General features: G+C 52.2%; 4 protein-coding genes and 1 long non-coding RNA gene across 13 annotated transcripts in view; 2 read left to right on the forward strand and 3 right to left on the reverse strand.

Annotated features, from left to right (window-relative positions):
• The window catches only part of Slc2a5 (solute carrier family 2 member 5), a 24,282-nt gene extending 16,840 nt beyond the window's left edge, over positions 1 to 7,442 (reverse strand). Inside the window, exons 1-2 of one of the 2 annotated variants that reach the window (XM_040735043.1) lie at positions 7,357 to 7,442; positions 3,748 to 3,833 (exon numbers count right to left, since the gene is read on the reverse strand). In XM_040735043.1, coding sequence (XP_040590977.1) covers positions 3,748 to 3,780 — 33 coding nt within the window. In that variant the 5' untranslated portion in view covers positions 3,781 to 3,833; positions 7,357 to 7,442. Of the gene's footprint in view, positions 1 to 3,747; positions 4,070 to 7,356 lie in introns of those variants that run through there. The other variant, XM_040735041.1, reaches the window with a different exon arrangement.
• A 10,694-nt stretch (positions 7,443 to 18,136) lies between these two features.
• Gpr157 (G protein-coupled receptor 157) lies at positions 18,137 to 36,966 on the reverse strand. 2 transcript variants are annotated; one of them, XM_005079291.4, is made up of 4 exons: positions 36,401 to 36,966; positions 25,095 to 25,308; positions 21,519 to 21,716; positions 18,137 to 21,058 (listed from the first exon to the last, which is right to left on the reverse strand). In XM_005079291.4, the coding sequence occupies exons 1-4, from the start codon at positions 36,781 to 36,783 to the stop codon at positions 20,855 to 20,857; spliced, it is 999 nt and encodes a 332-aa protein (XP_005079348.1). In that variant the 5' UTR covers positions 36,784 to 36,966; the 3' UTR covers positions 18,137 to 20,854. The 2 variants fall into 2 exon arrangements, with proteins under 2 accessions (XP_005079348.1, XP_040590982.1); XM_040735048.1 differs by having other exon boundaries at positions 20,930 to 21,716.
• A 14,840-nt stretch (positions 36,967 to 51,806) lies between these two features.
• Positions 51,807 to 74,717, reverse strand: LOC110342686 (uncharacterized protein DKFZp434B061-like). Of its 2 annotated transcripts, XM_040735060.1 has the most exons (3): positions 74,582 to 74,717; positions 73,685 to 73,932; positions 51,807 to 54,326 (listed from the first exon to the last, which is right to left on the reverse strand). In XM_040735060.1, exon 3 carries the CDS (start codon positions 53,137 to 53,139, stop codon positions 52,447 to 52,449), a length of 693 nt encoding a protein of 230 aa, XP_040590994.1. In that variant the 5' UTR covers positions 53,140 to 54,326; positions 73,685 to 73,932; positions 74,582 to 74,717; the 3' UTR covers positions 51,807 to 52,446. The 2 variants fall into 2 exon arrangements, with proteins under 2 accessions (XP_040590994.1, XP_040590993.1); XM_040735059.1 differs by lacking the exon at positions 74,582 to 74,717 and having other exon boundaries at positions 73,685 to 74,566.
• A 12,048-nt stretch (positions 74,718 to 86,765) lies between these two features.
• LOC121135807 lies at positions 86,766 to 89,733 on the forward strand. The gene is made up of 2 exons (XR_005872928.1): positions 86,766 to 87,229; positions 87,416 to 89,733. It is a non-coding gene; the product is annotated as an uncharacterized LOC121135807 (long non-coding RNA).
• A 27,099-nt stretch (positions 89,734 to 116,832) lies between these two features.
• The window catches only part of H6pd (hexose-6-phosphate dehydrogenase/glucose 1-dehydrogenase), a 30,853-nt gene continuing 6,712 nt past the window's right edge, over positions 116,833 to 140,973 (forward strand). Inside the window, exons 1-4 of one of the 6 annotated variants that reach the window (XM_013120046.3) lie at positions 116,833 to 117,111; positions 124,496 to 124,794; positions 129,886 to 130,522; positions 131,643 to 131,760. In XM_013120046.3, the coding sequence (XP_012975500.1) occupies positions 129,905 to 130,522; positions 131,643 to 131,760 (736 nt within the window). In that variant the 5' untranslated portion in view covers positions 116,833 to 117,111; positions 124,496 to 124,794; positions 129,886 to 129,904. Of the gene's footprint in view, positions 117,112 to 117,182; positions 117,608 to 122,967; positions 123,083 to 123,270; positions 123,379 to 124,495; positions 124,795 to 129,885; positions 130,523 to 131,642; positions 131,761 to 140,973 lie in introns of those variants that run through there. The other 5 variants (XM_005079292.4, XM_021232592.2, XM_040734871.1 and 2 more) reach the window with 5 other exon arrangements.

The following is a 140,973-nucleotide window of genomic DNA, read 5'->3' on the forward strand; positions in this document are numbered from 1 at the left end:
GTGGGTCCCCAACAGTCCCTGCCTTTTTTGTTTGTTTGTTTTGTTTTGTTTCGAGACAGGGTTTCTCTGTATTGTTTTGGAGGCTGTCCTGGAACTCGCACTGTAGACCAGGCTGACCTCGAACTCACAGAGATCCTCCTGCCTCTGCCTCCCGAGTGCTGGGATTAAAAGCGTGTGCCACCAACGCTCGACTCCCTGCCTTTTTATATAAGGGCCTAACAATGGATGCCACACACCAAAAGAAAAAGGCACCAAATCAACCCCATGAGCACTGCTGACCTGTGGCTTTTAAAACTAGATTTAGCTGGGCCATCGGTGGTGCACGCCTTTAATCCCAGCACTCGGGAGGCAGAGGCAGGCGGATCTCTGTGTTTGAGGTCAGCCTGGTCTACAGAGTGAGTTTCAGGACAGCCAAAGCTACACAGAGAAACCCTATCTCAAAAAAATATTTACTTTAATTTTGTATATGTATGTGGGCATTTGCACATGAATACAGGCACTCAAAGAGGCCAGAGTAGTGATCCACTGGAATTGGAATCACAGACAGTTGTGAGCTGCCCATTGTGGGTGCTGGGAAATGAACTTGTGTCCTTTGGAAGGGCACCCAGCACTCTTAAGGCTGAGCATCTCTTTAGCCCCCTGGCAGCTTTTTAATTCCTGGATGAGGTGTGTAAGCTCTTGAGGGCCCATTCCACCTATGATACCAAAACTGACCAGTTTTTGCTCCCAAGCTGGGTCCTTTCTCCTTTTCCCTTCTGGAACCATAGGGCCAACAGGACTGAACATCAATTAGCAGCAATCCAGGAGGCTTTCATTCTTGGTCAAAAATAGCAATGTATGTGTGTGGGAAGATTTACAAATTAATCCCCCCTTTACCTTTTATTTTATTTACCTTTTATTTTGAGATGGGTGGAGAGTGTCTTTAAGTTGCCCAGGCTGACCTTGAACTCTCTCTATAGCCCAGGCTTACACTGAATTTGTGTTCCTTGTGACCCAGCCTTCCAAGCAGCAGGCAGGTCTGGCTTTTCTTTATGGTGTATAACTCAGTGTTTACACACACTTTGCAAAACGATCAGCACAGTTTAGCTCATGGATACACCCAACACCACATGCAGTTATCTTTGTGGATGTGTGCAGTGAAGACTTGTGAAATGCATTCAGTGAATCCCAAGCACCCAAGGAGGATGAACTACAGTCAACACGGTAGGTTGGTGTGCTGCCCATCACTAACAGCAATCGCAGGCCCTGACATCTCGCTGGCTAGCTCGTCCCACCAACAGAAACTTTGTATCCCCGAGCAGCATCGCCCATTCCCTCTTCCCCAGGCCCCTGGAGCCACTCTTCTGGCCCGCACTGTATCTGATAACCTGGTGGCTTGTATCTTTCTGTGCCTGACTCTGCCACTCAGTGTGGCCGTCCAGGCAGCAAAGAGATGGGAATCCCTTCATTTCCTTGAGAGTGATTAACTGCATTTTTACATAGTCGAATCCTCTGCTTCGTGAGTTGCATGCAGTCTCATTCCAACTTTCTTTCTTTTTCATTTTCCTCCTTTCGAGGACAGGGAGGAAAAGGATTTGGACCAGGACCTGGCTCAGTGACAGCGTCCTGGTTGAGCACACAGGGCTCCACTCTCCCAGCCCTCCCCAGCACTCCACTCTCCCCAAATTACTGGGGAAACATCTTGAAGCTTCAGTAAAATGCCCATCATTGGGGTTGACCCAGTTAGGTGTGATTCCAGGATGCAGGGAAGGAGGCGCTCCCTCCCTCCCAATCCCAGCTGATCTATGGTAAGTAGCACACACGGGTGGGCTCATTAGTCAGGTAAAACAAAACAGCAACGAGGACCTAGGGAGGACAGAGGGCAAGTGATTCCGTCCAGGACACTTCACAAAACACGTCTTCATTGTCCAAAGCCCTATTTTGTAGGAAAAAGGCAATTGTATTCAACAGTTCTTAAGTAGGTTCAAGGCCAGAGCTGCACAGCTACAGAGGGACAGCTGGACCCAACTGTTTTCTGGACTCTTCCCAGAAAAATCACACAACCTCTGTGTCTCTGGCTCCTCCTAATCCCCCAGGCTCCATGCCTGGCTTCATTCTGGGCATGCCATGCTTATACCCATGCTAGTGTCTGTCTGAGTTGTCCCCCTCCACTGACCGCTCCTCTGCAGAGCACACCACACAGGGACATCGCTCCTCCTTGAGCAGTAAACACAGCGTCTCTTGTGTCCCCAAACATTCAAGTCCTTAGCCTCAGGTGACTTCTTTTCAAATACAGGAGATGGCACTTGACCTGGCCAACACCTTCTCATCCATGGCAATCCCAGACAGATTGCCTGGTGGCACAGGCCTGTAGTCTCAGCCGCCTGGGAGGCTGAGGGAGGTGGACCACAAGTTCAAGGCCACTTTAGACAATTCAGAGAGCCCCTATTTTAAACTGAGAGGGAGAAAGTGACTGGGGGTAGAGTTCGCCTAGCGTGCCTGAGGCTCTGGGTTAAAGCCCCCAGCACCGGAAAATCAACAAACAAGAAGCAAAACCAGAACGAGACTAGATAATGCCAGGGAAGTCCCTGGGTAAACGCTAGAACAGTGATTCTGGGTTGCAGGGAAGGAGAGGCCTATTCTGCCCTCTGGAGGGCATTTGTTTATCACACCAGAAATGAAGTGGGTAGAGGCAGGGACGGCCCCCATCATTCGGGATGGCCCCCATCACTCTAGACAGCCCCAGAGATGCCCTGTGTCGAATGGCAATAGTGAGGTCACCTGCTTCATAGGATAAACCAAGCAGTAATATCGACAGGCACATTTCCTCCTGGTCAGACCCTTCACTAACTGCGTTGTCTAACTGTTCTGGCACCCAGGAGAGGGAGCGGCCATCAGCCCATTTTATGGATGAGAAGACACAAAAAGAGTTAAACAGCGAGGTGGGGTGGTGCCCATCTACAGGCCTAGCACTTGGGAGGTAGAGGCAGGAGGATCAGGAAGTTTGAGGCCGGCCTCGGCTGCACAAACTGTCTCAATAACTAAATTACCTCAATTGAATATCTTGTCAGACTCTTAACCACAACTCAGGTGCGAAGTTGCTGGATCCGACAGCAGGGGCTTCTCCCTCCCAAGTCCACTCCCGCTCTATATGCTGCAGGCCATGCTTCCTGTCGCGTGCCTTATGGACCTCAGTAAATAATAGTTTGCACGGATGTGCGTTTCTCCCCACCTACTCATTAGCAAAGGCTACTGAGAAGATTGCAAGTTCCTTGAAAGTGTCCATTGATTCATATTTCCTAGCCCCCAGCCACACTGTGTTTGGACAAGGAAAAAAAGGTTTTTATTTTATTTTGGCACAGGGTCTCTATCCTAGGCTGGCTTTGAATTCCCTTTGTAGCCGAGGTTAACCTCAAACTCCTTATCCTTATGCCTCTAGCTACCTCCTAAGTGCTCAGACACCAGTGTGTGCCACCATTACCTGGCTCGAACCCAGGACTTCATGCATTCTGGGCAAGCACGCTACAAGTTGAACCGCCACCCCCAGCCCAGTTACAGGGACGGTCTCACCAGATGTTCCAGTGGCATGATTTCTAACGGGCATCTGTCTATAAACATCACACCTACGACTATAAAAGCCCAGCTGCCCTCTTCCAGACAGCCCATCCAGCTGAAGGCCGGCCCTGCCACACCAGAGCCCCGGGGAGTCCCGAGCACAGCTGAGCAGGCTCCCCGGCTCTGGCTGCTGTCAGCCATGCACAAACTCACCCCTTCCCTCGCCTCTTGATCTTTCTCCATCATTGCTCTTCAAGGGCAGCCTGCCGCTCGCTCACCTCCTCAGAGTGCCAGCTGTGCTGTGTGGAGAGGGAAGACATTTAGGCTGTACTTTGGTCACGCCAACTCCCAGCCAATTGCGTTTTTATTGCCAGTCTAAATCAGAATAACCCTTTCGGGCACCGGGCAACTGGCCCCTCCTTTTGCTTCTGCTTTTTTGACTTAAGCGTTGAGAGTTTGGCTAAACCAGTGGGTCGCTTGAAGTTGCAGGCTCAGCATGGTACCCAGGGGAAACAGCCCCTTGGTGTTTTCTCCACTGCTCAAGTCTCCACCAGTCATGTTCCTGAAGAGTGACTAGAAAGGTTATTTCTGTCTGGGACACATGGACACAAGCAGCTGTCACTAGCCCAACACCACATTAGACAATGGGGCAACGGATGGGGCCGTAGAGACCTAGCCAAGTGGTCTACAGCCAAGTGTCCCTAGTGGAGAGTCAGTTATTTGCCAAGTAACCATGCCAAAACTATTATTATTGTCTTCTTTGCTAATACTTTTATTATTTGTGCTGGAGACTGAGTTGAGTTCATAGGCGCCAATTGCTGAGCTGATCCCTGGCTCCAAGTAACACTTTTTGAGGAGGAATTTTTATTTTGTCTTTTTAGGGAACTCTGGGTGGCCCGGAGAGATACACTTTTCACTACAGGGAAAGCAGTAAATACCTGTGCTCTTCCTTTGCAGGGTAGGGTAAGTCACCAGAGGCTGGTCTGGGTCCAGCACTCTGCCCACAGCCTGGTCACTGCCGGCTCCTGCACTTAGCACGTGCTCAGCTGCCACCATGCTGACCAAGTCAAGTGGCCAAAACCCAGAGCAAAGTCCCACCAGGCCCGCAGATTTTCGTCCTTGTTAGACATGCTCTCTGACTTGTTTTCTGTGACTCAAGTCCAATCAGCGTACACCTTGCTCCCTCTCCTTCACTCTTCAGCTGTTTATTCCAATCCAGGAATGGAGGTCCACTCAGGGGACAGTGGACAGTGGGGACGTCGCCTTTCAGCAAAAGTTCGCTGCTAGCAAAACTTCTCCGTTTTCTTCCCACCCAACTCCAACTCAAGGGTCTCCAACTAAGGCGTGGCAGGGACAGAGCTTTCCATATATTTCAGAGTGTGAAAAAAGACCCTCCCCCCCCCAAAATGCATGTAAATTGAGGGTGGTTTGTGGCGACGCTTGCTTGGGAAGGGAGGGGAGCTAGGGGTTTTGAAACGAAAAGAAAGGTCAAGTTTGCAATCGTGGACCTGCGGAGGCCAAAGATGGGCTTCTTAGCCCCCAGCTATTTCTCGTCTCCCTGCCTGTTTTGCTTTAAGGAGGGATCTGAAAGTTGAGAGTTCAATCCCTGCCTCGACTTCCCCAATAGGACAGAGGCGGGTCTGTGTTCAGATCCTGAGAGAATATCCAACCAGTATCTGGCTGCTGCGCAGTCGCAGCTGTGCAGGACTAATGCTCATCCTCAGTCCCAAGGTCACGCGGCCGGGCTGAGCCGGGGAAGAGGGGTACGCGGCTGTACCCTGCCATGGAGCCGCGCTTCAGTCTAGTTCTTTGGGCCGCAACCGCAGCCTGCCCACAGGAGCCAAGGCCATTGCCCCAAGGCCACCTTGAGGATACTCCTGGAGGCTATTCTCTGTTTTTTGTGTCCCCTGAAGACCTATCCTGAGTCTCCGGACCCAGCCCAGCCGTGCCACAGCTAACAGGCGTAGGGCTTGGGAGAAGGGCTGTGGGCACTCTTGGGGACAGCGCCCTGGGTGCTCGGGAGGACATGGATCTTCATGGTTTTCAGACTGCCCCTCTTGCTAGCCTCCCCTGTGCCACGACTCCCGCCCCATGATCAGTGGCAGATGGATTCGTCTGCTGGAGACTTCCCTGGCCTCCCCGGCCTTGCTTCCGTGACAGAAAATTCTCCGCTGTATTTTAGCTTTGGGAGATGTTTTTATGCTTTTATTTATTCGTTTTTGTTTTGAGACAGGGTCCCATTCTGTAGTCCAGGCTGTTCTGGAGTTCACTATATAGCTCAGGCTGGCCTTTAACCTGAGACGGTCCTGCCTCGGCTTCCCAAATGCTGGGGTCACCTGCAAACCTGAGCCACCAAACTGTCAGCTTTGGAGTTTTAAAAGGCCTTAAAAAACACAGCTGATGAACCCACGGACATTTTGGTGAGTTACACATCACAGAACGAGACATGTGGAAGAAACACGTACAACTACTAATATTTCCTGTAACTTGACCTGTGTTTCAGAGCCATCTCTGCTAAGAGCCAGAGGGTTGGAGAGAAAAAGTGGTCTGGTTCAGGCGGCGCCTTGGGCGGGACTCCAGTAGGGTCGCCTTGGCCTTCGACACCCTCCTCTCCGGGAGGCAGTTTTGATCCACTGTGGGGAACAATTTGAGATACCCAAAGACCACCAAACACCCTCCAAGACCTTCCACAATAAGTTGTTTCCAAACTTTCTAGAGGATTTATATAGTTTTATGTATGTGAGGGTTCTCATGAGTTTGCCTTCATGTATGTGTGTGTACCTGGTGCCTGTTAAGGTCAGAAGAGGGAGATAGATCCCCTGGAGTTAGAGTCAGATGGTTAGGAGCCACCACGTGGGTGCTGGAAACCACACCTGTCTCCTCTGCAAGAAGAACAGGTACTCTTAACCGCTGGGACATCTCTCCGGCCCCTTAAGTTGCTTCTAAATGGGGGAAAGAACTTGCCAAGGATTCTGGGATGAAGATTTAGGTCTCAGATCTCAAGTCCAAAAATCACAACTTGTAACACAACTATCAGAACAGTTTTAGAATAAGAGTCTTGCCGGGCATTGGTGGCACACGCCTTTAATCCCAGTACTGGGGAGGCAGAGGCAGGTGGATCTCTGTGAGTTTGAGACCAGCCTGGTCTATAAGAGCTAGTTCCAGGACAGCCTTCAAAGCCACAGAGAAACCCTGTCTCAAAAAAAAAAAAAAAAAAAAAGTCTTGCCTGGTGTGGTGACCCCACCGGTAATCCCAGCAGTGACATCAGAACAAGGTCACTCTTGGATAGACAGCCTGAGCTGCGTGAGACCAGATCTAAACAAACTGCAAGGAAGAAAGGGAAGGAAGGGGGAAAGGGGGAGGAAGGGGGAGGGGGAGGGGGAGGGGGAGAAGGAAAACTTAGAATTTGGGAGCTGCCTTTAGTGGGTGTTTTTATTTACTGGGCCTTTTGTTACAGCAGAGAGGGAAAGGAATGGGTACAAAAATAGCTGCCTTGGCCTCTTGGGGCTCAGACTCTCACTGGGAAACAGTCTGTCCTACTTAGCTTCCTATTGCTGTGATAAAGACGGTGGCCAGAAGCAGCTTAGGAAGGAAAGTGTTTATTTCATCTTAAACTCCTGATTACTCTGCCCTTGAGAGAAGCCAAGGAACAGCTAGGATAGGAACCGAAGCAGAGACCACGGAGGAACAGTTTCCTGTCTGGTCTCCATGGCTTGCATTTTAAAATACATTTCAGGACCACCTGCCCAAAGGTGGCAGCACCCATTATGGGCTGGGCCCTTCCACATCAATCATCATTAGTCAAGAAAATAATGACTTACCCACAAGCCAATTAGATGAAGGCGTTTTTTTTTACTCTTCCCAAGTCAATTGACGAAAAAGCTTAGCTACAGAATGTAGTCACATGAGCATCTTGAGCAACTCGGGGCTATTAATGGCTCTTGGCAGGGGTGGGGAAGCCGGGGAGGAGTTGAGCATGGAAGGAGGGGAGTGTTCTGGTGCTGGTGGGTGACGGAAGGACAGCATGTGCTAATAGCGTGTTGGTTTCAACGAAGGAACTGCAAAATCAGATGGTCTGAAGTGCATGAAGGGAACAGGAGGAGACAGGCCGACAGACAGCTGGCAGGGCTTGCGGCCTCGCTTGATCTTTTCGTTTGTTCTGTTTTTAAGACAGTCTCTCTCTAAATGGTGCTGGCTATGTAGAGGAGGCTGGCCTCAAGCTAACAGAGCTCCGACTTCCTCTGCCTCCTGAGGTCAGGAGCTCGATTGTTTTTAGGAACACAGAGAATGCATTAAGAACGTGAGAGAAGCTGGGTGTCCTGGTTTCCTTTCCGCTGCCATAATAAAACACCCTGACCAAAAGCAACTTGGAGGAGGCCAGGGTCGTGGTCCATCACTGAGGGGAAATCAGGGCAGGAACTCAGTCAGGAATCAGTCACATCATAGTCAAAAGCAGAGAGAAAGAAGCGCATCCAAGCCGCCCAGTGCTCCCATGTTTCTGTATAGCGTAGGAGCTCGCGCCTAGGGAATGGTGTTGCCCGCAATGGACTGGGACTTCCCATGTCAATCAACAATCAAGCCAGTCCCCTAGAGACATCCCCACAGGCCTGGTCTGGGCACTGCTTTAGCTGAAGCTCTCGTCTCAGATGGTCCCAGGTTGACACAAGTTGACATTTAAAACTAACCATCACACTGGGCATCGTGGTATGTACCCAGCACTGGGAATTGCTGAGACAGGAAGATCCGAGTAGCAGCCAGCCTGGACTACATACTGAGACTTGGTCTCAAAGAAAACCGCGTGGGAAGGGACCGGGAAGGGTAGTTTAGTTGCCCATCATGAAGGAGGCCTTGGGTTCACCTGCAGCACGGCAAACTGGGGAGAAGAAGTTCAATAAAAATGATGCAACACGTGATTATTGATGGAGGTTGCTTTTCTTTAAGATTTTGGTTTTTTATTTAATTTTTACGTCTACAGGTGTTTGTCTGCATGTATGTATGTAAGTATGTATGTATGTATGTGCACCACACAGATGCCTGGTACTTGGAGAAGCCAAGAGGATATCAGAACCCTTAAAACAGGAGCTAAAGACGGTTGTGAGCCACCATGTGGACCCTGGGTCCCTTGGAAGAGCAGCCAGTGCTCTTAACTACTGGGACATACCTCCAGTGCCATGGTGGTTATCTTGTGTAAGCCAGGTTGGCCTAAAACTCCATACATAGTAGAGATGACCTTAAACTCCTGGTCCCCTGCCTCCACCTCGGAGCACTGGGATTACATGTCTAACTAACGGGGGGGGAGGTGTGAAGAGATGCGAGGACACTCCCTCACACAGGCTTTGTTCTGATTCTCCCGTATTCGGGTTTGGTTTTATTTTCCCATAGCTGGTGTGGTACTCGCTGCTCTTACCACTGGGCCGCACCGCCACCCCCTTCAGAGTTTAAAGACAGGGAAATAGCATTCTCCCTGCAGTGAGTGGTCCGAGGACTCTGGGGGTGCTGGCGGATGCCAATGGAGGTTTTCCCAGTTCCTGAGGACTCTGGGGGTGCTGGCGGATGCCAATGGAGGTTCCCCAGTTCCTGAGGACTCTGGGGGTGCTGGCGGATGCCAATGGAGGTTCCCCAGTTTCTACCTTATCGTAGTCGCGATCGATTTTGTTTGCATTCAAGTTACACAGCATTCTAGTCAGCAATTCTCTCCTTACATCGTTATCTGTCTATACCACGGGGGCAGCGTGGCAGGTTACTTAGCAGCGTGTAAACACAACACTGTCGAAAAGCCCCGGATGCCTGAAGGTACAAACCAAGATGGGCGGGCGTGTGCTGGAGGCTGCTCTGAGGCAGGGACTGTCGGGGGTCCGGCGGGCAGCCGTCACCATAAGGAAAGCCTCATAATGAGGTTCAAACACACACACATCCTGTCCTGCAGCTTTGCTGCTGGGCTGCTCCTTGTCTAGAGAGGGGTTGACACAAGATGTCTAAAGTCCAAAGCCTGCCCCGTGGTGTCTTCTCTCACCTCTGCCCTGTCCCCAGCCCTACGCCACAGGGGTGTGTCCCCTGGCCACGAGAACCCGAGTCCAGAAGGGTGAGCGGTGAAGGAGGGGAAAGGCAGGGACAGGAGTCTGCTCGCCATCGCGTTAGCGCCTGTCCACGCCTCTGACCAATGTCTCCCAAGCAGGGACGCTGCCGTCACCACTCTGACTCAGTACCTGGAGTGCAAGCTCAGCTTGCCCTGTTCTTTTCCACCAAGAACAGAATTTGACCTCGTCTATCACGGAGGACAGTGGACATTACGGGTGTGTTCCTCAGGGTCATGGGCCCAGGGCGTGAGAGCCAGCTTGTTACAGGCCCTCAGAAACAGCCCTGGCTTCTGATGATCAAGCATGTCCTCTTTGTTTTACATAACCATTCCTTTTTTCTTTCAAGATTTATTGGCGTTTTTTTTTGTTTTGTTTGTGTGGGTGCACACACATATCATGTGTGTGCAGGTGCCCCTGGAGGTCAGGGGTGTCTGCTTCCCTTGGGGCTGAAGTTACAAGTGGCTGGGAGATGCCTGATGTGGGTGTTAGGAACCCAACTCAGGTCCTCTGGAAGGGTAGGAAATACTTTTAACTGTCTGAGGAGGCCAGCCATCCTGCTAGCCTCCCAGCGTCATCACTTTTCAATAAGTGGTTAAAAATACATAAGGGCACCGGGCGTTGGTGTCGCACGCCTTTAATCCCAGCACTCGGGAGTCAGAGGCAGGAGGATCTCTGTGAGTTTGAGGCCGGCCTGGTCTACAGAGCGAGTTCCAGGACAGTCTCCAAAACAATACAGAGAAACCCTGTCTTGAAAAACCAAAAACCAAACCAAACCAAACCAAAAAACCATAAGGGCTATATATCTTAATTTGTTTATTTACTTCTTTGAGTGTGTGTGTGTGTGTGTGTGTGTGTACCTGCATGTGTGTACACATGCTGTGGAGGCCAAAAGACAACCTGGGCTAGTGTTCTCAGAAGGAAGAGGAAGCATCTCATTGGTCTGGAGCTCACAACTTAGGCTAGCCTGGCTGCCTAGCCGGCCCCAGGAATCCTCCTGTCTCTGCCTCCCCAGTTTTTTTGCAGGAGTTTGTAGGTTGAACTTGGGTACTCATGCTTGCAAGGCAAGTCCTTAGTGGCTGAAATATCTCCTTAGCCTTTTAGTCTTCTAAAGGTTACGTGGGGGGATAGAACCCAGGACTGCCTTGGGCATGTTTAGGCAAGTGTTCTGTCTCTGGGATATAGCTGCTGCTTTAGCTTTTCTGAGCCAGGGTCTCAGGATGTACCCCAGCCTGGTGTGAACTCATAACTCTCCCACCTCAGCTCCCTCAGTGTTGGGATCACGGGTGTGTACCGCCTCAGCTATCTTGAAACACTTTATAGATGGTTTGTTTGTTTGTTTGTTTGTTTTTTACATGTAAGGGTGTTTTGCCCGCATGTCTATCTGTGTGCCATTAAGTGATACATCTGAGGACGCCAGAAGAAGGCACTGGATCCCCTGGAACTGGAGTCACAGATGGTTGTGAGCTGCCGGATACTGATAAGGGACCCACATTCCTCTAACAAAGCAGTCAGGGCTCTAGACCTCTCAGCTATGGTTCCGGCCCCACCTTAACCGTTTTAATGGCTCATTTCAGGGATGGGGATGCTGCCTGGTGACAGAACACTTGCCAAGCATGCGTGTCGCCCGGGTCTGATCCCCAGCATTGCAAAGTGAGCAAATCATTTACATTTGCTGTTGGAGGGAGAATATCTGGGAGGGGCTGGGGGGAGGAAAGGAAGAAGAGTGACAATTCTCTCTCGATAAAAACATTTTTAAAAACCCACAATTCTAAGTTTAAAAAAATCCACACAGAAGACTGTCACACAGTTCCATTTAAAGGGGACCTTGTTTACATCTCTTCAGGAAAGGGGTCCTCACGGTGCCGTGTGAAAGCCTCAGTTAGCTGCTGCGTGGCACTGTGTGCTCCAAGGCCATGGGAAGGCAGCACAGGGAGCGCACATATGATGTCCCCACAGTAGTTTGAAATCTTCAAACCACCCTGCAGATCAGCAGGCATGACAACCCTACCGCCTGCCGCATGGTCCGTCATTCACCAGTCTGGGGGGTGGGGTGGGGGCAGAACTAAGTCCAAGCAATCTTAACTCCATTCCCCACCTTCACAGCCTGGAGAGCATGCTGGGAAGCCATCAGCACTGCGGGGGGGGGGGGGGCACACGGCTGGAGTTGCATCCAAACTCTGAGCCACATCCACACCCTTAGGGCTCCTGGAAGCGGTCGGACAGACGGTCCTCCAGGCAGCTGAGTCTGTGGACCACATCGCCTCAGGGCTTGTTGGAAAGGCCGTGGTACAGCGGAGCACGGTGACTCAAGCCTTTCACCCCTTGGGAGGCTGAGGTAGGAGGATCGAGCAAGTTCGGGTCCTGCCTGAGGTGGACCACAGAAGGAGCTCCAGGTCAGCCTGGGTAACAGTAAGACCCTGTCTCAAACACTTAAAGAGAAGGCATCACTCAGCAGCAGGCACTCGCCTAGATGGGTGAGACTCTAGGTTCACTCCCCAGTACTGCGGATATGCCTGTAATCCCATCTCTAGGAAGGCTGATGTGAACTTGGAGGCCAGCCTGGATTATACAGTAAGGCCATGAGAGAGAGACAGAGTGTGTGTGTGTGTGTGTGAGAGAGAGAGAGAGAGAGAGACAGAGACAGAGACAGAGACAGAGACAGAGACAGAGAGAGAGACAGACAGACAGACAGACAGACAGACAGACAGACAGACAGACACCAAGTAGGGCTGCAGCTCTGTGGTAGTGCTCTTACCTAGCATCTCCATGAACCTGGGTTTGATCCTCCAACACCACAAATCCTGGCTATGAGACACACAGATCTATGAAGTCTGCATTTCTGCAGATCTCCAGTTGGTTAAGACTGAAGCAAACATCCGAGACGCGTTGCCCTCGGCAATTGCCATCAGCAATTCCAACTTGGGCATGGTGGTGCAAGCTCGTAATTCCAACACCGGGAGGCCCCGGGAGCAAGATGACCAGGAGCCCAGGCCTGCCTGAACTATGCAGAATGAGACCCTGATTCAAACCATCCCAAAGGAATTCCTCCCAGACCTATGGCCAGCCCACTACACTCACCCTCAAGGTTCTCCTCGAGGCTCCTCCAGAAGATCGTGCAAGGACTCTCTTGCCTGCCTGTACTTCCTCCTGGGATGGTAGCCAAGGGAGTGAAGAGGGGAAGAGGCAGGTTTGTTCCCCTCGGGCAAGTGAGTGCCTCTCTCTGGTATCTTATCTGCATAAAGGCAAACCCCAACAAGAAAACCTAACTGATTTGTCCCTCCACCCTGCGCCCTACACAAAGGAAGACTGCCAGAGACTGGGGCTTGGTGGTACAAACATGCCTGTCATCACCAGAGGCAGGGGTATACTTGATTCTGAAGCTTGATTGAAATCCAGGCAACACAATGAACAACAAAAAAATGTCATCTGAGTATAGTGGTGCACACCTGTAATCACAGCTCTGGGGTGGTAGAGGTAGAGGGATCATGAGTTCAAAGCCATCCTTAGTTAATAGTGGGTTCGAGGCCAGCCTGGGTTACATGACTGTGTCTTAGTTTGCTTTCTGTTGCTGTGATAAAACACCAGCCAAAAGCAACTTGGGGAGGAAAGGGTTACTTCATCTTCCACCTTACAGCCCATCCTGGCTCAAGGCAGAAACCTGGCATCAGGTGCTCCTTTGGCACCGCCCACAACTTAGCTGGGCCCGCCCACACCAATCATTAATCAAGAAAATGCTCCACAGACTCTCCTACCAGCCAGTCTGATGGAGGCATTGTCTCATTGAGGTTCCCTCTTCTCAAGTGAGTCTAGCTTGTTTCAAGTTGGGAAAACAAAGAAAAAAAGAAAACAAAAAACAGCTAATCAGGTCAGTTACCTTGGTGAGGTATCCACCTGAAAAAAAAGACTACTTGGACACAGGTGTAAGCCAATAAAGTCTTTATTTGCCTGCTGGTGACTATGCTGGGAGCCCGGGATTCCTAGGTAGCACTGAGCCTTCCTCAGGATGAGCTTTGAGGCACACACAAAAACCATGTTCTGGGTTCATGTACTTCAGTTAGCAAGAGACTTAGCCAGAATCGGAACTGTAGAAGCCAAAAAGCAATTCAGAGACTTTCCCAGAACTGTGGACTTTGATGGATCAGCTCTCTGTTCTCATTTTAGCTGGTGGCGCTGTCTACATGCTGAGTTCCGCAGCCTGAATGGTACTTCCATCATGGAATCAGTTGTGTTAAGGTCTGGGGCCACTAAGGTCTGGGGCCTGCTAAATTACCAAAAACCAAACCTCAGCAAACGAGCAAAGTAGCCCTGGGTCCGGGGTGTGGCTCAGACAGCACTTGCCTAGCGTGTGAGGCCCTGGATCCCATCCATAACAGCAGACCTGGGGTGTACCCCAAATATAATGTTTACGAGCTAATTCCTGCCTCCAGGGGGCACCATCCCCCACAACTATTTCATTCTCCTCTACAGAAAAGGAAATACACAAGTTATGAATTAGGCTGACCTAGTGGGTAGCTTCATGGATTGCCTTTCTGATGGAGAAAATCTGTATGTCCTGTAACAAATCTGTCTTTGTCTTTGGAATCTTTCGACTTTGGCGACTGTACCCTAGCACAACGTGCCCAGGCAAGCTCATGGCTCTGCGGTCTGCCCGGAAGAAATGTGATAGAGGGTGGGATGGCCTGCCTCCTTCTCTGGCAGCATGGGTATAAGAAATTGCCAGGAATTCTTGCGTAAACAGAGGCACCAACAAGAGTAAGTATTAGGCTGGAGAGACGACTCAGTGGTTAAGAGCACTGACTGCTCTTCCAGAGGACCCAGGTTCAATTCCCAGCACCCACATGGCAGTTCACAACCATATGTAACTCCAAACCCTGAGGATCTGATGCCCTCTTCTGACCACCCCTTGGAGCAGGTCTAAAATGATACATGTAGGCTAAAAACACATATACAGAAAAATAAATAATTAAAATTTAAAAAGTAAGTCTTTGTTGGGGCTGGGGAGATAACTCAGAGGTTAGAGCACTGGCTGCTCTTCCCAGGGACCAGGATCAGTTCCGAGCACCCAGGTGGTGACTCACAACAGCCTATAACTCCAGGGACCTGACCTCTCTTCGGACCTCCAAGAGTGTCAGGCATGCACAAAGCATGCATACATAAATAAAACATTTTTAAATTAGCCAGGCGTGGTGGCACCTACCTGGCAGAGGCAGAGGCAGAGGCAGAGGCAGAGGCAGAGGCAGAGGCAGAGGCAGAGACAGAGGCAGAGGCAGAGGCAGAGGCAGAGGCAGAGAGTTCGAGGCCAGCCTGATCTACAGAGCCAGTTCCAGGACAGCCAGGGCTACACAGTGAGACCTTGTCCGGAAGAGAAAAAAAAGTTCTCTGTTTTGGGGTCACCTCTGATGGCCGTGGCTGCACCTTGGCTCTCGGCTGTGATGTCATCTGTGTAGGGTCATCAGGAAATGGGATCTTCAGGGTGGCTTCAGTTACCCAGGACAGGTTGAGCAGCAGTGGAGGTGACAACCTGGTCAGAGGCTTCTTCCAGGTGTCTTCGTGTGATGCCCTGGGGCCACTCTGGTCTCATTGTTACCTAGTTACGACAACTGAGCTTGGGAGGCCGGCACTGATGCCGGTGATCTAGTTAGTAACGGGAGGGAGGCTGTGCTTGGAGTCTAGTCTCCCTCCAGAGCCTCGAGGCTCACAGACCTGGTAGCAGGAAGGTGCCTTCTTTTCTGTTTCCTTTTTAGTGGCCTGCGGATACTCACTCAAGGAAAATACTCTATGCTGAACTACACCGGCCAGCTTCTCACTTCCATCAGTTTCTGACTGTGTGAGTGTGTGAGTGGGGGGGCATGTGTACACATGTGGGTGCTCATGTGTACGTGTGATGTGTGTTTGCCTGTGGGAACAGAGGACAACACCTGGTGTCATTCCTCCAGTGCCATCCTCCTTGTTCTTTTGAGATAGGGTCTCTCACTGGGACCTGGGTCTCTCACTGGGACCTGGGCCTCGCTGATTAGACTGCTTTCCAGTAAGACCCAGGGGTCCTCCTGTCTCTGCCTCGACAGTGCTGGGATTCCAGGCACACACCTTCATGCTTTACTTTTTCAGTGGGTGCTGGGACCCGAACTCTGGTCCTCATAACCACCCAGCCAGCACTTTACCCACTGAGAAAGCTTGTCCGTGGGGAACTATCTTGCTTGCCTTGAAAGATGTAGGGAGCCCCAGCATGCACATGAGCAGTGCCATTCTCCGGCTTGGGCCCTGGAATGTCGAAGATTGAGTATGCTTGCAACTTGGCGGTGGTGGCGCACGCCTTTAATCCCAGCACTCGGGAGGCAGAGGCAGGCAGATCTCTGTGAGTTCGAGAGCCTGGTCTATAAGAGCTACTCCCAGGTCAGGCTCCAAAGCCACAGAGAAACCCTGTCTCAAAGCCCTCCTCTGCCTCCACCCCCACCCCCAAAATGTGCTTGCATTTATCTGTCTCTGCTCTTCTGGGACGTGATATGAGCGGCTGACTTGAGTTTCTGCAGGTGTGAGTTTCCTGAAATGATGGAACCTGAATTTGTAAGTTAAAATAAACCCTTTTCCTATGTCACTTTCTATTGTTTTTGTTTTGTTTGCTTTTGAAACACTATATAGCCATGGCTTGCCTGGAACTCTCTCTGTAGCTTAGGCTGGTGTTGAACTCCCAGAGATCCTCCTGCCTCTACCACCCAGGCACTAGGATTAAAGGGGTGAGCCACCAGGCTTGGGCCCTGAATTGCTTTTTGTCAGGATATTTTATTAGCTAGAGCAACAGAAATGAAACCAGGACACAGATGCATGCTGGGCTGGTCCCTGAAACACATAGCCCTAGAAGAGCATGTAGTATTTAGAGCTCCGCTGAGGAATCTGTGGGCACAAGAGGTCATCCTACTAGGTGTCCATTGGCTAAGGGCAAAAAGAGGCCACCAAGTCCAGGGACAGTGCAGAGCAGGGAGGAGCAGCAAGCTGCATTTGCTGCTGGGAGAAGGCTGGAGAGAGCTTGGGAGACAGGGAAGCCTGGAATGCACAGCCAGGGGCTGGATGCGTGGACCCCGCGTGGCTGGCTTCCCACAGCCAGGGGCTGGATGCGTGGACCCCGCGTGGCTGGCTTCCCTGAAGCCCACCTCCTTGTGCTCACCCCAGTGAATCAGGACACAGGTGTGTAAGACCTGTGATCTCAGCAATGAGAAGCTGAGGTTCGGACTCACGGTCTAGATGGAGTTGGGTGTTGCAGAGGACCTCCTCAACAGGAAAGGAAGGCAGGAGGTGGCGTCAGAGTGAGGTTGCCAGTCAGGTCAGGCGGGAGGAATGGATGGGAAGGAGGGGGCACGGGCAGTCAGTGAGTCAGTGGGGAGTGGAGGGGCGTGGAGGATTGTGGAGGCCATGGAGGGTCGGGGAGGCCAGGAGGGGTCATAGAATGCTATGGAGGGTCATGGAGGGTCGGGGAGATTCAGGGAGGGTGGGAAACTGTGTGTGAGAATGAACTACCAAAGGTGGAAGGTTCTGGAGGATGGAAGAGGGGGGTGGATGAGCCCTGGGTGACAGAGTGCAACTTGCCCAGGACTTCAGGACAGAAGCTAGACAAGAGCGTAGGGGACTGCAGCCACTAAAAAAAAACCGTGTACCTGCTCTTCTCAAGAGTCTGTCTATGAAGCCCAAGCATGTGGCCGGTGACTACACGTCTTACAAGGCAGGATTCTCCAGGCCTCAGCCACCACACCTCAGGTCACCCACCCCTCCCCACATCAGTGTGGGATCACTTTAGCAAGCACAGGAGAAAAATAATTGATTCATTTAATTTAAAACAGCAAGAGTTTGTTTGGGCTTTCACCCAGCCAGGGTGAAACATCACACTTCCCCAAACTCTCATGCTAGGCTTAATTATGCCACAACTGTGAGTTCATAAAAACATGAAGAGGTTAATACTTGGGCAGGAGAGATGGCTCAGAGGTTAAGAGCACTGGCTGCTCTTCCAGAGGTCCTGAGTTCAGTTCCCAGAAACTACAGGGTGGCTCCCAACCATCTGTAATGAGATCTGGTGCCCTCTGTTGGCCTGCAGGCATATATGCAGACAGAATGCTGTATACATAATAAATAAATAAATTTTTGTTTTTTGTTTTTTCGAGACAGGGTTTCTCTGTGGCTTTGGAGGCTGTCCTGGAACTAGCTCTTGTAGACCAGGCTGGCCTCGAACTCACAGAGATCCGCCTGCCTCTGCCTCCCGAGTGCTGGGATTAAAGGCGTGCGCCACCAACGCCCAGCTAATAAATAAATAAATCTTAAAAAACAAAACAAAAGCCATGAAGAGGGCTGGAGCGATGGCTCAGCGTTTGCTGTTCTTGTAGATGTCCCAGGGTTAGTTCCCTTTACCCACTGCCCACAAGCACCTGTAACCCTGGTTTCTGGGGGTCAGACTCCCTTCTGTCCCCCACTTACATACACAGAAGCATTCACACACACACACAGAAGACAAATGAAGGATTCCATGTGTACTCTAGGCTTCGGACACATAATAATCTTTTATTCGCTACTCTTTTGGAGGAGACAGAAAGACCGAACTAAAAGGCTTCAGAGAGTCGGCTGGGTTTGGTGGCATAGACCTGTAGTTCCAGAAACAGTGAAACTGAGACAGGAGGATCTCAAGTTCGAGGCCTGCCTGAACAACTAGTGAGAACCCCTTGCTTCAAAACTTAAGAGATAAAATACAAGGGCTGGGAAGTAGGTAAATGCTAGAGCATTTGTCTAGCACAGGGACCAAGGTTTAATCCCCTGGTATCTCCAAAAAGTGTGTGTGTGTGTAACAAAATAAAACCCCGCCCCAGATGGACAGAGGCAGGAAGCAGCTGGTAACTGATTAGGAGAGCAAGAGTCACAAAGTGTTGGAGGGTGACGGGAAACATGGCAAGGGCCGCAAAACCGGTTAAGGCTGAGGTCACCTTTGGGTGACAGAGGGGCATGGAGAGATAAATGTGACTAACACTATCAAAGACAGAAAGCCACCAGGCTGAGCAAGGCATGGTGGAGCCAGCAGCCTCTAGCGCCCCCGCCTGGGCACTGAAGACTCTACCTTCCTTCCATCTTCAGTTCTGAACTCTAAGAACCCAAGCGACGCCCTTGGTCACCGGATCTGAGGATGGTGTCTGTGAGCCAAAGGGCCAGAGGCAAGGCACCAAGCCTGGGGTCACCACCATTCGCCCGCAGCGGCAGGGCAGCGTGGGAGACAGATGGGCAGAGGCAGAGTGTGGGTTTGTGGAGGGTTTTACAGACAGCAAGCCCGGCCGATGGCTGGCATCAGTCGTCACGAGGAGGGAGCTTGAGTGAGCCCCAGGCTCCAGGACCTCCAACAGCCAGGGCTCCATAATGGCCTGCCCAGCTGGGTCTGTTCCAGCACCATTTCCTCCGCGGTACTTCATGGATCTTTTTCTCCTCTGCAGGAAACACAGTCCTAGAAGTTCTGCTCCATTTTCGAAGCCAGGAGATCATTACCGGCAGCACGCTGACAGTGCACAAATTGGCTGTAATGTCTTCACAGGACCCCAGCATGCCCTATGCCCCTTACATAGGCGGTTTCTGTAAACAGGCAGCCCCCTGCCCAGGAGCTTTCTTTGACTCCCAGAAGGGAGCTCACCTCTTGTAGATTTTCCTGAAGAAACGCTTTCCAAGGAAATTAGAAAAGGAGCCCTCTGGGCTACTATTCCTTTCCTGGTAGAGATTCTGAGAGCTCTGAATCCTCTCTGCTTGGTAGAATCCAACGACACTACCTGCAGGTACAGTAGAACATTTCCCCGACTCGAGTGGCGGCCACACTGCCCAGGACTCTGCAGATACTGCTCTCTGAATTGAGGAAAATGTTGGTAGGAGAGCCACTGAGTAGAAATGGACACACAGCTTACTTACACCCTTCTCTGGTTGGGTATGGTGGCCTGAGGCTGTAGTCCTAGTGTCCTGGGAGGTCGAGGTAGGGAAATCACAAGTCCAAGACCAGCCTGGCTCATAGACTAGGCAACTTAGTGAGACTCTGTCTCAAAACAAAAGACAAAAGGGAGGCTTGGGGCAGAGCCAGTAACAGAGCACTTGCTTGATGGGTACAGGCCCTAGTACAGAAAGCACAAAACAAAGCCTTTTTTAAAAAATATAATTATCAGGAGGCAGAGGCAGGTGAATCTCTGTGAGTTAGAGGCCAGGCTGGTCTACACAGCAAGTTCCAGGCCATCCAAGGCTACACAACGAGACCCTGTCTCAAACAATAAAATAAAAGGTAATCATCTCAGAATCCTCTTCCTATATCTTTTAAAATATTTTGGTGCAGGGACCAACTTGGAAATGACCACTAGGCTACGTCTCTGCCAAAGGCTGAATCACAAAACACATCCCTTCTGGGAGGAATCAGTATTGGGACCATTCACCAACTCCCTAATTACCTTTCCTAAAAACAAAACAAACAAAACACAACTAAACAAAGTGCAAAGCCAGACACACTCCCAATCCACCCCTAGAGGCATCGCTGAGAACAGGGGGGTGGAGTCCATGAGAACAGCAGGTGGGACAGTGTGTCGCCCTTAGGGGCTGGAGCCAGGCTCTCTTCTGTCCCCGTACTGGAAGGGACCCGAATGTTAAGAGATTCACCAATGGGCAGGACTCTGGACACCGACCTGAGCTGAAATTGAAATGCAATAAATATTGAGGCTGAAGGCCCAAGCAGAGAATCCGTGAGATGCCATGAGTGCATGCCTGGGTGGTTTGGATCAGTGACGGAGTCTCCTGTGACCTCAGTGGACCTGCTTTGAGGGGACCCGCCTCTGCTGTTCAGCGATTAAATACTCCAGGCTCTCTAGGGAATCTCAATACCCTGGCATACCTGGGCCCCACACTGTGACGTCTGGGTGGGGATGTATGTCATGCCTGGTAGGGGTCCACAGGCATGGGTCCCTCAAACTGTGAACAGCGCTGGTGGCCACAGGATACTAAGAACCAGTGCCCTGACAGGTTCCAGCATGGCTGGCTTCCCTGAGTCCCAATCTTTGGGCTTACGCAAACAAACCCCACTGAGCCAGGACACGGGTGTGCAGGGAATGCACCGTCGACCCCGAGAGTCCAGGAGGTAGATGAGGCTGCACTGACTGCTCCTTCGCGGGCGTCCGAGCTTCCAGTGCGCATGACCCTGTAACCCGGTGGCCGCAGGAACCAGGAAGGAGAGAACCGTGAGGAAAGTGTCCGCTCAAGTGCTGGGGCCTTCTGGGATCCGTCTGGATTCCCGAGAGTCTCTCATCTTGGGGGGGGTAGGCGCCCCGGGAGGGTTCTGGGTGGAGGGCTGAGGACAGCGGCGGCAGCAGAAGAGGGACAAGAGCCTTGTGCGGACTGCTCGGGTGCAGAGGACGAACATGATGCAGTTGGCTCCTCCCTGGAAGGTGTTCCCAATGCCCTGGGGAGGGGACAATCATAAACACAGGGCTGGGAGCATCTTAGAAACACCATGGCGGGGCGTCAGTGGTCTGCTATGAATCCCATGACCTCTCCTGTCCCTGCCTCTAAACTGTCTCGGGGTGAGCTGGCCACGTGGCCCTTAGCAGAGTTCTGAGCAGGCCTGAACTGACCGCCTCACCAGAACCGCATTTAGGCCTTCAGCAGTGAGAAGGATCCAGGATCAGTCAGCTCTACTCGGGCTTCTCTAGGTTGCTAAGAACCACCACAGATTTCTCCCCATCCCTTCCTGCAAAGCCACGCTTGCTTGGGGACAGGGAAAGGACCCTTGAGCTACCCTGCTTGCCATAGGTGCGCCCTGGCCAGTACTCTGGGACTTGAGAAGCATCTGTTTGTAGGGAAGGGATCTGGCTATGTTGCTGTGGGGCAGCAGGGCCCACGGGGACCGGGGACAGACGTACGTGCAGAACCACCAGCACAGGCGCCTGCACGGCCGGGGAGCCGCAGAGGGTCAGGACGAAGCGCACGGTGCTCCAGACCCGGAGGCAGATGAATATCAGCGGGATCAGGATTAGCTTCTTGTCAGCCGTGGAGGCGGGGGAGCCTCGATGCAGCTGTCGCACCTCGCAGATGGGCCGGTACTCCGAGAGTGCCTGGTGCTGTGCGGAGGACGGGGAGCAGAGGCCTGAGCCAGGTGGGTCTCTGACCACCCCCACCCATGCGGTTCCACACACCCATGCCAGCCCCGGAAGGCAAGAGCGGGCACTGCTGCCTTTCCCACTTGGACGCCGAGGAGGCCTGGGGTCTGTATCGGACCAGGAGCCACCCCCTCAACCTCCAACTCCCCGAAGGGATCCCCTGCTTACTCCACATCTCCACAGCAGTGTCTCGGAGATGTGATAAACCCTGCCCAGGATGAGCAACCCTCATGAACCCTCATGAACCCTCATCAACGCTCAGGCCCACCGCACATTCATCTCAGCTGAAGGACACTTCCTCCTGTCACCTGGGGGACGGACATCATCTCTTCATCTGACCTATGGGCAAGTCCTAGAGGCCCCGCCTGCAGAACAGACCCAGAAACGGCATACTCTGACCCACCACACTGTGGCATGGCCGCCATGTCTGCTTGCTCCCCCTCCTTCCTGCTGCAGGCCACCCCAAATGCAGAGGCACGTTCTCAGAGGGTCCAAGGCACGTTGGGCAAGCCCTCGACTCAAAGCTCTTGGTGGCTCTGTTTCATCCCTTCCTTACGCTATCCCATCACGTGAGCCCTGGCTCCGTTCTGGGCCCAGTCCCTCCCTGGCTCCCTCTTCCAGCCACAAGGCTCTCCTCCAGCCCCAGGTCTTAGCTGGTCCTTGTACCCGGGGAAGCAGGCTGGGAAGCAGGACAGGAAGCAGGCTGGGAAGCAGGCTCAGTCACTTGCATCTCCCTCACCTACAAGTCCTCACTGAGGGTCACGCACTGGATGAAACTCACCAGCAGCCATCTTACAAACAGCCCCCAGCCCACTCCAGCCACGGACTGCTGTCACTTTTCCATGGTTCTTCCCAACCTCGTGTCCCCAACCCCCATGTCACTCACCCTTACTGCTTAGCTTGCTGCCATCCCCCTCCCCCTCCACAATGCAAGATCCCCAGGGTGCCGGCTTGCCCACAGAAGGGGCCAGCCTTGGCCCTGAGGTCCTGAGGAACGTTTGTCAGGGCAGGAAGGATGCTCAGCTTCAAGCCACAATCAAGTTTGTAAAAACCAATTGAACCGGACAAGGAGGGGCGTCGGTTCGAGCCTGGCCATGAGTTTAGGGCCCTGAAGCCTGGTGAGGGAGTAACCACATGCCTGGCATCGGAGTGCCAAGCTTCAACAGCTCCCCTGGCTACAGGACCCCAGCCTAAGGGTCTGTGGCAGCGGCCCAGGGAGCTGAGTGCCCGCCTCACACAGAGGGCGAGGGTAGAGAGCTTCAACAGCAGGTGGTGCAGCTTGGAGAGACTGGACCAGTTCGGCTGCTCCTTAAGACCAAGCCTGCCTCCCCATTTATTCCCAGCTCTCCTCCCCGCCTCCAGGCAGGAAATGACTCTGTGTTCACCCTCCTTGCTGGTGCCGTTCCTTTTCTCCCCAAAAACCTTAGACAAGCTGCAAGAGTTGTTGTCACATGCGGGGACCGGCCTGGGAAGTAAATGCACCGTGCACCTTAGCACCAGACACCGACACCAGTCCCTGCTCAGGAAGGGACAAGGGCACACATGACAGGGTGGAGCCCGTTAGAGCTGGCGGGGAGGGGGGCTCACTCTCCGGGAGCAGCCTCCATCTTCCCAGGCCAGCGGGCAGTGAGAAGAGCATCCGGAAAAAGGCTGCCGTCGGCCTGCATGAGAGCCACTGCTAGCCCTGCTCTCCAGGACTCCAGTGGGGCCACCAAGGACGAGGACACGGGCATGTTTTGTTTTGCAGTACTAGAGCTTGAACCCAGGGCCTCTGCTTGTTTAAATACTCTATCACCGAGCCATGCCCACAGGCATGGGTGCTTCTGACTGAGCGGTTCGTTCGTTTGTCCTTTCTTTTCTTTTTTCTCTTCCTTGTGTGGCCCTGGCCGGCCTTGAATTCACAGAAATCCATCCGCCTCTGCCTCCCACTGCTGGGATGCAAGATGTGCGCTATCATCCCCGGCCCTGATTGGCCATCTCCGAGTTCAGATGCTCCTTGCAGACATCTGTGTCCTTGGGACTCCTCACCCCTGCACAGCACTTACACCCACACCCCTGTGTCTCCATTTAGCCCATCTTCTCCTGCCCCATTGTCCTCCCAAGCCCCAGACACGGGGTCTGACATGGCTCAGACTAGCCTTGGACTATGTAGCTGAGGACAACTATAAACTCCTGATCCTCCTGCCTCTCGTGTCTGTGTCTGGAGCTAAGGTACACAGTGCATTTGACAGAGCACTCACTTAGCACTACGAAGCCCTGGGTTCGACCCCCAGCCCTGCAGAAACTGGTGCGGTGGTGCATACCTGCAGTCTTAGTGCTTTAAGGTGGAGGCAGGAGTTATCAGAAGTTTAAGGTCATCCTTGACTGTATAGTGAGTTCCAGGACAGCCAGCCTGAACTACATGTGACCCGCATATCAACAACAAAACAAAATAAAACAAGACCCTATCTCAAAAAAAATAGTACATATAAAAAAGGAAGGGAGCCGGGCGGTGGTGGTGCACGCCTCTAATCCCAGCATTGGGAGGCAGAGGCATGTGGATCTCTGTGAGTTCGAGACCAGCCTGATCTACAGAGCGAGTTTCAGGACAGACTCCAAAGCAATACAGAGAAACCCTGTCTTGAAAAAAAAAAAAAAGGAAGGAAGGAAGAAAGAAAGAAAGAAAAAGAGAGAAAGGAGCCGGGTGTTGGTGGCGCACACCTTTAATCCCAGCACTCGGGAGGCAGAGGCAGGCGGATCTCTGTGAGTTCGAAACCAGCCTGGTCTACCAAGTGAGTTCCAGGACAGCCTCCAAAGCTACAGAGAAACCCTGTCTCGAAAAACAAACAAACAAACAAAAAAAAAAAAAAAAGAGAGAGAGAGAAAGGAGTGGACTTCGCTCTGCTGGAGTCTGGATTCAGGGCGAAGCTATGAGAGCTTCAGCCACTGGTTGGTGTGTCTCTGACCATGATTGCTTAGGCTTCACCTGTCTGAGGACCTGCCCCCCTTTCTGGACATCCCTGTTGACTTATGATCTCCTGAAAAGCCTGACACTTGGCACACAATTCTGACCACCAAGCGTAGGTGAACAAATCATCTGTGGCCATCGTCCTCGACTTTGAGCGCCTTAGTGCAATATTGGAGATGGCCACATGGGGGCAGTGCAGGACCTCAGCGGAGAATGCAGTTCTGCGGTCCTAGCTACGCTACCTTTGAGCTCCCTCAGCTTCTGTCTCACCTATACCAGGACCATTGAGCCGCCTCCGCGTCTATTAACGATCCCATACTCAGTCCAAGCACACAGTCCCTAAGTCCCGGCACTGGTTTGGTCCCCGAAAGGCTAGCACATGAGACACCTACCGCTCGGTTAATGTGCTTCCTGACCAGAAGGTAGAGCAGAGGCAGCAAGACGTAAGCCAGCATCTCCCACAGCTTCCCAGTCAGCAGCATCCACATGACACGGTCCTCAGCCTCCAGGTTGATCCAGCACCAGCCCACGGACACATCTGAGGCATCGTAGCCTATCTTCTTTAGACAGACGGCTGCCACCGTGATGGCCAGGGGGACACCCCAGCTGAAGAGTAACATGAAGAGAGAGAGAGGCCCTGAGGTTAGCCCATAACGCCCTGCAGTGTTGTCACGGGCAAAAATGATGGGGGCCCTCTCTGCAGAGGACAATGACTCCCAAACCAGCATCAGAGAGCGTGTCCCTGTAGAGCGAGGGCGGGCGGGAAGGGCATGGGGTAGCCTGCTCTAATTTAGAATTTCAGTACTTTGTGGCTTGGTCAGGAGAGTGATTGCTCTCCTGGGTCAATCTCCAGGGCCACAGAAACTGGGCACGGTAGCACCGGCCTGCAACCTGGGTGCGTGGGAGGCAGAGGCAGACAGATCACTGTGAGTTCCAGGCCAACCTGGACTACTCAGTGAGATACTAACCTGGGTTACAAAGTGAGACTCCCCCAAATGACACAACTCAGTGGTCAGGATCACTGGCTGCTCTTCCGAGACCTGGGTTCCATTCTAAGCACTGGCATGGTAACTCCCGACCATCTGGGGCTAAGGGGATCTGCCTACCCAGAGCCTCTGATCTCTCCCATCCAGACCCAGAGAATCCACTCCCAACCCCTGCACCCCAGGCTCCCCCAGGCTGGACACAAACGCCGGTGTTTGCAGACTGCTAACCCCACTTCCAGGGAATCCAGTGCCCTCTTCTGGCACACATGTGGCAAACAGACATATACACACAGGCAAAACACTCGTACTGAAAAATAAAATAATTTTTAAAAAAAAGGGTTCAGTGCTCCTCAGAGTGAGGCGTGGCCAGACAGATCCAGTTCTTGCTTGCCTGCCCCGCCCTCTCACAACACCCAGGGGGGTGTGGCCACCAGTATACAAACATCAGCAAGCACGTCTAAGCTTCAAGACTCACACCCTCAGTCAGTCCCCTGGCAACCTGGGCCATCTTGGGGTTGCAGGAGTTGGAAGAATCCAGGGTCGAGAATCATAGGCTATGCATAGGTAAATCCCCTTGGGCCTGAGGCCTCCTTTCTTATGTGGAGGGAGTATAGCCCGCCAAGGGTCAAAGTGACCCTCTAGAACGTCTTGTCAGGCGGTGCACCACCGAGGACACTGTCCTGCTCTGCTACTCCATTTGGAGAACAATGCCCGTCCGAAACACAACTGGAATTAGGTCCAAGTCCCAAGTCCCCTCTCCAAAAACCCCTGCCCAATCTCCTTCCAAAACAACTTATCAGAGGGACACCTCTTATGGAGGTAACACAGGATTGAGAGCTCTGACTCTGACGCAATGGGCTGGGTCCAAATTACCACTCTGGCCACTCAGGCCCGCGGCTTAGCTTCCGCACGCCAGCGCTCTCACAGTGTGGGGGTGATGACGGCACCATCTGAGGAGAACTGGGTGAGCATTCATGCGGCTCACACAAGCCCAGGCAGCCACACGTGTGCCAGCTGCTGTGAAGACTGTGATTAGAGGCAGGCATGGCGGTGCATGCCTGTAATCCCAGCACTTGGAAGGCAGACACTGGAGGCTGTAACGTTTCCGTGTTCATCGGAAGTGTGCCGGTGGATGTGTGTGTAGTGTGTAGTGTATGGTGTGTGCACATGTATACACACACATCCATACATTTATCATACATGCCGCGGACAGAAAGGAGTGAAACACACAGCTCTAGCTAAAACTCCTTGGGGCCTGGGCGCACAAGCAAAGGTCTACTTCTTCCCCTGAGGTCCCAAACTGAGACACGATTCTGCCAGAAGTTCCCGCTGGAGAAACAATGAATTTATTGGGGCTTCCTTACAGATCACAGATGAGGGGTTACTTCTGCCGGTGTGGGTGCTCCTCTCTAAAAGGCTGCATCATGAAGCCCTTCCTTTAGCCATCAGGGATGAGGACTTCCCCATGGGCCCTCTAGATGGAGAGTGCTCCCCCGCTGCCCCTTAGTCCTCCCATACGCTCTAGCTCCTCCCTAAGGACACGCGTGAGGAAGGCAGAGGTGCCTACAACAGGTGGCAGGAAGCTGCTGGACCCTCAGGTGAGGGTCTTGTGACATTTTACCTCCTCACGAAGGGATGCTAACAGTCCACAGGGCCGGCTGGGATAAGGAGGCTCAGAGGGCAGTCATTATAACAGCCCATAAGCGATACTAAAATACACGGTATTGGGGCTTCTGGGATGGCTTAGTGGGTAAAGGCACTTTGCCCACCAAGCCTGACGACCCGAGTTCCATCTCCTGGACAGACCGACACCCACAGGTTATCCTCTGACCTCCACGTGTGTACCCCTCAAAAACAAACAAACGCAGTCTTAAAGGACACACAGGCACAAACACATATTTCTATTTCTCTGCTAAGTATAGGTGAGGCCCACACAGCCAATGGCTCTCCAGGGAGCCCCGACAGCCGACCATGCTCGGGCACTGAGAGCGATCCCATCACACAGAGCGGCCCATAGCTTTCATTTTCTGTAACATCTAGGCCTGAAACCCCATCACTAGGGAGGCTGAAGCAGGGGGATTACCAGGAGGAGTCTGAAGCCAGCCTGGGCTACATGATGAGACCCTATCTGAAGAAACAGAAAGCACTGAGAATAGGAAAGACTATAACTTTTCCAGACTCCGACCGACCGGGGGACCAGTGTCCCCAGGATGCTCGAGGACCTCCTCATTCTCTCAATGCCATTCTTCGTCACCTCCTGCTGAATACTCATCGCTGTCTGCCCGACAAGGCACCAGCTCTGCTTCAATCCAGGGCTTTCTGTCTTAAAGATTTATTTATTTCATGGATAAGGGTGTTTTGCCTGCATGCATGTATGTATGTCACGTGGAGGTCAGAAGAGAGTGTCAGATCCCCTAGAACTGGAGTTCCAGGTAGCTGTGAGCACCAACAGCGCCTCCACGCCTCCCGGCAGTGCCTGGGCCCCTGGTTTGTGTATGCCTGGAACCCGAGGCCAGGCTCTGCACCGGCTTCCTCTTCTCAGGGCAGTTAGGGGCTGAACGGCTCCATTACAGATCTTGAAGTCCTAACACTCAGAACCTGAGGATAGGACTTTGGAGACAAGGTCCTTCAAGGGTTAACTAAATTCAAGTGAGGTGGCTGCCGGAGTGGGTCACATCCTAGAGCACCGTAGGGACAGATTTTGACCCGGAAAAGCACGGAGGGGCATCCTTGTGAGGATTCAGAGAGACACCACCATCTATGAGCCAACGATTTCCCCGCCTACACCTTGAACTCCCAGCTCCAGAGCCATGAGGGAAGAAATTGAAGCTGCCGCAGGTTGTTGGTGTACCATGCAGAAAAAAGACACGAGGTCACTACCCTAGGTCCCCGGAAGCCTGGCTCCAGAGCCAAAGGAATGAACTAGAAGGGTTTAGGGAATAGAAAACTGAAACAATGCCCCTTGGCTTTCTTCAGCCAAGCCCCTGGGGTGCTCTTCACTGGTTCAGTCTTAAGTCCCCGGGGCCGGCGAAACTGGAAGCAGTTGCACAGGAAAGAGTCAAGCCACCCTCACACTAGGAACCCCCTGGCACTCATATGATGGCCCCAGGCAGGTGGCTGTCCTCAAAATAGCAACACACTAGATGCCCGCTGGAACCAGGCCCCTTGGGGATCCCAGCTCTGTCCATCTGGGGAAGCTCTGTTACAGAGTGAGGCATTCCTCCTTCTCAGAGTCCAACAGGAAAGCCTCCCAAAGAGGATTTAAACCCCGGGCTCTTGGCTGGGTAGTGGTGTCACTCGGTAGGCAGAGGCAGACGGATCTCTGTGAGTTCAAGACCAGCCTGGTTAACAAGAGCTAGCTCCAGGACAACCTCCAAAGTCACAGAGAAACCCTGTCTCGAAAAACAAAAACAAAAAAACAAAATAAATAAATAAACCCCCGGCCCAAGCCCCAGCCCATCCCAATAAGGGCCCAGGTTGTAAGTGGACTCCAAGCATCAATTATACTGCCAGCTACTCCCACAACCAGATTCCCATTCCTCAGTCCCTCCTTGTCTTTGGAGATTGGCAGCTGATGGGTAGGAAACAAAGTGCGTGTGTGTGTGTGTGGGGGGGGGATCTTCCTTCACCCCCTGTGTGCCAAGTGGCAATTCCTGGTTTATGGACACTGCGGCTATGGACAGCCTTAAAATGTTAGCATTGGGGGGGGGTAGAGGGAAGTTTTTAGAAAAGCTGTGGGGAGGAGCCAGGGGGAAGCCCAGCTGAACGGGACAATGGCTTACTTATTGTCCCTCTCATGGGGCAGAGCTAGGACGTGGGAGAGGTTCAGGGGGTCAGGCTCTAGGAAGGCCACCATGAGGTCATTCTGTGGCTTCAGTTGTGGGAGGGGGGAGGGGCGTCCTGTGCAATGCACATCACACCTGAAGACACCGTAGCCCTCCGCAGACGCCCCTGCCCTTCTGGTCCTGGGGAAAGACACTTGTTTGACTCTGCTCTTGGGAGGCTCAAGGATAACCTCCTCCGGTGGGGCCCTTGCCCTGGGTTTCCCACTGCTAAGATTTTACCACATACTCCTGGGGAAAACACTGAGTAGAACGAACAGAAATCATTTCCATTTGGGGGCACTGATGCCGGGGCATGCTGTTTCAAGAGGCTGCCTGCCCAGTGTTACATCAGAGGCCGCCCCTGTAGACTGTAGGCGGAGTCACCGAAGCCTTACTTCCTATCCAGTACCTTCGCTGAGCAGCTAAACCCCCAGCGAGCAGCAGCTCCAAGGTAGGGTGGGGCAACGGGATCCGCTTCCTGACTGAGTTAGTCTTTCTAGTGCTTTCACCTAATGGCTAAACTCAGGGCCTGCCATTCTCTAAGCACAGAGACCAGAGACTCCCCACTCTAAAGGCTCCAAAGGGATTTCCTTTGTCCTGTGGATTGCTGTTGGCTCACCTCTGGCAGTCCCCCCCCGTGTCCCCCGTGTCCCCTGTGTGTCGTCGTCGTCGTTGTGGTGTTGTCGTCTCCCCCCCCCCGTGGCTGGTGGTACTAAAGGGTACTTTCTTTAACCAGCCACCCACATCCCTCTCTACCAAGCCTGGAAAGAACCTTTGTTGTGTAAAATCCTTAAGGATGGGCGGCCGGACATGGTGGCACATGACCTAAGTCCTATCACTTTGCGGGAAAAGGAAAGAGGCAGGCAGGTCTCTGTGAGTTCAAGGCTAGCTTGATCCACACAGTGAGTTTCCAGGCCAGCCAGGACTACAGAGTGAGACCTGTCTCTCAAAACAAACACAAACAAAACAAGCCACAAGAAAGGAAGTGTGGAGACGGGACATCCTTCAGCGGAGCCTGCTCCCCCCCTTTCCAGCTCTAAAAGCCCCCACCCCCACCCCCCTCACCCCCACCCCTATCTCTAGATCCCTACAACAGCAAAAGAACAAGAGGCAGGCACCACACCTAGGAGGCAGAGAAAAGAAGCCAGCTGCACCATGGGTTCTAGGTTAGCCTGGGCTAGACCTTGTCTAACACAAATGCCAAGGTGGGCATGGGGGTCACGCCTGTAACCCTTGCACTTGGGAAGTGCGGCAGGAAGGTCAAGGGTTTGAGGGAATACTGGGCTACAGAGCAAGTCTGAGTTTACGCGGAGCTGAGACTCTGCCTCAGAAAAGCACACATCCTTTCTCCTCCCCGACCCCCTCTCCGGCATGAGACTCGGATGGACGGAAAGGACACGGGGACAGGGCAGGAAGAACCCCGAAATCCAGCTCTGCCCTCGAACTCACGGCAACCCCACCCCCTCAGCCCCCCAAGTGCTGGGGTTTCTACTACTGTGCTTGGCTAGCCCTACCTCTGTTCCCCTTTTCACTGAGGTGGGACTTCCCGCTCCCCACACTGCAGTCTCAGGGTCAGCTTGGGGCACAAGGCTCTTTCTTCCTCCATAAACCCCAGGGAGCTCCCGAGGCGGGTGAGAGGGAGAAAAGGTAACAGCGTCGTCCCACTCAGAAGAAGAGTCCGAAGTCCAGACTGCTGGAGGCCAGCTCAGGCAGGACCCTCACCTGTGACCCCCAGAGATAACACCCCACCCCCATTCACACGACTCTGATCTGCTACAACAAGGGTAGGGGTGAGGGTGGCTGTCATCTCCACTGACTTTGGAGCCCTTGCCCAAGGGGAGGGTAGAGACAGGGTTATCTAAGGGTGGGAAGTTACCCATCCAGGCAACTCCAGCCCTGGCCTCTGGGGCACCGTAAACAAGTGACCACAGAGGAACATTCACACAGATGCACAAAAGGAATTACCAATGTAAAGGCAGGGCTGGAGAGATGGCCCAGGGGTTAAGAGCACTGGCTGGTCTTCCAGGGGTCCTGAGTTCAATTCCCAGCACCCACATGGTGGCTCACAACCATCTGTAACTCCAGTCCCAGGAGATTCAACACCCTCTTCTGCCCTCCTTGGATGAAACACACACACACACACACACACACACACACACACACAGAGAGAGAGAGAGAGAGAGAGAGAGAGAGAGAGAGAGAGAGAGAGAGAGAGAGCAACTATAGAACTACCATACCATATCTGGCAGATACGACCTTAGCCACACCTGGCATGTGACCACGACTGGCATATGTGACCTTAGCCATGTCAATACCAAAGCACTTCTGAAACCTGCCAGAGTTCAGAACTTGAAACCCTGTGAAGAAGCCCTAGACATACAAAACTGAGGGACATTCTACAAACTACCATGCTGTACTCTTCCCGGAAAGCTGAGGGACATCCTGCAAATTACCATGCTGTATTCTTCCCAGTGCCAATGTTATGAGCCAGGTGTAGTGACTCATGTCCATAACCTCAGGACTCAGGAGGCTGAAGTATGAAGCTAGCTTGGGCTACAATTTGAATTGCAGGCTAGCCTAGCCTACACACTAAGGCCCGCCCCACCTGACCGAAATACAAATAGGAGCTGGGGTAATAGCTCAGTTGGCAGAGCACTTGCCTGGCTCTGACCCTGACCCTCAGCACTGCACAGAATGGGTATAGTGACACACAGAATGGGTATAGTGACACACATACCTATAATCAGCACTCGAGGGAAGCGGAGGCAGTATCAGACTCAGAAGCAAAGCCTAAATAAATGGACAAGCCGGATGGTGGTGGTGCACGCCTTTAATCCCAGCACTCGGGAGGCAGAGGCAGGCAGATCTCTGTGAGTTTGAGGCCAGCCTGGTCTACAAGAGCTAGTTCCAAAGCCGCCACAGAGAAACCCTGTCTCAACCCCCCCAAAAAATAATAATAATAAAAATAAGTAAATAAAATAAATGGCTGGGCTAGCACTCAATGTCCAAGCCTGATTATTCAATCCTTTGAACCCATAAAGGTGGGAGGACGGAGCTGAGGTCTTGGGACCTCCCCACACTGGTGCCAGGGCACATGCACCCCCTAAACAACAGTAATAAGTAAAGATGAGATTTAAAGTCAGAGTTATAAAGAGGACTGGTGGGGAAATGGAAGATTTGCAGGGGGATAAAAAGACATGAAAAACGGGCGACATGTAACTCAGAATTCCCCCTAGAGGACATGGTTAGACCACAGACAAAAATTTAAGTCCACCAGTCAGGTGACAGTGTCATCCTGCGAGTTATGTGGACCTTTGCAGGAAAGCCACAGACATAAGAATACATACATGAGGTGGCATCGTGTCAATTCAAGAAAAATAATGGGGACCTGGAGAGATGACTCAGCAGTTAAGAGCACTGGCGCTCTTCCAGAGGACCCGGGTTCAATTCCCAGCAACCACCTGGTGGCTCACGACCATTCGTAGTGAGATCTGGTGCCCTGCAGGTACACACGCAGGCAAAACACTACATAAAAAAATAAATAAGTCTCTTTTTTCAAAAAGAAAAGCAATGGGAGAAGATAAAATGCTAACAATTGCAAAGTATAAATAAGTTTTCTTAAAGTTATTGTCAATCCAGCCAGGTAGGATCATAAACTCTGGGTCAGGATTAATGACTACGACTGGGCCATCTGTCTTCTGTGAGTGGTGGGTGACTGCCCTGTCCATCTGGTTGGACTACTGGTGATCTATGATCTAATCATGGGGTAGCACTTTGTAAAGGCTTCAGGAGCCAGATGAAGTCTCAGCTGTCCTCCTCCAACGGGGAGAAAGGTCACTGGGAATGGGACCGTGTTGAGTACTAACAGGAAGACTTTGGGTCCACATGGTTGTTTTCCTGGGACCATGTGTGTACACAGGATGTCTATAGGTGGTTTTAGAGTTGGGATTTCTCAGGTCTGGGGAGGTAGCACTGACTTCAATCCCCAGCACTTCTAGAAAACAAGCCAAAAATATTTCCTTTTCATGTCACTTTCTATTATACCATTAGAAACATGACTTAGAGCCGGGCGGTGGTGGTGCACGCCTTTAATCCCAGCACTCGGGAGGCAGAGGCAGGCGGATCTCTGTGAGTTCCAGATCAGCCTGGTCTACAACAGTTAGTTCCAGGACAGCCTCCAAAGCCACAGAGAAACCCTGTCTTGAAAAACCACAAAAATAAATAAAAAAGAAAGAAAGAAAAAAGAAACATGACTAGAGCATCGGCCACCAGCATTTAACAGCTCTATGGCATTTTGGACAGGAAGGAGAGGAAGTCCCTTAACTTACTGCTTCCCCTATCGTTGGACATTGAAGTTAGCTCTAACTTTTACTATGGCAACAGCGCCTCAGGAAGTCCTGAGTACACACAGCTTTGTGTGAGCTCTGCATTTTCTCCTTAGAGCAGGCTCCAGTCAATAGGATTACTGGATCGCAGGCAGGAACCAAGTACTTCCTTCCTACAAGGATTATTCTCCCGTTTACAAAGCCAATAACGTTTTCTTCTAATTTAATGTGAAAATGCCACTCCATTATTCCATCAATTCCCAGTGACCTCCTGGTGTGCTGGGGGGTGGGGGAGGATGGACGAGACACACACACACACACACACACACACACACACACACACACACACACACACGTGGGCGGGCGGGCAGACAGACAGACGGACAGGACAGGGTTCCATGCAGCCCAGGCTGGCAGGCTGACCTGGAGTTTAAGCAGAGCCAAAGCAGATTTTGAACCCTGATTCTCCTGCCTCTACCTCCCCTGGGACTACAGGGATGTGACATCAACCCCGCAGATCCTAAGAACTCTTTTCGGGGATAGTCACCATTTGCACTGTTGACACCAAAAAATCCTTTCCAGGCTGTAAGGCTTGGAGAAGAGGCCTGACTTTTAACAGTGGGAAAGTGGATCACCAGTGGGTGTGGTAGCACACACCTTTAATCTCCGCACCCACTGGAAGAGGAGGCTCCAGGTCAGCCAGGGCTACCTAGGGAGGCCTTGACTGATAGCTAACTAAACAAACACACAGTAGGTAGCCAGGCAGTCTGTGTCCAGGGAGGAGATTTCTCACATGATGGCAGCAATAACCTAATACACCATGGCTATAGCGTGGAGAGACCTTAGCAACCATCCTGGGAGGATCTGGGTCATAAAAGAACCTGTTGGGTAGGTTCTAGCAAGTCTATTGAACACAGCCGTCCCTAGGAGGACTCCCCCAAGCATCACAGAACCTTCCTAGAGGGTCCCTGATGAGAACTGAGCAGAGCATTCCCTACTCTGGTTGGCTAGAAGATCTTCTGTAGGGGTTACACAGAAGGTTCTGTTCCTTTGCTTAAACATAGGCTGTACTGGTCAGTTTCTAAAGGAGGGCGGCCAAGAGGAGCTTTTCAGTGCCAGTGACCACCTGTGTTCAGACTCCAACCCTGCCACGGGAGGCTTCTGGGCTGACATAGCTGGTGTCTGGTGAATGTTCCGGGAGAGAGAAGCTGCAGTCCCCTTCCAGTAGGTCCCTGCCTCTGAGAATGACATGGTACAAAGGTTTTGCCTGACCAGCTGAGAAGCGGGCTCTTTCACTTCTTTGGGACTAACTGGTCATCTTCCAACAGATACAAGAGCAGGAGGTCAAGTGACTCTTCTCAGCTTGTCTCAGCGTGTGACAACCAGGTGACCCGTCTCTATCCAAGTGCTGACTCCCCTCTCAGCCCTTGGAAAGCAACCAAGATTTGGAGAAGACCTATACTTAGGGCAGACTCTGGGGCCTTGAGCTCAGGGCAAGGAGACAAGGAAACAGCCTTAGCTTCCCGCCCGGGGGACATGGGCGAGGCCCGCCTCTGGGTATAGCTTTCACCCTGACAAGCTTGAACTCTGGTCAGTGCAGGGCAGGCTAGAGCAGGCCAGAGCCTCGGTTTTCCGCACTCTCAGACACTCCAGGTGGCTGACAGCTCTGATCCTGACCAACCCTTCGCCACTGACCTCAGTTTTGAAGACCCTGAATTCTAGGCAGCCAAGACCTCCTGGAAGGGGTTGGAGAGAAGGCGTGGTGGTTATAAAAGCACTTGTTGCTCTTGTAGAAGACCTCGGTTCAATTCCCAGCACCCACATGATGACTCACAACCACCTGAATCTCCAGTTGGGGCAGGGGGGCGGGAGTGAGGGGAGTGTCTGATGCCCTCTTCTGACCCTCGAGGGCACATGTATACATACATACATGTTATGCAATACATAGTGCAGTCACTAAAATTAATAAATCTTAAAAAAAAACCTAAAAATGTTGGTGACTGGGGGCCCAAAGTCTATAAGCGGCACGAAAAACTTAAAAAGCATACCTTCGGGTATTTTATAGTTGAGACACTGTAGTCTGGGAGTGGCTGGGTGCACCACGCCCACTGTGGTACAGAACTGGAAGTTGTGGACCCTTCAGCCAGGATCGCCACCTAACTAACTCATCTCCCAGCCTTCTCTCCATAGGCAGCAGGGACTGCCGGGTCACAGCGAAATAGGAGGCAAAAGGCACAGTGTCGTTCTGCCCAGTTCCTTTCTAAATGGCAGGGCTCACCCCTGTGGGCAAGCTCTGTACCCACCCCCACCTTGCCTGAAGGTTCCAGCTGGGGCAGATAGTGACCACCTTCTTCGGAGATGCTCAGACAGGTTGGATCCAATCTCGTGGGCTAGCCAGGCATCCTTCCAAGGTCCCGGGATGCCTGGGGGCATGACTGCCAGTGGGACATGCCACCTTGCCACCTAGATGGAGGACGCACGAGTGCCACAGAGCAGCAGGCAAGGCCAGGGACCAGTTAGCCTGGGTCTGGGGCCTGGAGGCAAAGCAGCGTCTCCTACTCACCTGATGAGGTGAAAAGCCCAGAGTAGGTGTTCTGTGCTGGGCCCGCGGGCAGCTCGGACGATGCTGAGGTACAGGTAGAGGGCGATGGCCACGGTCCAGAAGAAGGAGCTGGTGTTGGCGAAGGTGGAGAGCGCGCCCTGAAGCACGCAGTCCCACGAAGAGCCCGCAAAGTCCTGCAGCACCCCATAGAAGTACGAGGCAGCCGAGAGCAGGTCCGCTAGCGACAGGAAGAGTAGCAGGCGGCGCGCCCGGCTACGCAGGTCAGGCCACAGGGCGTGCGTGGCCACCAGGAGGCCCGAGCCCAGCGCTGACAGCACGCACGACAGCAGCACCACGGCGCGCTCCCACGGCAGCAGCTCGGTGGGAGGCGCGGGGGAGGGCATGGCCGGCTGGGGGCCAAGGGCTGGCGGCCAGGGTGCACAGGTCTAAGGGTGCCGAGAGGTCGAGCTGAGCCCGCGGTCGCCTCTGTCTGGGCATCTAGGCGCCCAGGGCTCGCGTCCCCACGGGTCCCGCCTGCGTCCCAGCCCCGCCCAGTAATCTACCGACTATCCAGCCGCCAGTGTCATCCCAACGCCTTCCACGCCCTGCCCCTGAGCTCCCTAATCCCCGCCCCTGAGCTCTCTAATCCCCGCCCCTGAGCTCCCTAATCCCCGCCCCTGCACCCTCCAGGTCCCACCCCGGCTCCCTAATCCACGCCCCTGAGCTCCCTAACCCCCGCCCCTGAGCTCCCTAATCCCCGCCCCTGCACCCTCCAGGTCCCACCCCTGGCTCCCTAATCCCCGCCCCTGAGCTCTCCATTCCCCGAGTCAGCCTCTCTGCTCTGCGCCTGTCTCAACATTGGCTGTCCACACCCAGCCCCGGTAGCTTCAGCACCCAGCCCTGGGTCTCCTTCCCAGAATCAGTCCCTACACCTTGCTCCTAAATTCTCCACTTCCCACACCCCAAGTTCCATTGCCCAGCTCCTGCGTCCTGACCTTACCTCCCCGCCCCGCCCCGCCCCGCCCCGCCCCGCCCCGGAGCACTCCACGCTCCGCCCCTGCGCGCTAACACCGCTCTCTGGGCTCCAGCGCTCCGCTTCTGAGCTCCCTACGTCCCGCCCCGTGGCTCCAGGGCACCGCCCAGCCTCTTCCAAGCTCCTCCCGTGACCCCCACTCGCGCACTGCTCCACCCGGATGCTGGTTCAGCACCGCGCTCACATGCTCACCCACGCCTCTGCGTCCCTGCACCTCTCTCCTCCCCAGTAGCTCCCGTCCCGGTCCCAGTCGTTGACTTAAGCCTCCCAGAGCTACTCTAGAAGACTAGCAAACGGCTAGGACATCCCGTCCTGGCCGGGAGGGGAGAATGACATTTTTAGGGCTAATGTTACTTTCCTCGGAGTCAGTCTGCTTACGTGTGTTGGGACAGGGAGAGGCGGTTGTTGGAGACATTCTTTCCGATGGTGTAAAAACAGGTCCAGAGCTTGATCCACATTCCTGAAGCCTGGGTCCGTGAAGTGTCCCCAAGGTCTGCCTGAGGTGACGATTTGGAGACGTTTGTAACTTTTGTTACAATGAAGGTGTTGTTTTTGTGGAGCTGGGAGTGGAACTCAGGGCCTCACACATCCCAACGAAGTGTCCATCTACTGAACTGTATACTTTTAGTTCCTAGTTATTCTATAGAGCTTATTAGGTGCTATTTATAAATACGTTTTATTATTTTACGTGCATGGATATTTTGTCTGCATGGAGACCAGCTTGATCTACAGAGCGAGTTCCAGAACAGCCTCCAAAGCTACAGAGAAACCCAGTCTCAAAAAACAAACAAAACAAAACAAAGAAACATTGACCCTTTCAGCCCTATAAGTCACTGGTTCTTAGTACATTTGCAAGTTTGTGCAACCGTGGTTAATTTTCTGATTCTACAGCATTTGCTCACCCTCAAGCACTTGGCGGGAAAGACTGATCAGCAATTAAGAGCAACTTGCTGCTCCTGCCGAGGGCTTGGGTTCAGGACCCAGCACACACGTGGGCTCACAGGGGCCCGTAGCTCCAGTTCCTGGGGATTGGCAGCACTGCACACACACGCGGTGCACACGCACACATGCGGGCACACTCTCACACACACACAGATTGCACGTAAATGAAGCCTGTTCCTTTCTGAGGAGAGACAGAAAGGGAGAGGATCTGGACGGGAGGGGTGGGGGAAGCAGACCTGGGAGACGCAGAGGGAGGGGAAAGTGAAATCGGAAAGGAAATCTATTTGCAGTAAAAAAAAATTACAGAAAATATTTGGAAAGCCAAGAAATAATCCTATGTTGATATTCAAAAACGCTAAATGGCCACTTAAAACTTTTCATGAAATTATGCAACTGTTAAATTTTCATAATGTGTCTATGGATTTGACTACTGTGGATATTTCCCACGAATGGGATTGTATAGCGCGTAGTGGAAACGCTACATGGACTATGTTTTCAGTTCTCTTGGCCTGTGCCTGGGCATGGACTTGCTGGGTCACGAGGTAAAGAGCTCTGCTTGCCTTTGTGAGGAACGCGTGGCCCTGTCTGCGTGGTCTTCCTCAATAGTCAGGCAGGGAGGACACTTTTGATTTCTCCCTATATATATAATATATATATAGGACTGGGTCTTATGTCGCTCTAACTGGCTTTAAAGATGACCTGACCTTGAGTGTCTCGTCCTTCGCCCAGGTGCTAAGATTACAGATTTGCATCATGGAACCCTTTCTTTTCAATTTAAAAAAATTTTTTATTATTAATTTATCTATTTACTTAGCTAGTGTGCTGGCTAATTTTATGTCAAGTTCACACAGGCTTGAGTCATCTGACAGAAGGGAACTCCAATCAGAAAATGCCTCCCCAAGACTGAGCTGTAGGCAAGCCTGTAGTGCATTTTCTTAATTAGTGATTGATGGGGGGGGGCGGGTCCAGTCCACTGTGGGCGGTGCCATCCCGGGGTGGATGGTCCTGGGTTCTATAAGAAAGAGGCCGAGAGAGCCAAGGGAGGCAAGCAAGCCTTGTTCCTCCGCGGCCTCTGCATCAGCGCCCGCCTCCAGGTTCCTGCCCCGTCTGAGTTCCTGTCCTGACTTCCCTCGGTGATGACCTGTTACCTGGTAATGTAAACGGAATAAACCCTTTCCTTCCCAAGTTGCTTTGGTCACGGCGTTTCTCTACAGCAATAGTAACCCTAGCTAGGACAGAAATGAGTACCGGGATGGCGGGATATTGCTGCAACGGGCCTGACCGCGTTGTTTTGGGGAGAATTCCGGAAGGACTTCGGGCTAGAAAAACCATTGAGCACTGAGAGCTCAGTGAGCTGTGCCGTGGGAACCTGGGAGACAAGAATGTAGAGAACCGTGTAGGTGATGGAGGCCTGTGATGTCTCAGAGGGAAGCAAAGATGCCAACGGGCCCTTTGTGTGATCTGTGGTGTCTGGTTCAGCTGGGCCTGAGGACTCAGCCGTGATTAACAAGAGGCCGGAACCACTAAGGTAAAACACTTTCTTATTTACTTCTTAAAGGCAAGCTTAGCTCTCTACCTTATTTGATTTAGTGTTTGTGATATTATTTTACCTGGCTGGGACAGTTGACACTGGTTGGCTGGAGCTGAGAAACTAGTGGTGATTAAAAAGGTAAAATCTTCTGGAAGGTGTTCCTCAGGGTCAGCATGCAGAAACTGTTCTAGGTGTGGCCTAGGTTGTTTCTTGAGCTGGCAACCAAACTTGGTAGTGTCCTGTCACCCAGGTGGTACTGGTTTTTGAAGGCGTGAGGGCTCACGGAGAGCAGCAGAGATTTGGCACTGTGAGAGGCCAGGAGAGGCCAATGGTGCAGCCTCGGTAGCAGTTGAAGGCCTGGGATTGAAAGGGTCATGCCGAGAAGTTGGTGGTAGGCGCGGTGAAGAGAGCCCAGGAGAGGCTTGTGGTAGTTTGAATGTAATTGGTCCTCATGGTCCCATAAGGAGTGCCATTACTAGGAGGTGTGGTTTTGTTGGAGTCAGTATGGCCTTGTTGGAGGATGTCACTGTAGGGGTGGACTTTGAGGTTTCCTATGCTCAGGATACCACCCAGAGTGACAACTTCCTGTGGCCTGCACATCAAGATGTAGCCAGCACCACGTCTTCCTGCACACAACGACGCTCCCCACTTATGATGATATTGCACTGAACCTCTGAAACTGTAAACGAGCCACCTCAATTAAATGTTTTCCTTGTAAGGTGCCGTGGTCCTGGTGTCTCTTCACAGCAATAGAAACCCTAATTAAGACAAATGACATGCATGCAGTTGATTTGGGACACTTGGGTTGTTTCCAAAGTTTAGTTACTTAGAAAATGAGCAAATATTCTTCTATAATGAAAAAAATTACTAAAGCAATTTTTGTAGTGTCAGCAAACCTATTTATGGAGCTTGCTCGAAGAGCCCAAGAGCAGCTGCTGTCTTTCCCAGTCACTTTGAGTTGTCCAAAAGTCCCCTAACCCCCCCCCCTGAAGGTTCCTTGCCACACATTAACCCTGGCTAAGAATTGCCATTGAATCCTCTTAGGTTTCTGTTTTGTTTTTCTTTTTGTTTTCTGATGTGAATAGTTTTGTGACCAGTGTTCTGCCTTGGCACTAGTTAGGGCAGGGGCCTGGAATGTTCCCTGTGTTCAGATCGTGGCCATTTAATCCTTAGGGCATGTTGGGGTAGCGGGTGGTCGTGGTGGTGGAGGGAGACAGGGAAGATCTGAGAGCCTAAGATATCTGTGGATCAAGGTTGCTTGTGTTTTCTGTTTGCTTGTTTGAGACGGTCTCTTGCATAGCCCAGGCTGGCCTTGAACTCCCAACACCAGACCGCAGGTATTCCCAATGCTGGCTGCCCCTTTCCTGTGTTACAGGGGTGCAAGCGCCTCAAGCAATACCTTGAGGGAGCAGCTCTTTGGATCGGGAGGTTGCTTGGTTGTCTTGGGAAACAGCAGGCCAACAACTCTCTTCGTAGGGAAAATTGCTGAGATGTGCCTCGGTGTGGCTTTAATCTGCTGAGATTTGAGCTTGAAGCCAGATCTCCCCCTTTCAGGCTCACCGATGCTTAGTCAACCGAGGATCCTGGTTCCCAGCTTGCTGGGTGATGCTAAGCCATGAGTGAGGCCTCCACCCAACAGCCAGGAACTAAGGCCCAGGGCTTCTGAGGCTCTGCCTCTCTGCAGGCCCCGTGGTTCCAGAATAGCATGGTAGGAGAAGCCACAGGCTCGAGGCTACTTCCGCAGTTCTCAGCGATCTGGCTCTCCGTCCCTGTGTTGGGGACTCAGTGTGTCAGGCCCCACCCTCTTCTTGCCATGGAGGCACTCAGAGGACTTGACCCTGAGGTGCTTCTCTGTGGCTGTCCTGAGCCCGCAGACAGCTGTCGATTGCTCTACGTCCAGCGTGCCCGTGGCCCATGTCATGCCGCCCCGTCACCAGCTTGAGAGCTGCAGGTGCAGACCCAGAGGAGCCCTGTCGCTCAGGCTAGCTGCCCCGAAGGAGGCCAGCTTGCTTCCATTCCCACTTTCTTACAAATGTCATCCCCAGAAGAGACTCAACAGTCTCGGCCTCCAATGCAGCAGGGTGTGTGTGTGTGTGTATGTGTGTGTGTGTGTGTGTGTGTGTGTGTGTGCACACGAGAGCAGGATTATGTATGTGAGTGTGAGATTGTGTGTGTGTGTGTGTGTTTGCGTGAGTGTTTTGTGTGTGCGTGCAATTGTGTGAGTATGAGAGTGGTTGTGAGGAGTGTGTGTGTGTGAGTCTGTGTGTGACATCTCAGGGCCTCTAAGTTGGAGGAGCTCTGAGTGATTTTCTGAGGTCGATTCTGACATAACAGTCACATACGTGGTTCTTGAAACTAGAACAGAGAGGGACTTTCCTTGCGTTCCTGGGAGAAGCCACCCTGACCACCTGTCCCACTTCCCCATTTGAAGGTGAGCAGGACGAAGGCTCTGCCCTCATTAGGGCTTGAAGCAGCTGTCTCTTTCCCTCTACCCATGTGTCTTACCTCAGGAAGAGGAAACAGGACCTACAGGGCCCCTTCTCCTACCCTCTCCCCTCCTCCAGCATCCCCAGAGGAGACTGTGACTCGGCCAGACCTGGCCATTGTGTTTCTGGAACTGGGGGGGAAGGGGGCTGGTCTTCAAGGAGCAGCAGCACCCAGTGGCTGATGGGAGGTCAGGGTGTCAAACCCCACTCTCAGCACCTGATGCTACCCTTATCTCCACCTTTCACTTAAGGCTATTGCTCCCATCTTGCTGAGTACCAGCCCACGTGCCTGTACGAAGACTCTGGTCCTCCCAGGCCTACCCATTGACGGTAGCTCAATGTTCCTCTACCTGTGGGTCAACCAGAGCTGGCCAAACTAAAAACTAGCCAAGCCACCAAAGGGGAATGTTGCTTCTCCAGTCAGGGTCTCATTTTTCCAGGTAAGACTGTCGTAAGATGTAGTCAGTAGCAGAAGAACGGTTTTAGGTATGGAGGAAGCTCTAACCCCTCCCCTCTGTCCTGTGCATGCTTGGTGGGCAGGATTTTAGAGATCCACCCTGCTCAGAGCCAAGCCTGCAAACACCACCCCCACCCTGATTATTCAAAGAGGAATGTGCGGGGCTGTGTTCAGGGGGCAGAGCGGATGAGATTTACAAGGATCACTTGTGGGTATAAGTAAGGGATGCATGAAGAGAGAAGGTTCCAGACTTCAGGGATTACAGTGCTAGGATTACAGGGGTGTGTCAACATGCCCAATTCAAGAGAGCAGGTTTAGCAGGAGGCAGTAAGTTTTCTGGGGTCAGGAACATTAGATTTCTAGTAGACAAGTCAAAGGGATGGTGTCTGGAGCGCTGCAGGGGTTCAGTGTGAAGTTCTGAAGGGGTGGGGGTGGGGCTCCCTTCTCTGCTAGAACTTTGGCAGTGAACAGCCAGCATCAAGATGGAGGGTAAGGGGCTGGGGCTGTGCCTCAGAGGTTAAGAGCATTTGCTCTTGCAGAGGACCTGAGTTTAGTTCCCAGCACCCACATGGTAATTCACAACCACACCCACTTGGTAATCTAGTTCCAGGGGATCCAATGCCCTCTTCTGACCTCTGTGGGTGACAGGTATACATACATACATACATACATACATACATACATACATACATACACAGGTATACATACATACATACATACATACATACATACACAGGTATACATACATACATACATACATACATACACAGGTATACATACATACATACATACATACATAGGTATACATACATACATACATACATACATACACAGGTATATGCAAAATACTCATACATATAAAATAAATATACAAATAGAATATGTTAGATGAGATGACTCATGCATGTTTTTAATCCCAGCACTCAGGAGGCAGAGGCAGGCAGATCTCTGTGTGTTCCAGGCCAGCCTGGTCTACAGAGTGAGTTCCAGGCCAGCCAGGACTATTACACAGAGCCCCATCTCTAAAAACCAAAACCAAACAAACAAAGAATATATAATCAGGGCTGGTGAGGTGGCTCAGAGGTTAAGGGCCTTGACTGCTCTTCCAGAGGTCCTGAGTTCAATTCCCAGCTACCACATGGTGGCTCACAACCATCTATACTGAGATCTGGTGCCCTCTTCCAGCATGCGTGGAAACATACAGACAGAATTCTGTATACATAATAAATAAATAAATCTTAAAAAAAGAATATATAATCATATAACTTGCCACTATTTGACTTGTTTATTTTGAGATGGGGTTGCATGTATCCTGGGCTGGCCTCAAACTGGTTGGTGACAATGACCGAGGAAGCGCTGGGGTTACATGTACACACCAACACGTCCAGCCAGTTTTTAATGTACCAATTCTTTAGCACACGAAGCAGCAGCCTTTCGTGCAATGTCGGTCAGTGTTGGGCAACGATCACCACTATCTATTTCCAAAAGACTTTCATCACCCCCAACGTTTTATGGGCCTTAAGCAACAGCTCTCCATCACCCCTCCCCCACATGACTTTCTGTGACCTTTGCCCCTTGACACCTGGCTTTCTTCACCGAGCCAGGTCTACCAGGCTCACCCCTGTCATGGGACATGCCAGAATCTCACATCTTTTTTTTTTTTTTTTTTTTTTTTTTTGGTTTTTCTCGAGACAGGGTTTCTCTGTGGCTTTGGAGGCTGTCCTGGAACTCGCTTGGTAGTCCAGGCTGGTCTTGAACTCACAGAGATCCGCCTGCCTCTGCCTCCCGAGTGCTGGGATTAAAGGTGTGCGCCACCAACGCCCGGCTTGAATCTCACATCTTTTTGTGGCCAAATAATATTATAAAGCAGGACAAGATCACGTTTTGTTTATGGGAGCTTTCCTTTGTTTGTTTGGTTTTAAGATAAAGTCTTAGTGTGTTGCCCAGGCTGGCCTTGAATCTCAGGGATTACTTCCTGCCTTGCCCTCCTGCCCCTGTGTAGTGAGACCACATTTTCTCCATCTGTCCTGAGGGACACTCAGGTTGTTTTACGTCTCCACATGGTCAGCAATACCTCTGTGAATAAGCGACCCCACCTCTCTGTTTCTTGAGACGGGGTCTCTTGTAGCTCAGGCTGGTTTTGAACTCTTGGTTCTCCTGCCTCCACCTCCCAATGCTGGGGTTACGGGCCACTACACCCAGCTTAGATCTTTAATATGGGTGGGGAAAAAGATTAAAAAACTGTTCTGGGGCCCTTCAAAATATTCCAGAGAATGGTTTTTGTGCCTCTCTGTGTGTGTGTGTGTGTGTCTGTCTGTCTGCCTGTCTGTCTGTCATCTATCTTATAAAAGAGGACCTGAACATGGGCTAAACTAGCCAAATCCCTAGCTTTAAAGCAAATGGGATTGCAAGAAAACCTTCAGTTATAAGAATTGTAGTTAATTATGCCCCAAACATTGTTACATAGCACATAGTATATCCAGTCGAATCTCTTTCCCTGCATGTTCGGCTTGTAGAATCATTCCATGTTTCTGTGTGCCTCCTGTGCTGAATGGTTGGTAGGGGCAGGGACCTTATCGTCAAGATCAGTTGTCCCTGTACCAGTATGTATGGGATAAATGGCCAGTGTGGGGCAGCCAGATGATGTGAAATACAGCCGTTCTAGCTGCCTAAGGGCCTGGGCCTGCAGTCTGGCAATCCGGAGGACGGCCACGCACTTTTATTTTACCACGGTTCACAGGCATGGAACATTTCCTGTCTTTAGCAACACTTTGTTTTTTTTTTTCTTTGTATTTTAGCAACACTTACAGTTGTGTAGGCAACAGACATCCTAAGCTGGGGGCAAAGGCATATGCCTGTAGTCTCAGGTCCTCTAGAGGCTGAGCCAGGAGGATAGCTCGACCTAAGAGTGGAGTTGCGATTAGCCTGGGCAACTCAGGGAGTTATTTCCTTAAAATTTTAAAAGAGCAATAGACGCTATATATGTTTCAAATTCTCAAAATGTCACTAATGCTCATCGCAATTTTTTAAAAGATTTATTTATTTATCACATGCAGTGTTCTGACTGCACACCAGAAGAGGGCACCAGATCTCATTACAGATGGTTGTGAGCTACCTGTGTTTGCTGGGAATTAAACTCAGGACCCCTGGAAGAGCAGTCAGTGCTTTTAACCTCTGAGCCATCTCTCTAGCCCCAGCTCATCGCTATTTTTATTTATTTAATTTACTTTTTTGAAACAGTCGCACTATGTCGCCCTGATTGGTCTTCAATAGACCATGTAGACCAGGTTGGCCCCAAACTTATAGAGATCTGCCTGCCTCTGCCTCCTGAGTGTTGGGGAGATGCTGTTTTTGAACTAGGATCTCATGTAGTCCAGGCTGGTCCGGCACTCACTATGTAGCAGAGGGATTGCCGGAACTCCCAATGATCCTCCTGCCCGCCCACCTGCCAAGCGTCGCCACGTCTGACTCATCACTAGTAGACCGGAGGCTTCCCTGGTGAGCGGTGTATCAATAAGACACGCCTACTGCTGCTATACCACACTGATTTTCATCATGTATTTGAATATTCGTTCACTGTAATTGCTTGGATGTGTAATCCCATGCATTTTTCTTTTTGTTCTGGGCCTTGAACCCACAGCCTCTCCTGTATTAAGCAAGCCCTCTGTCACCCAGTTATATATTTTTACCTGTTACTTTACACCTGACCTTAGCCAAAAGGCTAAAGCATACAATAGACTTCTCCTTTTACGTTTATCTTGGGGTCTGTTTTGTTTTTGTTTGCAGTTGTTTTTGAGACAGGGTCTCACTATGTAACCTTAGGCAGCCGGGAACGCAGAGAGACCCGCCCGCCCCTGCCTTTGAGTGCTGGGATTAGAGACATGTACCGCCGTGGACTTATTAATTTGTGTATGTGTATATATGTGATGGTGTGTGCACTCGGTGGTCAGTGAAGTGTTTTGGGAGTCTGTTCCGTCCTCCCCCCACATGGGTCCTAACCCTGAGAGCCACCTCACGGTTCTATGACTGACTTTTTAATTCTGAGGTAGGGTCTCACTCAATAGCTTGGGCTGGCCCTAAACTTGCAGTCCGGGGGTCTCAGCCTTCCACAGGAGTGCACCACCACCACACCTGGCTTCCTGTGTATTTGGCCCTTGTTTCAAGGGTCCATAGGATTTGCTAGGCTAGCAGAGGGGGTTCAATGTAAAGTCAAGGGTAAGAGTTGGCTCTGGCCAGGCTCCATGGCAAAGGCAAAGGCCTGTGATCCTAGGACTTGGGAAATGGAGGAATGAGTTTCAGGTCAGCCGAAGCTGCACACTGAGATCTCAGGACGCGGAGGAACTGGGAGAGGGAGGGAGGGAAGGAGGGTGGGAGATCCCATCTCAGGACTCGGAGGAACTGGGAGAGGGAGGGAGGGAAGGAGGGTAGGAGATCCCATCTCAGGACTCGGAGGAACTGGGAGAGGGAGGGTATTACTTTGACGGTTGGCATGGTAGTGGGTGTCTGTAATTCCAATACTCAGGAGACTGAGGCCAGCGTGGGTTACATGGTGAGAACCTGTTTTCTTTTCTTTTTTTTTAAAAGGGAACAATGAAGGAAGAGAGGAAGAAGAAGAGGAAGGAGCAGAAGCATTTGGAAGGCAGAGGCTTGAGGATCCTTATGAGTTCAAGGCCAGCCTGGTCTATAACAGAGTGTTCCAGGACAGCCAAAGCTACATAGTGAGACCCTGTCTGAGAGACAGGGAGGGAAAAGAGAGGGAGAAGGAGAGCAGAAAAAAGAAAAAGAGATCTTGTTCTGAGGGGGCTGGCTTCCCTTCCCTCTGTGCAGCCCCTAGAACTGAGCGTGGTACTAGTAACCTCTCTGGGTGCCAAGGCTAGTTCTCTTTTGTGCTGGCAATGCCCTCTTCCTGCCAGCAGGTGGCAACACTACCCCCATGTCAGAGGACATGCATCACTACACCTCCTGTGCGCATGGAGGTGGGGGCAGCTGGGCTCCTGGACCATTTCTTTTTTTTATTTTGTAACACTGCATGTTATGGAAATTTCACACACGTACAAGGCATATGAGCCCCAGGGAGCCAAGATCAATCTACACCCTGCCTGTTGAGCACTCCAGATGGTCAGCCTGGTCCTGCCTCCCAGACCTCCACACAAGGGGACCCAGCACCATCCCGAAGTCTCCCTCTGCTTTCAAGCCTGCACCTTGCCCACTCTGGCCTGAATCCTCCAGTGCCTACTCATTTCCTCTTGCTCCGCCCCTCAGAAATTAAGGAACAGATGACCGGCATTCTCCGGACTCTCTCCGGGTGGCATCTGAAAGCCAGGATGAATTCCAGCATCCTCATGCCCTTGGCAGCCACCATTGTCACTGTCGCAGACTCACCAAGACCTCTTCCCGGAGCTGGAGACAGGCCCGGGGTTGGCGTCTGGCCTCAGACCGGAAGCATACGGTGGAGATATTCCAACTGGATGATGAAGCATCCAGAAGGATCCTGTGTGTGGACCAGGGTTGTCCTCAGCCTGCCTGCTCTCCAACTCACTCGCTGAGATGCGGGCATCTACCTCCCAACGTGCGCCACCAACGGCCCGCGGAACATTTGTTTTAATGATGCAAAGATGTGTTGCATTTGTTTAACTCTGTGAAGCTGTGATTCTTTGCCTGTCTAAAACACCTGATGGTCTAATAAAGAGCTGAACGGCCAATGGTGAGGCAGGAGCAAAGAGAGGCGGGGCTGGCGAGCAGAAAGACTAAGAGAAATCTGGGAAAGAGGAAGGAGCAAGAGACCAGGGATCCAGAAAAGAAGGACCCAGCCACCCACTCAGCCAGCCACCCAGCCAGCCACTCAGCCACCCAGCCACCCACTCAGCCAGCCACCCAGCCACCCAGCCAGCCACCCAGCCAGCCACCCAGCCAGCCACCCAGCCAGCCACCCAGCCACCCAGCCAGCCACCCAGCCAGCCACCCAGCCAGCCACCCAGCCAGCCACCCAGCCACCCAGCCAGCCACCCAGCCAGCCACCCAGCCAGCCACCCAGCCAGCCACCCAGCCAGCCACTCAGCCACCCAGCCACCCAGCCAGCCACCCAGCCACCCAGCCAGCCACCCAGCCACAGAGTAAAAGTAAGATACACAGAAGAAAAGGAAAAGGCCCAGAGACAAAAGGTAGAGGGGATAATTTAAGAAAAGCAGGTTAGAAACAAACCAAGCTAAGGCCTCTGTGTGTGATTTATTTGGGCGCTGGGTGGTGGGCCCCCAAAGAGTAAGAGCAAAGAATAAAAATCAACAACATGTATGTCCATGGGAGGGCGCCAGATCTCCCGGAACTGGAGTTACACAGTTGTGAGCTGCCCTGTGGGGCCTGGGAATTGAACCTCTGACCTCTGGAAAAAGTTTCTTAACCACTGAGCCATCTCTCCAGCCACAAAGGACCTTTTTTTTTTTTTTTTTTTGAGACTCGGTCTCATCTGGTAACTCTGGCTGGCCCAGAACTCACCATGTAGACCAGGCTGACCTCAAACTTGGCGATCTAAAGTCAGGGAATTCCTTAAGGACCCCAGAGGTCTAGATGTACTCAAGTATAAATATGTGTGTACACAAACGCACAGCTACCCATTTTTTCTTTTAATAAACATTTTATTTCAGAATAAAGTGAGGACAAAGAACAGTCCAGAGCTTGCACTCCTGCCCGCTGCCCAGCTCCTTTTGTGTGACCTTCTCACACCAGCGCCAACTGTGTCTCAAAATAAAGATTCGGTGCAGGGAACTCTGCACACAGTGTGGCACGGTTACTTAGCGCCAATGAGGCCCTGGACTCAACACCCAGCACAAAGTAAACTAACACTAGCATATTTCTTTTCTGTTTAAAAAAACCATTTTAATGATTATGATTTTATGTGTGTGTTTTCTTTGCATATGTGTCTGCACACATGCATGCACTATTCAGGGAGGCCAGAAGAGGGCATCAGATCCTCTTGAACTGGAGTTACAGATGGCTGTGAGCCACCATGTGGGTGCCGGCAATTGAACCCAGGTCCTCCAGCAAAGCAGTAACTGCTGAGCCACCACTCCAGGCCGGCTTTTCTGTTGTTTTGAGATAGGAGCTCATGTAACCCCAGCTGGCTCTCATGTGTTAGAATTACAGGTATGAGCCACCCTACCAGGCTGCCATGTCTGAATGCTTATTTAGACATTTAAGAGACTTTATTTAGGCAGGGTCTCACTGTGTAGCTTGGACAGGTCTGGTGCTTCCCATACATAGTTCAGGAAGACCTTGAACTTATAGAGACCCACCTGCTTCTGCCTCCAGAGGCTGGGGTTAAAGGCCATTATAGCCAACAATCCAGGTGGTTTTTCTTTAATATTTTATTTATTGTGTATACAGTCTTCTGCCTGCATATCAGCAGAGGGCACCAGATCTCATTCAAGGTAGTTGTGAGCCACCATGTGGTTGCCAGGGAATTGAGCTCAGGACCTCTGAAAGAACAGTCAGTGCTCTTAACCACTGAGCCATCTCTCCAGCCTGCTCCAGGCTTTTTTTTTTAGGTGAATTCTCCCGGAAAGGAACAATTTTTCTTTTTTAATTAATATCTTGTGTGCATTGGTATTTTGCCTACATGCATGTCTGTGTAAGGGTGTTGGATCCTGGAGTAGTTATAGATGGTTGTGAGCTGCCATGCAGGTGCTAAGAATTGAACCCAGGTCCTCTGGAAGAGCAATCCGTGCTCTTAACCACTGAGTCACCTCTCCAGTCCCGACAATTTTTCTTGCTGTCCTATTGGCACAGATAAGATCCAAGCTGGGCTGAAAGAGAAGTTTCTTGAAAATGGCTTCACTTGAACTCAAGATAATGCACACTAGAAGCCAGAATGTGGCCCCTTTAACTTACAAGTCCCTGGCCAGTCAATTGATGGGGGAAGGGGAGTGGGGTCGGACATTCTTGACTTCTGCGGGAAAACTGAAAAAAATGTGAAGATTGTGCTGCGAGGCTCTCCCATGTGTGGCCGCAGGCAGACCTCCCGGAGGACTCTGAGGCTCCTGTCACTGCTCAGCATTCCTGGCATTTCATCAGCCCTACTTCGGCCCACGCCTGGCTCCCCAGGCCTGGGGAGCTGAGGGAGTGTGTGGTGGAGCCGGCATGGTGTGCAGTCCATCCACCCGGCCTCACCACAAAGCGGCCCTCTCTAAAGGCAGCCTCGGCGCCCAGGTCTCCTTAGGGGCAAGAGCAATCCCTGTGGGGAGGGGCTTGCTGGAGGGTGTGGCTGCACACCTCTCCCCCTGACATCAGGAGAAAGGGGGGGGCTGCACACGCCCACCTCCCCAGACACGCACAGTAACAAGTGAATATGACTGCAAAAATACCCGAGAGAGAAGAGAGGGCTAGCTGTCTTCTGAGGTCCAGCCTAAGGTTAGACCCCCCCCCCCAAATGGCAGAGGCTATGTCCAGGGCCTCAAGGCCTTTAGCATTCTAGGACTGGAAAACTTGTATCGGGTACTTTTTTTTTTTAAGGATTTCACACTATAGCTCAAGCTGGCCTCAAACTCATTGAGAGCTCAGGCTACCCTTCAGCTAGTGATCCTCTTGAATGCTGGGCTTGCAGGCCTAAGCCACCACACCTGACGCATCCAGGTTTCCTGAGAAGCACCCTAAATACAATCGTGAGAGGGGACAACGTGGGATCACTCACGAGGCAGATCTGAGCCCTGGACCCGTCTCCAGGGACAGCCGCTAGAGGGTTAGGTTCTATACTCAGTCCCTCACTGTGACCTCCACCGTAGCCACCCTTTCTGTTTGGAACATCTGTGTCTCTGTCTGCGAGCAGACCCTTGCTCTCATGGAACAATACACTTGGATACTCAGCATGGGGCTTCACAGCTAATACACTATTACTAAAATTCCTTCCCAGGGGAAGATGTTAGCAACATCTATCCCACCTCCTAAGGTTGCAAAGACAAACCGAGGCTTATCGTGGCTAAGTTGACTCTGGAGAACCGGTGGGTTTATTGGGCATCTAGATGAGGGGTTACTTACAGGGGTGTGGGTGTGTCTCTCCAACGGGCCGCATGTGGGAAGCATGGATGAGGATTTTTCTGTAGCTGCACAGATGGCAGCCTGCTCCCCTAGGGTTCCCCAGCCCCTCCCTGAGGACATGTGCACTTAAGGCTGAGGCCGGATACTCAGGTGAGGGTCCTGAGACTCTCCTCAGGCCTCCCTGTGGAAGCGCAGTCAACAAGCCCAGTCGGAAAAACCCTTTCACAAGGGGTGCAGTTGAATTCCCCCAGATGTCAGCTGCTTAGCTAGGAGGATAAGCATGCAAGATACACACCCCATAAACGCAGCAATTATTACCTGTACACGCAAACGTCTCACGGCCGGAAGTGGCCCACAGCCCAGCCCCTGTGCCTCCCCCTGCCACTTGACACCCCTGAACACGCTTCTCCTGGGGTGCGAAAGCCCGCGCATGCCCCAGCAGCTCTTACCCACCAGCTTCCAAAGTCGGGGCGCCTCTCGAAGGTCTGGGCGTCTCTCACCTTTTCCTTGCTTCTCGGCCCAATAACGTGCAGCACTTCTAGGGCAGTATACTTGCTGATTGCTTCCTTCGCTATTACTCACAACAACCAGCTAAGACACTGCCAAAGAGGCACTCACAGCTGGCCAGCTGGGCTGAGGATCTGCGGACAGGCTCGAGGGGGGGACCCGCGGACAGGCACGAAGGGAGGACCCGCGGACAGGCACGAAGGGGGGACCCGCGGACAGGCACGAAGGGAGGACCGCGGACAGGCATGAAGGGAGGAGCCGCGGACAGGCACGAAGGGGGGACCCGCGGACAGGCACGAAGGGGGGACCCGCGGACAGGCACGAAGGGAGGAGCCGCGGACAGGCACGAGGAGGGGACCCGCGGACAGGCACGAAGGGGAGAACCTCGGGCAGGCACGAAGGGGAGAACCCGCGGACAGGCACGAAGGGGAGAACCCGCGGACAGGCACGAAGGGGAGAACCCGCGGACAGGCACGAAGGGGAGAACCCGCGGACAGGCACGAAGGGAGGAGCCGCGGACAGGCACGAAGGGGAGAACCCGCGGACAGGCACGAAAGGGAGACCCGCGGACAGGCACGAGGAGGGGACCCGCGGACAGGCACGAAGAGGGGACCCGCGGGCAGGCACGAAGGGGGGACCCGCGGACAGGCACGAGGAGGGGACCCGCGGACAGGCACGAGGAGGGGACCCGCGGGCAGGCACGAAGGGGGGACCCGCGGACAGGCACGAGGAGGGGACCCGCGGACAGGCACGAAGGAAGGAGCCAGGGATCAGCATAAAGACGTAGGGGAATGGGGAGGCTGTGGGAGAAAGCTGAGACTCCACCAAGTGCAGCAGGCTCCTCGGCACCCTGAAGACAGCACATGGCACGGGGTGGGAGTGCAGGGGGGACAGCGGCTTCACTCGTGCCTTCCCTGTCCCAGCACGCACAGAGGACACACTGGTCAGTTCAGCTGGAGGGACAATGCCACCAGAAGATGTTCAGGAACTCCTTCAGGCTTCCACTAGGAGGCTCGAGTCAGGAGGTTCCTTTGAGTTCAGGGGTTCGAGATCAGTCTGGGCAATATAGTGAGTCTAAAGAAAACAAAAACAGGCTGGAGAGATGGCTTAGTGGTTAAGAACACTGGCTGCTCTTGCAGAGGACCCAGGATCAGGCTTTTTGAGCACCTATAAGGCAGCTCACAACTATCTGTAACTCTGATGCCTTGTCCCGCCTCCGAGGGCACCGGGCACACACATAGTGTACATGCATCAGGCAGCACACTTATACACATTAAACGTAAGTAAAGTGGGCCGGGCGTTGGTGGCGCACGCCTTTAATCCCAGCACTCGGGAGGCAGAGGCCAGCCTGGTCTACAGAGCGAGTTCCAGGACAGGTTCCAAAGCTACACAGAGAAACCCTGTCTCGAAAAAACAAAAAACATAAGTGAGCCAGTAAGATAGGTCAGCGGGTAAAATCACTTAAAACCAAGCATGATGACCTGAGTTCGATTCCCAGAGCCCATATGACGGAAGGAGAGAACTGACTCCTACAAACTGCCCTCTGACCTCCACACACACACATGCTATGACATGCGTGTGCACCCCACCCCACCCGTTCCTGCCCTTGAAAACCAAATAAACAAATGTGAAACGACAGCAACCTTCCCCCAACCAAACCCAAATAACCAGTGGGGCTGGTCAGGCCTGAAGAGCTGACACTGGGGACAGGGGGAGCATTTCGTCTCCAGGGATACTCAGACACTCCTTAGCTGGTTGGAGGAAGCCTGAAGGAAGCCGGAGTCTTCCGCAGAAACACCTAGGCCAGCGTTGGGTGGGTGGCTTTGGATTCCAGCCTCCAGTTACACGGAAAACTGACCATGACCTACCGGCCGCCTTAAGGTCCAGTGACTGGGCTGGGGCGGGGATTCAGCTGGTAGAGCCCTTGCTTAGCGGGTTCGAGACCTTGGGTTTCACCACCAGCACTGTAAACAAAAAGGTCTAGATCAGTGCATCTTTCAACCCCCGTTAGAGAAGCTGCTTTTGTGGCCGGTGGAAATTAACCCGGAGACCCACAACTGAGCCCTGTGCAGACAATAAGGCTCCAAATGTGACATCTGCGTCACAATCCCCCTCAGGGCTCAGGGGTCATCTCCGGAGGAGGTGGGGCAGGAAGACGGTAAGAGTTGGAGGCCATGGACCTCTTCAGTTAAACGGGTGTCTGCAGGACACTACAAGGCCATCGTCCACATGGACTCAGTGGCTGTGACTACTTTCACAAGCCCTGTACAAGGACACCAGCCAAAAGCCCAGCATGGCCAGAGGAGGCCTCATGAAGTCCCACCTTAGCTGAGTTGTTGGTGACTGGTGGCTGCTGGAGGTGGGTGGTATCAGGTTCTTCATGGGTATGGTCCCTGAGAGGTTGTCTGTGCTCCAGCAATAATTCTACAGCCATTAATGTACAGACAGCACGGAATGGTCTCAGTGGCCTCAGTAAGCAGCACATGGAGACGGTAGGGGAATGAGCGAGGCCCCGGCAGCTTGGGCCCATGGTGCTCGAAGGCCGTGTGTGGCTCTGTCTTCCCCGGCCCCGCCTTATCCCTTCCTCGGCGTGTGGGCCACCATTCCCTGAGTTGTCCCTTGTGTTGACCCTCTTGCTACCACCCAACTAGGGAGGATCAGGCTTGGAGAATGTGGGGTCCTCCCCCCAGCATTTAACGTAATTCCAGACACAGGCGATTACACCCCAAGAGTCTGGTTGAGACAAGAGGAGCTGGAGTCTGAGGCCAGCCTGCTTTCCATGCCAGGACTTTGTCTCAGGGAGCGTGCCTGCTGCCAGGATTGACACCCTGGATTTGATCCCTGGATCCACACGCTGAATAGAAAGAGGCAACTCCCGGAAGTTGTCCTCTGCTCTCCACACATGACCCACACACATACATACATGAATACACACATACACACATGACCCACCCACATACCTACACAAATATACACATATGCACCCACACACATACATACATGAATAATACATACACACACGACCCACACACATACATACATGAATACATACATACACACATGACCCACCCACATACCTACACAAATATACACATATGCACCCACACACATACATACATGAATACACACATACACACACGACCCACACACATACATACATGAATACACACATACACACATGACCCACCCACATACCTACACAAATATACACATATACACACATATGCACCCACACACATACAGACATGAATACACACATACACACATGACCTACACTCATACAGACATGAATACATGCAAAGTGACAAAGTGAATGAATGAATGAATGGATGGATGAATGAATGAATGAATGAAAACTTAAAAAGGAGTCCAGCACAGTGTCTCACACTCATCGTCCCAGCACTTGGGAGGACAGCCTCAGTTACATGAGACTATCTTTAAAGACCCAAAATGATGAAGAAAACAAAAGCGGCACATGTGGGAGGGGCCTGGCTGGCACAATCAGTGTGAGAAAGGGAAGCCCGTGAGGAGACACCCGCAAGCCTGAGTGTGGGAATACAGAGGCCACAGTAGTGTTCTCTAATGAGGCCTGGCTGAGGTGGGGCCAGAGGAGACCTCCAGCAGAAAAGCTGAGGGGGGGAGGGGGAGGGAGAGAGAGAGAAAGGAGGGGGGAGGGAAGAGAAGGAGGGGGAGAGGGAGAGAGACCAGATGAGGCTGGGCTACTCTAGGAAGCAAGCTCCTTTCCCTCACTCTGGGAACCACAGGGACAAGGGCTCAAAGGACCCAGCTTGAAAGGAGGCCGGCACTGGGCAAGATCACGGTGCCTCTGACCACACTTCCCACATCCTCTTGGGCTTTGCCATGACAGAGCTTGAAGGAATTGATCTTTCCTTATGTCACAGAAAGTGGGAAGGTGGTGGTGGCTGCCGGGCAGAAACCTGGGTCCACAGTTGTTAGATGATCCCTTCCCGCCTGCTGGAGACAACAGAGAGAAGCTTGGCCCAGGAGCCGGGGTATTGGAGGTGGACCTCAAGAAGACCCACTAGGAAGGTGTGAACCTCAAACTTTCCCATTAGTGGGGCTGGAGAGATGGCTCAGCCGGTAAGAGCACGCGTTGTTCTGGCAGAGGAGCTGAGTTCGGTTCCCAGCACCCACATGGTGGCTCACAACCATTCGTAAGTCCTGTTCTAGGGGACCTGACACGCTTTCCTGACCTCCACAGGACATACCGGCAGAAAGTCACACATGTTAAACAAATCTAAAAAAAAAATCCAGGATCAGACCAGGGTGTGAGAGCCAATGCTAACACTCAGAGTGGGGAAGCAGGAAACTCAAGGCAAGTCCAAGGCAGCTGTGAGCTACACAGGGAGCTCCAGGCAGGCCAGGAGAACCATGTGGAAACAACAAAGACCCTCAGGTTAGTTCTGGAATGAGTCCTCTCAGAAGGCAGCACTGCCTGGTGCCCAGACCAGGCAATGAAGGAGCTGTGTGTGCCTCCCCAGAGAAACGAGTAACCCCTGCCACTCCACAGCTCCCCAAGGAGGACCTTGGTAAACGGCAGATGACTTGTGGCCTCTGCTGTAGGGAGCTGGGCACTCAGTTGCCAGTCTCCCTAGTATTTAGGATTTCACGTTTTCCTTTTCTGGCTCTTTTCCAAACATTTTTGTGCACTGAGTGTTTTGCCTGCATGCAGTTTTGTGTCCCACGTGCGGCAGAGGCCAGAAGACCTGGGCCCTCTGGAGCTGGGCTGACAGGTGGCTGTGGGCTGCCGTACGGGGGCGGGGAACCAAACCTAGGTAGGTCCTCTGCAAGAGCAATAAGAGCTCCTAACCACCAAGCCAGCTCTCCAGCCTCGGCCCTTACTGGATCTTACAGATGGAGTCCTGAGCAGCCAACCAGGATGGTCAATCAAAGGAAAAGCAAAGGAAAGGAGGGAGGAGAGGGAGAGGAAGAGAGAGGAAAGGCCTATGGGAAAGAGCGGCCTCTCAGCACGGTGTAAGAGTAAGGGGAGGCCACGCTGCCTGACTCTCATACGAAGACGGAGCTGACACTGTGGAAATCAGTATCGAGGTTCCTCAAAAAAACTAAAAATAGAGGTCCCATATGACCCAGATACATACCCAGAGGGTATTGCCCAAAGGACCGTACCCTGTCAGAGAGACATTTGCCCGTCTGCAGTCGCTGCTGTCCTATACACAATAGCCAAGACAGTGGAACCAGAGTGGACGTTTATGCACAGAGATATAAATGGGCAAAGAAAATGTGGTCTACAGAGTGAGTTCCAGGATGGCCAAGGCTACACGGAGAAACTCTGTCTTGAAAAACCGAAAAATGAAAAAACAAGAAAGAAAGGAGGGAGGGAGGGAGGGAGGGAGGGAGGGAGGGAGGGAGGGAGGGAGGAAAAAAGAAGATGTGTCATTTATACATGATAGATTTTTTTTTTTTGAGACAGGGTTCCTGGAACTCACTCTGCAGACCAGGCTGGCCTCAAACTCAAGAGATCCTCCTGCCTGCCTGCCTTCCACATTCTGGATTAAAGGCGTGGGCCAGCACACCTGACTTTACAGAATGCTTTTATGCGGCTATCAAGGAAAAATGAAATCATGGCACTGGCAGGGAAGCGGACACATCCGAAAATGAGGTTGTTAGGCAAAGTCAGCCAGACACAGACAAGCGCTGCGTGCATCTTAGGTAGAGAACCTATGTTTAAATGTGTCTGTCCATGTGTGTGTGTGTATGAGGGGGCAGTCCACCACGCTAGAGAGGGGACCATAGGGGAGGAAGAGATCCTAAGGGAGAAACAGAGGCAGTCATGGAGCACACCATGTCAGAAAGCAGAAGAGAAACCGAGAGCGGGCTGGAGGAGGGGTGAGGCGGGAGAGGATGAGAACAAACTAGGAATGACACATAGGTATGGACATGCAGTGAGTAAAAGTCACCTTGCATGCTGACCTAAAAAAAAAAAAAACCAAATAATTGAAAGACAAAAAACTCAGTGGGTTAGAGCATTTGCTGCTCTTCTAGAGGACCCAAGTTCGGTTCCCGGCTCTGATGTCAAAAAGTCCACAGCCACCAGTAACTCAGGCTCCAGTGGACTCATACCGTCTCTTCTGGTCACCTCTGTACCCCACGCTCACATTGGTCACAAAACTGTCGGCAACACCTTCCCTCCACCACGATGACAGGCTTGGGGCTGGGTGGGAAGTAGAATTCTAGCCAATGAGACGTGTGGAAAAGGAGAAAGGTTTGCACCAATCTACAGAAACACCAGAAAGCGCCTGGCCTGGCTGAGGTGAGGCTGGCAGGAGTGAAGGGCAGAACTGGAAGACGTTTGCCCCAGGAAGCCATCACAGAGTGGTCCTCCTTCTGGACCCCTCCTCGTCTTGTGAAATGAACATGCAGACTGGGAGGGAGGGAGGGTCAGTGGTCGAGCTAGGATGCCTGAGGCCTCGGGTTGGGGGTGGGGTAAAAGAAAGAGGGAGAGGTTAGTTTGTGCCAAGCACAATGGTGCTGACCTGCCTACTTACCACGTGGCTATTTTGGAGGCTGAGGCCGGAGGACAGACCAGTTTGCAGGAAATTTCAAAACAAAACAAAAACAAACAAACAAACAAGACAGAGCACTTAGTCAGCAAAGCTTTTGTCACTAAGGACTCAGCAGAAAAACAAGACCACAAAACACAAAAGCAAAAAACCACCGCTTGTCCTGTCTGCAGCACGGCGGTGAGCTTTGAACATCTCTGCTCTCACCGACACAATTGTGCACGCTTGCAAATTCCAATTCCTGAGAGACTGAGGCAGGAAGGCTGCCACAAGTTCAAGGCTAGCCTAGGCTACTGAGTGAGTCCCAAACCAGCCAGAGCTAAAAAGTAGGACCCTGTCCTCAAAAACAACAAAAGCTCATCAAATAACAACAAAACCCCCAACATCTGTTCTTAGTGCTGCACATCACGTCACCAGGAGTCTGTCTCCCTCACGACTCGGCCCATGGACCCGGATGCGCCACCACGAAACTGGCAAAGAGGGCGTGGCCCACAGAGGGGAAGACCAGAAACACAATCCCAGTGTGGGATTCCCAGGCAGACACAGCCATTTGAGTTTTTTTGGGGGTGGGGCACTTGAGCTAGTTTTCTGCTGAGACTAACCCCCCACCCCCACCGCCTGTCCTCAGACCAACATCGCCACAGATTGTGTCTGGAGAATCAGAGATGGGCTGAGATTCGGCCTTCAGCGGGGAGGGAGTGTGGGAGTCACAGGAGAGGAGAAATCACAGTCTGAAACAGGGGCAAAGCCTCTGGAACAATGTGAGCAATGTTCGTGTCTGAGGAGGTCTAACCCTTCCCCCCACAGGAACCCAAGAGGGTCTCCTCCCCACAGAAGCCAGGAGCTGGCACTGAGCAGAGGCAGCCCCCCGGCCCCCGCCCGGAAGTAAAAGTCCACATCACCTAACCAACCGTCCATGAATTCCCCCCCTTTGTCCCTGAGGTTTCTGGACCTGTCTCCTCAATTTGTCACTCAACATTTGGGCTCCCTGCGAAATCTGCATCTCGGAACCAAGGGCCTGGAAATCAGAAATGCGTCTCCAAGGCCAAGACGATGTTTCTACACTTGAACTCAACCAGTGCCTCTCCAAGCAGATTCATGATCCATTCCCACTCCCAGCATCCCCTTCAGATGTGGTGAACGGTCCCCGAAGGGGCCAGGGAACTAAGGAAGAAAAGGGTGAGTCTCCATTCAGTAACCCAACAGAGGCCCTGCGCGGCTGGGGATGGGCAGCCAGGCCAGCAGGCTCCACCTGTCTGACCTGCTCAGCTCACTGCCCCCTCGGGCCTGGCACAGCTGCCAGGAGCTGGGCCCACTGCCAGGAGCTACCTGGGCCCCTCCAGAGGTGTGCCCTCACCTGTCCCCTGTCCCTTCCCCCACTGATCCTATGCCCAGGGAAGCAGGCACGAGAACACCTCCCATGAGTCATCTGGATGCGAATCCAAAAGCCGGCAGAGAAGGAATGGAGCAAAGGGAAAGGGGGAAGAGGGAGAGGGAGGAAAATCCCCAGGCCCCACACCTGAGCCCGCCTGTCCAGTCGGTCATGGGGGTGAGGCTGGGTGGGGCCTGGAGCAGGGCCTGGCATGATCAGGGCCAAATCTCAGGCCTGCTTTATCTCTTTCTCTATTTGGGGAAAGCAGTTTCACTGCCCATCCACTGGCTGACTCTGCAGACCCCAGGCACTGGAGCTGTGCGTGGACACAGAAAGGCACAGGCAGCCGTCTCCAGGAGCACAGAGGCACTGTTAGCTACACCAGGTTCCTCCCCCAGACTCTGAGCACACAGGGCCCACCTACCCCTCTGGCTCCTAGCCTTCTTCAATAAGAATGCCTAGGTCCTTGGGTGCTGCCAGTTTGTTACAGGTATGGCTTGGTTTCACGGATTCACCGGGGTGCTGACGGGCATAGCCAGGGGGCAGGGGCACTCGGGACCAAGAGGCCTGAGCAGGCAGATTTCACTTCTCTTCTCTTTTGCCCTCTGGCCCCGATGATGCCTGGCAAGCCCGAGTCAATGGGAGCATCTGAACACTCAGCCCTGTCTGGGTGGAAGGTCACAGATGCCATCTGCCATGAAGCCGGCTGGACATCTGACTCCTGAGTTCTGACCGTGTGCTTCTGAGCCGGCCACAAGAGGGGAGTCTTCAAGAACCACAGCAGAAGAGAAACAGCGAGAGCCATCGGGGAAAACTGTGGACACACGCAGGGTTTCCCACTAGATGCAGGGTGGGTTCCAAACCATAAGATGCAAACTGGAAGAGGGGGCCCCCTTTTCCTGAGGTAGCAGAGGCAGAGGAAGGAGCAGAGAGAGACACTGACGGGATTCACAGAGCCCTGGCAGAGGTGGGCAGCTGCCTGCTGCTGGGTGTGGCCGGGCAGGTCTCAGACCTCACTCAGGGTGTGCCCGTCTTCCAAGGAATACTTTACAAAGCCTCTCAACTGAAAGCAGCACCTTTGTTCTGCTCCCCCAAGAGGAACTGACAAACACACCAGGCCTAGTTGGAGGAGCCAGTGGTTCGCTCTGGGTTGGTACCCTGGGGCAAGCCCTGGCGGTATCCTGGGGCGAGCCCTGGCGGTCCATCTGGATTCTGACCCCTCTTTCCTCCTGGTCAGGTTTCTGTCTTCCTTTCACCCCACTCCCTGGATCAAAGGTCTAAACTAAAACCCCACAATCACTACCAACCTCAGACTTTCCTGGCTCTTACATCAGCCACCAGCCCAAACCAGTGAGGTCAAAATGCTTGTCGGCTGCAGAAAACCTCAAGGCAAAGGTTCAGTTCAGCATGCCCTTATTGACTAAGGAAACATTTACCAGGCTAGGCCAAAAGAGAAGTGTGTGTGTGTGGGGGGGGATGATGGTGGTGTTTACTAGCTTCAAGTTAGCAAAAGCTAGAATTATATATTTACATACCAAGTCCCATGATAAGTCATCTGGGATCTCCCCAAGTAGGAAGGCTGCCTGTGGTTACAGCTGATGAGTCAATGAAACACCCCACCAAGCCAATGAGCTCAGCTTTTTGGGAAGGAACAAAGGCAGCTGTACCAAGTGACTGGGCCATTGCTATACCGAGAAAGCCCATTGCTGAAGCCTCTGACCCGGAGTTGTCCAGCACAGGAAGTTTGTCTCCTAGGGGGCTTCGGCAATGTCTGAAAAACATGCGTGTTTGCTCCGCTGGGTGGAGGCCGGTGATGTTCAGCATCCAAGCACGTGGGACAGTCCCTCACAAACAAGGACCGCCATCTAAATGTCAACAGCCCTGTGGTGGAGAAACTGCCCCCAATCCTCTGAAAAACCCCGTCTCTTCTGTAGAATTCACCTACAGTTACTCATGTGACGCTGGGCTTGGAGGGTCCTTGGTGGTAAGAGCTCCTCCCTGTAGCAAGGCCAGGCCTGTGGGCTCAGTGTCTCTGGAAGGGAACAAACCCTAGCCTGGGGTGATCTGCCAGGACAACTGCCACCCAACTCCGTGTCCAGGGTTCTCACCACCATCACGCTAAGCTAATGACCTCACAGCTGGCGGGCGCTCCATAGGTGACAAGGAACACTCACATTCTTTGTCTTAAGGGGGAGATGTGTGCACGTCACTTCACTCCACCAATTTCTCCGCGCTTCTGGCCCGCACAGTGGCTGCCGTGTCAAGGGTAGGAAGCTGTGTCTGCTTTCACACTTTGGAGACGGTGCATGGGAGAAAACAGAGTTGAGCGCGCTCCAGGGCCTGCAGTCTACGGCAGGGCTGGGAGGAGGCACAGGTGCTTAGAGTCACACGGGCCTCGAGAACTCTCAGAGCACAGAACTGGGCAGAGACAAAGGCAGTCTGTCAGTGGACCTGGAGCAGATGGCGTTCCTGAGTGTCTGTGGCAGGCTCCTGCTTTGGGGGCCTAGTCGTACGGAGACTGAGGTTCAGAAAACCCAAGACACACATCATGCTCCCTGGAGGTCTGCCGGGGCTGCCAAAGACTCAGCAAAGATATGTAAAAACCACACCTATGGGTAGGAAGGACAGACATTCAGGATAGACAGTAGTCTTGGGCACTGGGGGCCGAGGACAGAAGTGGGCCCAGCCGGTGACCTTCATTTACAATGATTATTTGGTTTTTCTTTTGTTTTGCTGTCTCATGTAGCCCAGGCTAGCCTTGACCTCTGATTTACCTTGAACTTCTCACCCCCTGCTTGCTCCTGTTGGGATAACAAGGGTGCAGTCTACCAGCCAATCCTCACCTCCCAGCCTCAGTTCATTTTTAGTACCGTAATTGATTCTATAATTTTAACAAGATATCAGAAAGGGGCGGGGGTGGGGGGTTGGGGGAGAGCTGGAGAGACGGCTCAGTGACAGCTCTTCCAGATGACGTGGGTTCGATTCCCAGCGCCCCGCATGGAGGCTCACAACTGCCTGTAACACCAGTTCCAGCATATCCAATGTCCACTTCTGGTCTTCATGGATACTACATGCAGATGGGTGCACAGACATACATGCAGTCAAAACAACCCCATACACATAGAAAGGAAATAGCAAGAGTTGTTCCATCCTGGGAAATAGGGCCTCACTTGCTTGGGAAAATCCCCACAGGTGTTTTGCTTGAGAAAACATGCATCGCTGATCCTGGCTGTCGGATCCTAGGAGAGTGCCCCTAAGTGAGGCTGTGGGAGGACCAAAGGGCAGAGGGGATAAGAAACAGCCCCTGGAGCAGGACAGTCCCTTCATCTCTCGCTAAAGTCAGATACTAGCTACAGGAGCAGGAACCTGTACGCCACAGAAGGAGAAAGGGGGGCCCTGGCCACTCAGCATCTCCTCATCTGCAAGCAGGTGACCTGCCACCACAGCCTGTCCCCTCAGATCAAGAACTGCCAGCAGGAGGAGGCCTGAGCGGGGAAAGCCCAGCTCTCCACCAAGCCCAGAGGCAAGCCCCACAGTTCCTTTTTGGGGTGCAGGCAAATTAGGGAGGCCTTAGCTCCCAAGGCAGGGAGGCAGGAGTTGAGACTCAGGCATGAAATAAGCCACTCCCCAGTGGCCTAAATGCCAAGCTACCCTCACACAGGAAGGCTTGTGAGGACCTTCTAGATGCCCAGCTGGCGTCCCAGGTTGGTGACTAGGAAAGTTTCTCAGTGCTACCGTGCTCTGCCCACCAGGCCCTTGCCAGCCTGGCGCCTCCTCACGGCCCAGTCTGCTCTCACAGCACAGGAAGAGGGATTCTCTGACCCACCCTCGCTGACAGTTGCCATACTGGCTACATGTTCCGAACACAACATCTACCTTTCTATCCATGCTCTCACCCCAGTTTTGGCTTCATGCTCACCAATGATTCTGCTGCTCAGGGGGACACCAGGGGAGTTCAGGCACCCCTCCCCTGCTCAGTTACCCATAGCCCGTGTGGGTAAATACACAGCTATCCTCACAGCTGTCCACCCGGGCAGGTACTCAGGGGCAGGGTCAGAGCAGGGAGGCTGGTCCATCGGGGCGGCTCTGTGCATGCTCTGTCATTGCGAAGGGTTTTCACTCCCCTAACATCAATGGTAAATCAGAAAACACAATGGTATGGGCATGAAGATGTCACATTCAGATGATATCTATCGTGTAGGAGGCTAGGAAGAGAGGGGGAGGGAGGGAGGGAGAGAGGGAGGGACAGGGGGAGGGGGAGAGAGAGGGGGAGGGAGAGGAAAGGAGGGGGAGGGGGAGGAAGAGGGAGAAGGGGAGGGAGAAGGGAGGGGAGAGAGAGAAGAGCAGAGGAGAGGCTAAGCATGTTAAACATACTGGCTGCAAGAGCAAAGGACCTGGGTTTGATTCCTGTCACCCACATGGCCGCTCACCACAATCTGTTAACTAGGGTCCTAGGAGATCTGACACCCTTTTCTGGCTCCCACAGGAACTGCATGCACACGGCACCCAGCCATACCGGCTGGCAAAACATCCATGTACAGAAAACAACAACAAAACAAAACAAATAAACCCACCACCAACAACAACAACCACAAAAATCCCCAAGGACCTTGGCGCCTGTGTAGGTGAATCCTTAAGGCCGTAAAGCTAGGTACTTGAAATGGCCATCTTGGATCAATGGGAGCCAGTCCAGGAGCAAGTGTCCTCGTGGCCAGGCAGATCGAGACAGAGGTAAGGCCACCTGAACCAGGCGAGAGCCTACACCGCAGACTGCAGAGGGAGCAGACTGTGCTGTATTCCAGACTCAAGACTTCCAGAACTGCAAGAGGATACATTGCTCTTGCCTCAAACGCCAGGTTTGTGGTTATTTTGTCTGGACGCACCCCTGAAGCCAAGAGCAAGTTCATTCCACAGCTGCAGTGGTGGGTGGGGTGTGTGAGGCAGGGGGACAGTCTCTGGTCACCCAAACTCCTGTCCCTGCCTTTGCTCGGAGTGCCGTCACCCTCTGCCAGGTGCTCTGCTGTCACCATACTCTTCATGGACAGACACACTCCACTCCTCCCAAATCTGCAGCTACCTGGAACTCAACCTCGAGTAAACAACATACTTCACTACATGCAACTGAGGAAGGGAAGAGGCCCCGCCTCTTCCGGGCACTGCAGGTGAGCTCTCCTGGGCTTCTCACTGTGCTCTGCTGCCCTGGACCTTACTTCACACTCAGTGGAGACCCAACCAGGAAGCGCTGACCCTCGGTGACTCAGGCAGCCACAAAAGGGAAGGAGACAGCCGCTGAAACCACGCTCACTTTTGAGACCCAGGAAGGAGACAAAAGGAGAGGTGAGACCAACCGACGCCGTGAAGGCATTTCATGGACGCCGTGAAGGCATTTCAGAACCCACGAGGGCATGGGTAAAAAACTCCACGGCCCAAGGCCAGGCCTTCAGGCTGCTGACCACACCACAGCCCAGTGGCTCATGTCCAGTCTGGTTTGGAGAAGAGGTGATTTTTGTATTTAATCTAACAGAATTCTGTTTTTTTGTTTGTTTGTTTGACTTTTTGGAGATAGAGTGTCAAGTAGGCCAGGTTGGCCTAGAACTCAATGTATAGCTAAGGATGACCTTGAATTCTCGATCCTCTGATTTCCTTCTCTTCATCCTGGGATGAGAAGAAGTGTGTGCCTTCAAGCCTCGCTTATGCGGCTCTGGGGATTGAACCCAGGGCCTGCTCATACCAGGCAGCACTCTACAAACTTAGCTACCTCCAAGCTCCACCCCTCACCTCCCTTTTGGTGATTATATTCATATTCTGTAGCTCAGGCTGGCCTGAATTTATTATGTACTGTAGGTTGGCCTTGAACTTGTAGCCATTCCCCTGCCTAAACCATCCAGTCGCTGCTCAGATTATAGGCACGAGCCATCACACCCAAGCCACTTAAGACACAAGGGATGATTCAATTGCAGTCCCTCCCTGAAGTATTACAGAGCCCTCTGTGTCGCCGCTACGTCTGTATTCATGAATACCATTACCCTCGCCTGTCTGTCCCTGAGGTACACTCCAGGGTGTTCCCCACAAGGAGGAAAACCACCCAGGACATTTTCGCAGGAGTACTCCATCCTCCTCCCTGTTGATTCTGCCCCGGTTGCAGTGGGGGCATGGCCATGCTAAGTGACACATAACACACAAAAAACATATCATATCATACCATGCTAGACATTTGAGTTTCTTCTAGTCCACAGAACACGGCGCAGAAGGCAGGTGCTACTTAATCCCCATTGCCCCAGCATGAATGACTCTTTCTTTGGGGTTCAGTGGAAGAGGGCTTGCTTAGTATGTGTTGGGGTTTGACCCCCCAGCACTGCCAAGACCAAACAATGACAGCCTCTTGCTGGACCTGGTGGGAAGTGCCTGTGGTTTCAACATTGAGGACTGAATCTAGCTCAGCAAGCCCCTATCTCAACAAAGCTACAGCTCCCTCCCTTGCTGGAAGACAGACGCTAAGACCTTCTCCTCTGTCCACTTAAAAGAAACAAGTGCTGACTTTCGAGAGGAAGAGACCTCCAGGAGCTGAAGAGAGCCCTGGTCAGCGGCCGGAGGGAAGCCCGTGGCTTCAGCACAACTGAACGTATGAATTCCGCCAAGCAGCTAGGTGACCTTGAACACCCTTCCCCAGGTGAGTCTGGGTCGCTAGATAGGACCTTGACGACAGCCCCGAGCAGGACCTGTGCCAGGACTCCTGACCCACAGGAGTGAGATGACAAGATGTGTTTTTAAAGCCACCGAATTAGCAGTGATCTGATAAGCATCGATAGAAAACTAACACAGCCACCTCCACGACTACAACAGTGGCAGCGGTGACCGTCCCCACCAACCATGTGGCCTGAGGTTCTAGGTACCCCCACCCATTTCCGTCCCTTCGATGATCCACACGACACAAATCCAAGTCAGCTCTGCAATGACCGCGCTTACTCCTGACGATGTAACCTGCTTACGTGTCTCAGTGTCGTCACACATTCAAAGCAGTACCTGTGTTAAGGAACTCAGTAAAGCCTTGCTCTTCACTCTCCGTCAGCCTGGCCTCTCTAACGTTTGAGAGGCACCCACGGGGTCTTGCCTTTTGTGAACCTGGAGCACAAAGCCTGGATGTGGGTGGACGGGGTATTTGGGGATGAGTAACCTGTCTCATTCACACCCACTAGCAACTCTGAGAGGGAGACCAAATGGAGACAAGTGGAGCCGTTGAGGGATGTTGAACTCTGGCCCAGGGTCACTCAGGAAATGAGGGGTATGACGGGGACTAGGTCATACCCAGGCTAGGCGCTTTTGGACTATCCCACAGGCTTAAGGTAATTTGGCCCGTATGTGAGGAGAAACAGGAGTGTTAGCCCAAGTACAGTCATTAGGCTTATGTGAAAACAATCCACATAAGTGAAAGTAATTAGCAGTGTTAATGTGTGCTGTCTGAGGGTGCATTTCTGGATGCTCCAGAGAGGCGTGATTCGTGAGTGAGTGTGTGTGTCTGTATGTGAGAGAGAGAGAGAGAGAGAGAGAGAGACAGAGACAGAGACAGAGACAGAGACAGAGAGACGAAGAGTGAATGGCAAGGCTTGCTCCTACCCCACCCCAATTCAGGGTGGGGTGATGTGGCTCCCTCAGGAGCAGTTGCAAAAGAATGGAAATATTGCTGTGCTGGGGGTTTCTAGCCCTAGGGTTGAACACAGAGCCTTGCATATGCCAGGAAAGTGCTCCATCACTGAGTTATGACTCAGCGTGTAAACGCCTTCTTAGTACACACGTACACATGCATACACATACACACACACATGCATGCACACACGCATGCACGCACGCACAGAGGGGTTAACCAGGCTGGCCTTGAACTCACAGACATCCACCTGCCTCTGCCTGTAGAGTACTGTAATTAAGGATGTGATTTCTGGACGTAGTCTCTGGCTGGCCTGGAATTTTGTTATACACTCAAGAATGACCTTGAGTGATGGGCATGGTGTCTATATCAGCACTGGGAGGCAGAGGTGGTAGGTAGTGTCTCTGTGAGTTTAGGCCAGCCTTGTCTACACAGAGAGCCCCAGCCTAGCTAGGGCTACAGAGTGAGACCCTGCCTCAAAATAAATAAAAACATAAATAAAGTAAAATAAATGGAAGAAGGACAAAGATAGAGAGGAAACAAAACGACATGAACTCCTGACCCTTGTGCCTCCACCTTCTGATTTCCGGGGCTATAGGTGCATGCGCCTTGTCCAGCTCATGCAGGATTAGGGATCAATTGAACCCAAGGCTTTGTCCGTGCCAGGCAAGTACTCTACCTATTACATCCCCAGCCCCCAAATAGTTTTTGAGGGCACAACAAAATCCTCAGAAGATACCAAAGTGGGGGCTCCCGCGGGGTCCCACGGGGCAGCTGGGGCAGTGGATAAGGGGCTTCACATGTGACAACAAGAGAGACAGGACTGAATGCAGCACACTACCCGATCCTTGGGAGGCCACCACAACTGTTTCCTCCTAACTCCGCGGGGTCCGTTTGTACCCAGAGCAGAGCAGAGAGAGCAGGAGGGATCCCGACTGTATCTTTCAGCACAGTCCTGAGCTGCATCCCCCAGGATCTCAGGAACCGACCTCTGGCCAGTTATGACGGAGCTGTCTGGAACCCTAGCTACAGGAGTCAGAGTCACAGCAGTCAGGGCTGGAGTATGGGAAGCTCAAACTTAGGGAGACCTCATCTCAAAAACAAAAATTAGAGGACTAGGAAGATGGTGTTAGTGGTTAGAGCACGAAGAGAACAAGCTTGGGGACTGGGGGGGTGGATCCCCAGAACCCATACAAATACCAGCTGGGCATGGGCACCACACCTGTGATTCCAGCCTGGAAAGCAAAGACAGGGATCTCAGAGAAAGCGGGCTAGCAAGACTAGCCGTGTGTGTGTGTGTGTGTGTGTGTGTGTGTGTGTGTGTGTGTGTGTGTGTGTGTGTGTGTGTGTGTATGAGAGAGAGAGAGAGAGAGAGCTCTGGGGTTGACTGAGAGTCCCTGCCTATTGACTAAGATGGATGAGCCATTGAGGCTGGCTTCCACACGCATGCACACCCTCCCATATGTGCTCATATATGTGCAAACAGGTATATACACACACATGCATGTAAAACTGAAAATGAAAACAAATGATAAAAAAGTAAAACGTGGGTTGCTTGTCCAGTATGTGTGCGGCCGTGATTCCTGCGATGGAGCTAAGGGACTTGTTTGCTTGAAGTATTGGTAGGAGCATCTGCAGACCTTCACTGTGACTGTGGGGGACCAGGGGGGTCACATGATCCAGGACTCTGAAACTGGCTTTATCCACTCACTGGTGGGATGGTGGTGGGATGGCACAGCTGTCCTTACTACAGTAGATAAAAGTGGCCATCTTACCCTGCTGTCATCCCAAGTCTATTTTGATTAATAATGTTGCAAGATGAGGTGACATCTGAGGAAGCTTAACACCGGGATTAAGAATGAAGCCAGGTATGGTGCAGGCTTTAATCCCAGCTCTCGGGAGGCAGAGGAGGATGGATCCCTGTGAGTTTGGGGCCAGCCTAGTCTACATAGTGAGTTCCAGGACAGACAGAACTACATAGAGAGACCCTGTCTCAAAAGAAAAAAAGAGAAAGAAGAGAGAGAAAAAGAAGAACGCAATCCACTAGGGAACTTGGGAGGTGACCCAGGGCACAAGAACGTCTACAATCACCTGCCATTCCTGCCTTGTGTGGGATGGAGACAGGAAGCTCCTGGGGCTTTGCTGGCTGACAGGCAAGGCTGCAGGTTCAGGGAAGAACCCCATCTCAAGGGAGAGTGTTAGAAAAGACCTTTTCTGGCCACGGCACGCTCACAAAGGCATGCGTACACACATGTTCAAATACATGACACACAAATACATGCCCCCAAGCAATAAAACCAAAGCCAACTAACTTTTAAAAGAACAAAACCAAGACTGGGATGAACGAGGTTCAAAAAGTCACCTGACACTGGGCTCCTAACACCACACACACAGAGGACCTCTAGCTAGATGCTTCTTTGTCTGTCTGTTTTGTTTTGTTTTTTAACGCCAACTCAGGGCGTTTCACTTCATTTAAATATGCAGTACTAGGTCTAAAAAATAATAATAACAAAATAGTAACTTCTAGGAAGGGGAAGAGAGGAATACTTGCAACACAAATTAATTTTTAAAAATCATACAATCAATCATAAATCAATCAAACAAACAAACAAAAGCACCCAAACCCACGGATTCTTTCAGTGAGGACGCTCCTTCTGACTTAGTGAAGGCTCTGAACACAGACACAAGCCAAGAGCTTTGCCGCCGATGCTTGGGCCACAACTGCAGGGGGGGGGCATCCTGCTTGGTGACCACATTTTATAGCGCTGCTCTACAGAGGACATCCTAACGTCAGCCCGATACATCTTCTCTCTCCTCTCCCTCTCTCTCTGAATCGGGGTCTCACTCGGTAGCCCAGTTGGCTTCTGCCTCTTGGTCCTCCAGGATCAGCCTCCCTGGTGCCAGGGCCACACCCAGCTCAGAAGTCCAATTTCATGAATGAGATGAATGACCAAAGCCAAGAAGGTCAATTTCTACTTCCAGATTCACAAAGCTACTGACAGAGATGAGGAGGAGAGACATGACAGGTCCTTGAGCCTGAAGTCATGTCTAGATGGGGAAGCTGAGGCTCCAAAGGGGTCCCGAGGTTCCCCATGGGAGGAGAAAAGTGAGCTGTACGGTGCCACCTCTTAGGCTTCCACGAAAGCAGCGGCCCTGAAGATCTGCGGAACCCTTGAACCTGCAGGGCTGAGCTGTGCTCTCTGGGGTGAGCGGATCTCCCTACCGCCCGAAGCCTAGCGTCTAATCTCTTCCATCTTTCCTTCTGGTATTTGTTACTGGGTGTCATGCAAGACCACCTCCAGCCTCACAGCTTCCTTCCTATTTCTCGAACACACTGGATGCTGGGCCTTTGCACGTGCTGGCCCTCCTTGTCTATGAAGCTCCTGCCTTCCTCTCTGTCAGACTCATCCTTAGCGACTTCCCGCACACAGCAGCCGTCTGGTGAAGAAGTGATTGAGCCCTTCCTGCCCGTTCTCTTGTACACCCTCCTGATCTACTGAAGTCAGAGGTCAAGGGTCCTCTAACCACAGTGGCCTCTCTTTACCTGGCATCCTGCTACACCCTCCAGGCCAGCTGCCAGTCACCAGGGTAGTACGGTAATAACGACAGGCTACCGTATTACTGGGAGGCACCGCCTGGATGCTATAAGCAGACAATCCGGACACTTGCCCAGGTTTAGCATCACTAGCTGGCAATGCGTACCGTGGATTTAGGGCGAGAAGCAGAAACGTCCTCGTGGTTTACCAAGACTGGCCAGTCACTCATACTCAACATCTGATGCCAGTGGGTCCTAGGGTAGCGGCTGATCCTGTCCCGTACAGCCCAGATGAACCTTCAAGGTTAATATTCAAATGCATTCACTCCCCTCTCCTCCCTCGCACAGCCACACTGCCCATGACTGTGGAGCACTGTGTCTCAAGAAGCAGCCATTTGTCCCCGCGTTCTCTCAGAACTGCAGACAGAGGCAGAACTGGCCGCACATAACCTAACACTGTACCACTTTGTCCCTGGATGTGACATTTTATACAAGAGGCCCAGTCATGTCTAGTTCATGAGCCCAAGCACAGATTGTCAAGAGGCCACACAGGTCTCTGCGGAGCCCTGCTCCTGTAGCCTGCCAGGCATGGAGCTGGGTGTGTGTGTGTGTGTGTGTGTGTGTGTGTGTGTGTGTGTGTGTGTGTGTGTGTGTGTGCAGCGTGCGCCCATAGGGTCTGCTAGATGGTCATCTAATGTCAGGTAGCTAGATAGCAGGGGACTTATCGGCCACTGAGGATGAGCCCCTCCTTCCTGTTTCCCTGGTAGTGCTACAAATGGAAACATTTAATTGCCTCCTTAAGATTTAAGGTGGAGGAATGTTGGCTTTGTTGAGGCTCATTAAGGGAAAGCTAATTCCTCCTGGTCAAAAGAATAGAAGTTCCACCTCTGGCTAGGGGCGGACATCTGACATCCTAAACTACCCCAAAACATTACATACTCTTGTCTCCTCCTTTTAAGAGTAAATCCAGTGGGACCTGCCAATCACCTGGAGGACGGCTACTCCTGCCCTCCCCCCACCCCAACACAGGCATCCAGGAAACCTGATCCTCCTGAAGACTAGCTGAGAAAATGGGAGAAATAATTATCCCCTAAGGAGACGGTGCCCTTGCCCTTCCTCCATGCAACCTCTGGCTGCTCTGAGTTCGAGTCCTAACACAGAAAGGCAGGCCTCTTCTTTCTCTGGCGCATTTTCTTCGGGATGCCAGCTAAGGCCCAAGCCTGCTCTTTCCAGCCCCCAGGGCTCTCCAGTTCTCTCTAAAGCCCCCCCCCATTGCAAAGGGCAGGGCTTTCTCTCCTGCTTCTCCCGCCTCCTGGCACCCGTCAAGACTTACAGCTTGCCTGCCCTGTTGTCTCTCTCACATTCTAATAAAATTGTCCTTGAGCTGCCCTCCGAGTCCATTCTTAAATTCCTTTTCTAATGGCACTAAGAACCCAAAAGGAAAACCTTTCACACTAGCCTGGGAAAGGGGAGCACTGGGGACTTTGTCCCTGCTACTCTGGGAAGGGGCAGGGAGCACTAAGGAACAATAAAGCATTGTGTTGGGGGGTAGGTAGTGCTCTCCCCAGCAGGGGCACTCACTCACGCGGGGGGGGCTGGGGATGGAGGTTGAAAAGGCCTCTGCTCCAACATTAGAACATTAATCTACATGCGGGAAACAGGATGATGCCTTGAGCTCAAGACCAGCTTAGGGCTACATGGTAGTACTCTGTCTGCACTCTACACACACACACACACACACACATACACATACTCACACACACACATACACATACTCACACACACACACACACACACACACACCATCTAAAGACTAAACCTCATACAGAGTACAACTTTAGTGACCCAAGCATTTTGTTCCCTCCCTAACAAGATTCTCAGTACAATTCTGGGAGACAGAGTCACTGCCCCACTTGTGGTTGGGGAGGAGGACCTGGGAGTCACCGACTTTAGCTCCCTGGTTGGTCAACACAGGAGCGCCAGAGCCTTTCTCACGCCCAAGACAGATCAAAGAAGAAGAAAAAAATGCCCCAAGCAAAACTCCCCCAAAGGAATCTTTTCTCTCCAGAGATGATGATATCAAAGGACATTTTGTTACTTCTTGGAAATTCTTTGCCTTCCAAGGGCTGCACAACCCAGCAGTTTTCTGTAATTATCACTAAAGTATTCGGCCTAGTTCCTGCCTCCTTCGCTCACTTTCAGACAGACAGGAACACCAGTTCAGCGGTTACCTGAGCTCCGCGGCAGGTGCGCAGCCCTAGGGCCCCTGTAGTCACGGCCTTGGCTTCCAAACTCTGGCAACGTCTCCAAAAGCCCCCAATCTGCGCAGTCACAGAGGGGAGCAGCCCTGCTCTGAACAAGTCCAGGCAAGCCCAGGCACAGCCCCTGGTCCGGTCCTCCCCCCAGGCACCGCGAGGCTCCCGGGATGGAAGAAGCCTCTTCAGCGCCGCATCATGGGAGTTGGGGGTTGCTCCGTCACCTGAAAAGAGAAAGGGGTGTAAGGTGGGCAAAAGGCAGGGCGCGAGAGGGCGGTGCCAGCGAGCGCTGGGTCCCCGGGCGGCACTGCGGGAGCCAGGGTCACGCTGGTCTGTGCGCTGGCCACACTAGGCGAGAGGTGACCGGGGCACCCACCACAGAGGGACCAGGCAGCTGCACTGGGGTCCCGTTGCGCGAGTTACAAGCATTGGGTCCCGAGCCGAGCCTTCGTCTCTGCTCTGCCGGGGTTCTTTTCCCTAGTGAGAGCTCAGAGTTTGCGCAGCGCCCCAGCTGGCTGCCCAGTCCCAGGGCGTGCCACCCCCTAGGGGCCGATGTCAGTGTGCACCCCGGGCCATCACGATCCTTCCGGGGATCCCTCGCCTCTCAGCCTTGAGACCGAAGCCCGAGTGGGCCTATAACTAGCAAACAGAAACCACGAAGACACTCGCCACAATGCCCAGCCCCAGGGTAGCTCTCCGGGAAGAGGGCAGAAGAGTCCCACGGATCAGGTCACCAAAGTATGGAAGCGTCCTCTCTGAGACATTGCCAGCTCAGAATGTTCGGATGTCCTATGCAGCCCCAGATTCTAATGCCAAGAGCAAGCACCCGGCCGTGGCCACCGCCCGTTTGACCTGCGTCCCGTCCCCACTCACCGTGCCCCCAAGTTCTGTCACCCCCAGATGCTGGGGCAACCCAGCTCTGCACTCCGTCTTAACTCTGTGAGCTGGTCCCAGGAGTGAGGGAGAGGCACCGAGTGCCTGGCGCTCTTGAGCCGGGAGTGCAGGGCAAGAGGGGCCGGGCTTTTGTACTAACTCACACTGAAATGCTGAGCTCAGAGCCGCAGGGAGGAGTCTGGGCAGCCGGCCAGGCACGCGCCTCCCATTTCTCACGGGCTTCCTCCCCATACAGAGCCTATGGAGCAGGACCCCCTTGAAGTTGGTAGAGGCGCAGTGGGACAACCTTGCAGACTGCCCTGCCCTGTGGAAAGGGACACTGCACCTCTCGCCCTGTTCCCAGCCATTATGCGTCCCAGACTCAGCCAGGACACTCCAGAGACAAACCGCCCTTGGGTCCCTGGTGCCCAGGTACTAAAGCGGCAGGCTCACAGGACTCCTGTTGTAAAACCTCTGCCTGGGAAGGTGACACGACAGAAGTCCCTTTGGCGGCGGCAGATCCTCCTGGAAGACTCACACCCATGCACACTGCCTGCAGCTCTCCACACACTTGGAATTCACACTTCAGCTGGGCTCTCACTGAAGCTGGCAGAGAAAAGCTCTCTGGAGCGAGAGGGAGAGACCCCATGCCTCCTCTGTGAGAGGAAAAGGAGTTCTGGGAAGGAGAGAGGCAAACACTGTCCAGACATACGAGGACATGTGGGCAGTGCCACTTAAGCTGTCCCCATTTCACTGAACGGGAGATTGAGCTCATTGGGATGCCTGTGCATTCTGTTTTTCCCAGGCTTCTAGTGTCCGGGAGATCTCAAGAGACCTAGAGTGAGCCCAGAAACTCGTAACAAATGCAGGACACAGGTGAATCGCTGCCGAGCAGGCCCAAGCATTGCAGTGGTGGCCGGAATTCCACACAGCCTGTGAAGGTCTCCAGAGCACCTGCAGAAGGAAGCCGGTGGGCCATGGAGGCAGCACTCAGTGAGGTCTTTTTTTAAGACAGGGTCTCTCTATGGAACCCTGGCTGGCCTGAAACTCACCATGTAGACCGTGTTGACTTCAAAAGCACAGATACCTGCCTGCCTCTGCCTCTTGAGCGCAGAGATTAAAGGGTGCTGCGCCACACCCAGCTAGGACAAGGTTTTGTGGGCAGACAAAGTGGGTTCCCCTTCTGACTCACTGGGTGACCCTTGGTACTATGAGTTCAAACACACACACACACACACACTCACACACACACTCACACACATTCTCACACACACACACACACACCTTTTCCTATGTAGGCCCTTGTCACACTAGGCATCATCTTAACTCTCCCCTGGAGATCTCTGTCAGCTTCTCAAAGAATCTTCTGAGATATCACCAGTTCTTTTTAAATTACAGACGAGGACTAGAAAAGTAAAGCTTGCCCTTGTCACAGTGGGGGGAGAGAATGAATGAATATGTGAGCCCTCCCATGGGAGGAAGGGGGGTCATAAGGACTGCGGTCAGTGCTGACACACGGCAGACACCCCCCATGCCCGTCCCTGTTCATCTAATGGGGCCTCTGGGGGCACCCGCTATGTCATGGGCTTGTAGAACACCCTTCGTTCTCTTCTCCATAGGGACAGACCCACGGGAGCACCCTTATCTGGTCCTCCATCCCCATTGGCTCCTCTGTACCCTACTTCCCTCTGAGAACTACCAAGATGTCTTGATGTGGGCAGCTGACAGATACACGCTGTACAGATGCTAGATTCCACCAAGAGAAAACTAAGAAAGCCCAGTCCTTAGCACCTTTCCATCCTTGGAGGCTGCATCAGTCTGGACCCCCTGGTTTTCTTTATAACATCACCATAGAAGCAAGAACTTTTCCCCTATTGTGGGGAACAAACCCAGGGCCTTGTTCCTGCTAAGAAGCAGATCCTGAGCTCTCGGTTTTGTTTGTTTGTTGTTTTTGAGGCTATGTAGCACGGGCTAGCCTTAAACTCATGGTCCTCCTGCCTCAGCCCCCTGCATGCTGGGGTGACTAGATACACTTTGATACCTGGCTAAGGACTGTTTTAGGGGAGCCTCTCTGTCACACAAGCTCAGTCCTACCTCTCCCTAGTTATTGTTTAGAATCTCATAATAATCAACCCATACTTGGAGCCCCACACTTGGCCTCCAGGCAACATAGGCGGTCTCTAGAGGGAGAGAATTTCAGAGAAGCATGAGCCCCTGGGCACACCAGCCCACGTCCCTAGACACAACTGTCACATGGTGCTCCAAGAAACCTTGGTGTTTCCTATATGACCACTGATGCCAGAAGTACTTATGGCCGCTGCACGCTTTCCTCTCCAACATGAGCTACAGAATCCCCCAGATGTTTCTAGACCCAAGTCATCCAGGAAGCCCAGGAGTCCTGACCTCCTATGACGATATCGTGTATAAAAGGGAAAACTTCCAAGGGAGTTTGAAATGTTCTAGAATTAAAGGAGAGTGATGGTTGTATGGCATGGTGGTTTGACTGTGGTATTTCCCATAGTCTGCAGCGTTTGAATGCTCGGTCCCTCGTTAGTGGCATCCTTTGGGGAGGTTGCACACATCTGTAATCTTGGTGTTCCTGTGGTGAGATGGGAGATGGAGACAGGAGACTCCTGCAAGTTCTTGGGCCAGCAGCAAAAACAAGAGGCCGTGTCTCAAACAAGGTGGGGGGTGAAGACCTCAGGTTGTTCTTTGACCTCTATATCTGTGCTGTGGTGCACACGCTCGAAGACACACAAACACACACATACACACACACAGATTGAAAAGGAGTAAGGAAAGGGGCATTAGCAGTGGTGGATTTGTCCAACATCAGGAAGCCCCATATTCTTTCCCTAGCATCAAAAGATGAAAGGGGACAAAGGCATCTTTGCATCATTTCTTCCCGACCCGGCTAGGTCCCTGAATGTTGACCCACCCCCCTAGCCTAGAAGCTCTCATCTGGTGGTGGGTGACCAGGAGCCAGACATCCTATTGGCTGCAGATGATCTGAGGCTGTGGAGTCAAGAGACCAGGGCAGCCTGTTTCTTCCCCTCCCTGAGACAGGACTACCTGGACCCTACAGGAGACAGGACTCCAGGGATACTACTCTTGGACCCTACAGGAGAATAGTGACATGGGAGAGGGGCTTCCTTCTCTACTGCCTCGCATCAGAGTGCCGTTGGATGCCGAGACACACAGGCCATGCTTGTGCTTGCATACGTATGCACATGTGTGCGCACGCGTGTGTGTACATGTGTGTGTGTACGTGTGGCATAGGGAGAGGTGCTTCGTGGTGCCTACAGAGCATGTAACCCACGGCCATCACCAAGCACAATTCTCCAGGCTTTGTCTCTGATAACAAAGCCATCTTGACTTGGCTTAGCAAACAGATCACGCCTGGTTAAAACCAAAACCAGCCGGCCCATTGTGCCAACTCCAGTAACGTTCACCGTGCTCCCAGCACTGTTTCCTGAACACCTGAGCTCCATCAGCACGAAGGCCCTGCAAATCTGCCCAACTCTTAAAGCTGCCTCGTGGCTTCTGAGTCAGGTCAACCTTTCTCTGATCAGGGACCAAGGATTGCCTTGTTCTGAGACAACTGATTGTCAGTCAGTAGCTAGACGGACATTACTTTGTCAGTGAGCATACAGATACAGAAACACCGTTGGTTGAGACTGTCCTGTGTCTGAGAGTCTGCATCACATTCATCCCCTCTGAGCCTCGGTGCAGTTCCAAATGGCTCAGTGGGTAAAGGTGCTTGCTGCAAAACCTGATGACCTGACTTTGATCCCTGGATCCCACACGGTAAAAAGAGAGGATCAACTGGTATAAGTTGTCCTTTGACCTCTGCACAGGTTCCCGTGAGATCCTGTGCTACTTCCGGCATGGCCAGTGGCTGAGGCAGGAGGATCATTATGAGTCTGAGGACAGTTGGGCTCCATAACGAGACCCTGTCTCTAAAAACAAACAAACAACAAAAAAAAAAAAAAAAAAAGGAAAGGAAGAAAGAAAGAAAAAAAAGACCTAAAAAAAAAAGGGACCATTTTGTCAAGTAATTTGGGACAGCATATTTGGATAAAGACTTGATCAAAGAAGCAGTTAGAAAAAATAAACATAAATTAAATAAATCTTTAAAAAGAGAAAAAAATATGGACTGCAGAGATAGCTCAGTGGTTAAGAGCACTGCCCGCTCTCCCAAAAGTCCTGAGTTCAATTCCCAGCAACCACATGGCGGCTCAGAACCACCTGTAATGAGATCTGGTGCCCTTTTCTGGCATGCAAGGATACGTGCAGGCAGAACACCGTGTACCTAATAAATAAATAGATCTTTAAAATAAATAAGTAAACAAATGTCAGCGTGCTTTGGTTATGACCCAAACATCTGAATGCAACACAAGGGTGATGCCTGGAAGGGAGGAATGGATGCTTTTCTTTCCTTTATAAAATTTCTTTTGAGATAGGGTCTCATGTAGCCCAAGGTAACCCTGAACTCCCTATGTATCAGACAGATGACCTTGAACTTCAGACCCTCCTGTCTCTACCTGCTGATGCTTCCTAACCCAGGCACGGGCCACCACATCCTGTTTGTTCATTTTAGTTTATGTGTATGAGTGTTTGCCTGCACGTTATGTATGTGCCCCACATTCCTGCCATGCTTGCAGAGGTCAGAAGAGGGCATCAGATCCCCTGGAACTGGAGTAACAGGCGGCTGGGAGCCACCATGTAGGTGCTGGGAACCCAACCCCGGTCCTCTGTAAGTGCAGCCACCGCTGCAGCCCACCACGCCCAGTTTCTGCAGTGCTGGGGATTGAACGCAGGACTTTGTACACACAGGCAAGCATTCTACCAACCAAACTATATTATCAGCCCTAGAAGACTGTCATTTTTATAAAGTGTGTGTGTGTGTGTGTGTGTACACGTGTATCTGCGTGTGAATCTGGGTCATCCCAGGTTGTTAGAGGACAAGTATTAGTCATCTCCTTCCACCTTGAGATAAGGCCTCTTGTTGTTCCCCATTGTCTATGCCAGACTAGCTGTTCCCCAAGCTTCTCCTGCATCTGTTTCCCATCTACCCAAAGGAGCTCTGGGATTACAGACGTTGGCTACATGTCTTGCTTTTCCATGGGCTCTAGGGTTCAAACTCAGGTCCTTATAATTGTGTGCCAAATACTTTCATCCACTGAACCATCCTTAATTCCCCTAGTAGGTTATTTTTAGAGTTCTGATGAGTCCTTGTGCCTGGCAGCTGGCACTCCTGGCCTGTCAGTCACAGCAGGATTAGCACAGGATCCAATGGATCCATAGACTGGGGACTGGAAGTCATTTTTTTGAGAAGCTCATGGTGTAGGTCAGCCACCCCCACCACACCAACCAATGGGGTCTGTGGTGATATTTTGTTTATGATCTAACAAATAAAGCCTGCCTGAAGATCAGAGTGCAGAGTTAGCCACACCAGTCAGCCACAGAGGCCAGGCAGTGGTGGCGCACACCTTTAATCCCAGCACTCAGGAGACAGAGACACACAGATCTCTGTTAGTTCAAGGCCACCTGGGGCTACACTAAATTAATCTATTCTAAAAGAGAAACAGATCCAGGCAGTGGTGGCTCTCATCTTTAATCCCAGTACTTGGAGTCACACACCTTTAATCCCAGCACTAAGAAAGTGGAGACGGGAAGGGATAAGGCTGGGTGGAGAGAGGAATACAAGGCAGGAGGAGACGGGAGCTCATTTCAGTCTGAGGACAGGATTGCTCTTTGGTGTGAGCATTGGTAGAGGTAAGAACTCTCTAGTGGCTCCCGCTCTGCTGCTCTGACTCTTCAGTTTTCACCCCCGATAGCTGACTCTGAGTTTTTATTATCAATAACAATTAGAATCCACGCTACAGGGGTCTACAGATGGCATAGCCCACTGACCAGCACTCATTCACCTTGCTGCTCTGACCCCATTCCCCCCCCCCAAGTCTGAGCAATCCTTAATTTCATGTCTAGTAGGTCTAGGGAGGTAGCATTAAAGCCTACTTCAGATCCTGTGTGGTGCTGTGTCCCAGAACATGAGATTCTGAGTCAGGATGATTGCCAGTTCCAGGCCAGCCCAGGTTAATTGAGAAGACCCTGTCTCAAACCCAAAACCAAAACGACAAAATAATACAACCCATGCCTTGGGGAGACTGCTTGGTAACTAAGCACTTGCTGCCCAAATGTGGGGACCAGAGTTCAAATCCCCAGGACCCACCTAAATGCTGGGTAGACATGTTAGCCCCCTTGTAATTCCAGCCTTGGAAGGCAGGGACCAGAGATCTCTAGAATAATCTAGGTAGCTAGACTGGCCAAACTGGTGATCTCTGGGTTTGAGTGAGAGACCCTGCTTCATTGAATAAAGGTGGAGGAAGAACATCCAACACCAACCTTAGGGTCCCGTGCGCACACACACCCATGTGCAGTACACCCTCAGCATGCGTGCCGCACACATGTAAACATGACATGAGTACATCCATCTCTCTCTCTCTCTCTCTCTCTCTCTCTCTCTCTCTCTCTCTCTCTCTCTCTCTCTCTCACACACACACACACACACAGAATGTAAAAAGAAAGCAAACAACAAAAACTACCTTGTCCCATCTATTGTCAAGATCTCAAGGGACCTCCCAGTCAATCAACCTAATGACTGATTCCAAGTGTTCAGTCTGGAGGGTTGACCGCACATCTGACCCAGTGAGTGGTTTCTGCTTCCTGGTCTTTGGGACTATTTCCTCCTGATCTCTGCATGACTGCCACCACCCTGTCATGGCTCTGGGCAATGTCATCTGTCATTCACTGGTCTCTCCTGCTGGCTCCTCCTCAAGAGTCCTTCGCCAGGGTTTGGTCCTTATACCCTAGTCTACCTCCCTCTCCCCCGCTGATGATCCTGGTCACTCTGGACTTTTGGTGACGCTTATCCATGGACACCTGAAGTCACACACCTTATCCTCCGACTCCAACAATTATCAATGCAAAGTCCCAAGATGTGTACAGGAATCACATGCAAAATTAAGGTCCCATCTGCACTCTGCCGACATGCAGTACTCCTCTGGGGTCATCCCACCTCTGAAGACAGCAACTCCCTCCTTCCAGAGCTACACACACACAAACACACACACACAACACACACACACAGAGCACACCACACACATACACCACACATTACACACACACACCACACAACGCACACACCACACACAATGTACACACATACATACACCACACATTCACATATCACACACACATACACACCACACACATACACACACCACACACACACACCACTTACACATACCACACACACACCACACACACACACCACACGCACGCACACACACTGCACACACCACACACGTACACGCACTGCACACACCACACACGCGCACACACACACACACACACACCAGACCACCCCATCCAGCAGCCGAGCCTGCTGTTTCCCACCCAAAGCGCACCACCGTCAGGACCCCTCTACCTTTCTGACACACACATTGCTTCTGATCTCTTCCCATCACTCAGTGCTCCTGCTTGTGTGACAGCCATGGTGTCCTGCCTGGCTACACTTGATCCTTGCTCACCAGAGTCCAAGGTCAACACAGTGAGTCCAGGAAGGGGCACCTCGCACCACAGCCCTATGAGAAACCTCCCTGTGGTCCTTATCCCACCTAGATGGACTTGCTTCAACTCACTCCAAGACTTCTTTCTTTCTTTATCTTAAACAAGAAAGATGTCTGGAGACATAGTTTCAAATGTCAGGCTGGCCTCAAATGCACTGTGCAGCTGAGGATGACCTTGAACTTCTGATCCTCCTGCCTCTGCCTCCCAAGGACTGGAATTACAGACGTGCACCACCACACATGAGTTCCTTCCTTCCTCTCTTCTTTCCTTCTTACATTTATTTTATGGTGTGTGTGTGTAGCAAGTGTGTGTGTGTGGTGTGTGTGTGTGATGTGTGTGTGTTATATGTGTGGTGTGTGTGTGATACGTGTGTGATATGTGTGGTGTATGTATGTGTGTGTGATGTGTTGTGGGTGGTGTATGGTATGTGTGTGTGATGTGTGTGGTGTATGTATGTGTGTGATGTGTTGTGTGTGGTGCATATGTGTGTGATGTGTGTGTGTGAGATGTATGTGTGGTGTGTGGTGTATTTGTGTGTGTGATGTGTGTGTGGTCAGAGGACAACTAGCAAGTGTGTAAGGCAATCAGAGAACCTTTTGGGAGTCAGTTCTCCTTCTACCCACTTAGCTGCTTCACGGTGACTTTGAGACATTTATTTAATCTTCCTGACCCTCAGTGTCCTCATTTGTTACGAGCAATGGTGTATCTCAGCCCTTCATCTCACACAGCCAGCCTTCCCTGAATGGGCAGCACATCTTGCTGGCACCACAGTGGTGACCCAGTCCAGTGACAGACGCCAGAACACAGTCACCCACACAAGTGCTGATTTACAAAGCCCACATACGGAGGTCAAAGGACAACTTGCACAAGTCAGCTCTCCCTTGATCATGGGGTTCTGGGGATTGAACTCGGGTCGTCACGTTTGGCAGCAAGCACTTTAATTTTTTTAATGTGCGTTGGTGTTTTTGCCTGCATGTGTGTCTGTGTGAAGGTGTTGGAACTCCTGGAGTTGCAATTACAGACAGTGGTATGCTGCCATGTGGGTGTGGGAATTGAACTCAGATCTTCTGGAAGCTGCAGCCAATGCTCCTAACTGCTGAGTCATCTCTTCAGCCTAGGCAGCAAGCACTCTTACTGATTGAATCCTCTTGCTGGTCTAAGGTTTTCCTTTCCTTTTCATTTTTTTGTTTGTTTGTTTTGTTTTTGCTTGTTTTGCTTTGTTTTATTTTTGTTTTTGTTTTCTTGAGACAGGGGCTCTCTTTGTATCCCTGACCATCCTGGAGCTCGAAATATAGACAGGCTGGCCTGAACGCACTGAGACCATTTTGCCTCTGCCTGTCAAGTGGGATCAAAGGCGTTCGCCACCACGCTGGGCCTCTTTTTCTTTTTACCTCACAGTCTCATGTGGTCCACACTGACCTTGAACTCACTGTGTAACTGAGGCTGACCTTAAACCTCACTCTGATCCTTCTGCCTCTGCTTCTTGAGTGCCCAGGTTTAGTCGGTGCTGGGGATGGGACCCGGGGCTCTGCACAAGACTAGGTAAGCACCCTATCAAGCTCCACCCAGTGACACCCCAGCTTCGAGGCCCTGGAGTGGAGGGAAGAGAGAGATGCTGTAGGGGTGCCTAGAACAGAAATAGGATACTCACTAGATAAATCTCAGTGGAAGATTTCCCTACCCCATCTATTCTAGAGGAACAGCAGAGGCCCAAAGAGCAAGCGAGAGATGACAGGACCAGCTCCTAGGATGGAATACTTCCTATGTGAAACCATCAGGGAAGACAAGGTCCTTCTGCCCTGCCTGCTCTACCACCCAGCCTGCTGACTGACAGACAGACAGACCTGCAGAGCTCCGGGGATGCAGGAAGCTGCAGGCTTAGCCCACCCTGTCTTCTCCAAATTGGGAAGAAGGTTAACATGGCTATGGGAAAATCACACTCAGGAGCATCTGGATTCCCAGCAGAGAGGTAAGAGCACTCACCAGGGCAGACCGAAGCTGCTGCGTGTCTCTCCCTCTCAGGAACCCAGCGGGACAGAGGCCACATTGGGCCACGAGGACCTAGAGAAGAAAAAACGACAACTCAGTCAGCAGAGCTAAACCAGCCCCAAGGCCAGGTGCACATCAAGGTGGCTGTCTTTGGGGCGCCTAAGAATATACCTCTCCACGTTCCCACCCTGGGGGAATGTCCCCCTTCTTTCAGTTAAGGGGTTGCAGTCTTGGGACATCACCAAAGGACCCTACACCTTACCAACAACATAAGGCACCAGTGTCCCTAACAGAAGTGACTCAGAGGTGACCAGGCGTGGCTCTAGGGACACTAAGCTGAGTGCTGGATTCCTTCTGACCCGTTGGGTGGCCTGGGTGGCCCCTGGGTCAAGGACAGCACAGCAGGAATGTCACAGATAAGCTCCCCCCACTCCCCACCGCCATTTTCACAATTCCTGCTTTACTGCTCCCAGAGGTTAAGCCCGGGTCTCTCACATGCTAGCCAAGTACTCTATTGACTGGGTTACACCCCCAGCCCTTTATAGTTTTGTTGTTTTTGTGTTTGTTCTGGGGGGGGGCTTTTCAGTATCAAGACAGGAGCTCACAAAGTTACCCAGGTGGCCCTGAACTTTTGGTCCTCCTGCTTCTGCCTCCTGAGTAGCTGGAATCTCAGGCACACACCAGTTCCATTATGCAATTTTATCACGAGTCCACCCTTTCTGACTCCCTTTGGAAGAAAAGCCAAGTGTGTATGTTTAAAAGAAATTGCTTATGCTGCTTGTTAATGTGAAATAACCAAAATTTGCCCAGTATGGTTTCACACATCTTTAATCTCAGGGCTTTGGAGGCAGAGGTAGAGGCTGACAGATAGAGCTCTGTGAGTTCAAGACCAGCCTGGTCTACATAGTGAGGTCAGGAACTACATACCATGACTGTCTTAAACAAAAACAAAAAACCTGTCATTCAGGGGCAGCCGAGACTCTTGGAGACTCTGAATGTGCCATTTACAAGATTTGGGCTGCAGGACAAGGTGACCTTTAGATCACAAATGGTTGATGGATGGGGCACCGTATTTCAGACGACTCAAGACATTGAGGCCACTGCCCCATCTTAGGGGACTTGAGATGTTACCCAAGGAAGAAATGTCAAAGCAGCATTAGAAAAAAGCGCATGATTTGAACATTGCAGTGGAATGCTTTTCTCACATATAACCGCAGCGCCGTGTGATTATGCTGTTTGCTCAGAGTGCTATAAAAACGCACCAGGCCCAGGAGGACGGCCCCACCCCCAGCACACAGACAGCCCCACAGAGAGATGCCCAAGAACACAAGGCTCGGGGGTGCACAGGAACTGTGCAAAGGGGGAGCTGAGCCCCAGGACTGGACCACTGGACCTGTCTGCTGCCAATGCTTCCTACTCAATAAGGAGAAGGAGCAACCCCAGTCCTTGTCCCCTTCTAGTGATGAAGTGCAATGCTATTGATTCTCTCTCTCTCTCTCTCTCTCTCTCTCTCTCTCTCTCTCTCTCTCTCTCTCTCTCTCTCTCTCTGTCTCCATAAGACCTGGTTGGTCACAGACTCACAATCCTGCCAGGCTTGGTGGTTCAAGCTTGTAATCCCAGCCGCTCAGAGGTCTGAGATGGGAGAACCGTGGCTCAGGGTTTGCCTAGGCTACACAGTGATTTGCAGGCCAGCCTGGGCTACTCAGCGAGACCCTGTCTTAAAATAAAAATGAAACAATAAACAAGGGTCCGGAAACACAGTCAGTGGTAGGGAGTGCTTGCCTACCATGGGGCGGTGCTGCAAAACTTTCCCTCTCCCTGCCTTCATCTCTCAAAAGCTAGGATGCAGGAACGGTCCACCAAGCTCTCTCCATCCCTGTCGACCCAGGGCCTTCTGCAAACCAGAGAAACACTATCAACTGAGTTACACTCCGTGCCTAGCCTTCCTCGATGCATTGACTTAGGCATTTATTTGTTAGTTAGCTTATTTGCCGTGAACGTGAGGGCGCTGTGAGCGCAGAGTTGAGAGGATGACTTGTGGAAATCAACCATCTTCTTCCACCGTGTGGGTCTTAGGGACCAAACACAGGCCAGCAGGCTTGGTGGTGATTTTACCTGCTGAGCCGACCCTTTCCTGCTGACTTTTTTTTTTTAATCTGGAGACAGGGTTTCTCTGTGGCTTTGGAGGCTGTGTCCTGAACTCTCTGTGTAGACCTCAGACTCACAGAGTTCTGCCTGCCTCTGCCTCCCGAGTGCTGGGATTAAAGGTTTGGGACACTGCCACCTGACAAAATATATTTTTAAAAAGGAGTTAAAAAAAAACACCCAAAACTGGTTCACAAGACAGGAGTTGGTGGTGCACGCCTTTAATCCCAGCACTTGGGAGGCAGAGGCAGGAGGATCTCTGTGAGTTCGAGGCCAGCATGGTCTACAGAGCGAGTTCCAGGACAGACTCCAAAGCCATGGAGAAACCCTGTCTCGAAAAAACAAAAAAACAAAAAAACAAAAACAAAAAAACAAAAACTGGTTCACTTATTGGTCTCATTTAAGGTGACTCTGTTCAAGTTTCTTGGTCGTTTCTCTGCAACACTGCCAAGGTCACCTAAAGCTACCCAGATCTCAGCAGGGGTCTGGTCACTCTCCCGCAGTGCGCACAGGCGGCTACAGTGCAGGCTCCCACTCCGACCTAAACCGGAAGTGATCAGATGTGACCATCCAACTCAGCCGGTCACAGTCTGTAAGTGTGTGTCATCACACAGAAGCAAATGGGCTGATTTCTAGAGAATCTCAATAATCCACCCCCCACCCCCTCAACGGATCATCAAGGAGCGTGGACGACGAGGGACCATTTGAGAGAAACAGGAACCTCTGGGGATGCAAAAGTGAGCTGAGACTCCTCCCAGCACGAGCCTCCAAAGAGGCAGGTCCTTGAGACCGAAGTTGATGGGATAAAAATGACACCAAAGCCTGGGCCGGATTCCTGTGGTGTCCGTGTCTGCGCTCGTCTGTCTTTGGTGATATTCTGTAAGTCTGGGATAGACAGAACCCTGGGGGGGGGGGGGGCCGCGGGAGCTTGGGGGGAGGAGCTTGGAGGTGGGGGGCGGGGTGTCACCAAAAGCTGAGTTTTGCTTTTGCCAGACCCTACAAAATAAGAGACCTTTCTTGGGAATATTGCTACATTTCCAGTAATTGCTGATACACAAATGACAGGTTGGATCGGCTCGAAGATACAAGAACAGGCTGAGAAATCCCCACAGAAAAACACTCTATATTGCAAAAATAAGACTAGGATGGGCTCAGAAGATGGCACAGGTACCAACACTGCTCTGAAAAATTCAAAGCGAACTTCTTGTTCTTATTAATTGGCAGAAAAAAATTGAAACAATTGTCTGCTTCAACTCACCCGAGCATGGAAAACTGAAGACCCCTTTCTTGCAAACCGTCTTGCCAGGCTGAGCGGCGGCTCCATGTCTTTCCAGTGTCCTTGGGAGCCACCTGCTGGGCAAAGACGGAATTACAGCACTAATAACCAGACTGAGAGCCGCCAGACCCAAGTGGCCCTGATTTTCCAGAATCGCAGAGGAGGAACTATAAAAGCAGCAGAATGGCTTCTCCCCTTGGCGCATTGCCCGGTGACAGTTGTAAACCAGGGGCGCTGCAGAGGCGCTCACAGGGAATGAAGCAGAATTGCCTCGTATCTGCCCGGCTTTGCGCACGGTTCTTAGGATCCCGGGCCTGAGTCCCCTCCAGATCCCCAATTTCTTTACCTTGTCCTACTTCATCATTGGGGCACCTGGTGGGTCCAGCGCTGATGATCTCATTCTTACTCCATATGCCAGGTTGGAGCATGTCCTAGGGGATCCCAGGTCAGCCCTGAGACTCCTGTGTCCTTGGGAAAGTCAGCTGTCTTCTGGGTCTTGCTATCTTCACCTCCAACCTCAGCTCAGGGCTCGGGTGGATAATATCCAGAGATCTTCAGGTTTTGTCTATAGAGTGTCTGCAAAGTTACTGTGCTTTGGGCCTCAGGGTTAAAGTTTAAGTGCATAAAAGGAATGACAAAGCCTGATTCTGCGTCAGATCTGCAGAGGAGAGACAGCAGGGACACTACTGAGATGTGCAGAGGACAGGGTGTGCTGCCCCTGGCCTTGGATCCCACTAGCAGCGTGGTAATCCCCCTGACTCCGAGGTCAGCATGCTGCCTCTTCACCAGGTAACCTCTACCAGCATCCCGTTGCCTGCTGGAAGCTGGCCTCCTGTAGCTCTCAGCTCTCCCTTACACCCTAGTCTGTGGAGTGACCACTTGGGTCTGCCTGAAGTGTGCAGCTCCTCTGGAGAAGCCACCCCACCCCGTGTCCTTGGCAGGGAGATACAGCCGCAGTGCTGTCCTGTCCTGGGATGAACACCAGGGTTCCTGGTGTCAGTTCTTGGGACAGCCACAAGCCTGAGTAGTCCCTAAAACTGATGACATCAGCAAAGGAAAGAGCAGGGTCTGCTGGCCCTGCTACCCCGGCTACCCCAGTACCTTCTCCCCACAGGGTGATGCAGGCCTCAAGGGCAGTCTGTGAGGTGGAAGGCAGACAGCCGCAGAGCAGTGACTCTTCCGGCATTAAGTTCAGGGTCCAGGACATCGACAGGCCCCCGTCTCTAAAGTATCTCACAACTGTGAGCAATCCCACAAGAGCCAGCTGTCCTGTGTGCAGCCTGCTATGACTTCCCACATTGGCTGGGAGACCAAACTTTCACCAGGAATGGGCTCCCGGGTGACAATTTCAAGCTATTTGTCTGATTAAAGACTTTCTCCACCGCCTTCTACTCTGGGTAGAAGATTCTGCCTGGACCTCTGAGGTTTCCCTCTCTGTTTCCAGGCCCTCAGTTCCTGCCTCTTAAGCCCATTCCATCACCCAAGAGGGCCGGCAGCTACCAGACCCCACCCACATTCGCTGGGCTGCTTTCTCTCTACAGGAGAAGCCAGACTTCATGTCCAAGTTCAACCCTCTGCAAACAGACTACACGCCACAGGGCGCAGAACCCTTTCCCACCACTTCCAAAGTATTTCTCGCCACAGACTGTCTCAGAAATGCCAAAGGAGAACATCCAAGGATAGGATCACAGGAGGTCCCTTCACCTCACCTATAACATGTCTGAATTGGAAACCCATCCTTACCCCCCAAAAAGAAAGCCGTCTTGTCTTCCAAGCGGGCGTCTCAGAACAGAAGATCCAAAGCCGATGGCCGGACACAGCTTCCCTGGTCTGGTCCCAAGCCCTCCTAACCCTTCTGAGGGTCTGTCTCGTTCTCGACTGGAGTTCCCTCAAAGCACACCATGCATTTGGGTGTGCAGTCCCAAAGCAGCTGTGGAAACGGTCGGGCCTAGGATGCGCAAAGCCAGCGGAGTTAACAGTCACCAGGCGCAGAACTGCTCATTTATCATCCTCCCGTCGCTGGGGAGGATTGCCTCCTGCCCCAGCCCTCTACTCTAGTGAAGTATTGTCTTCCAGAAAAGGTGGTCTAAATAAAGCCAGGGACTCACTCTCTGCACCAATCAGCGCCGCCGTCCGGTCGGGTCTACCCGGCGCGGGCTGCGCGCAGCCGCCAGGAGGTGGCCGTCGGGACGCGGTGCGGGCAGAGCACTGCTCCCGCCCGCCCGCCCGCCCTGAGCAGTGGTGCAGGGTCTCTGCATCGCCGCCGCTGCTGCAGCCCCGCAGCCGTCAGCACTGCTGACTTGGCCCAGGAGAAGAGGGCGGGGGTGGGGGGTGGGGGGGGAGGGCCTGCAGCAGCCTGGGTTCCAACTGCCCCTGCGCAAGGAGCTTGGGAGAGTCTAGCTTCAAGGGCTTGGCTGGCCAAGGCTGGGGTAGAAGAGCTGGAGAAAAGGACCCTGAGTCAGCGCTGGTGCAGTTGAGGTGTCCCAGGAGCCTGGGTACAGGATGGATGGCTCCCTCTGACCTGTGAGCAGAGAGTACAGCCTTCAGCATCCTACTGAACCCCCCCCCCCACACACACACCTGATTCAGGGAAACTGTGCTAGCCTCATTTCCCCTCATTAGCATTGCTGTACTATAATTCACTGTTCTGAGGATTCCGGATGATGCAGAGAGAGAGAGGGAGAGATTCACAGAGAGACAGAGACAGACACACAGAGAGACAGAGACAGAGAGAAACAGACAGACAGACACACACACACACACACACACAGGGGGAGGAGAGAGAGAGAGAGAGAGAGAGAGAGAGAGAGAGAGAGAGAGAGAGAGAGAGAGAGAGAGAGAGAGAGAGAGACTTTTCCAGTTCTACTCAGACCCTGGAAGTCCCCACCTGGAGCGCTGGGTGAAGATCTGAGATCTGAGAGCCCCCAAGCCAGCTGGTCTCTCAAAGGGGTCACTGGGGGGTGTGGAGGTTGTCACCACCCGTACTGTATTTTCTGTCTGAGGAAGCTGTGAGACACAGGGCTCTTGGGGCCAGCTCTCCCCTCTGCAGTGGCTCCCTGGTCCTGCTGCTGAGACTTAAGGGTGTTCCAAGACGCAGGGTCTAGGCAGCCCCCGCCCCTGTCTGTCTCTGAAGGTGCTGTGTCCCCTCTGCTACATCTTCCCCTCCACCAGGCTGGTGTGGTCACTTCAGCCCTGACACTGTCTGTCTGAGGCAAGCACCTCTTGCAGTAAGACACTTACAGATGCCAGGTGACTGCCCCATTGTTCGTTTGACACTGGCGGTATGCACTGGCGGTCCGGCTCACAAGCCCTAACAGCAACAGAATGCTGACCACTGGGTCACCTGCTCCCACTGCAAACTTCTGTCTCATCTGATGTCCCTTTAGGAGGCTAGTGGACAGGCACAATGGTGGCCCTTGCTCTGCAGCGGATACCTGCAGGCTTCTCCCTTGGCTAATTACCCATAGAAAGGGCACCCATTTGTCATCCATGCTGCAGGAAGGCACAGAATGGAGAATGGTTTTGCCTGGCTATACCTGCTCCATTCTCTCCCCACCCCTACCCCCTACCCGCCAGTCATTGGTGAGGTCACAGAGATGTTCATCTCACCAATGAGGGGAAATGATCAGCCCAGAGCCAAAGGACACGCCCCAGTAGCTTCTGGGGTTGTAGGGCGGAGCCGGGTGGAGCTAGATTTGGGCCTAGTGATATACAAGTGTGGTCCATCATAGGACCACAGGATGCTGACCTCAAAAGACCCTGGTGTGGGGGATTCTGACGTTATGTACGAATGCACTGGGCTGCCTCAAAACCAATTGCACCAAAGATATTTGCCTGAAGAATTCCAGTTGTTGATTAATGGGCAGAAATTAAAGACGGTTTTGAATATACAGGGACTACATTTTGGAAAATGGACCAAGGAAGTAGTCTGGAATGAGAACGAGGAGTGTGCACAAAGCCATAGGCCGTTGTGTTCAACCCCTAGTGCTTTTCCAGGCAGGAGAAGTATGCGGCCCAACACCCCATAAAATATTTGTCTGGAGGTGAGCATTTCCCTGAAGACTGCAGCATGTGGGGTGAGCAGGGTGCCTGCCAGCAGACCCCTGCAGAGTGCAAACCCAAGAACATCATGCAGGCACCTGAGGAGGTCACCCACCTCCATCAGCTCAGCAGTTAATGCCCAATTGCTGTTTCAGAGGCTGCCCGGATAATTTATATCTGAGAGGTTTGCTGCATAAGCTTTTGAACTGAAGTTTGATGAGACCTGGAATTTTTCCTCTTGGTCAAAAGAGGAACCAAGGAACTGAGTCCTTCAGAGGGTCGGACAGATGTCACTGGTTGGCACTTTGCGACATCATGCCCATTGCAGACCTGGACCCAAGTACTGAGTGTCTGGGATGCCACGCCAGCAGTACCAGCCTGGAACTCTGCCAGCTGGCACCTCAGCTTTGGGGTGGCGCTCTGGCTGGGCGCACAGAAGTCTGGGTACCAGAGACACAGCTCTGGTATCTCAGGGTGCTTGGACCTTCCCCAGAAAGAACCGATAACCAGAGTGCATTTCATCCTGTTCTCTGTGCAGGTGAGTGCATCTTGGTGAACTCTTCATGGGGTACCCTCCCCCCCAAGCACCCACCATTCGGCACTCGCTGCCAACCAAAGGGGTTTCATCCTTTCTTTCATACGTAAGCCTCTGCCCCAGGTACAGCAAATCATTCTGTTTGAGTTTCCCTCCAACGCTCCTCTCAGTAAATCCAGGAAAAATAAAACCTGTACCCTCTGCGAACAGGCCATGAAGGCTGCCTTTGCGTCCCCGGGACTGAAGATGATCACAACAGCCTAGACCAGTCTGCCCCAGCAGCTCTGCTGCACATGTCTTAAAGAGCCAGCGGGCCACGCTAATACACAGGCGGCAGAAGCAGCGCACCCAGGCAGGACTGAGCCCAAACTCATCAGGAAGTCCACAGGGTCCCCGCCCCCAGCGTGTGAGAAAGAGACTAACAGCTTTGGGTTTGCCTGGGGCTGAGTGCATCCCAGGTCAAGGTACCCAACGAGCTGACCCATCCAGGAGTGGGCACCCCTTTTCCTCCCCCACCCCACCTCCAGCCGCCTCCTCCTACTGCAGCCACTGCTGAGGTTCTGCAGTCACTTGAAGGAGAAAGATTTCGCAGTACGGCATTCTTAAAGCTGCAGCGTCCAAATTCTCCTTCAAACCCCAGCTGTCCCCGACATCAGCTTACTTACCGGGTCCTCTGCAGAGGATGGGCGGGCAAGGGGATGAGGCTGTTGGGGGGAGCTTGGTGGGGATCAGACGCCCAGACTCTGGCAAGGGTAAAGAGAGAGGAGACTGTACCGAGAGCCTCTGCAGTTAAACCAGGTTGCTGGGACTGCAGCAGAGACCGCAATGGAGTAGTTTTTTTTTTAATCATAACCCCCCACACACACACCGTGATTTCCCCCACAAACTTACATTTTCTGCAGCTAATTAAAACGCAAGATGCACACACGTGAAACCCACACGAGAAAGCATACCTCTCTGCCTTTTCACCCCAAAGAGTTTAAATAGCATTTAAAATTATTTTTAAATTGACTCCCGCGAGCAACTGACTCAGCTTTCTCTATGCTGCTCGGCGGCTGGCAAGCCATGCAAGGAAAGAGCCTGGATGGAGTTCATTGAAGCCAGAGTTTCTGCAGAGCGCAAGGAGACAGGACTCCTGCCCCTCAGGGAAAGGGATGTGATTGAACCGATGTAACTAGCACCCGGCAAGAGCACACCCATGCCCAAAAGTTACCTTTCTCTCCTGCTCGGCTGCCGGCGGCTGCTCTGCAGAACTGTCCCGGTGGCTGGCAAGTTGCAGACTGCTGCAGGAGAGGCAGGACCCGAAATCAAAGTGTCAGCTGGGTGCAGGAGTGAAGATCTGCAGGCGGGGCTGGCCGCCCCCACCCCTGCCCAGTTTAATTTACCCCCCCCACACTGCAGGATGCCCACTCCTATAGGCATGTCCAATGCCTTCTCCTCCCCGCATGCCAGGACTTGGGCTTTGTCCTGCCCTCTAGGTTGGCTTACCGGGAGATGATGAAGATGAAGAGGAGAAGTTGGTGGGGGGGGGCTCTTTGGCATCTTGAAGCTTAATTTTTCAGAAAGGGTGGGACCTGTTTCAGATTTGCAGCTTGATGTCCAGAGCTGAGGCAAAGGTGAGAGTCTGTTGGCATCAGACAGGTGCTTTCTCTCCGAAGGGGTCCAGGTAGAGCAGATAGAGAGCGGCCAGCTCCTCTCTGCACACCAGCACATTCTCAACAGTTTGGGAAGCACCTGTTTTTTTGCATGTCTGCTAAAAAAGAAACATTTCGAAACATGTGCAGCGGTAAAAAGGAGGCAGGGACCGCCAAGTGTTAGTTTTATCCCGAGGACGGCTCCCTAAAGTTTGCGCTCCCCGCCTCTGCGCTCGCTAGTCAGTATCATGGAGGATTGAGGCGGGGATTTAATTGAGAAAGTTCCAGGAGAGAATGCACTTTAAATGCAGATATGGTTAAATAGCTCATTCCGCTATAACCCACAGGGGACTGCTCAGAACAGACACACGGAGAGATTGCAGAGGGTGAGGGGATGTAGGTATGCTCAGGTTTTGAATTTATTATAAACTCAAGAGTATGAGAAAGGACACCGAAGGAGAAAGTGCACATGTATGTCTCTCTGTCTGTGTGCGTGCGTACACACACGCACACGTGCGTGCGCGCACACACACACACACACACACACACACACACACGTGCACACCCCAGGACAGTAGAGTAAAACCCAGTAGGAACAATTGCACCAACTCTGTGTCTGCTTCAGCCCTGAGGTAAGAAGCCAGGAGGGGCTGCTCTGGTGGAGCCTGCAGCCTGGCAGGGCACAGCCATGCTGCTGCAGTGCACCATGGCCAGCGGGTACCGCCTGGTGCCCACGCCCTCACCCACCTTCCTGGCTTGAGGCTTTGTGCAGCATGAGCTACACTGGAGGATACAGCCCAGGACCACCCTCACCCGAAGGCCCTCCCTCTTCTTCCTCACCGCACTCCCTCCTGGCTGAGGGGAGAGAAGCCGCAGAGGCCCCCTGAGACGCCTGTCATATCACACCTGAGACCTCTGTCATAGCAGAAGGGACCCAGGAAGCACATAGCCAAGTCTTCCCCTTTGTGGGTAGGAAATCTGAGACCTGAGAATTGACGGGGTACCCTCAAGGTCACCTGGCCCGTGTGTTGCAGCTTGAATTAGACCCTGGGTCTTCGGGTTCTTGGTCCCGTAAAATTCTTATTGCTCTTATCATCAGACGCTTGGATGAGTGAGCTGCCTTGGCTGTGACCTCAGATGACCTTGACATTCACCTCTGCTCCTGCTCCGCTACACAAATTCCCCGTGTAAGTGATAAGATCAATGTCTCGCAAAGAGCCCAAGGACTCCAACCCCTTGAAAGCAGGAAAGATCCAAGTGCTTGTTCTGTGACCAAAGGCGGCCAGATGCATGGTGATCCAAAGCAGTGTTTCTTTCCTCCCCACCCCACGTGACATGTAAGATGTTGTCTACACTTGTTTCTTTAGGTTTCCCTAAAATTGACCACAAACCCAGAGGCACAGAGCAACAAAATAACGCCTGTGGAGGTGGCTCAGTGGCAGGGAGCTTGCCTGACATACAAAAGTGCACCGCCCCCCATTTCAAGAAACCAGAATCTGAAATGGAGGCGTGGATAGGGTAGCTTGGTTCAGGAGTCTAGAGCAGTAGATGGAGCTCCAGTCTCTCCCCAGCCCTGGACCCTCTCCAGCTCATAGACACAATCCTTCCACCGTCCCCTCCCCCCCTCCACCCCGAGGCAGGGTTTCTCGGTGTGGTCCTCCTCTGTAGGCCAGGCTGACCTTGAACTCACAGAGGCATCTATCTGTGTGCATCACCACACACACACCCAGCTGCCTTATTTATATCGGTGTAGCGTTCTCTGAGCCCCGCCCCTTTCCTTTGATAAGGGGGGTTTAGGGCTATCCTAAAACAAGAGGGTCTCATCTCTAGGTCCTTCAGTTAAAAAAAAAGCATGCATTATTTTTATGTGTGTGTGTGTCCTTGCATGAGTTTACATGTGCCATGTGCATGCGAGAGCCCCCAGAGGTCAGAAGAGGAGGACACCAGATCCCCTGGACCTGGAGCTACAGGCAGTTTTGAGCCACCAAATAGGATCTGGGAACAGAACCCAGGTCCTCTGTAAGAGCCGTAAAGTGCTTTTAACCACTGAGTCATCTCTCCAGGCTCTCTCAGTCCTTAATTTAATTATACCTGCATAGACCTTTCCCCAGCCAGGACATCCTCACAGGTTGTAGCTAGACCTCTCTTTGCCCAGCCATCATTAACTCTCTGCACCTTGCATAGAGCTGTCTCACGAGACAGCAGCGTGAAAGGGATGGACCCACCCGCCCCTCCCCATCACAGTCTTCAGGAGGGCAGTGACAGTGCTCCCTGTGGTTAAAACCACGTGTTGGCCTTCCTCCTGTTTGATTCCTACAACCCTGTGCACGGGCGCTACCATCGCCCTACTTTACAGAAAGGGAAACCAAGGCACAAAGAGGTTTGGGTCACACAGGTAATGATGGCAGGCTCTTACCCACAAAGCCGGAGCTGCAAATGCTCCTGTCTCTATTCATGCTGTTGATTGTCAGCTGGCTCCAGCTGGCTCTGACACGTGCCTGTCACGGGACATTTTGAGATGTGTGCTCTGTGCTGACCCCACGTATGGCTTCTTCCTCTGCTGTCCTCAGTGGACATGGCTCCTGATGCCTAAGGTCACGTGCCCAAGGTCGCACTGAGACTGAGAATGCAGGAGAGCTGACACTGTACACTAAACCTGGTCAGCTGGGATTAAGAGCACCTAGAATCCCAGGTGGGACGTGTCAACAGAACACTGGCTGGATGGTACAGAGGGCGCAGGCCACAGTCGACTCCTCTCCTCTCCTTCCTCCTTCTCACTCCCTCTCCCCCTCCTCTTCCTCTTCCCCTGTAGTGATATATTGTTTGTGTTTTTTTTAAAGCCTCTGGAGATCAAAATAGCAGAGTGGCCATACTAGTTAGCCATAGAAGCCAGGCACACACCTTTAATCCAGGGACTCAGGATTAAGAAGTAGACAGATCTCTGTTAGTTCAAGGCCACCCTGGGCTGCCTGAGAGTGAATCAGACCTCACACCTTTAATCCCAGGATTTAAGAGGTATAAAAGGCAGAGGCATTCAGTCTGAGATTAGTCTCCAGCCACACTGAGGAGAGCATAGCGGTCTGAGTGAATCTGAGCTAGAGGTGACAGCTGGTGGCCGGCTGCTTTGCTTCTCTGATCTTCAGCTTGAAGCTTGGACCCCAATCTCTGTCTCTGGGTCTGTTATTGTTCGTGTTACATTCCTCCTCCTGTTCCTCATCTTCCCTTTTCCTCTTCCTTCTCTTCTTCCGGCCCTCCCCCTCCCCCTTCTCCTCTACCCCTCCCCTTTTTGTAACGCTGGCGGTGGAACACTGGGCGGCTCGCAACCTAACCAAGCAGCTGACCACTGAGCTGTCTGAACAGTATCTGCAGCCCCCTCCGTCATTCACTTTGTAAAAGTGAACAGAATCATAGGGCCAATGGCAGTCATTTGGCCAGTAGTAAGCTCTACTAGATTTCTCCTGGGCCCCCAAATCTTTGAGCTTTGCCATAAAAATGATTCAGTCAACTTGGACCCTGATATAAAGACAAACTGTGCATGATAGTTCGCTCCTGCCTGGGGGTCTAGGGCAACAGGACAGGAGGCATTGTGCATGAAGGGGTTCAGGGCAGCCACGGCCAAGCTCCCTCCTCTTGTGGGGCTGGTAGGCGCCAATCCTACTGCTGCTTACATTCTCAGCAACACTGGGGGAAACTAGATTAAAGCTAGGGGGAGTTCTGGTGGGAGGCCACTCTCAAATACACGCTCAGGGTCAACGGCTGAGCTGTTGAGGCTGAAGCAGATGTTCACTCTCAATAGCCCAGGGCTAGTGCCATTGGAAGTCTAGAGCACCCCTGGACTTGGGAGAGTGTCTCGTCATTAAATCGTAAAAAGATCCCTGGCCTTTGGATCCCCACCTGTCTGGATTGGGAGTAGAGAAAGTTGAATGGATCACAGCTTTCCCTTCCTGCTGAATAAAGCTGCCGATGACCTCAGCATCCTTAGCCACGCCCCCACCCCCACCCCCACCCCCTTTAGTCACCAGGAAGGAGAACAGGCAGTCCTGGTCATCAGAAGATGACGGTCTTCTCCTTCTCTTATGTGGTTAATGTGATGACCTCACATGGAGATCCTTCTGCTCCAAGGACACCTGGGTGACGAAGCCAGATATCTAGATGCCTTGGTGAGTCCCTCCTACCTTAACCTAGAGCTCCTCCATCCCAGGCCTGGACGGCTCCCGCTGTGTTTAAGCAGATAGGCCTGCTTGCGCCCACATCTTTGGGGTTCCTCGATTGCTCATTGTTTATACTGAGCAGGTGCCATGTGCAGAGCAGAGGAGAAATACGGCTCTGCCCACCAAGAGTCTGCTGCCTCCCTGGTTCCAACCCAATTAGGTTTAGCTTGCGCTTCCTCGAGGGTTAAACTGTTTTGCTAGGATGCTGGTAGTTAACTGGCTTCTGGGAGCATTCTCCCCAAGGGAGTTTGCGGTTAACAGAAGAACAAAGACACTTTAACTACAAAAGGAATGGTGGGTGCATCTTCAGGCCCCAGTAGCCAAATGGAAGCTATTTTTATCACAAGGCAGCCTTCCAAGGCCCTCGAGTATCTCCTTGTGCCTGCATCTCCTCATCTGCACTGAAACGTCCCCCGAACCGGCCTTTTGCTGACAGGGTGTCTCACTGTCTCCCTGCCGTGGGACAAGATGTGGGACGGTTGCTTCATCCCTGCCGAGCCCCCATCAATAGCCAGGAGCGCAATAGGACCCATAGCATTTATGAATAAGTGGAGAAGCCATCTTCTGGACTTTTCTAAGGGACTGAGTCAAACTGCTCCCTTCCAGACCAGTCTGTATCCCTGACACTGCTTGCGAACTTCTCTTGTGGCATTGTGAGTGAAAGGTGCTTCTTACAACCCCCTGTCACAGCTGCTGGTCGCAGCTGCTGGTCGCAGACGTAGAGGTAGCCCTGCCCTGTCCTGATGCACAAGCCGGGAGGCCTAGCCTCTGCAGTCAAATTCCGCAATCCCTCGTTCCTTCAGAACGGGCTCTCGGGTTAGAATAAAGTCTTGCCAAGGACAAAGGCTACAAGATCTAGCCTTTACACTCTCAGCTGACCAGGCCCCCCCCGCCCGCATCTTTCTATATCTCTGCTCCTCGTGCCATTTGCCATAGCCCCTGCAAGCTGGCATCTGCTGCTGTCCTGGGCTCCCTGGCTCCCTGGCTCATGCGTGGCTGTCTTTTTTCAGTGGGATGGTACCCTTGTGTAGACAGAGGCCGTGTGTATTCTTCACCAGGGAACTGTCTAGTCTGAGAGAGATGCCCCTCAGTGAACAACAGCAATCATAAACTTATCACGGCTGCTTCCCTGTTGGCCAGCCGCTGGCTTCCCACCATCTTCCCTCCCGAAGTTCATGTCTGTCCGTTCCTGCCGCTATATCAGTGTGCCACAGGCTGGACGGCGGAGACAGCAGAAACCTCTCCTCACAGCTCTGGGGTTTCTGAGTTCCAGAGGAAGGTGTCGGTGGGACTGAGGCTTTCTGTTGGCCTGGAGGTAAAAATCTCCCCAAGTACTCTGGTGGATGTCCCTCGGTCTGTCCTAGCCTCTTTGTTCAAGACTGTACAAGACAACAGCGATGAGAGATCAGGGCCTGTCCTCGGGACCTCACCTGAGCAAATACACCTCTTGAAAGCTGGTCTACCTCTGTCTGCAGGTTGGTTGCATGTAGAGGAACTCAGAGCTAGGGTCTGTGTGGGTAAATTCAGCATGAACTAACTTGTTTTACTTAAAACTACTGACCAGGGGCTGGTGAGATGGCCCAGCAGGTACAGGTGCTTGCTGCTTCATTCCCTGGGACCCCATGAAGTGTGGAAGGAGAGGACACACTCCCGCAAGTCGCCTCTGGCTTCCGGACATGTGTCACTGGCACAGGTGCTGTTCCAGAATCCTGGTCCCCAAATAAGCACATAGATTGACTTTTTCTTTTTTAACTTAAAAAAAAACATTGTAGAGGTCAAAAATATTTTAGCCATCCTTGGTAGTTAACGGTGGCTCCTTTTTTTGTCACTGGAGACTCACCCATCTCTTCTGCCATCCTTCGCCTGAGACTCCATTTTTACCCCATGAGCCAAAAGAGGGGCTGTCCCGCCATCGGTTCCCACCGGCTTCTCACACAAGAAGAGGCAAGGAAAAGAAAACTGAGGACCAGAGTCAAGTCCTCTTCACAACTCTACTTGATCAATTTTGTCTGCCCTTTGTGGGGCTGAGCTTAGGCGTGTGGCCATGCTCGGATGCAGAGGAAGCTTGGGTACTGTAGTACAAACACTGACATTGCCACACAGAGTGAAAACAAGGGTCTGTCACTAGCGAGGGGGTGAAGAAGCGTTAGATGGGCCAGTGGCCTCCAGGGACTGCCAAATCGGTGAGGAATGCCAGCCTTCTATGGGTGTATGGGGCCGGGTTTGTCGTTGTCGTTGTTTTTTGTTTTAGTTTTTGGTTTTTTGAGACAGGGTTTCTCTATGGCTTTGGAGGCTGTCCTGGAACTAGCTCTTGTGTACCAGGCCGGTCTCGAACTCACAGAGATCCGCCTGTCTCTGCCTCCCGAATGCTGGGATTAAAGGCGTGCGCCACCCCCGCCCGGCTCTTGTGTTGTAGGCGCTCTGAAGGCACCTGCTTTTGTCAACTGACTTCTGCTCATCACAGTTCCCAAGCACCAAGGGCACAACTCAAACAGCAGAGGAGTAATAAAAAGAAGGCAGATTGAATTTTCTTTTATAACTGGGATCTAATTAAAAGGCTGTTTTTAAAGGGAAGAAAGAGCCCCTTGAAGAGCAGGATCCCTGGTCTCTGTGGACCACCTGCTTCAGCCCGATCCTAGGAAAGGCTGGCGTGGGACTAAGGTGACACTCCTGTCAGTGCTACACCTGCTCACCCAGAGACGTGTGTGTCCCAGCCTCAGCGCTTTTGTAAGGAGAGAGGTGAGGGGGCCACACCTCTGCTGAGAGGAAGGAGGGTGGCTGGGGGACCTTCAGTATTGCTGGAGGAGACTTGTCCTTGAGCAGTGTTCTTCCTAGGGCTCAGTAAGTTGTTCAGTGATTCACATGGCCCCTTGGGCTGGAGGGATAGCTCAGCCGTTAAGGGCTAGGCTAACAACCAAAAATATACTCTGGTTTCTCTTCACACGGGTCCCTGCTGACAATCTCTCTCTCTCTCTCTCTCTCTCTCTCTCTCTCTCTCTCTCTCTCTCTCTCTCTCTCTCTCTCTCTCTCTCTCTCTCCCTCTCCCTCTCCCTCTCCCTCTCCCTCTCCCTCTCTCCCTCTCTTCAAGACAGGGTTTTTCTGTGACTTTGGAGCCTGTCCTGGAGCTAGCTCTTGTAGACTGGGCTGTTAATGAACTCACAGAGATTCACCTGCCTCTGCCTCCCGATTGCTGGTTGCACCACCACCGCCCGGCTGACAATTTTTCACCTTTTAGACTTTGCAGAACTCAAAACTATTAAATTATTACTATTATTATGACTATTATTGATGCTAGCATTAAACCCAGGGCTTGCTCCAGCTAAGCAGTGCTCTGCTAATGAGATGCACACCCCAATCACCCACATCTTGTTTCTGTTTTTTTCCACTTCTTCTTTTGAGACAGGAGCTTGTTATGTAGCCCAGGCTAGCCTGGAACTTACCTTCTTCCTGCCTCAACCTACCAACGGCTAGAATTTCAGGCATGCACCATTGGGCCCAGCTCTAAACTCTCAAAATCTGTGATGCATGTCAATGGTAGGGGGCTTGCCTAGCACACGCAAGGCCCTGGGTTCGATGCCCAGCATCATAAGGGACAAAGTAAAAAAGAAACTAACAAAAGTTGGCAAGGATGTACTGAAGGAATGTTTTGAACGTGGGGCATTGATGGTAGGGTAGTTACTTATAGGATGTAGAAACCAGTTAAGGGGGCCTTTAAAAATTAAATGTTTGTGGCTAAGAGCACTTTCTGCTCTTGCAGAGACCCAGGTTCAGTTCCCAGCACCTATGTGACAGTTCATAACCGCCTGTAACTCCAGCTCCAGAGGATCCACACCATCTTCAGGCCTCCATCAACACTTGCACAAACATGGTGCATACAAATTCATGTAAGCGTACACATAGATATGAATAAGCATAATTTTTAAAGTTAAACATAGATTTGCTATACACCATGACTGCTCCAGTTCTATGTAGAGACCTAAAAATAAAGAAGGCAGGAGCTCGGGTACTTGGACATCAGTGTTGACAGTAGCAGCGTCTACAATAACCAAGGTGTGGAAACAACCCAGATGCCTACAAGCAGATGAACAGATCTACAAAATATGGTGTGTCCATACAGTGGAATATTATGCAGCCATGAAAAAGAAGGGGATACTGACACTGGCTTCCACATAATTGAACTGGGAGGTCATCAATACTATGAATTGGTGTTTAGTGGGAACCATTTTGTTGGAGGAGATGAAAACATTTTGGAGTGGAATGCTAGGGATAGTCGTTCAGCTCTGTGGATACTTAGTGCTCCTGAAACATGAACTCTTTTGTGTTTTTGTTGTTGTTGCTTTTGCTTTTGTTTTTGTTTTTGAGACAGGATTCTCTGTGTAGCTTTGGAGCCTATCCTGGCACTCAGGGTTTTGGAGGCTGTCCTGGAACTCTCTTTGTAGACCAGGCTGACCTCGAACTCACAGAGATGTGCCTGCCTTTGCCTCTCGAGTGCTGGAATTAAAGGCGTGCACCGCCAATTCCCGGCTCCTGAAACATGAACTTTACAGCAAGCAAAATGATATATTTTGTGTTTCTAATTATTGAAAATGGGGGAAAGATATTACGTTAGTTGTGTCCTGTGAACTAGAAGCTGAGAGAGCCTGGGTAGTTACAGCATTGTATACAGCAGGCTTTCCTTCCCCTGGGCTGGGCTGCCTCACGGCTGTACTTGTGTGGTGTGGATCAGAGGCTTGGAGCCTTTATTCCCCTCGGCAGACACTTACCACAGCTGGTACAGAGTTTATATCCGCACAGAAAGTACAGTCATCTCTCCAAAGTTCCGGTTCCCATTTCTGTGTTCCTCTCAATGCCTAGAAAAAGCCTTGTCCAGCTGCAATTTTTAAAAAAAGTATCTTATATGTATGGGTGTCTGTGTACCACATGTGTTCCTGGGCCCATACCGACCAGAAAAGGCTATGTGAGCTCTTGAAATTGGAATTACAATGGCTATGAGTTGACATATAAGTGCTGGGACTCGAACCCTGGTCCTCTGGAGGAGCAGCCAGTTCTCTTAACTGCTGAGCCATCTCCCCAGTTCCCAATCCATCTGCAATTCTCACGAAGAAGGTAGTTAAAGTTAGCGTTAGCCAGGCAGCTCACCTTTGTCCCAAGCTCAGGGAGGAGTGTTGAGAGTCCACCACACCACAAACGAGGCATGTGCATTTAAATCTAGGAGCGTGAGGATGAGGTGCAGCTGGAGAGCTTTCTGGAAGCTTGGGTTCCATCCCCAGCATGGAATGAACCTGGGACTGTGGAGGGTGCCTATCTCTAACCCTAACATTGGGGAAGGGAGGGCTGGAGAATGAGGAGTTCAAGGTCATCCTTGGCTGTACGGTGAGTTTGAGACCAGCCTGGGCTACATGAGAAAGGGAGAGAAAGAAGGGAAGAAAGGAAGGAAGGAAGGAAGGAAGGAAGGAAGGAAGGAAGGAAGGAGGAAGAAAGGAGGAAGGAAGGAAGCAAGGAAGGAGCCCCAACCTAGGCTGAGGCTTCTGAACAATTTCCTCCCCTGAACCTGCTCAATAAGACCACAGGGTTAAGCTTTCCCTGGATGAGGCTGGACCTGAACCCCTTCCTCTGTCCTGAGCTCCAGGACCCTGCACCACGCAGCTACCATCACACGCTGCCTCCTGAACACTAGTGAATGCAGGGGTGTGGAGCGAGCGCTGTGTGCAGAAAGCAGGAAGTGTGAACATCAGCCATCCATTAAGACGAGTGCTAATTGCCATAGCTGCAATGGCGAGATGAGGCCCTGGCAGACATCTTTAAAGCCTTCGCCTGTAGCTGCCTCACTGAACAAGCGGAGCTCACGGGATGCAAAAGAAAATAGCCACATTTTCCCTGTGCCTGGTCCAAAAAAAAAAAGACTCCCGTGCCCCTTGAATGGCATCTATGGTTGGTTGGGTCCTGGAATTCTTGGTCCCTTCCCCAGTCCCACAGGGGAGCTGTAACACCAGAGTCATGTCCCCCCATCCCGGCTTTTAGTTTAGTGTCTTCCCACTGGTGTCTCCTCCTCCTGGTGGCACTTCTGCCTCCTTCTGCCGTGGGGACACAGGAACAGTCAGGTGTCTAAAGCGGCTCAGTTGGGAAGTACTGGAGGGACGTTCAAGGCTCTTAAACAGAAGGACATCCCAATTTCCTCCCCCACCTTCCTCCCTTCCCTCCTTCCATTTGGTCCAGACAAGCCTAGGACTGTTGGGTATTTCTCTGTGGAAGTTATTGGTACTACAGTGCCAAAGCCTTCATGAATTTCCAATGTTGATCTTTCATCAGAGACATTGTTTCCAAACATCTCTTCCCATTGTGTCTTTTCACTCTTTTTGCAAAATCTTGTGTGCTGGGTGTGGCAGTGAGTGCGTGCCTTTAATTCCAGCACTCATGGCAGTGGCAGTCAAGACACGTCTCTATGAATGTGCAGACAGCCTGGTCTACGCAGTGAGTTCCAGGCTAGCCAAAGTTACAAGCTGTTAAAAAAAATCTTGTGTGTGTGTGCATGTATGTATGTATGTGTACATGTATGTACATATGTGTATATATGCATGTATGTGTGCATGTATGTATGTGTGTGCATGTATATATGTATGTATGTGTATGTATGTATATATGTGTGTGCATGTATGTGTGTATGTGTACATGTATGTGTATATGTATGTATGTGTATATATGCATGCATGTGTGCATGTATGTGTGTATGCATGTGCATATATGTATGTATGTATGTGTGTGTATGTGTGCATGCATGTATGTGTGCATGTGTGTACATGCATGTGTGTATGTGTGTATGTATTTGTGTGTGTATGTGTGTGCATATATGTATGTATGTGTGCATGTATGTGTGCATGTATGTGTGTGTGCGTACGTGTACATGCATGTATGCATGTGTGTATGTATATCTGCATGTATGTGTGTATGTATCACTCTCCTGATCTCACCCTTTGAAACACAACCAAGTGAGACCTTTTTCACACATAAAAAAAACAAGTTTATCGCCGGGCGGTGGTGGCGCACGCCTTTAATCCCAGCACTCGGGAGGCAGAGGCAGGCGGATCTCTGTGAGTTCCAGGCCAGGCTGGACCGACAGCCTCCAAAACAATACAGAGAAACCCTGTCTCGAAAAACCAAAAAAAAAAAAAAAACAAACAAAAAAAAAAACCTAAGTTTATCGGACAAAGCTCCAAGCTGCTAACGAATATGCTCTGTCAATTAGTTCAGTCATGTAACCAGCAAACATGGATAAGAAGAGCCTTTGGGGAGCGGGGCACCAGGTAAGGCTGGGAGCCACCAGACGCTTCGCCTGTGAAGTGCTTACAGTCTGCTTGACAAGAGAAGGCTGCAACCCATTGCTATTACATTTTTGCCCGTAAACAATGAAGCTTGAAGGTGCCACATGGTCACCTCTAACATGTGCATTTGTCAGTCGATGTGACGGGAATGCTCCAGTGTCAAAAAAGCCACCTGAGTCCTTCTTCATCTGCCCCAAACCACACAATCCAATTTCTCACCAAGAATCAATATTCCACCCACACAGCAGATGCCGAGTGACATCTAGATCAGCGAGCATTGATGCCAGGTGTTATGACATCCCTGGCTCATTGAGTCTCTTACCGGGTCAAGGTCACTTTCTAGAGGAGTTTGTCCTGGTTTGCTTTTCTGTTGCTGTGATAAACACCATGGCCAAAGCAACTTAAGGGAAGGGAAGGGTTTAATTGGTTTACTCTTCTAGGTCCCAGTCCATCATTGAGGGAAGTCAGGGCGGCAGCTCCAGCCAAACCGAAGCAGAAACCCGGCAAGGATGCTGCGCATTGCCTCATTCTGTCTCCTGCTTGGTTGGATCTGTTTTACAGCCCAGCCAACTTGCTTAGGGACGGTGCCTCCTACAGTGAGCTGAGCCCTCCCACAGCAGCCATCAATCAAGACAACATCTCTGACCTGAGCAGTCCTTTAATTAAGGTCCCCTCTTCCCAGGTGACTCTAGATTGTGTGGATTGGCAATAAAACCCGACCTGTACAGAATTCTTTCATAGCTTTCGGACAGGCACAAAAGCATCATCAATCCTTCTTCCAAGGAGGCCGAGCCATCAAAAGCCTGAGAAATTTCTTTTGCAACTATTTTGTGTCATATGGGAGCTTTATTGTCTTAATTTTGATTGAAAGGGACAATGACAGCTAGGTGCGGTGGTGTCTACGTGTAATTGGAACTACTTCGGGAACTGACATTCACAGGTTCGAGTCTAGACTGGGCTACATAGTTAGACCCTGCCTCTAAATAAAGAAGCAAACAAATAAGAATGACGTGCTCAGGTGTGGCATATATCTGTAATCCCAGCTCTGTGGGAGGCAGAGGCAACAGGGATGCCATGGGCTTGAGGCTAGCCTGGGCTACATAACTATACATTGTCTAAAAAATAGTTATAGGCATTTGCATATATATAATTAAATTCAGTAAAATGATCTCTAATAAAAAAAAAGTTAGAGAGCAATTATTTACACAGTCAGGAGAGTCCTGAATATATGCGTTTCTAAATTACTCATTTTATGTATATGGGTATCCTGCCGCAGGTAGACATCTGTACACCACCTGTGTCTGGTGCCCACAGAGGCCGGAAGAGGGTACTGGGTCCACTGGAACCTGAGTTACAGACGGCTGTGAGCTACCATGTGGGTGGCGGGAATCGAACCTGGGTCCTCTGGAAGAACAGCCAGTGCTCTTAACCCCTCCAGTCCCCTTAAAAAAAGTTTAAAACAGAGCTAGGCGGTGGTGGTGGTGCAAACCTTTAATCCCAGCACTCAGGGAGGCAAGAAGCAGGTTTGAGGCCAGCCTGGTCTACAAAGCTACACAGAGAAACCCTGTCTTGAAAAAACATGAAGAAGAAGAAGGAGGAGGAGGAGGAGGAGGAGGAGGAGGAGGAGGAGGAGGAGGAGGAGGAGGAGGAGGAGGAGGAGGAGGAGGAGGAGGAGGAGGAGGAGGAGGAGGAGGAGGAGGAGGAGGAGGAGGAGGAGGAGGAGGAGGAGGAAGAAGAAGAAGAAGAAGAAGAAGAAGAAGAAGAAGAAGAAGAAGAAGAAGAAGAAGAAGAAGAAGAAGAAGAAGAAGAAGAAGAAGAAGAAGAAGAAGAAGAAGAAGTTTAAAACAAGGCCAGGGGATTCACTTTTGCAGGCATTGTCTTTGGGTTCTCCTCTTCCCTGGTGGCTGTCTGCCCGCTACTCAGTCCTGCCAGTTTCTCCTCCCCAGGGCCGAGGCATAGAACCCTGGATTCCTGTGTATATACAGTGTGTTTCTGGTGTTCTGACATCTGAGACTCTGCTGACACAGAAGCCCTGAACTTCAGGTCAAGTTAGTTAAAGGAAGTTACCAAGAGTTTGCCTGGGAGCTTTTTATATGCAAACAGAGCAACCCGGAGCCCCACACCTCCCACTGGTTCCCAAGACCATGATGGCTCTTCCCATCACCCCAGAGCCAAGCACAGACAGCAGAGGGTCAGGCGTTGCTACGCAGGCACGTGGGTGGAAACTTGATCCTCGGGGTGGTCATGGTGGAGAGAGGCGGGGCCTGCAGGTGGTTGGCCGCTGACTGCAGAGGGGATTAAGGCAGTTTTCTGGGGCTGCAGGCTATTCTTGCAAAGGCAATTTGTTGTAAAACAGAAAACTGCCCCTTGTATTTTCCAACTTCCTGTCACTCTGGGATGTGTGACCCTCACACATGATCCTGTTATGATGCTAGCTACCGTTTGGTGCTGTCAAAGGAATGACATGCTTTTGACCCTTGGAAAACTCTGAACTAGCTGGGTGTGGTGGCGCACACCTTTAACCCCAGAACTTCAGAGGCAGAGACAGGCGGATCTCTGTGAGTTTGAGGCCAGCCTGGTCTACAGAGCGAGTTCCAGGGCTGTTTCATAGAGAAACCCTGTCTTGGAAAACCAAAACCAAACAAATGAACTACTCCCCTCCAAAAAAACAAAACAGAGCAAAACAAAACAAAAACAAAAACCCACTGTGAACTCAATAATAAATAAGCCTGTTTCCATTATAAGGACCGACCGGGCTCAGGTATTTCATTACAGTGGTAGAGAATGGACTACCAGGGCTCTTCTGCGTAGAGAACTATCCAGTCACAGCCCTGCTTACCCTGAGCCACACTACTCCTCATTGTAGAAACTGTACGCATCGTTCTCCTGCTTGCTTTACCTCCTCAGCGAGCCAGGTGCGTCCTTGTGTGGTGTCCTGTCTCTCCCCCTCGTGGGGGACTTTGAAAGCAATCAGCTGTCTTTCCACCTCGGTTGTCTCGGGATCTGTTTTCCCTGCTGTGCTGGAATATGAGGGATCCACATCACCCTCGTTCAAAAACCAGGGCTTCATCCATGCTAGGCAAGCACTCTGCTATGGAACTACATTTCCAGCCCCAAACTTACGTTCGCTGGTTTGTCTGTTCATTTGTTTGTTAGAGACAGGGTCTCTCTATGTAGTTTTGGCTGGCCTGGAGCTCACTCTGTAGACCAGGCTGGCCCCGAACTCGGAGAGACCCACCTGCCTCTGCCTCCTCAAGCGCTAGCTGTGCGGCTAGCCTGAATGGCCCTACTCTGAGTTCTGCCCAAGAGCCTACAACGTCTTGCTTCCTATTTATTTATTTGGGAGACGGGTTTTCCATAAAGCACAGATGACCTCAGGTAGCTAAGGATGACACTGAAACTTCTGATCTTCCTGCAGCCACCACCCCAGGGCTGGCGTTACAGGTCTGTGCCACCACACCTGGTTTGTGAGGCACTGAGTCAGACCCAGGGCTTCCTGCATGCTAGGCCAGCACTCCAGCAACTGAACCACGCCCCCAACCCTTATACGGTTACTTGTTTTGAGACAGAGTCTGAGTGTCATACCCCAGGTTCACTTTGAACTCACTACGTAGCACAGGCTGGCCTTGAACTCTGCATTCTCCTGCTTCCTACCTATCCTAAGTCCCAGCTTCTAAGATGAAAACCAGTTATGTCGCTCTCTCACTTATAATCCCTCAGAGCCTTTTGTTGGCAACTGAAATCAGTCCCTTGTGACTCGGTGTGGCTTCCTGGGTCCTCTGCATCACGGACCCTGCCCTCAGGAAACCTCTTCTCTGGGACCAGATGGCGTTAGCTGCCTTTTAGCTCTTCAGGGACGACAGGCTGATCCTACCTTGGGCCTTTGCATGTCTTTTTCCTGGGACATTTTCCTCCAGCTTTTGTGTGCCAGCCCCTCCCCTCCCCATCTAGTGTCACCTGCAGGAGATCTCCTCTCTGAGTCCCTGGTGAAACCCAATCCATCACTCAGCTGTATTTCCTTCCTGGCACTGGCCACACTCCGGTTTCCCATTGGATTTCTGTCTGTCCCTTACGCAGACAGAGAATGGACCAGAGGCTGCCTGAGTGCAGGACCCTTTGCCGTGCCCCCGGGCCTGTCAGAGCTTGGCAGGTGCTGCTGGCTGAATGAATGAGGGGTGTCTTGGGGGTGTCTTACCTGCATTTCCAGCACAAGAGGAATGCAAGGAGCCTTTGAGTGTGGCCCTGTCCCTTGCTGTGACCCTGTAGCCACTTGGGAACTGCTGGCTCACCAGAGGCTTCCAAACTCTTGGCCCCAGACCAGGCCACTGCAGCGGCAGGCTGGGCAAAGGCAGACAGAACCTGCTTCCTGGAGAAGCCGGTGTCTCATGAGGCCCTGCTGACCTTCACATTCCCCTACAAGGATGCCTTGTCCTTCCCCCAGGACCCCAGGCTTGCCAGCCGCTTGGCCATAGCTGGGCCGTGCCTTTTGGCCCACAGGCTACGATGCAGTTCTTGTTGGTGCAGTGATGTCTGGGGCGGCTGCCAGCACTTTTATCTTTTTGTTGTATCTGCCGGCTGAGAGCTCGGTCCTGCTTCCCTCCCCCCTCCCCAAGCTCAAGGCAAGGGATGGCAACCTTGAGGGCAGGTCCTACCCAAGGCCCCACCCTGGCTCACACCCAGACTAGTGAGCTGCTCCTTGTGTCTCTCTGCTTTTCCCTTGGCTCCTAGGAAGCCTCAAATCAGATTTTGGACTCTACCCGCCTCCATCTGGCTCCAGCAAGAGCCGCATTGCTCTCGTGCCCCTGCTGTCCAAACGTATCACGGTGCTCCTCAGACACACACCCTCCCTGTCATCCTGGCCATGTGCAGAGCAAAGGGATTCCTGCCTCCCAGCTCCTCAGCTCGCCCTCACTTCGCAGTCTTGGGGGTCTTTTGTCAGGGTTGTTTCCTGTCAGTCTCACGGTATGGGACGGGCATTTTGGTCATTGTATGTCTGTGAGCAAATGCTTCACCCACCGTGTGTGTCCTGAGACAGACAGATAGGTATCCACATGCCACAGAAGAAGTTAACTAAAAAGGATCTGAAACGTATGTTGGGCCAGGGGTGTAGCTCGGTGGTAGATTGCTTTTGTCATATGCCCAAGGTCCTGAGTTTCCTCCCCCGTAGTGAAAAAGACAAAAACAGCAGGCAAGCCTAAATATAGGAGCCTAAAGGATTGAGGCTCAGATGCACAACACACATTTCCCTGGCAAGACTGTGGTGTAGCTCAGCGGTGTGGCTCAGTGGTGTGGCTCTGTAGCAGAACATTGTTTTAGTGTTCACGAGGCCCTGGATTTCATCCACAGTACCACACACAGAAAAATCTTTATGACATTGGGTTAGCCTAAGTAAGTCTTCTTAGACAGGACACTGAGAGCAAAGACAGCAAAAGTAAAAATAGATAAGCTGGACATCATCAAAATTAAAAAAAACTTTTATGTCTTGAAGGACACCATCAGGAAAATGAAGAGATAGCTAACAACGAGGAGAACATTTGTAATCAGGGCTGGGGAGACACGCGGCTCAGGTGATACAGTGCTTGCCTGGCGTGCACAAGGCCTAGGTTCAATCTCCAGTCTTCATAAACCAGGCCTGACGGTGCACACCTAATCCCCGTGTTCTAGAGGTGGAGGCAGGAGGTTCAGGAGTTCAAGGTCATCCTCAGCTACATAGTGAAGCTGAGGCCAGCCTCAGTCACAGGAGGCTGGTTAGTTTTGTTTTGTTTTGTTTTGTTTTTGTCAACTTGACACAAGCTAGAGTCTTTTGGAAACAAGAAACCTCAATTTTAAAAAAGCCTCCATCCGACTGGCCTGTAGGCAGGTCTGTGGAGACACGTTCTTGATTAATGGTTGATATGGGATGACCCAACTCACTGTAGGTGGCGCTGTCTCTGAGCACATGGTCCTGGGTCGTATGAAAAGGCAGGCTGAGCAAGAAATGGAGAAGCCAGTGAGAGACTCTCCTTCGTGGTTCTGACTTGGTTCCTGCCTCCAGCTTCCTGCTTTGAGTTAATCTTGGGCTGGAAAATGTAAACTGAAATGAAACTTTCTCCTCCTAAAGCCGTTTTGGTCACAGGGTCATGGTCTTTTTATCACAGCAGTAGAAGCAAACTAAGACACTCAGTCTCAAAAGCAAGCAAACAAACAAAACAAAAACAACAAAACAAAACAAAAAAGCAAATAACTCTCTTGGCGAGGAATTTGCACTCAGAGTATTTTAAGAACTCAGGCTGGAGAGATGGCTCAGCAGTTCGGGTTACATGCTGCTCTTCTGGAGGACCCGAGTTCCATGCCTGGCACCCACACTGGATGGCTCGTAACAACCTGTAACTTTAGCTCCCCGGGATCTGAAGCTCCTCAAGTTCCCACCCACAGATACACACAAGACCAAAATGGGCCAAGAACCTAACTAGGCATTTTCCCAGAAACCAGAGATGACAACAAACGCACAGACAATGGTCACCAGCATCCTCCGCCACTACAGAAAATGCAAATAAGAATGACAAGTAGATCCCCTTTGCAGCCTCGACAATGGCCACAAGCAAGAGCCTGACAATCACGACTGTTGGTGCATTTCGGGGTTCGGAGAGAGGTGTGAACCATTTTGGAAAACAGTGGGGCAGATCTTCAAAGGTCAAGCTCAGAACTGCCCCATGACCCTGCTGTTTCACCACGACCCATGACGAGCAAAATCTGTGTTCACATTAAAACGTGCACACATATGTTCATAACTGCATCATTTTCAAGAGCCAATAAGCAGAAACAATCCAAATATCCATCTAAAGATGATGGCATCAACAAAGCAAGGCACACCCATGCAATTGGACATTATTTTGGGGGGACTAAAGAGATGGTTCAATGATCGAGGGAGCTTGGTGCTCACTCCTGAGGTAGGCAGGAGTTTGGTTCCCAGCTATGGTAGTTTGAATGTAATTGGCCCCCATAAACTCATAGGGAGTGGCACTATTAGGAGGTGTGACCTTGTTGGAGTGGGTATGGCCTTGTTAGAGGAAGTGTGTCTCTGCGGGGGCGGGCTTTGAGGTTTCCTATGCTGAGGATACCGACCAGCGTCTCAGTGGACTTCCTGTTGCCTGCAAGATGTAGGACTCTCAGCTACTCTCCAGCACCGCATCTGTCTCCGCGTGGCCACACTCCGCATCATGATGATAATGGACCGAACCTCCGAAACTGTAAGGGAGTCACCCCAATGAAATGTTTTCCTTTATAAGAGTTTTGGTGGCACACACCTTTAATCCTAGCACTTAAGAGACAGAGGCAGGTAGACCTCTGTGAGTTCAAGGCCAGCCTGGTTTACAGAGCGAGTTCCAGGACAGCCAGGGCTACACAGAGAAACCCTGTCTCAAAACAAAACAAAAAAGACACCAACACACACACTGAGTGGCCCACAACGCCTGGACCTCCAGTCCCAGGGGTTCCTCTGTCCTCTTCCAGCCTCTTCAAACAATTGTACACACTCATGTATACACATGAGTAAAAATGATCTTAAAAATACTTTTGGAGAACTAGAGAGATGGCTCAGTGGTTAAGAGCACTGTCTGCTCTTCTAGAGGACCTGGGTTTGATTCCCAGCACCATATGATGGCAGCTCATACCTGTCTGAAACTCCAGTCCCAGGGGCCCTGATGGACTCTTCTGGTCTCTAAGGGCACCAGGCATGCACACAGTACACAAGCATCATATAGGCAAAACACCCACGCACTTAAAACTAATGAATTAAACAATCAAAATTTCGTTTTTGGTCAGGCATAATGGTGCACAGCTTTAATTCCATTACTTGAGGAGGCAGAGGCAGACAGATCTCTGTGAGTTCAAGGCCAGCCTGGTCTACATAGAGAGTTCCAGCCACCCCCTCCAGACACACAATATGGAGTCTAAAACGGGAGATATTATAATTCGGGGTTATACAAGTGTCCCTCCCCAGTCCAATGTCACCAGCTCTTAAAGTAGACGTTCTTTCCTGGCTGAATCAGAAACTGCGCCCAGATAAGAGCAAGAGAAATTGTCAACTTTTCATCCAAGCCTTGAAGATAAGGGGCCCCGGAGAACCTTCAAACTGAGAACAGTCCTCAGCCAAAGTCAGAGGGAAACTAGGGATCCCGCAGATCACAAGGCACAGAGCTGTGCCAAACAGCGGAAGACGGCTGAAGAAAGACGTAGCAAGAAAATGGCGTCTCCATACGGGAGTGCAGCCTTGACCCCCGCAGCCCAGCCAGTCCAGAGTCTGCCAGTGGTAAGACAGCAGATCTGTGCAGTTTAAATGTGGTGCCCTATTATGGCTGCAACAGAGAAGGAAATAACCACTACTTTACGGAGCCAGTCTTAAAACATAACAAGTCATTTGGAGGTTTCTCATCTGGGGATGAAAACGTCTACTCACGGCTGAAAAACGTACAACACCTGTTCTCCCCTCCCTCCCCTCCCTCCCCTGTGAGAAGCCAGGAGCCAGCAAGGAAAGCCGACTTGGGGCATGGCTGCCTGAAAATAGAAACTGCAACGTGATTTTATTTCTAACTCCACAGACGACAGCTCTGTGAGTCATTCATCTCCCTGGGCTTTGCTTTCCATGTCTGCAAAGCAGGATGTGTTAACCCTGACTTCTGCTTTCCCAGCATGCCGTGCAAGGATTAAGAAACCAAGGCCCCACCAACGTTCTCCATAAATGGAGCCCCTGGTGTCTTCCCTACCCAGTGCAAGATAAGCCAGATGCAACCGGGGCCACAGAACCCTCCCTCCCGGCCCCTCCTCCCTCCCTCCCTGGGCGGAGCTCTGAAATCACACCTTGTGATAACGGTTGAGTGGGTAGTAGCAGCTAGCACAGAAATAAGAAACTCCAGGCAGGCAGAGGCACTGGAACCAGTCCCGTGGCCCGCACAGACAAGGTTTCCAGGGCTGATTTGGGGGAGGCAGTGGTTCAGATCCAGAGACACAGGGGTAGGATGGGAGGGGACTGAGGTGGAGGCGAGAAAGGGGGACTTGGACTGGAGCTGGGGCTGTGGGTACAGTGACTGCTGTGCAGGTCTGGGGACCCAAGCCTGGATCCCTGGGACCCACATAAAAAGGTCAGGCACAGTGTTATGGCCTGAGATCCAGGCCCTGGAGATGGGACACCTAGAGCTCAAGCTGCAGGCTCAGTGAGAGACTCTGACTCAGACACAGTAAGGTGTGGGGGCTGGAGAGATGGCCCGGCAGTTAAGAGCACTGGCTGCTCTTCAGAAGACCCAGGTTCAGTTCCCAGCACCCACACGGTAGCTTATAACCATCAGTAACTCCAATTTCTTGGGATCCGACGCCCTCTTCTGACATTTACGGGCCGGTGCGTATAAATACATGCAAGCAGAGCAGCCAGATATGTAAAATAAAGTATCTTTTTTTAAAAAAGCGTAGAAAGATAAAGGAAGCCATCCGATGACCTCTGACCCCCCACGTATGCACACCCCCCCACAGACACAGATGAGGGGGGAGAGGGGAGAAACGAAGCAACTCACAGCAACATGGGGGCCACAGTCCAGTGGAGACATGTATGATGACTCAGCAACATGGGGACATGTATGATGACTCAGCAACATGGGGACATGTATGATGACTCACAGCAACATGGGGACATGTATGATGACTCAGCAACATGGGGACATGTATGATGACTCAGCAACATGGGGACATGTATGATGACTCAGCAACATGGGGACATGTATGATGACTCAGCAATATGGGGACATGTATGATGACTCACAGCAATATGGGGGCAATGGTCCAGTGGGGTCATGTATGATGACTCAGCAACATGGGGACATGTATGATGACTCAGCAATATGGGGTCATGTATGATGACTCAGCAATATGGGGACATGTATGATGACTCAGCAACATGTGGCAACAGTCCAGTGGAGCCATGTATGATGGCAGACTCACTCCTTCCCCAGCTGCATCCTTACCACGCAGGGGACACACAGGTGTTTCTTGTCAAGCTGGTCACAGCTAAATTGGTTTGGGGATATTTTAAAAGATGTCTTCTAGGCAGCCAGGGACAGCACCCTACCACGGGCACTTAGAGGGTGGAGAGTACCCTGCTCATCTCAAGCCCTGGACTCCTGTCCACTCCCGCCTGTGTGTCCCTGGCTCTGGTGTATGGGTTAGCGAATGTGGGAAGGGCTCTAGGCTAAGAATTTTGACATCAGCTGAGTTCGGGCGGACTGACCCCTCCCTGCCTTAGACCCTCCCTTCCAGCTGTAGAGGGGGCCCAAGGGGTGCCTGGCACTTTGTCCCAGCTCAGACTCCACCCAGTCTGACCTCCATCCTGGCTGAGGGTCAACAGTCTTCTGCAGACCTCCTGGTGGTCCTGGGTTTGATGACAGTGGGTCCCAGCTTCCCTTAGCTCCCCAGCCTTCCTGGAAGCTCCTTGCCCAACATCCCATGTGGTAATCATGACTGTTGGCTTCACTCGGTCCTTCTGGTCCTGCCAAGTTCCCCCTGCTATTGCTACTTGGAGAGCAACCACGGTGAAAGAAAAGACTGGTTCGTGTTTTCTCTCTCACTGGAGTCCTCTCTCCAGGTGGCAGGCTCAGAGGTGGCCAAGTGGCCTTTCTGTTCATGGGGTGGCTGGGAGGAGCCTCTGCAGAAGGAGCAGAGCTGTGATACTCCAAGAGTAAAGATGGGCACCCTCATCCAGGCGGTGGTCAAGGGCATCTACCTCCATTAGCCCAAAGTTGCTTGAGTTGTGCTGAGATGAAGGGACACAGAGGACAGAAAGAGCTTCATCTTCAGTGTCAGGAGTCATGGGGCACGCTGTAGGGTTGAGTTAAAATGGGCATGAGGTTGGGAACAGGGAACCAAAATGGATGGGAGTGGGATGGAGCCAAGAGCTGAGAAGTCCTTTACAGGCCAGCTGCTCTCTACACAAAACACTGTTTTATTTCCTGCCTCTCTTAAAGCCACAGCTAGAGTTCCAAGACCCTGTAAGCTAGGGGGAGTCAGCCATCTGGAGCCGACTGGTGAAGGTGTGGCCAGAGCGTGTGCTCGCACAGTTTAACTCACTCTGGACACAGAAATGCCTAGAGGACCAAGCTATTCACTCTACAGATGGAGGACCATGAGGCCTGGGGAAGGCAGGGACAAGTCAGAGAGAGACACAGCTCATCCTTTGAATTTTCTCAACGACACATCCACTATCTCCCCTCCTAGCATCTTTGGGGGCAAATGCGCGTCTCCGTGCATCATGGCATCCCTGCCACTGGCAGTATGACCCAGGTAGGAGGCCGGTAATGCAAGACAGGCAAAAGCTCAAGCGTAGCAGCAGGACGCCAAGAAGCACTCGGAGGCCCCGCCTCCTCCTCCGCGCCCGCGAGATGGGGGGGCGTGCTCAGGCCCAAGGCCCCACCTCCTCCGCGCTCGCGCGCTTAGCCCTAGGCCCCATTGCGCGCGCTCCCGGCTCCCCGGTGAGCGCCGCGCGGGGCCGCGGTGGCCTGAGGCCTGCCCGCTGGGTCCTGTCGCTGCGCCGCCTGAAATTCTGCCGCATCCCGGGCTGGACTTGGCCTCGCGCCCGGGCGCACCGAGAGCGCCCAGGCGCGGTCCCGTGTGAAGCGCGCACCTGCTGAAGACGAAGTGCGGGCAGGGGGTCGCAGGTCCCCCACACCCCAGCCGCCTGTCGTGCTAGCCAGCCCGGGCCACTTCCCGAAGGAGCGAGATGAAGTAAGCTGCACCCCCCTGCTTGCTCTGGGCTGCGCACTTCTTGCACCCGACGGCATGCCAGCCAGCCGGCCACTGGGGTGGCTCGGGTCCCACCGTGCTCGCCCGAGTCACCGATCCTCCACCCGCACACCCCTCCTTCCGCGGAATAAAGGCATCATCTCCCCACCCCACCCCACCAGGGCCTGGGAATGCGGTGCAGTTAGGTGGCGGGCCAGTAGGAGGCGGCTAGGCAGTCCTGGGGGCCCAGCGCGCCCTTGTCCCTAGGCTTCCCGGAACGTGCCGCGGAGAGCGAGCTGGTGATTTCCCAATGCTTTAACTTTGGCAGCTGCAATCTCATGAGCGTTTTCTACATACCGACCCAGCAAATTCTTTTCCAGAAGCACGGGGCCTCTGAAGGTCGGCTTTCCCAGCCTTGAATGCTTAGCCGGAAGTAAGAACTGAAAGCTTCACACAGCGATTGAATAGCTAGTCCACCCTCCATCGTGGCCCTTGAAAGGTAGCCGGTTGGAAAACCAGGGCCCCTATAGTCTTCTGCCGTGATGCACGGCTTGCCGAATCTGAGTTGATGAGGCTAATCTTTATTTTGGGAACACGTCACAGAAAAGTGCCTGTTTAAGAGGGGCGTAGTGGTGCACACTTTTAATCCCAGCACTTGGAGGGAGGTGGGCAGAGGCAGGAGGGTCACTGAGGTCGAAGAACGTTTTCTGAAAATAAAATAAAGGGGAATTACGGAGATTCCCTTAGCCGTCTGTGGCCCAGTCCTCCGGATGTGCCCGCAGCAGCTGTCCTGGGTTGTGAAGTCAGGAAGCTCTTACACCATGTCCTCACAAAGTATGTTTTGTTCCCTGATCTAGTTTCTTTTGGCCAGCCATTAAAATGAGGTCGCTTACCCACATTTTACAGCCAGGGAAAATAATCTAGAATTAAGCCAGGGGTTTAGGGCCAGCAAATTACAGCCTTACTCCTTTTACTCTTTGGTGTCATTTATTTATTTATATTTACCTAGGACATCATACATACTAGACATGCACCAAACCTTTGAGCTTCAGCCCCAGCTTATATTTCTTTTCAAATAATGTGTTATTTTTTTAAGATTTAAAAGAAATTTGTGTGTATGAGTGTTGTGCATGCATACGCATGTATGTAGGTCTGCCATGTGTGTGCAGTGTTTATTGGGGCGAGAAGAGGGTATGGGGCTCTCCCGGAACTGCGATTATAGATGGTTGGGAGCTGCCGTGTGGACCTGGGGAACCAAGCCTGGGTCCTCTGGAAGAGCAGCCGGTGCTCTTAACGGCTGAGCCATGTCTCCAGCCCCATTTATTTTATGTGTGCGTGCGTGTGTACATGTGTGTACATTCACATGCCTGTGGAGAACAGAGGAGGGAGTTGGAGCCCACGGAGCTGGAGTTGCTGTGAACTGCCATGCTGGTACCAGGAGCTGGATCTAGGTCTTCTCGATAACAGCAAGTGCTGCTAACTGGGGAGCAGGTTCTCCAGCCGGCCCCCCCAGCCACCCCCATCTGTTTTGCTTTAACTTTATTTATTTAATGTGAGTGGTTTGGGTGTCTTATCTCCGTACACATCTGTGTACCGCACATGTGCCCCGGACCTTTGGAGGTCAGGTGGGGGCTGGAGTTACAGATGGGTGTGAGCTGCCACGGACATGCTGGGAATTGAATTCGGGTCCTGTGCAAGAGCAGAGGGCACCGTAACTGCTGAGTCATCTCTCCAGCCCTGCTGTGTTTTGTTTTTTTGGGGTGTCAAGGTCTTGTTTTGTATCCCAGGCTGTTCTCAAGCGCTCAGTCCTCCTCCCTCAGCTTCTTGAGTTATGGGGCTGTAGACATGTCCTGCAGCACCCGGGGGCTATCATACTGTATCTACTCTTGTGGCCACACGGTAGACTTCTCAAGAGCTGAGAAAGGGCCACCCCGGCCTGTCGCTCTTCCCTCAGAGGGGCCAGCTGAGCCCTCACGACCCGCGCCTCTCCGTTTCCCTGTAGCAGGATTGTTTTCTGAGGCGTCGTGGGAAGGGCCTTCATGGTGCTAGTAGTGTTCAGTGTTAGAAGCTGCCATTTCGTGAGCGCCTGGAGTTTCCCAGGCGTTGCGCCAGAGTGCCTCACGTGGACCGAGCTCGTGTGTGCTTGTAGTGGACTTGCTTTTCTGTTCCGTGCTTGAGGAGCAAAGAGGCTAAAGGCTGTCCCAGCTGCAGGGGGTGCAGTTGAGTTCCAGATCAGATACTCAGTGTCTTGGCCCATGGGGCCTCCAGGCTCCACTCCGTGTCTCCCTAGTGTCAGGAGGAGGGCGTGTGAGGCGCTGTTAGACACGTAGACATGGGGTTCAGCAGAGACCAGTGAGAGGCCACTAGTGTTGGGAGGGAGTAACATGGCAACCTAGAACAATGCCCAGCCAGCTGGCTTTGGGAGCGGCCACCATCAGGAAAACCAAGCTGCTGCCTGCCATTTTGTTGTTTGGGGGACATAACCACATGTTTTCTTTCTCCTTTTTTTTTTAAGATTTATTTTTATTTCCGTGTAACCCGGGTTTTTGTTTGCATGTATGAGCACCATGTGTGTACAGTGCCGAAGGAGGCCAAAAGCGGTCGCCGGATCCTCTGGGACGGGGACTTGGGATGGGACTGGGATCTCAGGTGGTTGTAACAAGCCATCCCGTGGGTGCTGGGAACGGAACGTGGGTCTTCTGTAAGAGCAAGCGTCTCCCCAGCCATTAGCCACACACTTTCTAGCGGCATCGGAGGTTAGCTCTAGCACCAAGAGCTTCCGTTCACATCCTGTCACCTCTGAATTGTCCGACCTTCAGCAACGGTAGCTTACGTCTCTGTGTCTTATTCACGGCTACACAGACGGTGGGTGACAGTGCCTGCCTCACAGGATTGCGGCAAGAGTAAAAGGGCCCATCGCTTGTCATACTCTAACGGGTTCTAATTGGCCTTAATAATAAGAACCCCGAGTCAGATGCTGGGGATAAAAGCTGAGAGATCAAAGAAGCAAAACAGCCAGCCCCTGGAACTCTCTCCCCTACGAAATCCTCAGACTGAAAAGAGGCCGAGCTCCTGTCTCCTCCCGCCTCATATTCCTGTCTCCGCCCAGCTATCATATCACTTCCTGTCTGACTGTACAGACCTCCAGACCTCTATGGATAACTAGTGTGGCTAGCTCCGCCCTCTGATCTTCAGGCAAGCGTTGTTAGATCGTAAACAAAGTGTCGCCACACTCTAAGCCTAGCGTTTGGCATAAGGCGCTTGTGCCGTAAATAGCTCACACTACTAATCCCGTTATAAGCAAGAAGGGACGACTGCTGGTGGGTTGCAGTGTCTCAGTGCTTGCAGTGGCCGTTACCGTGTAATGTTTCCATGCCATCCATCATTCGTCCTGGGCATCACGCACAGGAGGCTGCAGTGACCCTGTGCAAATGGTATTTATTTGGTCATTAGCAAATATCCCTGGGGAGCTTGCCGGCCCAGTGCTTGGCCCTGTTTCAGATGCTGGAGATACTGTAGTGGCGTGAACATACCTCTCCGTGTCCAGGTTGGACTTGGTTTCTTGGGGGAAGCAGTGGCAGCCAGTAAACAAGCAAGTGTAATCCTCATCCAGGTAGAAAGCGTTACAGAGACAGGGCTGGGGGTGTAGCTCTGCTTCCCTGGGTATCTAACACATCCGACACTGCGTGAAACTAAGCACGGGGACGCGTGCCTGTCATCCCAGCATGCAGGAGACAGAGCGGGCAAGAGCGGGAGTTCTGGGTCTGGAGAGGGGACTCGGCAGTGCTGGCTGCTCTTCCAGAGGACCTGGGTTCAATTCCCAGCACTCACACGGCAGCTCTCAACTGCCTATAACTCCCATCCCAGGGCACCCGAAAGCCCTATTCTGGCTTCCGCAGGCACCAGGCTTGCGTGTGGCACACAACCGCACAAAATACCCACAGGCGTAAAATAATTTCAAGGAAATTCAAGGGCATCCTCAGCTACATGTCTAGTTTGAGGGTGGCCAAGGAGGGAGGGAGGGGAAGGAAGGAAGGAAGGAAAGAAGGAGGAGGAAGGAAGGAGGAAAGGAAGGAAGGAGGGAAGGAAGGAAGGAAGGAAGGAAGGAAGGAAGGAAGGAAGGAAGGAGAGGCTACCGAGAGAAATGGGGTGGGGTGGACGGGAGGAGGGCCTGAAGTTGGAGGTGGCATTCTAGTGTCTTTTGGAGTGGTCTGAGAAGGCCTGATTGAACAAGTGGGCTTGCGGTTAGTGAAGGAATGCACCGTGTGGGCACCTGTCGGGGAAGTAGGCCCGACAGAGAGGAGCCAGTACAAAGACCCCGAGGCGGGAGGATGGGCAGAGCAGGGTAAGAGGCCAAAGAAATGATAGACCTGGGAGCGGAGAAACAGCATGGCCAACACCGGGAGCAGAGAAACTGCATGGCCAACACCGGGAGTGGAGAAACTGCATGGCCAACACCGGGAGCGGAGAAACTGCATGGCCAACACCGGGAGTGGAGAAACTGCATGGCCAACACCGGGAGTGGAGAAACGGCATGGCCAACACCGGGAGCGGAGAAACTGCATGGCCAACACTGGGAGCGGAGAAACTGCATGGCCAACACCGGGAGCGGAGAAACTGCATGGCCAACACCGGGAGCGGAGAAACTGCATGGCCAACACCGGGAGCAGAGAAACTGCATGGCCAACACTGGGAGCGGAGAAACTGCATGGCCAACACCGGGAGTGGAGAAACTGCATGGCCAACACTGGGAGTGGAGAAATGGCATGGCCAACACTGGGAGGGTCGCTCTGGCCCCTGTGCTAGACACGACTCTGCAGGTGCCAGAGGGAGGTACAGGAGGGAGGAAGGGCATATTCTGTAGTAGTCCACGCGGGGTGACGGCACCTCTGTAACTTCTGTTGTGTTTGCACGTGCACACGTGGGCACGCATGTGGAGGTCAAAGGGCAGGTACTGGAGTTGGATCTCCCCCTCCACCCTCATCAGGCTCGGCAACAGTGCCTGTAGCTGCTCTCAAATATGATCTGAAGGTTGATAGTGGTATTTTCCAACAGACCAGTCACCTCTAAGGTTTATGATGTGAACATGTGTGCATTTACTGGGACCTGTGGAGACTGCATTTGGGGCAGGTTGAGAGGTGTGGTGGTACATGCCTGTCATGCCTGTGCCGGGAGGATGAGGCTGGAGGATGGCAAGTTGAAGCCAGTCTGGACTACAGCCAAGCTTTGTCTCAAAACAGAGAAACACAAACCTGAAGGAAAGGGGAGGAGAGGGGAAGGGGAGGGGAGGGAAAGGACAGAAGGGGAGGGGAAGAGAATGGAGGGGAGGGGGATGAGTGGGAGAGGAGGGGAGGGGAGGAGAAGAGAGGGGAAGGGAGAGAAGGGAAGGAAGGGAAGTGTAGAGGAAGGAATGGGAGGTAAGGAGAGGGAAGGGAAAATTAGATTTGAGGTAAATAAACCCCGTAGATTTTGACGTGGTTAAGCCTGGTCAGCATTCAAGTGTGAACAGAGGCATCAGAGTGAGGTGAGGTCAGGCCTGGCCATACAGATAGCAATCGGCTGGTAAGCTTTGAACAGCTGCTCTGCAGGAGGTGAGGGCTGGAGCTGGGGAACTTGATTTATGATCTTTGCCAATGTCTCTGTTACACATGTCCCCCTGTTCAGCAGCATCGAGAGCATATAGACAGCAAAGAAACGCGGTTAGGAAACGATATTCTGAGTGTGTATTGATCTTTAGTCTTAATAGGATTCAGCTGGTTACTCATTGACGTAACTTCAATTTAGTAATCGCTTCACAACCAGCTGGGGAAAAACCCGGAGTTTAGCAATCAAATCTTGCAAACAGGTACAGAGGGACTTTTAGTGTCCTCACTGCTTCTGGCTGCCGTCAGAGGAGGCCCAGGAAAGGGCTCTCTGAGGAGAGCTTGATCTGGAAGCCCAGGTCCCCAGATTGGCTGCAGGGGACCAAATGCAGGTTAGGGTTGATTGACCGGGCAGGCGGGCGAGCGGGCCAGCGGGCGAGCAGGGTTCTGTTCTTTGCCTGCACTGGTGAGTCTGGCATGACTGCAGCCTCAGAGCTAGGGGGACCTTTGGTTGATCAGGGTGATTTTATGAGAGCTCTTTCATTTGACTTCTTATTTCCTTCCTAGTTTTTAAAACGTCCAGGTTTCTGGGCTGTGATTTGAGGACCATCCCCTCTACTAGCTCCACCCCCAGGAGCGGGCTCAGTCAACAGCATCTGTGGGAGTGAGGAAGGGGAGTGAGGGGCAGGTAATGACCCTTGGTTTCCCCTCTGGTAACTGCTGTGGCCAGCCAGCACCAGCTCTGTGCTTCTTCCTCTGTGGCGTGGGCAGGGACAGCCGTGGGCTGCCTGGCCATGTCCCCCTTTCCAATGAGGGCAAATGGAAGATGGAGCCAGACTGTGCCCCTAGTTCACCATGGCTGGCCAAGCCAATCTTTCACCTTCTGGAAGGTTAGCAGGGCCTTTGTCTCATGGGTGAGACACTTCTATTGGAGAGTTGGGAGAGCCAAAGGTATTGGAATAAGATCTCTGCGTGCATACTCAGTCCTAACTCTAACACGAGCCTGTCAGAGGTACGTGTTGGCACCCGGAGGAGGCCGGCCTGTCTTCCTGCTTGCTGCTTCTGCCCATTTCTTACTTTGCTCTGGGTGTGAGAGTATTTTCCTGCCTGTCCGTGTGTGCACCATGTGCGCGCTTGGTGTGGGTTCCTGTGGAACTGGAATTCAGGATGGCTGTGAGCCGCCGTGCGGATGCTGGGAATGGGCCTCTGCAAGAGCAACACATGCTCCAAACTGCCGAGCCGCCTCTCCAGCCTCTACCCTCTCTCTTCTTTTTCCTGTTTTTCTTTCTTTTGATATGAGGTTGCTATGTAGTTCAGGCTAACCCTGAACTCACAAGCCTCCTGACTCCCAAGGACTGAGGGGTAGGCTTGAGTTACCATGTCCTGTACCAGCTGTTTCTAGAATAAAATTTGTTATATGTGAAATTGTATCCTCTACACTCTTTTTGTTTGTTTTGCTTTTCGAAACAGGGTTTCTCTGTGTATCCCGGGTGTCCTGAAACTAGCTCTGTAGACCAGGTTGTAAACTTGTATTTCTTGGCCCTGTGACCCCCTACAGGTCTCTGCCCCCCCACTTCTCTGCTTATACAGATAGGTGGTGGGAACCTCCCTGGAAAAGCACAGGACCAAGGGCTAGTAAAATACCTGGGCACGCTTAGTTCACTTCCCGGGCGAGGAAGCTGAGACCTTGGCAGATTAAATGCCTTCTTCAAGGTTGTGTGGTTGTTTAGGATAAGGGCAAGAATGTGGCTGAGAATGACATTTTCCAGTGTCCATGTTGATGTCTCTGTCCTTCTCTCCTCCAGCTTCTCGGACTGTTTAGTGATGGTTCCCTGGCTGGTGACTCAATAGACAAAGAAGAAATGGAGGGAGAAGAGAATTCCTAAGTGGGCATTTGGTTTCCTGCCTCGTGACCAAGGTCCAGCATCGTGTAGGTGGCTCTGGTAGGTCTGCTTCACAGCTCTTCAGAGCTGAGCCCAGAGGGAGGAGTGACTGTGCAAAGCCCCTCAAAGGCAGCCTGAGCAGTGGGAAAGTGCAGCTTCAGGGAACAGAGCCGAGCCCAGATCCCACCGTCCTCATCCGGGGAGCCCCAGTTGGCTGTGAGGTAGGTAGCAGACTGTGCTCCCCAGGGCGCTTAGCAGGGTTGGCTCTGCAGCCCAGAGGTGAGGGGAATGACCAGTACCTCTCACAGCAATGGTGTTCTGCACTCTAGGGCAGAGAATCACTTCATATTTAATTATCCTCTTTCTTTCTTTCTTTCTTCCTTTCTTTCTTCCTTCCTTCCTTTCTTTCTTTCTTTCTTTCTTTCTTTCTTTCTTTCTTTCTTTCTTTCTTTCTCTCTTTCTTTCTTATTTTTTTTCCCTGAGACGGTGTCTCCAACTACTTACAGTGCAGGCTGACTTTGAATTTCTGACCTCCCTGGTTTCACCTCCATACCTGGCCTATTTAAGTAGTCTGATTAGTTAGCATTTGTCTAGTGGTCTTTTTTTAATGTTTTAATAACTCTTATTTAGTATGTGTTACATGTATGCATACTCATTTACTTGCCCTGGCGTGCATACAGGACTCCGGGAACAATTTCATGGAGTCAGATTTCTCCTATGCTGGTTCCAGGGATTGAAATTGGGTCATCTTGGTAGCAAGTGCCTTTACTCACTGAACCATCTCATCTGCCTGGGATGGGGGGGGCAGCAGTGTGTGTGTGTGTGTGTGTGTGTGTGTGTGTGTGTGTTGTTTAAGTCTGCCTTAGTCTTCTGACTACTGGGATGACAGGTATGGTTGAGCATGTTTTTATTTTGCTTTGGGTCACATACGTCATCTCTGTTAATCTTTGCAACCCTTCGTCTTTCAGGCCAACAGAATCTGTTAATTTTGTTTATTTGTTTTGTTTTATGTACTAGAGCCTGGATCCAGGCCTCACTCATGATAGACAAATGCCCTACCACTGATTGGTATCTTCAGACCTTTTCTCACTCTTAAATTTGAGACAGGGTCCCTCTGAGTTGTCCAGACTGACCTCAGACTCCATTTGTAGTCCAAGCTGGCTTTGAACTTTTGACTCTCCCATCCCAGCCTCCCAATTGCTAGGGTCACAGGCATGAGCCACCATGCCTGTTTTCTGCCATGTTTTATAGATGAAGAAGTCAGGGCCCAAGTATTATGAGAATCACGTCAGAAGCAGTGGGGCGAGGCAGTACAGCTAAGTCACCCGGTTCATGCTGGCTGCCACGGTCACCACAGGACTTATTTGAAGCGTTTATGATGAGGAGAAGGGTGAACTGGAGCATCTAAGGACTGGCTCAAGCAGATGGTTCAGGTGATGAGGTCGGGCGTGCGCACATTTTAGTTTTTCCTCTTGTGTGTGTATATGGTGTTGCGCATGCACCACCACGTGCACACCTGGTGTCTGCAGAGGCCAGAAAGGGCACTGGATCCCCTGGGACTAGAGTTACAAACAGTCGTGAGCTGCTATGTGGGTGCTGGGAATCTAACTCTGGGGGCAACTTGTGCTTTCAGCCACCAAGTTGACTGTGCAGCCCCAGGCACATACGTTTGGGCACCGATGCCTCTGTGCTCAGTGTCCGGGAACTTGGCAACTCAATGTATGTTCCCTGGACCTGGCCACCAGCTTTGGCCTCTCCTCCATCTTCTCCACCAGAATCTGCATTTTAAACAGCTTCCCAGGGTTCTCAAGCATACAGTACAGTTTGAGCTATGCTGTTCAGGTGAAAGGACAGGGTCATAATAAAAACAAGTAAAACACATCCCTTGTTCCCCTTCGATGCCTGGGACAGGTGCGGGAGCTGGCCCTGAGGTCATCAGAGCAGGAGAGCAGTCCCTGCCCCCAACCAGCTGCAACAGGAGAGCAGAGCAGGCCCTGTGCCTCGCCTGGGCAGGGCAGTAGAACTGACCCTGTTGGTGGATGTGTGGGTGAGCCAGCCCCAAAGTTGTGAGCATGGGAAGCTGTCCTCATTACTCACCTGTCATGTGGCATATGGAGAGGATTCTTTGCGATGAATGTCTGCGTGTAAAATGTATGGATAAAGGAGTTTGCTGCTTGACTGGCTGAGTCACACTGCAGCTTCCACGATGAGATTCTCCCTTTATCCCCTTTTTTTCTTAAACTTTGTTTTATTCTGGGGTGGGGAGAGGGGGTGGGATTGAGAGGCGTGAGGTAGAGTACACAAAGAATAATAAATAAAAAGAAAGTGGGGAAAAAAAAGCCAAGTACCACCCACGCTGATTTCAGAAAGAGTAATCATGTAGGTATTTAGTAATCACACTGTAAACAATCCTGTTGAAATACCCAGTGTTGCTTGCTTCAGGAGGTCCGGGGATGCAGGAGAGAAGGCTGGTTTACACGGGCACCAGGTCCAGAGCGCACACACGCTGTCAGGGAAAAGGCGGTGTGGTAGAGGGGTCCAGAAGGCAGTGTGGGTCGGGGGCCCTGCTTCCCCGTCGTCCTCAGAGAGGTGGCCTTGGGCTCCCCCACCAGACAGCCCCTGCGAGGCTCCCCGGCTTCTCTCTGTCCCAGCACATCCCGAGCCCTGGCTCCCGGGACCGGATCAGGAGTTGGGGCGCAGTGTGCCAGCTGGCGCCTCCTCCTTCTCCAGGCTGTTCCCTGGGCTTCAGATTTCTCCCGCACTGACCTTGCAGCTTTTCCTTCCCCCGGGGCAGAGCCGTTGCCAGTTGAGAAAGAAAGGCTCAGGTGCCAAGGACAGGAATTGGGAGGCAGAGGAAAATGCGGTGCCCTGTAGTCCGTCTGTGTGCTTGAGAGTGAGCAGAGATGGGGGGGCAGGAGAGGAAGCTGGGGTCTCTCAGGTCCTTTGAATGGCTGGGGGTGTGACGTGTGTTGTAGATGCTGGCACAGGCACCGTTTTTGTTGTCTTTGAATGGCTGGGGGTGTGACGTGTGTTGTGGATGCTGGCACAGGCACCGTTTTTGTTGTCTTGCTTGGATGTCACTAGAGCCGTCCTGGCAGTGAGTCCCCAGAGAGATGAAGAAGAAAGACTAGGAGGAGGTGAAGGCAGGTGCGTGGCTCACATCTGCAATCCCATCGCTTCACAGGCTGAGGCAGGAGGATTGCCGTGAGTATGAGGCTGGTCTGGGCTACAGAGTAAGACCCTGTTTCATACAACAATAACGGTCAAACAGAGGCAAACTTAATCCCTACTGAATAGTGCTGGTAGGCTGGTCAGCTCTGTGGAGCCATTTAAGTGTTCCATGGTCTCTCTGAACCCCAGCTTTCCATCCGTACGGCCACACTTATTCTGTTCATGCTGTCTGGTTGATGAACGGCATGCAGTCGGTTTCTGCAGCTGGCTCTTCTCCTTTCCGCCCCCATACGGCACCCTGTGTCCACCTTTCCTTCCACAGCTGTGGTTCCTGCCCCCTTCAGTTCCTTCCGCCCTCTCCCGAAGCCCAGCGTCAGTGACACCTGGAGGACGGTGGCCATATAAACACAGCGCTGGCCCGAAACAGAAGACCAGCCTAGTCAATCCTCAGGTGCTCTTACGACTTGGCCTAGGCCTCTTGCCTCCCAGATATGCCAGCTGCCACAAGTCGGGCTGGAAAAGGCGTGTTTGCCGACGGAAGCCAGTGAAGGGATTGCAGGGAGCCAGCTTGCTGCTCTGCCCCTGAGTAACTCCATTCCTCAGCCTTTCCGTGTGCAAAGGGGACTGTAGTCAGACTGTCCTGTGTGGGTCTTCAGGGCTCCGGGCTGGATCCAGTGATACCAGTCCACCGAGAGCATGTGGTTTTGTGATTGGCACACACGAATATCATTTTTAATACCGTCAACTCCCTGTAAACAGTGGCTAAAAGGCAGCAGGTTACTGCCCTGAGCATTGTATAAATGGGGAGTTATTCTATCCTTGCAACAAGCCTGTGATGGAGACATCACCATGGCACCCATTCCAGAGGAGACTGGGGTGCCGTCAGCTTAGTTGTCGGGTTATTAAGGAATAGAGCTGGGTTTACACTCAGGCACTAGGCTGCACGATCTCTTGTTTGTTTGTGTAGTTTTTGGCTTGTTTGTTTCTTTGTTTTTCAGACAGGTTTTCTCAGTGTAATCCTGACTGTCCTGCTATTTGCTCTGTAGACCAGGCTGGTCTTGAACTCAGATGTTTGCCTGCCTCTGCCTTCTGAGTGCTGGGATTAAAGGCGTGCCCACCGCATACCTTTTTTTTTTTTTGTTCGTTTGTTTATTTCTGTGTTGGGAATGGGACCCAGTTTCCTTGCTAAGCCACACACACCCTACCCCAAAGTCTACACTTCCTCTGTTACATTTATCTGTGTATATATGTGTGTGCATGTGCATGTACACACACACGGAGGTCAGAGTTCAGCTCCGCAGGCCTTGAGTCTCTTCTTCTAGCTTGTAGGTCCCAGGGATCACACTCAGATCGCCCGGTTGGGGGCAACTGTGCCTCTACACGCAACCATCTTGCTGGTCCCCAAGGCCTTTGTCTGTCTGTCTGTCTGTCTGTCTGTCTGTCTGTCTGTCTGTCTGTCTCTTTCTCTCTCTCTCCCCACCCCCCAAAACAGGGTTTCTCTGTGGCTTTGGAGGCTGTCCTGGAACTCGCTCTTGTAGACCAGGCTGGTCTCTAGCTCACAAAGATCCTCCTGCCTCTGGGATTAAAGGCGTGTGCCACCACCGCCTGGCCCCGAGGCCACTCTTGGTTGTGATTTTGTGCGTGGAGTCCAGCAGACATGGGAAAAGCGATGGGTGAGAGAAGGCAGTCGTGTCCTCTCCCACTTCCCGCCATTGGCTGGACGGGTGCCTGCTGCCGTTCCTGGGCTAGGGTTTCCCTGCCGTCCACCTAGCCTGTGCTCATGGCTGAGGCCAGCTGTGGGTGTGAAGTGACCCACTCCTCTCTCAGCGCTGTGGGCCTCCCTGGTGATTTGTGCCACTCTCTGGTGCTCCTAGCTGCAGAATGCCCCGGATCAGCACTCGGACTTTCCCTGGGCACAGTTCCTTCTTACAGAGCAAGCTCCCTGTATACCGACTCCCTGGCACCGAGGCCAGGCTGCTGGGGAGGGAGCGGAATGCTGAGTGACTGTAGCATTTCCCCCAGAAACACGTGGCTGTTCCTTGCCAGGCAGGAAATGTTTGATGCCCTAGCTGTGTTACTCCGGCATCATAACCTCCCGGGCCGTGTCTGATGCTTCCTCGTTCCTTGTCTGCTCTTCCCAGGCACCGAGACATTTGGAAGATGCTCATGGTGGCAATGTGCTTGGCCCTCCTGGGCTGTCTGCAGGCCCAGGAGTCCAAGGGACATGTTTCCATCATCCTGCTGGGAGCCACCGGGGACCTAGCTAAGAAGTACCTGTGGCAGGGACTGTTTCAGCTGTACCTGGATGAGGCTGGGAAGGGCCACAGCTTTAGCTTCCACGGTGCTGCCCTGACAGCCCCCCAGCAGGGCCAGAAGCTCATGGACAAGGCCCTGGAGTCCCTCGCCTGCTCCAAGGACGTGACACCCAGCCACTGTGACGAACTCAAGGGCCAGTTTCTGCAGCTGAGTCAGTACCGTCAGCTGAAGACAGCCGAGGACTATGAGACCCTGAACAGGGACATCGAGACCCAGGTCCAGCGGGACGGGCTCTGGGAAGCTGGCAGGATCTTCTACTTTTCTGTGCCGCCTTTTGCCTATGCAGACATTGCCCGCAACATCAACAGCAGCTGCAGGCCGCGCCCAGGTGCCTGGCTACGCGTTGTTCTCGAAAAGCCCTTTGGCCACGATCACCTCTCAGCCCAGCAGCTGGCTTCGGAACTTGGGAGCTTTTTCCAGGAAGAGGAGATGTACCGGGTAGACCATTACCTGGGCAAGCAGGTGAGGGGCAGCTCGGAGCCTGGCGCGGCCATGCTGTGTGGGGTGCCATGGGTCTGTCATCAGGAGAGTGTTGGGGGCCCTCAGCACCTGTGGTCTTCCTAAATGGACTGGAGAAGTAGAAGCAGGGACCCAGGGAGTAGCGGGCAGGGCCACTTTCCGTCCTCGTCTTGGCTTCCCAGAGAGAGGGTGTGCATTCTGACTCCCCCACGTTGACCTGCCTGCTCCACAGACGTGGTCCAGGGACTCTGATGGCTGGATCTGGCTTTCATCTGGAAATGTCGTGGGAAGAACTAGCTTTTAAAATCCCTCACCCATCTGCCTTTTTAAAATAAAAATCCCTTTCGTCTTGAGTTCTGTCTTGAGGCAAAAGGCTGTTTACAGCTTAGAACCGAGGAAGGGAAGTGGACCCCCCCACCCCGCCCCTGAGTCTGGGAGCTCCACTGAAGCCAAGAAACAGGAGCTTGGAGCGATGTCCTGGAAGGCACAGGTCCAGGCCAGTTCACTCTGCAGAGGCCTCGGGACTCCGTGCTCACCCAGCGCTAGGCTAGCATTCCCAGCGTAGAGTGTGCTGGACCGGTGCTCTGTGGTACCCAGACTGCGGAGCTGGGCCGCACACGGGGTAGGGAACCAACCACACAGGCAGGGGCTTCACTCTCCGTCCAGCCCTTTGTATCTGTCATGGCAATAGCCTCAAACTGAGACGATCTCAGAGCCAGTCTTGAAAAGGGTTCGTTGGCCTGGAAATGAAAAGGACTACTATTGAATGTACATATAGTTAAAGTTTTTCATGTCAGTCTTAAAAGAGAGGGTTCATTTTTATTTTCTCTTCCCATTCCCATTACCCCCCCCTTTGTACTGCAGATTGAACCTAGGGTTTCACGCATGGGAGGCAAGCACTGGGCTATAGCCACGGGAAGACAGTCAGTGCACAGCATGCTCTTTCTTGACAGCGAACTGTTAGGTCATTTAGTTCTGAGTGTCTCCGTTGAGCTGTGAGATCTGAGGGCTAGAAGCTGGTACCCACACACGGCTTTCTCCTAAGTGACGAGGTCTGGGGCTTGAGAGTCAGGGTTCTTCCTTCACCCAAGAACCTGGGATGACCAGTCTTCCTCCCTGACAGGCCGTGGCTCAGATCCTGCCCTTCCGAGATCAGAACCGCAAAGTCTTGGATGGCCTCTGGAACAGGCACCACGTGGAGCGGGTGGAGATTATCATGAAGGAGACCGTGGATGCGGAAGGTGTGTGTCGGGTCTGGCGCCCCGCGGCTCCTCAGCCTTGCCTGTCTGGAATTTGGTGGCACTCCAGGCCCTGTAGTCTGGAATGCCAGCCTTTGCACCACGGCCAGCTCAGCTTGGAGGGATGGCTTCTGTTGGTGTGTAACCTCCCTCCAGGACTCCTGCTGTGTGCTGCACTATTTAGTGGGCTAACCTGCAGGGCGCCTGGTGGCGAAACCCAAGTTGTCATTGATGCCACCGGAGGCATTTGATCCAGTGACATGCACCTGGTGCAGACACTTGTAGTCAGTGCCGGAGATTACTCCAGGCATGTGTGTGTGTGTCTGTGTGTGTGTCTGTGTGTGTGTGTTTAAGACAGGGTCTCATAGCCCAGGCTGGCCTCAAAACTGCTACCCAGCCAGGGATGACCTTGAACTTCCGGTCCCCCAGCCTCAGCCTCCCTGAAGCTGGGACTGACTCTAGGTGTGTGCTAGACACACCCTCGGCTAGTGTGGGTTCTATGCTAGTGTGGGTTCTATGCTAGTGTGGGTTTTATGCTAGTGTGGGTTTTATGCTAGTGTGGGTTTTATGCTAGTGTGGGTTCTATGCTAGTGTGGGTTCTATGCTAGTGTGGGTTCTATGCTAGTGTGGGTTCTATGCTAGTGTGGGTTCTATGCTAGTGTGGGTTCTATGCTAGTGTGGGTTCTATGCTAGTGTGGGTTCTATGCTAGTGTGGGTTTTATGCTAGTGTGGGTTCTATGCTAGTGTGGGTTCTATGCTAGTGTGGGTTTTATGCTAGTGTGGGTTCTATGCTAGTGTGGGTTCTATGCTAGTGTGGGTTTTATGCTAGTGTGGGTTTTATGCTAGTGTGGGTTTTATGCTAGTGTGGGTTTTATGCTAGTGTGGGTTTTATGCTAGTGTGGGTTCTATGCTAGTGTGGGTTCTATGCTAGTGTGGGTTCTATGCTAGTGTGGGTTCTATGCTAGTGTGGGTTTTATGCTAGTGTGGGTTTTATGCTAGTGTGGGTTTTATGCTAGTGTGGGTTTTATGCTAGTGTGGGTTTTATGCTAGTGTGGGTTTTATGCTAGTGTGGGTTTTATGCTAGTGTGGGTTTTATGCTAGTGTGGGTTTTATGCTAGTGTGGTGTGGGTCATTGCAGCTGTGAAATTTTGTGCTTGCGTGAGTGATGCCACCTCCCGGGACTTGGCAGCCTCTCCTGTGTCCTCCTCCTTCTCAAGTGGCCTCTGGCACCCTGTTCTTCCTGTGGGAGGCCTTTGCTGGTCACTCCCCCCGGAAGCCACACACTTCCATTGCTCTCTGCCGGGCTGCTCTTGTGCCGTGCTGGCCTTGCTGTCTCTCCCATGGTCGTGGGTGCCAGGAGGGCGCCCATCTTGCAAAATAATGTATGAATGGTGTCAGTCCAGGGTCGGGAGACAGAGGGTTACACTTGCCTATGCCTCTAGTGTGGTGACCTCAGTGTGTCACTTTTACGTCTCTGCCAAGTGTAGGTTTTGCAGGTGATGACAGATATGGTTACTTTGAGCTCTGGCGTTCTACAATGATATCACAAAATTTTTAGAAGTGTGTGCATACATGTGTGTATGTGTGCATGTATGTGCACGCACATGTGTGCCGTGTGATCTTGCGGAGGTTAGAGGACAATCTTTGGAGTCAGTTCTTTCTTTACCATGTGGCTCCTAGATACTGAACTCAGATCATCGGGCTTGGTAGCAAGCAGGTTTCCTCACCAAGCCATCTTTCTGGCCCTGTTATTATAATTAAAACTATTTTTTATATATGTTTCATGATCTTATGTTTATCAGTATTTTTCCTAAGCACACTCATGCCCAGTGCCCATGGAGGTCAGAAGAGCTTGCTGGATCCCTTGGGACTGGAGTTATAGGCAGTTGTGAGTTGTCACCATGTGGGTGCTGGGAATTAAGTGCAGATCCCCTGCAAGATTGGTAAGTGTTTGTAGCCACTGAGCCCAGTGGTTAAAGTCTCTCCAGTCCCTTTAGGAAAAAAATTTTTTTTTTGGTTTTTACGAGACAGGGTTTCTCTGTATTGTTTTGGAGGCTATCGGCCCAGCCTGGCCTCGAACTCACAGAGATCCGCCTGCCTCTGCCTCCCAAGTGCTGGGATTAAAGGCGTGTGCCACCACCGCCTGGCCCCTTTAGAAAATTTTTGATCACTACATTTACAGCATTGGTTCTTACATCATCTAATAATCATATAATAGTAACAATTCAAAAAGCCAGCTGTTGCTATGTCCCCAGAAGCCACATGAGGTGGGGACAATTGCTGGCCTTCTCTAAAGGAAGCAGTATGGCGCTTTGCTCAAGGTGGCTGGAGTGAAGGAGTCTTCTAGGCCAGCGCTGTGGTTATAGCTCTCACACTTGGCACGGCTACATAGTGCCACCACCCCACTCAGCCGTATGCCTGCCTCTGCAGCTGCAGGGATTTCCAGAAGCCACACCCTAATACCACCAAGTGTGACCAGGCTGAGAGAGCTCCGAGCTCCTGAACCAAAGGGTGGGTAGAGGTCTGTCCTCCCTGTCTCCTCCATATGCTCTTCTGCTTCATCCCCCCCCCCCCCCCCCCGTAACTGGCTTGTCTCAGAGGCAGGGTACGTGTGTGTGCGCTGGTGCTTGCGTGCGTGCGTGCGTGCGTGCGTGCGTGCGTGCGTGCGTGTGTGTGTGTGTGTGTGTGTGTGTGTGTGTGTGTGTGTGTGTAACTCCAGTATGGAGGCTGCAGGCAGACTGTGGTAGGCAGGTGAAGAGTGAGGGCAGAAGGCTAGACAGGGCTTCCCAGCCAGGCCTTGACAAGCACCTCTCCATCAGGAGAGGTCTCCCTCCTCCAGGATCCGCTGCAGAGATCAGGTGCCAGCCCCTTACGGTGACTTCACCGGGGGCTCAGGAAGTCTCCAGGGCTCCTTTGGGCGCCCAATGTCCAGGACAGGGTATGTGCAGCACCCTGTGCTTGCTTCATCTGCAGAGCTGAGTGCAGAGCTAGCGCTGAGAGCTGAGAACGTGGATTCAGTGGGAGGTGCGGCAGCCACTCTCTAGCCTACCAGCGGCAGCGGCCACGCCTCTTTCTGCTGCCTGGACTTGGTCTTTCCTGCTCAGGCTGGGAGGCAGGGTCTCATTCCTCTGCCTGGCGTTCTTCTCTGTGCTCACCATGGGTCATGGTACTGTGTGTGGAGTTGACCGTGGTCCTCTCACCTCGACATTGTGGCCTCTCCTGCCCGTATCCTCCACGTATCGCACGCCCTCTAAGGACTCTTTGAGGGATCTCTGTGGAGACGGGGGCCAGGCAGGCTACAGGAAAGGTGCCTTTGAACTTTAGGAAATGCAGACTGGAGGGACAGACAGAAAGCCGGGTGGATGCCTGGGCAGGTAGACTTGCCGAGCTGAGCCTGCAGCAGGGGGAGCGTGGGTCTGCACAGCAGCTGCTACCCGGTGCCTGTGCCCAGGGACTGGTCAGGGGCTCTGGCTTCCAGCCTGCTGTAGCAGGTAGATTCAGCCACTCCTGAGTCTCCAGCGTGATACTCTTCCACTCAGCGAGAGGACAGGTGGCCAGGATCCCTCTGTTCCAAGGGCCTGCGCCTAGTGACAGATAAGGGCTGTTGTGTGGGACTGGCCTGCTCTCTGGGCTTGCTTCCTTTTAACAAGCCTTTTGTTTCATTGTGTTTTGTTTGAGATGGTGTCTCTGAATTTAGCCTAGGCTGGCCTCTATCTTACACTATAGCTCAGGCTGGCCTTGAACCCACAGAAATCCTCCTGCCTTGGGCTTTCAAGTGCTGGCATTACAGACACAAGCTACCACTTCCTTCTTCTGGATCCTGTTTGTGTCGTAACTGGCCTGTGGAACTGCTGCTCTGCTGGGGTTTGGGTCTTTCAGGTCTAGATACAGGTCTGGAACAACCGAGTATGGAACATTCTGCCACCAAGCCTCAAGCCACGTTGATGATACAATGAGCACACATGAGTGCTGGGAGGACAAGTCTTATTGGCATCCCAAGGTGTCTACCAAAGTTCAGGTGACCCAAGCACGGTCCCCCTCTCCTACCTTCCGGACAGGCACTATAGAGCTGCCCAAGTGGCAACATCTGGGTGACAGTGATGGGCTTCGTGAATGACGCCCCTGTTGGCCTCAGCGTAGGATGAGACTGTTTCCAAGGCTGAATTCTGAGTCCTGCAGTCTGAATTTTAAGCAAGAAAAGACCAAGGTCACAAGCCATTCCCCGTCCACCGTCGTTACCCACTCCCCCCACTCCACTCACGCATTACTCCTACCTAGGGGTAGATGTTGGGAGAGTCTAAACTGTGCCCTGCGTCTGGAAGAGGAGGGGCTGCTATCCAGCCCTGGCGTCCCCCCACCCCTCCCCTGCTTTACAGCAGCCCTGGGAAAGAGACTGCTGAACCGCAAGATCATGTGACTCTTTCTCTCCCACCCCTACCCAGCTGGGTGGCAGCATTCCCCAACTCCCTCCCTCCCCAGCCTCTGCCGCAGCCTTTGGCTCTGTGGAGCTTGGTGCAGAGGCTGGGGGCACACCGGGGGGGAGAGAAAGGAAGAAACCATCCTTCTAGCCCGCAGTGACTCTGCAGTGTCTGACCTGGGTTCAGCCCACAGGAGGCCCTGTCCCCCCGTCCCCCCCGTCACAGATGCCCTGGGACCCTCAGTGCGGTCTCCTGGTGCAGCGGCACGGGCTATGGAGGTGACCTTGGTCAGGTCACCTGCTGCAGTATAGCAGCGACTCGAGATGACCCTGCAGAGGAATCAGCTTCTAACGACAGAGGTTCAGTAGTCCGTGTTCTGGGGTTTGAACCCCGCCTCTGGGTCACCAGAACCCAAACCTCCAACCCTTATGTTCTTCAACCCTCTCAGTGCCCAGGTTTCAGACCGCAGGAGTTGGCCTCCTCGCTGTCTTGTGCGTTCCCTCTGCACGGAAGCCTTGGGGTGGGGTGGGGACACACTCTCTGCTGGGCAGTGTCTCTATCCAGGCTCGAGGGAAAGGAGTGTGACGCATGCCTTAGGGTGACTGTCCTGTGCCTCTCACCAAGGGACCAAAACAGCCGGGGTCCTCCCAGGTAGCACCAGCTGTCCTGCCTCCCTTCCACCGTGTGACATAAGGCCCTGGACACTTGCTCAGCAGAGCAGTGTCCCTTCTGACCCATGCTGTGCCGTCTGCAGGCTGAGCTGTGGTAGCTGCAGCCTCGTGTCCCTAGTGAGGGTGACAGGGAGAAGGAGAGGCAGCCGGCCGTCAGTCAGTCTCTGCTCTCGCCGTCCTTATTTTTAGCAACCCCAGAAGACACTGGTAGGGACTGCAGCTGGCTTTTAGTAGTTTTTCCTTTGCTCCGTTAAAACATCTATCTTTTTTGCTGGGAAACCCAGCTCTCCCGCAGCAAGGAATCAGTGGGAGGGGGTTACTGGTTCGCTTCCGGAGATGTGACCCTCAGCTCCACTTTTATAGTGCTGAGAAGCCATAGTGGTGTTCCCTGGGTGATTTCCTGTGTTAAATTAGGTAACGTTCACGGACGTACTTAACAAATAGAGATGCTCTCCAGGTTTACCAGGAGAGGAAGCATCTCAATGTGGCTTAGTGTGTGACCACCTGTAATTGGTCCATAGTGCTCTTCCTCCTTTGGTAGTTAAAGTTAACCCCATCTACATCTCCATATGTTGACAATCTGCATAATACATTTTAACGGCTCTATATTTTTGTTCAGTTCTATTTATATCACAGAATATGCGGCATAAATTCTATAACTAGGCATTTTTGGCTCTTTCCAGTTTTTGCTATTTTGAATAGTACTTTCTGGATTTTTTTTCTGAGATCGAATTCACACATCCTGTAAAATTCACCATTTAAGGTTTGTGACTCAGTGTGTTTTAGTACTTCGCAGTATTGTGCAGCCAGTCCCTACTTCTAGAACATTTATGGTCCTTAGCTGTTTCCCCTCTAATATATTTCTGCAGTGGAGTCCCTGGGCCAAAGATGGCCAGCAGTTTCAAGGCATCCTCCATCCCTTAGACCGAGCAGGATGACGGAGGGCAAAGCCGTGGTCCGCCCCGGACTCGCACAGTTAGGAGCTCACAGGGTCCTTTCTCAGGGTGGCCAGACTGCTTGCCCTTTTTCTTTTCAGTAATGTGAATTCTAGCTGGCCCCTCTAACCTAGGAAAGGGGTCAGCGCACGGAGCACCACGGGGGCGCCGCCGCCTGGCCTCTACCTGCCCGCTCAGCTCCTGAGCCCCGTGCAGTCTCCTTCATGTGTGACCCAGGCCAACAGCCCTGGTCCTTCCTAGCTGACCGGTTGGGAGCTGAGACCCTAAATCCACAGGTCGTGCTAACATTGGCACACCTCAGAGCTTGAAATGATGGAATAAAGGCAGCTAGCTCTCTCCCACTCAGCAGGTAGTAAACCCCAGGCACACAATCTCCCCAGAATCAAGAAGCGGGTGGATAAAAATAGGAAAGGGGCCACTCGGGGATTTAGGAAATTAATGAATAGTAAGCAGATCGCGGGCTTTTAAGGACTCTGGCGCTCTCTCCCCATCAAAAATTCATCTGTTCCTAAAGCCGTAGCCTTCCTCTCTTTGCCTGGATCTGCTCTAACTCATCGATTTTATCGGGCATGGGTTTCCGTGTCTGAGCAGCTCTGAAGTGGGTTTGTCATCGGCGGTGCCAGGCTGAGCCGGCTTCTTCCTGAGGCTGTGACTAGCCTGGTTCGAATCTCACTCGGGCTCGGCCAAGCCCTTCGTCACCTCACCCTGTACATCCAGTGGCCTCTCAGGGACGGCGGGCAGATGTCGTGTCAGCGCTCTCTGGAATCAGCGGGTTTTAAGTGGACACCGCCGTGGTGCCCTCGCGCTTTTCTCGTACGATGCAAGTACCTTTAAAGAAAATGATTTGTTCCTATCTTATGTGTACAGACATCTTGATCGAGAATGTGTCCATGCACCACACAAGTGCCTGGTGCCTGCGGGAGTCGGGAGGGGGGCGTCAGGTCCCCTGGAGCTGGAATTAGGGATGGCTGTGAGCCTCCGTGTGGGTGCTGGGAACCGAACCCTGGTCCTCTGCAAGAACAACAAGTGCTGAGCCACTTCCAGCCCCCTGCAGCTACCATTTTTAAAAGGCACGCGTCGTTTTAAAGGACTCTGTGTTTATTTTGGGGGGTGTTTTTCAAGACAGGGTCTCACTATGCAGCTCTGGCTGTCCTGGAACTCACTCTGTAGACTGGGCTGGCCTCAAACTCACAGAGATCTGCCTCCCAAGTTCTGGGGTTAAAGGTGTGGGCCACCACTGTCTGGCTCTGTTTTAACTTTTAATTGTGTGTGTGGGTGGGGGAGCGGGGACGGGGTGTTTGTATATGTACATGCAGTACCTGTGGAGCCCAGAAGAGGGCATCAGATCCATGAAGCTGGAGTTCAGATAGCTGAGTGCTGGGAGCCAAACTCAGATCTTCTGGAGAGTAGCAAGTGCTCTTAACCCCACTGACCCATCTCTCTGCCCCCCCCCACTGCCCTTTTAAATTTTATTATTTCCAGATAGTCACCATGGCTCTTCAGCAGGGCAGGTGCCTGCTCAGAACAAGCCTCCCCTTTATCTGTTTGGATTAAATATTAACTAGATTCCAGGTAAAATAATGCCTAGAAGGTACACGCAAGGCAAACATAACTGTGTAATAAGAAATGCAAACATGTTTTAATTTAAATTTTTTATTTGCTCCCCTGGGAATGAGCCCAGAGCCTCAAGCAGGGTTACAAAAATCATTCTGCCACATCCAAGCCCCTACCGTGATTTTCTTTTTTTAAAAAACCTTAGTGCATCTATTATTATTTATTTATGCATGATCTGTGCGCATGGATGGGCGTGTGCATGCCGTGGCACGTATGTGGAGGTCACATGATAACGTGTGGGAGCCAGTTTCTCTTTCCATCTCACGGGACCTGCGGGTTGAACTCCCGTCAGGCTGGGCCCCAGGCACCTTTGCCGATTCAGTTGGTGAAAAGCCCTTTGACAACTCCTGTGTGTGTCTCCTCGGACTCTACCCTATTCCCTGTCCTCTGTTGTCTCCAAGTGTGAGCGTGCTTACTTCTGTTTGTATACCTGTGCGCACGTGTGTGTGCGTGCGCGCGCACTCCTGTGCCTGTTTGCGTGCATGTGTGTGCGTGCGTGCATGTGTGTGTGTACATGCATGTGTGTGCGTGTGTGGTGTGTTTGTACACATGCGTGCTTGTGGGGAGACAGGTGTCCTCCTCAGTCATTCTCCACGTGATTTACTTGCAGTCAGGGTCTGTTTGCGAGCCGCCGGCTGTTCCTGGGGCTCCTCCTGTCTCCCTCTCCTCAGGCTGGAGCTGTTGAAGCTGCGCGCCGCCACACCCAGCTTCCCACGTGGGTGCCGGGATTCCGAGCTGAGGTCCTCTTGTGTGCGTGACAGGCATGTTGCCAAGTCAGCTCCCCCGTCTCTTTACTCTTGTCATGTGTGTCCGTGTGCTCACACGACGTGCTGTTACATTCTAGTGAGGAGACACACATGGTATAGCTACTTCCCATTTCCTCGTTTCCTTTTTGTGGTGCTGAGGTTGGAGCCAGGGCCACAAGTGTGCTACCAGGCTCTGCCCAGCCCTTTTCTCCTCTTCCTCCTCAGGTGTCTTCTCTCTGACTCTCCCAGCTCCTTCTGAGCTGTTACTTTCCCTACTGAACTGCCAGCTTCAGGGACGGCTGCTACTGAAATCCTGTTTGTGTGGGCCAGTCTATAGCCTGCTTATTTATTGTGACCTGACTTTTCTTTGTGTGTGTACATGGGTTTGCATCACGTCTATGTATGCACATGTGTGTGCTGGGACCTTCAGGGATGCCCTGGAGCTAGAGCTACAGACAGCCGTGAGCTGGAGTGAGTTACAGGGAGTTGTGAGCTATAGTGAGTTACAGACACTTGTGAGCTTGAGTGAGTTACAGGGAGCCGTGAGCTGGCTGATGTGGGTGTCGGGAACTGAACTCAGGCACTCTTAACTGCTGACCCATCTTTTTGGCCCCTATATCCTCTTCAGATAAGTGCCTACTTGGCCAAGCAATGCTGTCTCCCTGGGGTGTCAGGATGTGTGTGCATTCGTTCCTCCTGCTGCCTCCTGTGTGGCAGCGGCGGGCACACAACAGCTCTGTCCCCACCCTGGGCCTCGGGTGCAGGCACGAATGGGCATCGTCGAGTGGGCTGCAGAAGGCAGGCCTGCAGT

Source organism: Mesocricetus auratus, unplaced genomic scaffold (assembly GCF_017639785.1).
Source record: "Mesocricetus auratus isolate SY011 unplaced genomic scaffold, BCM_Maur_2.0 Super-Scaffold_100042, whole genome shotgun sequence".
Lineage (NCBI taxonomy): Eukaryota > Metazoa > Chordata > Mammalia > Rodentia > Cricetidae > Mesocricetus > Mesocricetus auratus.

Bases quoted from the DNA above. Each gene is read 5' to 3' on its own strand.
- Gpr157 (XM_040735048.1), bottom strand. From the start codon at position 36,783: ATGCCCTCCCCCGCGCCTCCCACCGAGCTGCTGCCGTGGGAGCGCGCC. The intron at 25,309-36,400 runs GTGAGTAGGAGA...GTTACTCTTCAG, and splicing joins TGGGCTTTTCACCTCATCAG to CTGGGGTGTCCCCCTGGCCA. The intron at 21,717-25,094 runs GTAGGTGTCTCA...TCCTCCGCACAG, and splicing joins GGAAGCACATTAACCGAGCG to CACCAGGCACTCTCGGAGTA.
- LOC110342686 (XM_040735059.1), bottom strand. From the start codon at position 53,227: ATGTGCTGTCTTCAGGGTGCCGAGGAGCCTGCTGCACTTGGTGGAGTC.